The sequence below is a fragment of the Mauremys mutica genome, chromosome 11 (assembly GCF_020497125.1).
Source record: "Mauremys mutica isolate MM-2020 ecotype Southern chromosome 11, ASM2049712v1, whole genome shotgun sequence".
NCBI lineage: Eukaryota > Metazoa > Chordata > Testudines > Geoemydidae > Mauremys > Mauremys mutica.
In genome coordinates this window covers 69,879,350-69,998,558 of record NC_059082.1, presented here as the reverse complement: position 1 = coordinate 69,998,558, position 119,209 = coordinate 69,879,350, and the positions used below count along the sequence as shown (strand labels likewise).

Here is a 119,209-nt window from a genome sequence, read left to right as displayed (position 1 = left end):
TATGCTACCCGTTTCCCGGAGGCAGTGCCACTGCGGAGCATTACCGCCCAAACCATTGCAGGCGAGCTCGTGAAGGTCTTTGCTCATGTACGCCTGCCCCGGGAGATTCTCACTGACCACGGCACCAACTTTACCTCCTAACTGCTGCGGCAGGTGTGTGGGCTCCTGGGGATCAAGCAGTTATGCACCTCTATCTACCATCCACAAACTGATGGTTTGGTTGAACGGTTTAGCCGTACTCTAAGAGACATGTTGCACAAATTTCCCCCAGAAGAACTGCGCCAATGGGACCAGCTACTCCCGCCGTTGCTTCTGGCAATCCGGGAGGTGTCCCAGTCCTCGACTAAGTTTTCCCCCTTTGAGTTATTGTATGGCCGCCGCCCATGGGGGCTCCTGGACCTGATGCGTGACACCTGGGAACAAGCTGCATCACCAACCCAGGGCCTCTTGAAGTACGTCCTCCAGCTCCAGGAGCGCCTCTCTCAGGCTGGGACACTCGCCCGGGAAAACTTAAGGGCCGCCCAGGAGGCTCAAGCATGAACGTATAACGGAGACACACAGAGCCGCGACTTTAACCCTGGGGACTGGGTCCTGCTTCTCCTGCCCTTGAGCGAGTCAAAGCTACTGGCCCGCTGGCAGGGCCCCTACGAGGTGGTCCGGAAGGTGGGGCCTGTCACCTATGAGGTCAGCCAGCCGGACCGACGTAAGAAAACCCAGCGGTACCATGTCAACCTCCTGAAGCCCTGGCGGGAGCACGAAGGCTTAATTACCCCTACCCAACGGAGCCAGAACTGGGTACTCATGTTGCCCTGACCCAGGACACCAAGGGACCCCAGCTTGCGGAGACCCTCACAGACAAACAATGCAGGCAAATCTGGTGCCTCCTGCAGGTGTTCCCACGGACCTTCACCGGCCAACTGGGCTACACAACCCTGGTCTACCATACCACTCAGACAGAACCAGAGATAGTGATCCGAGAAGCAACCAGGCCCGTCCCGCACTGAATGCGGTAGAGCTTTGAGGAAGAGGTACAAGCCATGCTAGAGCTGGGCATAATTGAATCCTCACAAAGTGGATGGCGTAGCCCGATCATCCTAGTACCCAAGTCCGATGGGACTCGGTGTTTCTGCATCGACTTCCGACGCGTCAATGCTATTTCTAAATTTGATGCATATCTGATGCCCTCACTATACTTGACCTCAGCAAGGGCTACTGGCAGATCCCCCATGGCCCCGCTGCGAGGGAGAAGACTGCGTTTTCCACCCCACCCAGTCAGTACCAATTCACCCGGATGCACTTTGGCTGGTGGGAGCATTAAGGTATGCAGGCCTGCTCCCCGTAGTGCCGCCCCAAGCAGCAAAAAAAAAAAAAAAAAAAAAAAAAGAGATAAAGCTGATTGGCGGCATTTCTGCAGGAGCTCAATCATGCTGCTTCATTCTTCGGCGGTGAATCCTTCGCTTCTTCTCTTCCTCTTCGGCGGCACTTCAGCTGCAGCTCTAAGGATGAGAGAGACTGAGGGACCTGCCACCGAATTGCCGCCGAAGACCCAGACGTGCCGCCCCTTTCTATTGGCCGCCCCAAGCACCTGCTTCCTTCGCTGGTGCCTGGAGCAGGCCCCGTGTCCAAGTAACTACAAAAAACTCAAAACCTTTCTCGGATTTAGTGGCTACTACCCCAAATTTGTAAAGAACTATGCTACAATTGTAAAACCTCTAAATAATCTTACCAAAACATACCAGTCCAACAAAACCAAATCTAAGACCAAAAATAAGAGGAGGCCTCCAAACCCTCCGGTGCAAAGACTCTATGGCCCCTTCAAACCATTTAGGCCACAGTAAAATAAAAAATGTAAAAGGGCTTTTCGAAAAAGCGTTACTCGTCTAACTCATACTCCAGCCCTAGTCTTTGCTGATCCAAGCAAACCGCTTATCCTACATACTAATGCCAGTTTAAAGGGCCTAAAAACACTACTGTACCAAAAAGTAAAAGGCAAACGTAAACCTGTAGCCTTTGCCAGCCAAGAACTGTCTTTCGCTATCCCATCTACCAGCTGGAGTTCTTGGCCTTAAAATGGGCCATCACTAAAAAATTTTCAAAACTACTTGTATGGTGCTCAGTTCCAGGTGTAAACAAACAACAACCCACTAACTTATGTGTTAAGTGCTAAGCTAAATGCTACAGGGCAAAAATGGGTGGCCGCCTTGGCTAGCTATACGTTCAGCAGTCAATACCAATGAAAAATACCTCTCTCTACTGCGGACTATCAGGGCTAATTTTAATTCTATTAGTAGTCTAGTTACAGGCTGCTGAGCGAAATTCACTTAGGGCCAATGGTGCACCAGCACTGAGGCTCCCCTACTACAAGCTGAAATTGCTTAGGAGCTGAAAATCACTGAGTGCTGTGTTAAGTAGTGGGGGGGCGGGGGCTGAAAATATATTGCTAAGCGGCTGGCAAAGCAGAGCACTTCGTGGGATGGCTGGAGTGGCTCATGGGATTGCTGGTGGAGCGAAGCAACTGGCAGAGTGGCTTGCGGTAAAGGCTGCAGCAGAACCCCATGGAGAGGAAGGGCAGTTGGCCTTGGACCACATAAGGTGCCCCTTAACGCCCCCCCCCCTCCCATTTCCACCCAGGCTGGAAGGTAAAACTCTGCAAATAAACTTTTGAACTCTGGGCCTGCACTGACCAAGAACAAAGACTTTGGGGTTGTTGGACTTTTGGGACTTCGGGTGATTCTTGGGTTGCTGGACTCAAGAACCAAAGGGAAAGGATACGGCCCAATTTGCTGGGGTGGGTCTTTGCTCATGGTTTGGTCTATGAACCCTAGTTGTGCTGTTTTCCCAATTTAATACTGATGTCATTTACTTTGTGTTATTAAAAATTTTCTGCTATACCAAAACTCTGTGCTTGCGAGAGGGGAAGTATTGCCTCTTTGAGGCGCCCAGGGGTGTGTGTAAGATTTTCCCAGGTAACTGGGTGGGGGCTCAAGCTGGTTTTGTGCCGCGTTGTTAGAAGGGGACCCCTATGTACTGAACCCAGCCCTTGCTGCTATCAACCCGGCCTGGCAGAAGGGTTACACCATCATTGATTTCTTGTTGCCTCTGAGAATAATATCAAGATGACTTTAGGACTAGATGGGGGGGAAAGTGGAAGGTTATTGTATTCAAAATGATGCTTTTTGTTTTTTTGGTAGGGTTACATTTAACCAAGTTCCATCTTTATCGCTGAGAAAAAAAGTTGAGCCTGACAACCATATTTTGCTTCCAAATACTTGCAGGTGCTACTGTGTATTTCAGAAATGATTCCAAATGGAGCGGACAGCAACCATCATCAATACTTTGAACTTGGGAAGAGGGGAAGAATTTACAGTTTTGAATTAATGAGTCATCCAATTTGAACATTAGGCATGAGTTTGTTACAAACAATAACATTAAGGAGATGGTGTAGAATGGAATACTTCATTAGACAAGGACAGTGAGCAAGGAGAATGATCCTGTGTTCTGCTGTAGAATGAATCATGCGCACAGGTCTCTTGACTTCTACCCACTTTTTCAGCTGAGTTGGCTGAAGGTACAAAGAGCAGGAGCTAAAGGGAAAATCACGTGGTGCATCTTCTGTGGCCAGTTTGACAAGGGGTAATAGTGGGGGCAGTTCCATAGTTCAAGCTTGCAAAAAATAAAATTAAAGCTCTTTATATTTAACAGACTGGATTAGAGTCTGGAAAAACAGCAAACTAAATGAATCCTGCCTTCACTGAAGTTGACTGCAAAACTCCCATTGACGTCAGTAGGGGAGGAGGAGAACAGTCAGCTGGTGCCCCCAGAAGACCCACGGGATGGGGAGGGGAGAGGAGAAGAGAAGCCATTGTGCTGTCAGCAGGCATGTTGAGCAGGGCTACTACCCTCTCCAATCCCAAGGTTTCCCTGGGGGAATCTAGGAATTAGGGTTTTCCACTTCCTAATGCAGTTAGGGGTTCCCTAGCTATTGTGCTAGGCCTCATGGGGTGTTCCCCTGCAGCTTAGTGCAGAGCCATTGCAGAGAGAAAGAGAATGTTTCCTACGCCTACCGCTCTGTGTGCATGTGTGCACATATTGTGGGGTACAAGGGGCTGGCTCCTAGAATATCCCTGGAATTGAGAGAGAGTGACCCTTCCTGACTGCAGCACCAAAGATAAAAGCTGAGGGGGAGACCGGTGGAGTTTGTTGTGGTAATGGAGACTGGAAGGAGAGGAGCCAGTTTGAAGGGGAAGATGGGGAGATTGATTTTGGCAGGTAGAGGGTATATCTACATACCAGCTGGGAGGGTGCTTCCCCGCACTCCTAGAGAGACATCTGCTGGCTCTGACTGAGTTAGTGCACTAAAAATAGCACTGGCCTCAGTGGCAAGGGTGGTGGTTTGAGCTAGCCTCCCTCAAGTACAATCCTGCCTGACTCCGTGGGTGCATACTAGGGCAGCTAACGTGAGCTGCCGCCTATGCTGCTATTTTTAGCATTCTAGCTCGAGCAGAGCTAGTGCGTGTCTTGTCTACATGAGATTGCACAGAGGAGGAAAGGAGGAGTATTGAGAGGTAGGTTTGGGAGTCATCAACCATGTCTTTGTGACACACTGATGTACATTTAAAAAATAAACCATCACCAAAACAGGGGGCAAAGTAAATATTGTGTTTATTGAACTTCTTTTGCATTCATTGCAGCAGTCTTTAGCACAGAAATTATTTCATTGGCATAGACAGGTGTTATTCCTAGCAAATAAATGTTGTTTTTCATTGCTCAAAATAGTCACATTCCAAATCTTGTTTTATAATCACAATAAAAATCCAGCTGCAGAGGGGTGTGACACACACTTCTAGGGATGCTGAGTGTAAAAGCTTTTCTCTCAGCTCCCAAGAAGGTGCTGCTCTCTAAAAATGTCTTGCTGTTTAGTGAATGGAGAAGGACAGCTGATTGTCAAAGACATTTTGTGAGCTAGTGAAAGATCACAGGCCAGAAAATTAAACTTTCTAGACTGGGCGAAGTGCAACACTTGGTGATGAAGAGTTAAGAATTGGTACGTCCTTAGAACTCAGCACTCTACAGCACATGCTACTGTAACAAACTGTGGCCATATGCCCACAGACACAACGTTATAGGAGAATTGGGTCAGCTAGTAAGCCATGTAGGACATTCAGAAAGTCTGTTCATTGACCCGTAATACAATCTAGATGACTATTGCATTAAAGGAGCCCACTGGTGGGCTTGTCCTGCCACATGTGGGTAAAATGGCAGAGAACCTGGGTTTGCTCTACCTGACTGGGTTTCACCTGTCCAACAGCAAGCCGTTCAGATCTTTCTGTCAGTGACTTGCAGAGGTGATGCAAGTATTTTCTCTACTCCTGGCCAAGATTAGAAGTGAGGCTGGGGAGCTAAATCTAGGCTGATTGCCTCTGTATTGGTTAGTGCTTGTTGATAAAGCGTGGCCATGGTATCAGCTGGATCAGATGGCCCACATTGTCAGCTGTACCTATATTAAAGTGTGGTATCTGGAGGTATCATCAGTTGAGCAGGCCTTTCCGTTTTCACATGGCTGGGTGTATTGGTCTATAGTTTGGATAAGGTAAATCATAACTTCTAAAGGACATCTCTGTATTTTTCTGCAGCTTGCAACACTGTCTCATTGATCTCAAATACGTTCCAGAACATAGATGCAACACAGCCAAATCCTAGATCTGAACACAATGGAGTTTGGGAAAGTTCAGGTTTAGCTCGGAACTCTGCTGCTGGCCCCTATCAATAAAATGCTTGAAACTGGAACCACATTTGGGGAAATTTGGTTTGCAACCAGATCGGAACTTTGCAGCTTGGGTTCATCATAGGATTCAATTTTGCAGCCTGGGTCCTTCTGTTAAATTTTCCAGGTAATGTAGGTGCTCATGATATTGGAAAAATCCAATAGAAAAAAGGCAATTATAACACAGAGATGCTTGTGACACCCTAAGAACCTCTCAATGCCAACTAGCAAATGGTTCTCTATTTCTGTAACAGCAGCTCAGAATCATAAAATCATAAAACTAGAAGGGACCTCGAGAGGTCATCTAGTCCAGTCCCCTGCACTCGTGGCAGCACTAAGTATTATCTAGAGACCATCCCTGGTCAGGCTGGCTATCACAACACTGGTTCAAGGTGGTTCAGGGACTAGGGTGCACCTATGGTTAATCTGCAAAGAAAAATGAGGCCTTGCATTGCCCTGAGGAGATTGTTTGGGTGACTAACAGACTGGTTAAGCATCAGCAAGTCTCTCTCTCGCTGGCAGTAGTGGGGGAAGGAAGGAGACAACAAGGTAACACACTTCGGGGCACCCTGAGAACTGGTACAACTTGCATGACATCATTGGAGTGAAAGAAGCTATATTAAACTCCCAACAATGTTACATTCGCCCCCATTCTTTGTTCCTTAACTCATTCCTCTTGATTTTCCCGGTGATTGTCTTGGGTAGCTGTTGGACAAATTCCATCTAATAAAAAACACAAAACAACTTAGTATGCTTCCAGTGATGTTTTGGGATTTTTTTTGGCAATGGTGGCTCTGACCCCATGTGGAAGAATGGGAGGACTCACATGAGTCAGGGCTACTTGCCTGACAGTTTCCAGAATCAGGCACTAACTAAGACCATGTCTACACTACAGCTTGTCGGCATAACTTATGTCACTCAGAGGTGTGAATAAACCGCCTCCTGAGTGACATAAGTTAAACCAACATAAGCGCTCGTGTGCACAGCGTTATGTTGGCAGGAAAGCTCCTCCCACCGACATAGCTTCTGCCATTCAAGGAGGTGTTTTTATTATGCCGATGGGAGAGCTCTTTCCTGTTAGCATAGAGTGTCTTCGCTTAATGTGCTACAGCGGAACAGCTGCCTGCATGATTTTATCCCTGGTTTGGAACATGGGGAGTATCTAACTAGGACATAACTGGCCCAGGAATATTTTTAAAGGTACAGGGGTACATTTATTAACAAACAATTTGATTAAAAACGGATGAAAGAGAAAAATAAATGAGATGTAGGAAAGTTTCCCTGAACCAAAGGGTCTCTCTAAATCTTGATCTCTCTCTTTTCGATGAGTAAAGGAATCTTTGTAGTTTTAAGTAAACCCAGAATGGTTCATTCTGGAGAGATTTAAGAAGGAGACGTATCCCATGTTAAAAATCACCGCTTGGGGGTACTTGCCTTTCTGGGATATTTGTATGGAGCGGTGACTTTCTTGACATGCTCCTGCAACTCAAGCGTTAATTTTTCCAGGTCACACGAGGAAAAGGCAGGTGACAAGACCACAAAAGCTTTCACCACCTACAGGGTAAAATCAGTAGTACCAAATTGACACCAGCAATTTATAGATATTGTTGGATTTAGTTCCCAGTTAGCAATATCGTTCCCAGAGCACGAGATGGTTAAGAGATGTGTGAAGACAGCAGTCTGTCTCTAAAACTGAGCACCAGCCTGTGAGTAGGCAGGTAAGTGAGAGAAGGGGTGCAAGGACTGTCCCCTCTGCCCTTCACAGCAGTGCAGGGCTCACGTGCAATTGTAGTTCTCACGATCACAATGGTTGTTCCTGGCTCGTGCTCCCACCGTCTCTAAAGCTGGCCACGCTGGTTAGGAAGCATGGCCGTGGCCTCGCTTCCCCCATCACACACACTAAGCAGCAGGGCTGGTGGGACTTAGGAAGGAGCACATGATGGAAGGGGGATTGCAGTGACTGTGCTCTGTGGGAGCTTCAGGAAGCTTTGATTTCTCTGAGGCACTGAGCATGCACTGGTCACACAACTCACACTGAGGCAGTACAGTTCCACTCCACAATGGCAGGACTGTGCTTTCAAGGCACTCTTGCGCCTAGTCTGCACACAGTTTTTGTCCTGGTATAACTATGCTGATGTGGGGTGATTTTTTTTTTCAATGTAACCACTAGTATGGATACAATTATACCAGTATAAAGTTGCCCTGTACCAGTATAGCTTATTCTCCTTTCAGTATGGGAATAGCTGTACCGATATCAGCACATTTCTACCAATAACTGCATCCACACAAAGGGTGCTGTACTGCTCTAACTATACCGGTATTGTAAAAAGTGTTACAACTTGTGTGTGTTGACAAGCCCTTAATAGCAGGAAGGTCTACTGATGGGAAAGTGTCTGTCACCATAATTATCTCTTGGGGAGAGACTGTGGAGGTGAATAAATAGAGCAAAGGGATGTACATAGGTTTCTGTTTATCACGCTGGTAAAGGACCATTCACACTGACGTGATGCTGTGCAACAGCTGCACTTTGTAAAGTGAATCACAAACTGTTTTGCCTCTATGAAATATTTTCCTCATCACTCTCAACCTCATTACCTCGCCTCTGAGGGGGTCTGGGCTGCTGACAGCAGCGGATTCTACTACAGCCGGGTGCTCTATCAAGGCATTCTCTACTTCAGATGGTCCAATACGATACCTAGGAGAGGAAAAGGAGGTATGTAATTATACTGATCTGCTGTGAATATGTCTTTTAACCAGTACCGGGGTACGAAAGAACTGATTATTGCCTAAGGACCCAACCAAAATCAGACCCATGTTGTGCTAGGTGTGCTGCAAAAAACTCCCTCCTCCAACAGACAAAGGGTGTCAGGAGAAACAGAGGCAGCAACTGACTTGACCAAGGTTACACAGCAGGGCAGTGGCAGAGCCAAGGATAGAATCCAGCTCTCCTGAGTCCTAGTCTAATGCACTAGTCATTGAACCATGCTGCCAAAATAAGACTATGTCTGATTCATTTGAATTCTTGTAAGTCCCCTTGTAAGTTACTTCATGCAAAAAACTCATCACCAGTTTCTCTGTTATAAATCTTATGCTCTATCATGCTAGAACTATACAAATCTTGAAAATCCAGTAAAACAAACTAACCCTGAAGAATTGATGACATCATCAGATCTTCCAAGAAACCAGAAATATCCTTCTTCATCCATTGTCCCTCTGTCTCCCGTGACAAAATAATTTCCACGTTCTGATGAAGCGGTTTTCTCAGGGTTATCCTGATAACATTTCACAAATGACAATTAAAATCTTTAGTGTAGTATAATCATAAATTCTCCTGTTTTACACACAACTGTAAAGTGATCAGACCTGTATAGCATATTAATGTATAGCAATGAAAGAGAAATAAATAACAATCCTTTGTCTTTAAATAGCACCTTTGGTAATAGAATCTCAAAGAGCTGTACAAAGGTGGGTATTGTAAACTCCACCTCATTGACGGGGAAAGGTTCAGACAGAGGTTCAGAATCTGGATCTAGATTCTTTTAACCTGGTACCATCTCTACCTTGAAGAGAGTTCCTTCAGATTCTCCTTAGTTGGGAGGACTGTTAGTCCAGTGAGTGACCTTGAGATTGGTGAATAGGCATAAAATCTGATGAAAATCTGGTTCTTTGTATGTAGTACGGAAGTATAGGGGTTTCCTAGGGTGGTAAAACAAGTTCCTTACTATGTACTTAGAGAAAAGACCAAGTGGCCTTTTAGGTTTGATTCTGATGGCAATTTCCCCTTCTTGTCCAGGAGGCAGAACATTAGCATTCTCATCTATGATCTAGAAGAAGAAAAACCTACTTCAGTAAAGCAAATAACTTAAACTGATATAAGACAGGAAGTTGTATTAACAAACCTGAACATCATAAAGGGGAACTGCCTTTCCCATTGATCCTGGTTTAATCTTCATCCCTTTGAAAACGGAACAAACTGTTCCCTGTAAAAAGAGAATTTTATTTCTGCAGAAATATTACAGATATTCAGTCAGGTTCTACAGCCATTAATTTTCCACTTCCAGTTCCAAACAGCTATGAATTAAGGGTTACAAAACCCCTGTGGGCTAGGCAGGTATTTTAAAGATTGGGACGGTGGAGTAACTTGCATGAGGTCACACAGCAAATCTGTGAAACAACTTGTAAAAGAATCCAGTTATCTTGACCCCCAGTCCTATATCTTAGCAACAACATCCTCCTTCTTCCCTATCACTTCACTCAGGATTTTCTCAGAAATCTTTACGGAAAGATGAAAGCACAAAAACTCCACCTTTTCCCTGAGCTCTACAAGAAAGCCATGTTTTCAAATCACCATAAATGTATAAGTTACTGTATTTTAATGGACTCTTCCTTGACATTTCAAGTAAGTAACAAATGGTTTCCTCTTGGTTTTTTTTAACCATACAACTCAAAAAAGCAAACCAAATTAAAACTAACACACACATTATTAACCCATTTGAACGTACTGTTTCTGTTTGTCCATATACTTCACAGATAGTCAGGCCAGTCGTCCTTTTCCACTGCTCCATCACTTCTGGGTTGAGTGGCTCCCCTCCACTCACACAGTGCTGCAGATTCATGAACTTGGAACTTAATAAGGATTTAAAAAATTATGAGAGTCACTGAAAGGCCATTGAGGGCAAAGGGGCCTGTTGCTGGATTCCAGTGGCTATTGGTGATAAGCACAGCAGCTAAAGGGCTTGCAAATGGCAACAAACAATAATGGAAAGCTCTTGGTTGAAAGAGCTAAATTCACTCGAGTACAGAAATCAGAGGAAGAGATTTCAGCTACTTTAGCTCCTGATTCTGCAAGGACACATGCCTGTGCTAAACTCTGACCAGTAGTCCCACTGAAATCAGCTCACATTCCTACTCAGTTACAGTCACAAGAATGGGCCATTATGAAAAACACATTGCTAAGGTATGAAAAACAAAATCCTTTGGTAACTGAAATGTATGGTAGAGAATTTTGCTAGTATTTGTTAGTTTACTACAAAAGATTACTCTTGAGTCCTGTCACTGCATGTGCAGAAGGACCATCTCTGGAGGGTTGTATTCCCAGCACTGAAGTCATGGCACTAACTAGTGTTTTTGACCCTGTTGTTAGCACTGTGTAAAACTTGACACACCAGCTCAGTCTACTTAAGTTTTCAGAAGGTCACCTATTACCGTGGAATCTGAGCATCTCTAAATGGGTTCGTGAGAACATTGTTTCTGGGTTTGATGCACTTGGCTTCACCCCCTTTGAGCTTTGCTAAGAATGTCAGCTTTGACCCCAACATTTTGGAGAGAAACAGTGGAAAATCCTGTGTATCCTTTATCTTTCATAATGAAACTATGAAATACCCACGCATTTCTCATAACTATCTTTTCAGAAGATGCTGGTTATACTGATGAAACTCAATATATTGTGCCAAGCACCTAGAACTGTGATTTCATTAAAATTTATCCAGGTGAGTATTGTTAGTAAGTCTTCTCTCTCCTGAAGTACCTGGTAAGATCATGCTGCACCAGCATGCGGAACAAAGTCGGAGCACCAAAGATAGTGGTGATGGGAAATCTGGAGAGAGTCTAGTGAAATAAAACAGCAAGATGAACAAAGTTTATATGTGAACTGCAGCAAAGATTACATTAGCTAAGGGAGTACGGGAGAGTGCGGGTGGGGGGGAAGTTCCCCCTTCTCTGCTAAAAACAGAGGGGAAGTCCACTCCCCAATCCCACCCTCCTCCTTAGCCAGTGTAGAGAGAGCTCCTTCTCCAGTTTCAAACTACTGTAATCACCGATATTATCAAATACTATCTCTCCATCGACTGTACCAACGTTCTGGCTGCCTTTTGGCTTTCCTCCCGAAATGCCTCTAGTTACTACAGCTGTTGAGTGTTACTTTACATTCCTGTTCTGGAATGCTATGAATAAAGAGTAAGTAATGACCTCAGGATTAGAGTTAGTTTTTCAACTAATCATTATTCTGTCAAAAATATTGATTTGTCTAAACTGAACCTGTGTCCATTCGATGAATTTTCTGACTTGAAAAAGAAGTTGAGAAAAGGTCAAAATTTAAACAAAACATTTTGATTGACCTGAAGTGAAAAATCCTAATAGGAGCTGCTCAGTTAATTCAAGATTTGTTTTCAGGTCTACCTTGCACATGGGGAAACTTCAACAGATCTACAGGATGACTTTTTTTCTTACATTTAGGATAGTTGTTGATTCAACCTGTGGAAGGCTGTGTACAAAGACACATGATCCGAAAACCCATGGATCAAGAACAGACCCCAGCGAAGCTATTATCCAGCCTGTATCTGATAAGCACCACATCATGTCTTCAGGAGTCAAATCCAGCCAGTATCTGATATGAAGAGAAAAGAGTGGTTATGGAAAAGTTTTTTTTTATAGACAATGGAACTAGAAATCAAGAACTTTAACTAGGTGTATACACATTAAACATTAACAAGGGTATTGCCTCATGATGAGCTTGTGGGCTCCATTCTCTTTGCAGGAATAACCCATGCAGGAGAGCTGGGGACTCTGAATTTAATCAGGGTGAATTTCCTGTGTGTTCTTCCATTGTTGCATGGGGGTGGGTGGGGGGAAACGAGGTGGTAGAGGAAGACATTGAGGATTCTATGGAGGAGGCTGGGAATTCCACTCTTTAAATTCATGGATCTCAGTGACTGTGCTGGGGGCAAAGGTGATCTGTGTCATGGAGTTCATAGAATCATAGAAGATCAGAGTTGGAAGGGACCTCAGGAGGTCATCTAGTCCAACCCCCTGCTCAAAGCAGGACCACTCCCCAGACAGATTTTTGCCCCAGATCCCTAAATGGTCCCCTTAATGATTGAACTCACAACCCTGGGTTTAGCAGGCCAATGCTCAAACCACTGAGCTATCCCTCCACCCCCATGACTTCTCTTGCCTTTGCACAGCTATCCAATCCCAAGATGCTCTGCAGCCCCAAGCACGTGGTATCTATAGGAGCTGTGCTTCTAGAGTGATCTCCAGTTGTAGGTTGTCACCTGAATCCCTCTCAAGAAATGCTGGGAGTCATTCCTTAATTCAAAATGGAAAGATGAGGTCTGATCCCACTTCCCTTTTAGACAGGGGGAGTTTTGCCAGTGACATCACTAGGGAGGAGGATTGAAGCCACACATTGCATATTTCTTACCCAATGCTTCTTAATCAGACCTTTGACCAAGATAACTGAGATACACCAATCAGACTCATGCATTCCACTCACACTCAGTTTGGCCCCATGTTATAAAACTACCAGAGCCACAGTCCTTACCTTTCACTTATGACAGGTCTAAAACCAAGACTGCCCTGGGAGTGTTCAGCCATTTTTGGAGAACCTGTGGTTCCGCTGGTAAAGTAGATAACCATTGGGTCTTGAATCTTTGTTTTAACGCAGATGTGATCAGCAGGTTGTGCTCTTTAAAAATAATTTTAAAAAAATTATATTCTTTAAAATATAGAATATAATGGTGGCTAAAATGGACACAGGTGCAATCTGCTGAGGTTTTGATATGCAAATGTGGATTTGCTGTTGCAACTGCCCTCTTTCCCATCCAGGATGAAGCTCCTCCTTTGTCCTTTGGATATTACTTCTCCCTGGAGAGAGCCCTGACTTTCTTTCATATAGCCTGCCTTACTCTAGTCTCATTTCTCATCTAGCATTAATTATATTAGCTGGATAGGATTTAAACAACAGAAAAGTTATTGAGACATCAGCATGGTAGAGTCTTCTTAAAGGAGAAAGAAGAGGAAGACACCAGGGAAGCTTCATGTAGGAAGCAAAAATTGATCTATTAGTGGGACAATCAAGTTGGGAGATGTGGATACCACATCATCACTTGCACTTCAGTGATTCTCAGAAAGGTAAGAAGGAGGTGAGGAATTGGGGTATAAATCAGGTAGTTACCTCTGGGTGAACACATTCAGAAAACAAAGTTCAAAATATGATCTAAACTCAATCCAAACATGTCAAGAGTTTAAAAAATGGATGAACTTTAAAGAAAATATCTCATTGCGTGTATTTTCTGGGTCCGCATAGGAGCAGAAATTCCAAACAACTATTAGAAATGTTATTCTTGTGATCTAGCTGACCAGGCTAGAATTTGGAAGCACAGAAATACTGCAAGAAATTCTGCAGTGAGACATCTAGTCTAGTTTTCAAAAGGAAGAGATTTGGAGATGTCCACATGAGCACCAAGGGCCATAGACACATTTGACCAAATTAGACAAAAACAACTTAGGTCTATTTCCTGCCTCTATTTCATGTACAGAATGCCCATAAGTAAGGAGAGGAGGGACCCACCTGGAAAGAGACTGCTGTTAGAAAACCAACTCTGATTTCGAAACATCAGCAAGGCTGTTGCAAAAAACTCCATTAATGCCTGCCTCTGTGTCTAATGGATACAATGTACTTTTGAGAAAGCCTCATTTTCTATCCTGTTATTGTAGCACTGTGAATGCCTACTTACTTGTATAGTTCATTAAAATTCAGCCACCCATCTCTTCTGCCTTCGGATACAATTAACTTGGTTTTCAGAAACTGGCAATCAGATGCAACTGCGTCCACTGCGGATGCCACCATATCATTGGTAATGATACACTTGGCCTTACAAGCCTGAAGTCTATACGAAATGTCTTTAGCTGTTAATTGAGAGGTCCCTAAAATAAGGCTGATTCCTGGAAGAGCAATAAGGTTATTTTTTAAGAGGACATTTTTAATTTGATCATTTTCCGTGTGGGAACATACCCAAAAATTATTCCCCAGCTTATACCAAAAATAAATTTGGATCAATATTGGCAAAAACTGAATAGTAGTTCATTAATGTATATAGTTGTTTTTTTTTCATAAAGAAGAAAACTAATACATTTCTGTTCTTAACATTTTTTAGCTATCTATCAAGTTGAGCAATCTGAAACTGACCTGTTCTCATACAAGCCACATTCACCAGCCACCATTCCGGTATCCGGGGCAGAATCAGCATAACTCTGTCTCCCTTCTGCAGACCACATATATCAGAGAGGACATTGGCCACTTTTCTGGAGTGGAATCCCAGCTCCTCAAAGCTCCACCTCACTTCATTTCCTCTTCCATTTACCCACCAGAAGGCTGGGTTTGATGATCTCTTTCCATCCTACAAAACAGCACAAGGGGTTAAAAGAGAAAGGATCATTTCAAATGCCAATCAAACTTGTGATGTGCATCTATCGATGAGTTTGCTGTGGATCTGTATATCCCATGGCGTGCACATTGGGGATCATCCAAAGCCCATTGAAGTCATTGGAAAAACTCTTGTTGACCTCACATAGCTTTGGATCAGCCCCAATTATTTCCAGTAATCTTTTACTTTTTCTGAGCCCTCGGAGTTTAACAGATCAACTGTCCCTAGTCTGAAGGCCTGTTCGGACTTTCACCTGAAGTCTCTAATGCTCAACATTAACACTCTTATGATATATCAGATGATATGAAATGCTTCACCTGTTACACCTCATTTTCTGGGCACAGAGTCAGAGGAATCTATTCAATGATGATGACAGAGACAGGGTGAAATGAAATGACATGAGCATGCTGAGGAACAATTCTGTCTCCTGCATGATGGACTCACAACAAAAAGGAGCAATGGAGCTGATTGATGGTAAGGACTTCCTCCATGATGATCTGTGCATTATTAGAATCTATTCTGGAGAGAGATAGCTGTGCCTTGGGGAAAGATTTCACCCTCAGTCAAATGAGGTCACTTTGTATGGGACTTTGACATTATTATTTCACTTATGTAAATAAAGGGTTTAAATAGGCTTCAGAGCACAGGTAGCCTGTTAGCTCTCAGTACAGGGCTGGCCTTACCATGAGGCGAACTGAGGCAGCTGCCTCAGGTGCCAGACTGTATGGGGGTGCCACTAGGACCCAGAGTGTAGAAAATTGTGTCTGCTGCTAGTTCATATGTATTCTCTGTGCTCTAGATGCACAGAGATGGTGGAGTGCTGTGCTGCATTTTTCTCTGCATCAACTCATCGATGGCAAATTTTGAAGCAACATCTGGGAACATCCTCTCTGACACTGAAACCACTGAGTTCCACATGATGGGAAAGTCGAGTGAAGGCAATAAAGCTTATTAAACACCAAATTGGGAAGACAGATGATGCCATAGTTGCCATTATGGAGGATAATGCTATGGCCTGGTCTACACTAGGACTTTAATTCGAATTTATCAGCGTTAATTCGAACTAACCGCTCAACCGTCCACACCAGGAAGCCATTTAATTCGAACTAGAGGGCTCTTTAGTTCGAATTTGGTACTCCACCCCGGCAGGTGGAGTAACGCTAAATTCGCACTTGCTAGCTCGAATTAGGCTTGGTGTGGATGCTAATCGAACTTAGCAGCTCCGGGAGCTATCCCACAGTGCACCACTCTGTTGACGCTCTGGACAGCAGTCCGAGCTTGGATTCTCTGGCCAGCCACACAGGAAATGACCCGCGAAAATTTGAATTCATTTTCCTGTCTGGGCGGTTTGAATCTGACGTTCTGGTTGCACATCGGGGCGAGCTCCGCAGCACCTGCAACGATGCAGAGCTCTCCAGCAGAGGAGTCCGGGCAATCCCAGACTAGAAAGAGGTCCCCAGCATGGACTGACCGGGAAGTCCAGGATCTGATCGCTGTGTGGGGCGAGGAGTCTGTGCTCTCGGAGCTGCGCTCCAACAAGCGGAACGCGAAGACCTTCGAGAAGGTCTCTAAAGCCATGAAAGACAAAGGATACAGCCGGGATGCGATGCAGTGCCGCGTGAAAGTGAAGGACCTAAGACAAGGGTATCAAAAAGTCAGAGCGGCAAACGGACGCTCCGGAGCCCAGCCCCAGACATGCCGCTTCTACGAGGCACTGCATGCCATTCTAGGTGGGTCTGCCACCAGTGCCCCACCAGTGACGGTGGACTCCGAGGACGGAATAGTGTACCGGGACAGTTCCCCCTCCCTGTTCGCCGATGGGGAAGATGAGGAAGGGTCTTTAGAGGACGGCGCAGGCGACATGGAACCCACTCCCGCTTTCCCTGACAGCCAGGATCTCTTCATCACCCTCACAGAGATCCCCTACCAACCCTCCCCGCCCGTTAACCAGGACTCGGAATCAGGGGAAGGATCAGGCGGTAAGTGCAACACACGTATAAACATTTATTTTTTATAACATTGTTATAGAAAAAATAGAAACAGTATTTACAAAATTCTAAATATTAAACTATAATATATATTAAATTATATGAAGAGAAGGTCCACACAAATGGACTTTAAGAAATTCTAAATATTTACAAATTAAAACATTCTAAATATTAAACTATAATATATATTAAACTATATAAAGAGAAGGTCCACACAAATGGGGATAGAAAAATAGTCCTCTAGCGACATTTCTACGAAGGTGTCATTCAGTTCCTCGCAAAGCCTCCGCATGAGGTTCGTCGGAAGAGGTCGCTTGTTGGGCGCTCCGTGGAAGCAGACTCTTCCACGCCAGGACATCCGAATATAGAGTGGAACCATCGCCTCTACTAGCATTGCTGCATATGGTCCTGGTCTGTGCAGTGCGTCCCGTAACATGCGGTCTTTCTGGGCACGAGTGACCCGCCTCAGGGTGATCTCGGTCTGCAAATACTGCATCTAAGTAGGGCAATTAGTGTAGTGTTACTATTGTTAATGGTTTACAATTAGGTTGCATAACAATGACCCTCGCCTAACAGCCACGTGCGAGAGTCCACAGAGAACAAGCATGCATTGATCGTTCCCGTGCGCTGGCGGGAGGGGCTGCTAAAGGCTTATCCTTTCTGCTTTGCACATTGCCTTTAGCAGGAGAGCACAGCTAACCAGTAACTGATAAGCAGTATGTACTGTAAGGCTTACCAGGACTTTGTGCAAGAGGGATGCAGCTATCTTTCCTCGCTTGTGCGCTCTCCAGTGCAATGGCGCCGCCAATGAGAGCGTATTCCGAAATCTCGGACTAGTTCTGAGATCTCCTGAGACTTGGTTCCCTCTTTGGTCTTGTTAACTGAAACTGACTAGACTGTGTTTACTGTTGGCAAACATGTATGTGTTCAAGGAAATCACCTACTTTTTCACATCACACAGCTTCGGCTCCTTCCCGGACTGCCCCGCCATCCCCCTCGCAGAGGCTGGCTCGGATTAGACGCCGAAAGAAAAAGACAAGGGACGACATGTTCCAGGAACTGATGGCCAGCTCCAGAGCGGAGGCGGCAGAGCAGAGACAGTCGAGGGAGAGCCTGTGTCAGCAGCATCGCACACACCTGGAACGGGAGGATAGGTGGCGGCAGGAAGACCAGCAGGCGACTCAAACGCTGCTTGGTCTAATGAGGGAGCAAACGGAGACGCTCCGGCGCCTTGTAGATGTTCTGCAAGACCGCAGTCAGGAGGAGAGAGCCCCCCTGCAGTGCATCTGCAACCGCCCTCCAACGCCAAGAAGTCCTGTCCCCCCCTCACCCAAAGTGACAAGACGGAGGGGCGGTAGGGGCCGTGAGAACTGTCCCTGCACCGCAGCACACCGATAATGTTAGAGACAACTGTCGCGCTGTAAATTTGTACAAGCTCTTTCTTTACAGCATCAACCAGTCCCAACTCCAAGTTCAAACCCCCCACTGTGTATTACATTATTAAAAGCGGTTTGGTGTTACTGACTGTTTCCGTCACGTTTCTGGTGTCAGAAGACTGTCTGTTGTTCTGTGGGGGGGGGGGGAATTGTAATGTCACTGCATAGCCCACAGTGCCATGCTACAGACTTGGCTGCAGGGTCAACTGCAGGGCACACACAGACTGCAGTCACTAGGCACCAGGGACAGTCTGTGTGGTGTATGCTGCCCCGGGTCTTTCCTTGATGTGTATGCTTGTGCAGGGTCCTGGTGCCTGACATCCCCGAATGTAAAGGCAGGCTTCCCTTCACATGCATTTGGACCGTAGTCACGATCCTCCCCGGTGCCACGAGCCCCAAAAAGAGACCTCATCCAGGGGCAGATACTCACCCTTCCCCCACACCCCTCCCCCCTTCCAACGCCCAAACCCACAGCCGTCATGGTAACCCCTATCCAAGGACAGCACCCCTCGCCCCTTCCTGCAAACCCACCCATCAGTGCACACCTTAACCAGCACAGAATGCTTCCATGTTTCAACGAATAAACAGAAATGCAAAGTCAACGAAAGATTTATTATTAATTACTAAAACATGTCCTTAGTTTTAAAACGTCCTTGGGAAGTGGGGAAAACTTGGTTTATGATCAGGCTCTCTTAAAATCAAGTGGACAGTCACAGGTTACCCTGCTCTGCGAGGAAACTCGCTTTCAAAGCCTCCCTGATGCATATCGCTTCCCGCTGGGATATTCTCTCAGCACGGGTGTCTGGCTGATCGTAAACAGCAGCCAGGCGATTTGCCTCAACCTCCCAAGCGGCCAAAAAGGTCTCGCCCTTGCTCTCACAGAGATTGTGGAGCACACAGCAAGCAGCAATAACTACGGGGATATTCTTTTCGCTGATGTCCGAGCGAGTCAGTAAGGTCCGCCATCTCCCCTTGAGACGTCCGAAAGCACACTCCACCACCATTCTGCACTTGCTCAGCCGGTAGTTGAAGAGTTCCTTTTCAGTGTCCAAGGCGCCTGTATAGGGCTTCATGAGCCAGGGCATTAGCGGGTAGGCCGGGTCCCCGAGGATCACTGTAGGCATCTGCACATCCCCAACCGTTATTTTGTGGTCCGGGAAGAAAGTGCCTGCCTGGAGGCGTCTAAACAGACCAGAGTTCCTGAACACACGCGCATCATGAACCTTGCCCGCCCACCCGACGTTGATGTTGGTAAAACGTCCCCTATGGTCCACCACAGCTTGCAGCACCATTGAAAAGTAGCCCTTTCGGTTAATGTACTCGCTGGCCTGGTGGGCTGGTGCCAGGATAGGGATGTGAGTCCCATCTATAGCCCCACCGCAGTTTGGGAATCCCATCGCGGCGAAGCCATCTATGATGGCCTGGACATTTCCGACAGTCACTACCTTTGAGAGCAGTTGCTCAACGATTGCGTGGGCTACTTGAATGACAGCAATCCCCACGGTAGATTTGCCCACGCCAAAGTGGTTCGCTACTGACCGGTAGCTGTCTGGCGTGGCAAGTTTCCAGAGGGCTATGGCCACTCGCTTCTGCACAGTCAGGGCTGCTCGCATCCTTGTGTCCTGGCGCTTCAGGGCAGGGGACAGCAAGTCACACAGTTCAAGGAAAGTGCCCTTACGCATCCTGAAGTTTCGCAGCCACTCTGTGTCATCCCAGACCTGCAGCACTATGCGGTCCCACCAGTCTGTGCTTGTTTCCCGGGCCCAGAATCGCCGTTCCACACCATGAACTTGACCCATTGCCACCATGATCTCCACTGCCCGGCGTACCCTGCTTTGTGAGAGGTCTGCGCCACTCTCCTCACCGTGCTGCCGGAGCCTCCTCGCCCGGTTTCTCAGCATCTGACTGTGGAAGAGGTGGACGATAATGTGCGAGGAGTTGACAACGGCCATAAGTGCAGCGATGATCGCAGCGGGCTCCATGCTCGCAGTGCTGTGGCGTCCACGCTGTAACCGACCAGAGAAGGGCGCGAACAGATTTCCCGCCGGCGCTTTCAAGGAAGACAGGGAGGGCGGGATTGACGGTTCAATGACGACACATTTTTCCCCCCAGCATGCATTGGGGGGAAATCCCACAATTCAAATGGGCAGCGGGGAGTGCGGGAACTGTGGGATAGGTTCCCACAGTGCACCGCTTCCAAAGTCGAAGCTGGCCCCGTGAATGTGGACTAAGAAGTTCGAATTTGTGTATTTAGTATGGATACACAAATTCGACTTATTAAGGTCGAATCCACAAATTCGACTTAAGTAGATTCGAAATAGTCCTGTAGTGTAGACAAGCCCTAAGACAGGAACTGTTCGTGGGAGAACAGTTGCAGAGGGAAATGGAATCACCAGAAACATACATAACTTCAAATTTCTGTGTGGCTTAGTGTTGTGGCATGACATACTGTTGGAAATAAATGTTGTAAGCAAGAGACTCCAAGGTGTTGACCTCGATATGTCTGGAGCAATGGAACAACTGGACAAAGCAAAGTCATACCTACAGTCTTACCGGTCAGATGAGGGATTTCAAAACGTTCTGAACAGTGCACAGAAGTTGGCAGAGGACCTTCACAATGCCTATTTTCCCACCCATTCAAGAATACAAGAGTCACCGAAGAAGAAGACATTTTGATTACGAGGCACAGGATAATCCCATAAGAGACCCCAAACAACAATTCAAAGTTGAATTCTTTAACCAGGTGCTCGATTGTGCAAGACAGTCAGAAGAAGAACGTTTCATGCAGCTCAAGGAACACAGCAGTATATTTGGGATGTTGTATGATATTCCAAAACTCCTCACTATATTTGAAGAAGACCTACACCAGCAATGCAGGGCACTAGAGACAGTGTTGATACATGATGACATGCACAATATTGATGCAAGTGATTTAGGTGATGAACTAAAAGCCCTTTCAAGATACATTTCAGCAGGATCAACTCCCAAGACTGTTCTGGAATACATGTGCACAAATAAGATAACCACCCTCTTTTCAAATGCTTTTGTTGCTCTGTGTGTACTTCTAACACTTCCTGTAACAGTTAGAATAATAGAATATCAGGGTTGGAAGGGACCTCAGGAAGTCATCTAGTCCAACCCCCTGCTCAAAGCAGGGCTAATCCCCAGACAGATTTTTACCTGAGTTCCTTAGGTAGCCCCCACAAGGATTGAACTCATAACCCTTGGTTTAGCAGGCCAATGCTCAAACCACTGAGCTATCCCTCCCCCCTTGCTAGTAGAAAACACAGCTTTTCCAAGCTGAAGCTAATAAAAACACATCTACGCTCCACAATGACACAGGAGAGGCTGGTCGGCCTTGCAACCATCTCAATAGAGCATGAGCTGGCCCAGACTGTGGACCTTGAGGAATCAGTTAAAATCTTTGCAAACAAGAAGGCACGGAAAGCACCACTTTGATTATTCAAAAATGCAGACAAGAAAAGTTACATTTGCTGGTCAGGCGTTTGAAAGTTAAGTGTTACTTAAAATTTTTGAACAAGATATTTTAAGTTGTTAGTTCTCCTTTATTGGGGTAGGTAGCAGAGCAGTACCATGAGAGGAGCAGAACAGGAAGAAGGCAGAATTGAGACCTTTCAAAGTTTTGGCCCAAGCGAGGGGGCATGGTGGCATCATTTGATCTCCCCGCCTCACGTGCCAAAAGTTGTGGGCTGGCCCAGCTTAACCTTCCCGCTGTACCTATGCAAGGAGTCTCAATAGGACTTTGATGGGAGAAAAGTGAACAAGATTTAGCCCAAGGAACCCAGCCCGTCTAATGATAAAGCACGAGAAACATGATTTATTTCAAATGCAAATTATCTTCAGAAACTGATATGTCTTTTAAATCAATGACAAAAATAGTTATTCAAAAAGAAATAAAATCTCTAATCTGCCCAATGACAGAGATTTTACCTTTTCCATCTGAGACCATTTATCCAGCACATCACTTGCAAAGTTAAAGTATTCGGGCACTTGCTGTTCACCCTGCCTGATAGATTCATTCTGCGAAAACGGCTCTGGGGCAAGAAGCTTGGGCTGTTTATGGAAAAGCCTACAACTTGATTTGGGAATCCACAAGGATTTGAGACTCTGTAATTTAAGCAAAGTCTTCATGGTAGCAGAGGATTTGTCAGGTTGTTTTAGACCACGTAAGAAAATAAATAAAATAGTTGTTGTGGATCCTGAAACAAAAGAAGAGACAAAAACAACAGTTATCATCATCCTGAAAGTTGTCTGACAAACAAGCAAAGATAGAGGGTCTAATTCTGGTTTGGTGTATTAATCTGTACAAATCTCTTATAATAAGCATGGTCCATCTGTAGTTTTTAATAGAATGTCAGTAAAGAGGCTCACACTGTTTGGAAAAACCATTCATTTACTTGGCTTATTTATATCTTGCACCACCAAGTCCTTAAGAATTTAGCTGTCTGCAGCATTAATCTTGGATCTTATTTGCAGCTTCATGGCTGTGGATCTGTATATCCCATGGCATGTACTGCTCCTTAGAGGTGCTAATCACTCACAATTCTTATTGAAGTCAGTCAGTGTCATTTAACACGCACTGATGTCCGTATCCAAGAATGGTGACACTTTGTATTCTCCACCTGCTAAAACTACCCTGATTTCTTTAACTTTCCTGTGTGTAGCATGTACTTAGCTGATGTTTTCCAAGAGGTTTCCACAACAATCCTCACAGACTTTTCCTGATCAATGAGCAGGGCCAGCTCCAGGTTTTCTGCCGCCCCAAGCGGCGAAAAAAGAAAAACAAAATAAAGCTGCGGTAGCCACTCTCTTCGGTGGCAGTTTGGTGGCAGGTCCTTCACTCCGTCTCTTCCTCTTCAGTGGCATGTCGGCGGCAGCTCAAACACGAAGAGAGGGACTGAGGGACTGGCCGCCGAATTCCTGCCCCAAGCACCTGCTTCCTTAGCTGGTGCCTGGAGCTGGCTCTGTCAATGTGCTAGAAGACTACCTCATTCATCACATAGATCCCAGTCCAGCAAAGCACATAAGCATGTACCTAACATTAAGCATGTGTATTAGTGTTAACTTCAGTGGGACTATTCAGGTTCTTAAAGTAAACACACGCTTAAACACTTTGCTAGATTAGGGCCACATTCCCCAATTTGGTTCTTTGCTATAAGATAGGTCTACATTTGTCTTACATTGTATACATCTCCCATCTGAATTCACAGGAATGATTCCAAATGCTTCGGAGTCCATTTACATTCTTCCTTGATGTATGTGCCTTCTCTCTTTCTCTCTCTTTAGTATTATCACAAACATGGAGATCTTGGCTTCAATCCTTTTGCCAAATGGTATGCACATAATGAACACTCAGGGTACATTACGTGCTCCCAGCTCAGGTAGATGGACACGTACTAGCTCTGCTCAAGTTAGCACACTAAAACTAGCAGTGTAGCTGGGGGGAGTAAAGGCACCAGCTTGAGATAGCCACCTGAATGCAACCCCATCCAGACACTCTGCGTATATACTTGGTGACTAGCCAGAGCTATCCCTGGCTAGACTGCTATTTTTAGCATGTTAGCTCAAGCAGAGCTAGCATATGTTTGTCTACCTAAGCTGGGAAGCATGCTCCTACCTGCAAAGTAGATGTACTCTTAGAGGCCTGGTCTATACTACGCGTTTATACTGAATTTAGCAGTGTTAAACTGATTTAACCCTGCACCTGTCCACACAACGAAGCCCTTTATATCGATATAAAGGGCTCTTAAAACCGATTTCTGTACTCCTCCCCGACGAGGGGAGTAGCGCTGAAATCAGTGTTGCCATGTCAGATTAGGGTTAGTGTGGCTGCAATTTGACGGTATTGGCCTCCAGGCGGTATCCCATAGTGCACCATTGTGACCGCTTTGGAAAGTGATCTGAACTCGGATGCACTGGCCAGGTAGACAGGAAAAGCCCTGCGAACTTTTGAATTTCATTTCCTGTTTGCCCAGCGTGGAGCGCTGATCAGCATGGATGGCCATGCAGTCCCAAATCCAAAAAGAGCTCCAGCATGGACCGTACGGGAGATACTGGATCTGATCACTGTATGGGGAGACAAATCTGTTCTATCAGAGCTCCGTTCCAGAAGACAAAATGCCAAAGCATTTGAAAAAATCTCCAGGCTATGATAGACAGAGGCCACAGCAGGGACTCAACACAGTGCTGTGTGACAAGCGTAATGGAAAGCCAAAGAATCAAATGGACGCTCATGGAGGGAGGGAGGGGGTACTGAGGACTCCAGCTATCCCACAGTTCCTGCAGTCTCCGAAAAGCATTTGCATTCTTGGCTCAGCTCCCAATGCCTGAAGGGTCAAAAACATTGTTGCCAGTGGTTCAGGGAATATGTCGTCAATTTACTCCCCTTCCCCCGCCCCAAAGAAAAGGGAAAAAAATCATTTCTCGCCTCTTTTCAATGTCACCGTATGTCTACTGGATGCTGCTGGTAGATGGGGTGCTGCAGCGCTAAACAGCAGCATCCTCTCCCTTCCTCTCCCTGGTGGCAGACGGTATGGTACAATATGACTGATAGCTGTCCTCGTCATCATCCTGTGAGTGCTCCTGGCTGGCCTCGGTGAGGTCAGCCGGGGGCGCCTGGGCAAAAATGGGAATGACTCCCGGTCATTCCCTTCTTTAAGCTTTGTGTCCTGGAGATTCAGTCCTGGCAGATGGCGCAATAGGGCTGGTAACCGTCCTCATCATAGCAGCGGGAGGCTGTGCTCCTCTCCCCGCTACCTTTTAATGAGTAATGGAGATGTCCTGCCTGGATTATCATAGCAGCTGGAGCCTGCCTCCCCCTCATTTTATCTCACTAAAAAGTCAGTGTTTCTTATTCCTGCATTCTTTATTACTTCATCACACAAATGGGGGGATAACTGCCACGGTAGCCCAGGAGGGGTGTGGGAGGAGGGAAGCAATGGGTGGGGTTGTTGCAGGGGCACCCCCTAGAATGGCATGCAGCTCATCATTTCTGCGGGATATCTGGGGCTCTGACCCGGAGTGGCTGTGCTCTCTGGTTCTCTAGTAGACTTGCCCCATATTCTAGGCAGGACGGACTCTATTTTTAGACAAAACATAAAGAAGGGAATGACCTGGGAAGTCATTTCCATTTTTGTCCATGCGCCCCCGGCTGACCTCAGCGAGGCCAGCCATGAGCACCCATGAAGGAAAGCAGACGGTACAATATGACTGGTAACTGTCATCGCCAATTTCCAAAGCAGCAGATGGTGCAATAGGGCTGGTAACCATCTCTGTTACCTTGCAAAGGCAAATGAATGCTGCTGTGTAGCACTGCAGTACCGCCTCTGTCAGCAGCATCCAGTACACATATGGTGACAGTGACAAAAGGCAAAACAGGCTCCATGGTTGCCATGCTATGGCGTCTGCCAGGGCAATCCAGAGAAAAAGGGCGCAAAATGATTGTCTGTCATTGCTTTCATGGAGGAAGGATTGAGTGACGACATTTACCCAGAATCACCTGCGACACTGTTTTTGCTCCATCATGCATTGGGATCTCAACCCAGAATTCCAATGGGCGGGGGAGACTGCGGGAACTATGGGATAGCTACGGGATAGCTACCCACAATGCAACGCTCCGGAAATCGACGCTAGCCTTGGTACATGGACGCACACCGCCGAATTAATGTGCTTAGTGTGGCCGCGTGCACATGACTTTATACAATCTGTTTTAAAAAACCAGTTTCTGTAAAATTGGAATAATCCCATAGTGTAGACATACCCAGAGAGTGCTTTAAGTGTACCTGGAGCATTACATGTCATGGAATAAAACACAGGCCCTGCCCTGCAGAGCTTGCAGTCAGAACATTTACCAGTGGCGACCTAAAGGCCTATCAAGGTATGAAAATTGTTTTCTGTCTCCCCACCCCTCCCATTCATGAACCCTTTTCAAGTTTCTGGAAGATATGCTTTAATCAAACGGAAGTTCTTAGACTAAGTACAAAAGTAACTGGGTGAAATTCTATGGCCTGTGTTATTCAGAAGATCAGACAAGATGAGCTAATGGTCCCTTATGGCCTTAAAAATCTATGAATTAAATAGAAAAAAAAATCATTTATAGCTGTGCTCTGGATCAAGTTAATTCCATGTGTAACTATATGAAGTCACACTGAGTGAGTTTTGCCCTTTGTCCCGGTTTTCTATTCAGCACCATATTTACTCCACCTCCAGTTTCTAAGCTTAGCTTAACTCTTTCTCTAATCTGATGTGGAACTTTCTCAAAAGCGCATAGACTATCCTAGTACTATTTATCCTCAGAATATCCCCTACCACAGCAGTAGTATAGTCAAAGCACATCAGCAAGTTGGCCCCCTTTCTGCATGACTACTTGTTAGCTACTATTCAGCAAAACAAGGTCTTCTCCAACCACACCCCTCAAGATACTTTCCAAGGGTTCCCTCCATTAATGCAGTTTAATTCACTGCCTTGTAGTTTCTAGTTTGTCCCTTGAGTCCTTCAACATTTTATTTCCAACCTTGTAGTCTTTAGGAATCTCACCCTAATGATTCCTTGATCAAGTCTTTTAGTACTCACGGATGTGTGTTTCCTCAACCCTATGCTTTGTCTCCTTTTCACAGCATCTATTCTTTTTAGAACCAGTTTTGCTTCCCGCACACTATTTGCTGTAGCACCGCCTAAAAAATTGATCAGGGCTTTATTCCCAAAGGCAAAATAACTATTTAAACAGCTGGACTCTTTCCTTGTTCCTCAGCAGGAGCTGTCTCACCAATGTTTAACCTGTGTATCGGGAGAAGGTACCCAATGAACCTCTAACACACTGCTCTTTCCAGCGATGTATGACTGCATTGAAGGAAATTTTGTGGGCCTGACACTGGATTGACATTCATCCTGTGAGATTTAATGACTTCTGTGGAGGCAATGAAGCCTAGTAAGAGGTATTTGTATCATTCACAATAAAAAAAAATGCTAATTATTGGACAGTCTTCATGGAGGGGATCATTTTTTACTTTGTAGTTGCAGAAAACCTAGCACAGTGGGGCTCCAGTCCTGATTGTAGTACAGTAACGCTGGGGGCCTCCAGATGAATACAATCATCATCATCATCATCATCAGGAAGTATTAATGCAGGAAATAAGTTTTATGCTGTTCTCATATCTTGCTGGCAAGTAAAGTTAAATAAAAACCCAAAGCAAAACTTGTTACCGTGTTTCAAAGATTTCACTGCTTAAATCGTTCACTGATTACTATTTAAGAGTATTAAGTTAGACCTTATTTTTTTGTTAAACTAACTTAAAATTAACAGAGTCAGTCATATTGTTAACCAAGTCTAATTCCTGCTAATTAAAATGTGACATGATTAATCTGGTTTATATACCTGACCAAACAATGATGCTATTAGTGTCACTACATAGTTAAAGGAGGACTTGTGGCAGAGACTAACAAATTTATTTTAGCATAAGCTTTCGTGGGCTACAGCCCACTTCATCGGATGCATAGAATGGAACATATAGTAAGAAGATATATATACAAACAGAGAATATGAAAAGGTGGAATGGACTTAATCCCTTCCCTCCCCCAAATTTTTTTCACCCAAAATGGATATTATTGAAATTGTCTATTTAAAAAAAAGGAATTTACTAAAGACCCAGTTTGCAGTAAAAAATTGACAGTTTTTAGTAAATGAAAAATTTCTTCAGCAGTTTCAGTGATGATTTCAATCAAAAATATCATGGAAAATTTCACAAAGGGTAAAAAATGGTTTCATTTTTACCCCTGAAAAACAGAACCAATTGCAAAATGTTGAATGTTTTCTCAATTATTTTTCTGTTTTTTGACTGGCTTTCACTGTATGGTAGCAGCTCCTTTCCATATATTGATTTTTAATTTTTCTTCAACAGTGTGTTGTAATGGTGAAAATTACACACAAACTACTAAAGAGAACAGACGCTGCTAAGAAGCATTTGCCTTATTCTTTTAAAATAATATGTCAAAACGTTAAGGGAAAACTTTTCCAAATTGGGATTTCTCAGGTGAGCAAAAATCTCAGATACTTTCTCCATAAGAGAAATTACAGCAGATTCTGACACTTTCTCCAGTTCAGTTACAGCAGAAAATGAATTCAAGAAATTAAATATGAGAAAAAGAAAAATCTCACCCAATAGTGTTGGGTCCTTTGAAGAGTTGTATAAATCAGTTCATTTTTTTCTAATGAAGTTGAGGACACAGGCAAACCAACACATTCTACTGTTGTGGAAAAATTTACCACGTGTTGTGTTTGGATCAGAACAGCCTGAGGCTTCTTTATTCAAGCATGCAGGGAGAGACAACCGGCCTGGATGCTCTCTCCCTAGCAAAGGAACACGGAAGCTTATATAGCTCAAAGACAACATCTAGCTAAGCACGCTTCGTCATTCATATTTTTCCCTTATTAGGAATACAGAAAAACAAGTTTCCTGTTTATTAACAGGTTGTTCTTTTGCAGTTAACGGCTTTCCTAACACTTATTGTTACGACTACATTTTGTAAGGTCAGCTTTTGCAATTGCTTTACTTTGGAATTTTCCTTACGCTCTCCTCCTGTCCTTTGGCCACATACACAGTTTTCTTGACCAGAGTTGAGGCCTAGTATTATTTTTTCTTTACAATTCCTCCTTTGGTGCCTCTTTGGCACCACCGTGGCCTAAACTTCCACATTCATGAGTCTGTCAATTTCTGATTCTAAATCAGCTTTCTGGGTTTTAGTTGAATGCAATGGCAACGCTTGGTTAGTATGAACATGGAAGGTGCTAGTATTACCATGTCCTTTACAACAACAACAACATAATCCTAAACTAAACAACAACATTAAAAGCATTAACATTCCCATTGTAATAACATGTTGTATAGCCTTAGTCACAGAACACAACAAATCAGACTTATTACATAAAGCATACACTCTATAGGCTGTATGAAAAGCATTCTTTTCAATTTGCTATATATTTTGGAGCATATGAATTTTCCCTTGTAATTCAGAAATTTTCCAGACCTCTGGTAGGAGTGAAAGCAAATTTTGGAACCGATCAGGTAATAATGCAGTCCAATTAAAGGGTATCTGAAACTTAAGGGCTGATTGTAGAATTCTATCCGAAGGCCAATAAATAATATTATTGCCTGCAGCAATGGTGAGATTAAAATGTATGTCTTGCAAAGTGGTGGCCTTAACATACACACAGCTGTCCTTTGCTTGGAAAAGCAGTTCCTTGTCCCATACCCTCCCAACAAACACTGTCATGAACAGTGACAACTTCCCCAGGTTTCAGTTTACGTACACACTGAAGCTGTGGGGGTTCTAATGGCCAGAGTGTCCATTGACTCCCCATCCCTATCCAAATGTCAGGTGTTATTCCAGGAGCACTGACTATAAATTGGTTAGGCATACCAGGTAGCTTAATTTCCCAAACGTCTCGGTGAATTATCCAATCCCACATGCCTCCTCCCTATGGACCCAGCAGGATTCTGTATGCGGGAGCCCACATCCCTCCAATTGGTCTTGTAGTGAGGTGGCCTGGATCCCAGCCACCCTGGAGGGGGACTAGCCCCTCCAGACGCCAAAGTGGGCGGAGCCAGTGGAGCTTGCGCCTGCCCCCCAGAGGTCAGGGTGCAGGACAGGAAATACAAAAGCTCAAACCCAGAGCTCACTAGAGGCCCCGGCCGCTGGAGAAGCCAGACGCCTGTGGCCTAGCTCCCGGTTGGGAGACTCCTGCAGCTTGCGGCTGACCTGAGGACTGGCCCGACGCCGACCAGACCCTAGAGAAGCCGGTAAACCTGCCGCTGGCAAGTTACCCAGAGGAGCTGCCAAGCTTTCCGCTCGCCGGGTACCCAGAGGAACCCATGGTGCTTGACTCATTGCAAGATTCCGTCCAGATGCAGGTACCTGTGGATGGGGAGGTAGAAAGTAGCCCGGGGGCAGCTGACCCTAGTCTGGCTGCAGCACTGCCAGAGCCAATGTCATTGTGTTGCAGTCAGGATCCCCACTGACGCAGCAGCGGGTCGTCTACTGCTGCTAGGGCCCCGGGCTGAGATGCAGTGGGGTGGCAGTCTCCCCCGCTCCCTGGTCCTTCAGAGCTAGGACCTGGGCTTACTATTGAACTATCTGCTCAGCCCCCGCCTAAGGGCCTGAGCTCCTGACTGTTTGCTGCCCCGCCCTGACCCAGGGCCTGGGCCTATTATTGAACTGTTTGCTCAGCGCCTGCCTAAGGGCCTGAGTTCCTGACCGTTTGCTGCCCAGCCCTGACCCAGGGCCTGGGCCTATTATTGAACTGTTTGCTCAGCCCCTGCCTGAGGGCCTGAGCTGGTGACTGTTTGCCATTGCAGAGAGAAAGAGAATGTTTCCCACGCCTACTGCCCCCATTCTTTGTTCCTTAACTCATTCCTCTTGATTTTCCCGGTGATTGTCTTGGGTAGCTGTTGGACAAATTCCATCTAATAAAAAACACAAAACAACTTAGTATGCTTCCAGTGATGTTTTGGGATTTTTTTTTTGCAATGGTGGCTCTGACCTCATGTGGAAGAATGGGAGGACTCACATGAGTCAGGGCTACTTGCCTGACAGTTTCTAGAATCAGGCACTAACTAAGACCATGTCTACACTACAGCTTGTCAGCATAACTTATGTCACTCAGAGGTGTGAATAAACCACCTCCTGAGTGACATAAGTTAAACCAACATAAGTGCTCATGTGCACAGCGTTATGTTGGCAGGAGAGCTCCTCCCACCGACATAGCTTCTGCCATTCAAGGAGGTGTTTTTATTATGCCGATGGGAGAGCTCTTTCCTGTCAGCATAGAGTGTCTTCGCTTAATGTGCTACAGCGGAATAGCGTGCATAGGTACAGCTGCGCCACTGCAGTTCTGTACGTGTAGACGTGCCCTAACGGACTGCACATACAATTTCCCAAGATGTTCTGGGTTTTGTAAGAAACCTAAGATGGATACTTCCGGGGCTGTCTCTAATATGTTTACTCCAAAGCCAAAGGGACAAATCGTTCATCAGTTTTCAATTAGGGAAATTTCCACTGACATCACTGGAGTGTTCCTGAGTAAGGCGTAGGTAAAAGCTAAGTAAGAAGCTGATGATTTTACCCCTGGTTTAGAACATGGGGAGTATCTAACTAGGACATTCTACCTGGCCCAGGAATAAAATTAAAGCTCTTTATATTTAACAGACTGGATTAGAGTCTGGAAAAACAGCAAACTAAATGAATCCTGCCTTCACTGAAGTTGACTGCAAAACTCCCATTGACGTCAGTAGGGGAGGAGGAGAACAGCCAGCTGGTGCCCCCAGAAGACCCACGGGATGGGGAGGGGAGAGGAGAAGAGAAGCCATTGTGCTGTCAGCAGGCATGTTGAGCAGGGCTACTACCCTCTCCAATCCCAAGGTTTCCCTGGGGGAATCTAGGAATTAGGGTTGTCCACTTCCTAATGCAGTTAGGGGTTCCCTAGCTATTGTGCTAGGCCTCATGGGGTGTTCCCCTGCAGCTTAGTGCAGAGCCATTGCAGAGAGAAAGAGAATGTTTCCTACGCCTACCGCTCTGTGTGCATGTGTGCACATATTGTGGGGTACAAGGGGCTGGCTCCTAGAATATCCCTGGAATTGAGAGAGAGTGACCCTTTCTGACTGCAGCACCAAAGATAAAAGCTGAGGGGGAGACCGGTGGAGTTTGTTGTGGTAATGGAGACTGGAAGGAGAGGAGCCAGTTTGAAGGGGAAGATGGGGAGATTGATTTTGGCAGGTAGAGGGTATATCTACATACCAGCTGGGAGGGTGCTTCCCCGCACTCCTAGAGAGACATCTGCTGGCTCTGACTGAGTTAGTGCACTAAAAATAGCACTGGCCTCAGTGGCAAGGGCGGTGGTTTGAGCTAGCCTCCCTCAAGTACAATCCTGCCTGACTCCGTGGGTGCATACTAGGGCAGCTAACCTGAGCTGCCGCCTATGCTGCTATTTTTAGCATTCTAGCTCGAGCAGAGCTAGTGCGTGTCTTGTCTACATGAGATTGCACAGAGGAGGAAAGGAGGAGTATTGAGAGGTAGGTTTGGGAGTCATCAACCATGTCTTTGTGACACACTGATGTACATTTAAAAAATAAATCATCACCAAAACAGGGGGCAAAGTAAATATTGTGTTTATTGAACTTCTTTTGCATTCATTGCAGCAGTCTTTAGCACAGAAATTATTTCATTGACATAGACAGGTGTTATTCCTAGCAAATAAATGTTGTTTTTCATTGCTCAAAATAGTCACATTCCAAATCTTGTTTTATAATCACAATAAAAATCCAGCTGCAGAGGGGTGTGACACACACTTCTAGGGATGCTGAGTGTAAAAGCTTTTCTCTCAGCTCCCAAGAAGGTGCTGGTCTCTAAAAATGTCTTGCTGTTTAGTGAATGGAGAAGGACAGCTGATTGTCAAAGACATTTTGTGAGCTAGTGAAAGATCACAGGTCAGAAAAATAAACATTCTTGAGTGGGCAAAGTGCAACACTTGGTGATGAAGAGTTAAGAATTGGTACGTCCTTAGAACTCAGCACTCTACAGCACATGCTACTGTAACAAACTGTGGCCATATGCCCACAGACACAACGTTATAGGAGCATTGGGTCAGCTAGTAAGCCATGTAGGACATTCAGAAAGTCTGTTCATTGACCCGTAATACAATCTAGATGACTATTGCATTAAAGGAGCCCACTGGTGGGCTTGTCCTGCCACATGTGGGTAAAATGGCAGAGAACCTCGGTTTGCTCTACCTGACTGGGTTTCACCTGTCCAACAGCAAGCCGTTCAGACCTTTCTGTCAGTGACTTGCAGAGGTGATGCAAGTATTTTCTCTACTCCTGGCCAAGATTAGAAGTGAGGCTGGGGAGCTAAATCTAGGCTGATTGCCTCTGTATTGGGTAGTGCTTGTTGATAAAGCGTGGCCATGGTATCAGCTGGATCAGATGGCCCACATTGTCAGCTGTACCTATATTAAAGTGTGGTATCTGGAGGTGGTATCAGTTGAGCAGGCCTTTCCGTTTTCACATGGCTGGGTGTATTGGTCTATAGTTTGGATAAGGTAAATCATTATAACTTCTAAAGGACATCTCTGTATTTTTCTGCAGCTTGCAACACTGTCTCATTGATCTCAAATACTTTCCAGAACATAGATGCAACACAGCCAAATCCTAGATCTGAACACAATGGAGTTTGGGAAAGTTCAGGTTTAGCTCGGAACTCTGCTGCTGGCCCCTATCAATAAAATGCTTGAAACTGGAACCACATTTGGGAAAATTTGGTTTGCAACCAGATCGGAACTTTGCAGCTTGGGTTCATCATAGGATTCAATTTTGCAGCCTGGATCCTTCTGTTAAATTTTCCAGGTAATCTAGGTGCTCATGATATTGGAAAAATCCAATAGAAAAAAGGCAATTATAACACAGAGACGCTTGTGACACCCTAAGAACCTCTCAATGCCAACTAGCAAATGGTTCTCTATTTCTGTAACAGCAGCTCAGAATCATAAAATCATAAAACTAGAAGGGACCTCGAGAGGTCATCTAGTCCAGTCCCCTGCACTCGTGGCAGCACTAAGTATTATCTAGAGACCATCCCTGGTCAGGCTGGCTATCACAGGGGAACACTGCAAAGGTGGTTCAGGGACTAGGGTGCACCTATGGTTAATCTGCAAAGAAAAATGAGGCCTTGCATTGCCCTGAGGAGATTGTTTGGGTGACTAACAGACTGGTTAAGCATCAGCAAGTCTCTCTCTCGCTGGCAGTAGTGGGGGAAGGAAGGAGACAACAAGGTAACACACTTCGGGGCACCCTGAGAACTGGTACAACTTGCATGACATCATTGGAGTGAAAGAAGCTATATTAAACTCCCAACAATGTTACATTCGCCCCCATTCTTTGTTCCTTAACTCATTCCTCTTGATTTTCCCGGTGATTGTCTTGGGTAGCTGTTGGACAAATTCCATCTAATAAAAAACACAAAACAACTTAGTATGCTTCCAGTGATGTTTTGGGATTTTTTTTGGCAATGGTGGCTCTGACCCCATGTGGAAGAATGGGAGGACTCACATGAGTCAGGGCTACTTGCCTGACAGTTTCCAGAATCAGGCACTAACTAAGACCATGTCTACACTACAGCTTGTCGGCATAACGTATGTCACTCAGAGGTGTGAATAAACCACCTCCTGAGTGACATAAGTTAAACCAACATAAGCGCTCGTGTGCACGGCGTTATGTTGGCAGGAGAGCTCCTCCCACCGACATAGCTTCTGCCATTCAAGGAGGTGTTTTTATTATGCCGATGGGAGAGCTCTTTCCTGTTAGCATAGAGTGTCTTCGCTTAATGTGCTACAGCGGAACAGCTGCCTGCATGATTTTATCCCTGGTTTGGAACATGGGGAGTATCTAACTAGGACATTCTACCTGGCCCAGGAATATTTTTAAAGGTACAGGGGTACATTTATTAACAAACAATTTTATTAAAAACGTATGAAAGAGAAAAATAAATGAGATTTAGGAAAGTTTCCCTGAACCAAAGGGTCTCTCTAAATCTTGATCTCTCTCTTTTCGATGAGTAAAGGAATCTTTGTAGTTCTAAGTAAACCCAGAATGGTTCATTCTGGAGAGATTTAAGAAGGAGACGTATCCTATGTTAAAAATCACCGCTTGGGGGTACTTGCCTTTCTGGGATATTTGTATGGAGCGGTGACTTTCTTGACATGCTCCTGCAACTCAAGCGTTAATTTTTCCAGGTCACACGAGGAAAAGGCAGGTGACAAGACCACAAAAGCTTTCACCACCTACAGGGTAAAATCAATAGTACCAAACTGACACCAGCAATTTATAAATATTGTTAGATTTAGTTCCCAGTTAGCAATATCGTTCCCAGAGTACGAGATGGTTAAGAGATGTGTGAAGACAGCAGTCTGTCTCTAAAACTGAGCACCAGCCTGTGAGTAGGCAGGTAAGTGAGAGAAGGGGTGCAAGGACTGTCCCCTCTGCCCTTCACAGCAGTGCAGGGCTCACGTGCAATTGTAGTTCTCACGATCACAATGGTTGTTCCTGGCTCGTGCTCCCACCGTCTCTAAAGCTGGCCACGCTGGTTAGGAAGCATGGCCGTGGCCTCGCTTCCCCCATCACACACACTAAGCAGCAGGGCTGGTGGGACTTAGGAAGGAGCACATGATGGAAGGGGGATTGCAGTGACTGTGCTCTGTGGGAGCTTCAGGAAGCTTTGATTTCTCTGAGGCACTGAGCATGCACTGGTCACACAACTCACACTGAGGCAGTACAGTTCCACTCCACAATGGCAGGACTGTGCTTTCAAGGCACTCTTGCGCCTAGTCTGCACACAGTTTTTGTCCTGGTATAACTATGCTGATGTGGGGTGTGATTTTTTTTTCAATGTAACCACTAGTATGGATACAATTATACCAGTATAAAGTTGCCCTGTACCAGTATAGCTTATTCTCCTTTCAGTATGGGAATAGCTGTACCGATATCAGCACATTTCTACCAATAACTGCATCCACACAAAGGGTGCTGTACTGCTCTAACTATACCGGTATTGTAAAAAGTGTTACAACTTGTGTGTGTTGACAAGCCCTTAATAGCAGGAAGGTCTACTGATGGGAAAGTGTCTGTCACCATAATTATCTCTTGGGGAGAGACTGTGGAGGTGAATAAATAGAGCAAAGGGATGTACATAGGTTTCTGTTTATCACGCTGGTAAAGGACCATTCACACTGATGTGATGCTGTGCAACAGCTGCACTTTGTAAAGTGAATCACAAACTGTTTTGCCTCTATGAAATATTTTCCTCATCACTCTCAACCTCATTACCTCGCCTCTGAGGGGGTCTGGGCTGCTGACAGCAGCGGATTCTACTACAGCCGGGTGCTCTATCAAGGCATTCTCTACTTCAGATGGTCCAATACGATACCTAGGAGAGGAAAAGGAGGTATGTAATTATACTGATCTGCTGTGAATATGTCTTTTAACCAGTACCGGGGTACGAAAGAACTGATTATTGCCTAAGGACCCAACCAAAATCAGACCCATGTTGTGCTAGGTGTGCTGCAAAAAACTCCCTCCTCCAACAGACAAAGGGTGTCAGGAGAAACAGAGGCAGCAACTGACTTGACCAAGGTTACACAGCAGGGCAGTGGCAGAGCCAAGGATAGAATCCAGCTCTCCTGAGTCCTAGTCCAATGCACTAGTCATTGAACCATGCTGCCAAAATAAGACTATGTCTGATTCATTTGAATTCTTGTAAGTCCCCTTGTAAGTTACTTCATGCAAAAAACTCATCACCAGTTTCTCTCTTATAAATCTTATGTTATATTATGCTAGAACTATACAAATCTTGAAAAACCAGTAAAACAAACTAACCCTGAAGAATTGATGACATCATCAGATCTTCCAAGAAACCAGAAATATCCTTCTTCATCCATAGTCCCTCTGTCTCCCGTGACAAAATAATTTCCACGTTCTGATGAAGCGGTTTTCTCAGGGTTATCCTGATAACATTTCACAAATGACAATTAAAATCTTTAGTGTAGTATAATCATACATTCTCCTGTTTTACACACAACTGTAAAGTGATCAGACCCGTATAGCATATTAATGTATAGCAATGAAAGAGAAATAAATAACAAACCTTTGTCTTTAAATAGCACCTTTGGTAATAGAATCTCAAAGAGTTGTACAAAGGTGGGTATTGTAAACTCCACCTCATTGACGGGGAAAGGTTCAGACAGAGGTTCAGAATCTGGATCTAGATTCTTTTAACCTGGTCCCATCTCTACCTTGAAGAGAGTTCCTTCAGATTCTCCTTAGTTGGGAGGACTGTTAGTCCAGTGAGTGACCTTGAGATTGGTGAATAGGCATAAAATCTGATGAAAATCTGGGTCTTTGTATCTAGTATGGAATTATAGGGGTTTCCTAGGGTGGTAAAACAAGTTCCTTACTATGTACTTAGAGAAAAGACCAAGTGGCCTTTTAGGTTTGATTCTGATGGCAATTTCCCCTTCTTGTCCAGGAGGCAGAACATTAGCATTCTCATCTATGATCTAGAAGAAGAAAAACCTACTTCAGTAAAGCAAATAACTTAAACTGATATAAGACAGGAAGTTGTATTAACAAACCTGAACATCATAAAGGGGAACTGCCTTTCCCATTGATCCTGGTTTAATCTTCATCCCTTTGAAAACGGAACAAACTATTCCCTGTAAAAAGAGAATTTTATTTCTGCAGAAATATTACAGATATTCAGTCAGGTTCTACAGCCATTAATTTTCCACTTCCAGTTCCAAACTGCTATGAATTAAGGGTTACAAAACCCCTGTGGGCTAGGCAGGTATTTTAAAGATTGGGACGGTGGAGTAACTTGCATGAGGTCACACAGCAAGTCTGAGAAACAACCTGTAAAAGAATCCAGTTATCTTGACCCCCAGTCCTATATCTTAGCAACAACATCCTCCTTCTTCCCTATCACTTCACTCAGGATTTTCTCAGAAATCTTTATGGAAAGATGAAAGCACAAAAACTCCACCTTTTCCCTGAGCTCTACAAGAAAGCCATGTTTTCAAATCACCATAAATGTATAAGTTACTGTATTTTAATGGACTCTTCCTTGACATTTCAAGTAAGTAACAAATGGTTTCCTCTTGGTTTTTTTTAACCATACAACTCAAAAAAGCAAATGAACTTAAAACTAACACACACATTATTAACCCATTTGAACGTACTGTTTCTGTTTGTCCATATATTTCACAGATAGTCAGGCCAGTCGTCCTTTTCCACTGCTCCATCACTTCTGGGTTGAGTGGCTCCCCTCCACTCACACAGTGCTGCAGACTCATGAACTTGGAACTTAATAAGGATTTAAAAAATCATGAGAGTCACTGAAAGGCCATTGAGGGCAAAGGGGCCTGTTGCTGGATTCCAGTGGCTATTGGTGATAAGCACAGCAGCTAAAGGGCTTGCAAATGGCGACAAACAATAATGGAAAGCTCTTGGTTGAAAGAGCTAAATTCACTCGAGTACAGAAATCAGAGGAAGAGATTTCAGCTACTTAAGCTCCTGATTCTGCAAGGACACATGCCTGTGCTAAACTCTGTCCAGTAGTCCCACTGAAATCAGCTCACATTCCTACTCAGTTACAGTCACATGAATGGGCCAGTATGAAAAACACATCGCTAAGATATGAAAAACAAAATCCTTTGGTAACTGAAATGTATGGTAGAGAATTTTGCTAGTATTTGTTAGTTTACTACAAAAGAGTACTCGTGAGTCCTGCCACCGCATGTGCAGAAGGACCATCTTTGGAGGGTTGTATTCCCAGCACTGAAGTCATGGCAGAAGGTCACCCATAGCCATGGAATCTGAGCACCTCTAAATGGGTTCGTGAGAACATTGTTTCTGGGTTTGATGCACTTGGCTTCACCCCCTTTGAGCTTTGCTTAGAATGTCAGCTTTGACCCCAACATTTTGGAGAGAAACAGTGGAAAATCCTGTGTATCCTTTATCTTTCATAATGAAACTATGAAAAACCCACGCATTTCTCATAACTATCTTTTCAGAAGATGCTGGTTATACTGATGAAACTCAATATATTGTGCCAAGCACCTAGAACTGTGATTTCATGAAAATTTATCCAGGTGAGTATTGTTAGTAAGTCTTCTCTTTCCTGAAGTACCTGGTAAGATCATGCTGCACCAGCATGCGGAACAAAGTCGGAGCACCAAAGATAGTGGTGATGGGAAATCTGGAGAGAGTCTATCAAATAAAACAGCAAGATGAACAAAGTTTATATGTGAACTGCAGCAAAGATTACATTAGCTAAGGGAGTACGGGAGAGTGTGTGGGGGAGAAAGTTCCCCCTTCTCTGCTAAAAACAGAGGGGAAGTCCACTCCCCAATCCCATCCTCTTCCTTAGCCAGTGTAGAGAGAACTCCTTCTCCAGTTTCAAACTACTGTAATCACTTATATTATCAAATACTATCTCTTCATCGACTGTACCAACGTTTTGGCTCTCTTTTGGCTTTCCCCCCGAAATGCCACCAGTTACTACAGCTGTTGAGTGTTACTTTACATTCCTGTTCTGGAATGCTATGAATAAAGAGCAAGTAATGACCTCGGGAATAGAGTTAGTTTTTCAACTAATCATTATTTTGTCAAAAATACTGATTTGTCTAAACTGAACCTGTGTCCGTTCGATGAATTTCCTGACTTGAAAAAGAAGTTGAGAAAAGGCCAAAATTTAAACAAAACATTTTGATTGACCTGAAGTGAAAAATCCTAATAGGAGCTGCTCAGTTAATTCAAGATTTATTTTCAGGTCTACCTTGCACATGGGGAAACTTCAACAGATCTACAGGATGACTTTTTTTCTTACATTTAGGATAGTTGTTGATTCAACCTGTGGAAGGCTGTGTACAAAGACACATGATCCGAAAACCCATGGATCAAGAACAGACCCCAGCGAAGCTATTATCCAGCCTGTATCTGATAAGCACCACATCATGTCTTCAGGAGTCAAATCCAGCCAGTATCTGATATGAAGAGAAAGGAGTGGTTACGGAAAAGTGTTTTTTTTATAGACAATGGAACTAGAAATCAAGAACTTTAACTAGATGTATACACATTAAACGTTAACAAGGGTATTGCCTCATGATGAGCTTGTGGGCTCCATTCTCTTTGCAGGAATAACCCATGCAGGAGAGCTGGGGACTCTGAATTTAATCAGGGTGAATTTCCTGTGTGTTCTTCCATTGTTGCATGGGGGTGTGTGGGGGGAAACGAGGTGGTAGAGGAAGACATTGAGGATTCTATGGAGGAGGCTGGGAATTCCACTCTTTAAATTCATGGATCTCAGTGACTGTGCTGGGGGCAAAGGTGATCTGTGTCATGGAGTTCATAGAATCATAGAAGATCAGAGTTGGAAGGGACCTCAGGAGGTCATCTAGTCCAACCCCCTGCTCAAAGCAGGACCAATCCCCAGACAGATTTTTGCCCCAGATCCCTAAATGGTCCCCTTAATGATTGAACTCACAACCCTGGGTTTAGCAGGCCAATGCTCAAACCACTGAGCTATCCCTCCACCCCCATGACTTCTCTTGCCTTTGCACAGCTATCCAATCCCAAGATGCTCTGCAGCCCCAAGCACGTGGTATCTATAGGAGCTGTGCTTCTAGAGTTATCTCCAGTTGTAGGTTGTCACCTGAATCCCTCTCAAGAAATGCTGGGAGTCATTCCTTAATTCAAAATGGAAAGATGAGGTCTGATCCCACTTCCCTTTTAGACAGGGGGAGTTTTGCCAGTGACATCACTAGGGAGGAGGATTGAAGCCACACATTGCATATTTCTTACCCAATGCTTCTTAATCAGACCTTTGACCAAGATAACTGAGATACACCAATCAGACTCATGCATTCCACTCACACTCAGTTTGGCCCCATGTTATAAAACTACCAGAGCCACAGTCCTTACCTTTCACTTATGACAGGTCTAAAACCAAGACTGCCCTGGGAGTGTTCAGCCATTTTTGGAGAACCTGTGGTTCCGCTGGTAAAGTAGATAACCATTGGGTCTTGAATCTTTGTTTTAACGCAGATGTGATCAGCAGGTTGTGCTCTTTAAAAATAATTTTAAAAAATTATATTCTTTAAAATATAGAATATAATGGTGGCTAAAATGGACACAGGTGCAATCTGCTGAGGTTTTGATATGCAAATGTGGATTTGCTGTTGCAACTGCCCTCTTTCCCATCCAGGATGAAGCTCCTCCTTTGTCCTTTGGATATTACTTCTCCCTGGAGAGAGCCCTGACTTTCTTTCAGATAGCCTGCCTTACTCTAGTCTCATTTCTCATCCAGCATTAAATCCTATCCAGCTAATATAATTAAACAACAGAAAAGTTATTGAGACATCAGCATGGTAGAGTCTTCTTAAAGGAGAAAGAGAAGGAAGACACCAGGGAAGCTTCATGTAGGAAGCAAAAATTGATCTATTAGTGGGACAATCAAGTTGGGAGATGTGGATACCACATCATCACTTGCACTTCAGTGATTCTCAGAAAGCTAAGAAGGAGGTGAAGAATTGGGGTATTTCCTGGGTCCACATAGGAGCAGAAATTCCAAACAACTATTAGAAATGTTATTCTTGTGATCTAGCTGACCAGGCTAGAATTTGGAAGCACAGAAATACTGCAAGAAATTCTGCAGTGAGACTTCCAGTCTAGTTTTCAAAAGGAAGAGATTTGGAGATGTCCACATGAGCACCAAGGGCCAATTATTCCATAGACACATTTGACCAAATTAGACAAAAACAACTTAGGTCTAATTCCTGCCCCTATTTCATGTACAGAACGCCCATTAAGTAAGGAGAGGAGGGACCCACTTGGAAAGAGACTGCTGTTACAAAACCAACTCTGATTTGGAAACATCAGCAAGGCTGTTGCAAAAAACTCCATTAATGCCTGCCTCTGAGTCTAATGGATACATGTACTTTTGAGAAAGCCTCATTTTCTATCCTGTTATTGTAGCACTGCGAATGCCTACTTACTTGTATAGTTCATTAAAGTTCAGCCACCCATCTCTTCTGCCTTCGGATACAATTAACTTGGTTTTCAGAAACTGGCAATCAGATGCAACTGCGTCCACTGCAGATGCCACCATATCATTGGTAATGATACACTTGGCCTTACAAGCCTGAAGTCTATACGAAATGTCTTTAGCTGTTAATTGAGAGGTCCCTAAAATAAGGCTGATTCCTGGAAGAGCAATAAGGTTATTTTTTAAGTGGACATTTTTAATTTGATCATTTTCCGTGTGGGAACATACCCAAAAATTATTCCCCAGCTTATACCAAAAATAAATGTGGATCAATATTGGCAAAAACTGAATAGTAGTTCATTAATGTATATAGTTGGTTTTTTTTCATAAAGAAGAAAACTAATACATTTCTGTTCTTAACATTTTTTTAGCTATCTATCAAGTTGAGCAATCTGAAACTGACCTGTTCTCATACAAGCCACATTCACCAGCCACCATTCCGGTATCCGGGGCAGAATCAGCATAACTCTGTCTCCCTTCTGCAGACCACATATATCAGAGAGGACATTGGCCACTTTTCTGGAGTGGAATCCCAGCTCCTCAAAGCTCCACCTCACTTCATTTCCTCTTCCATTTACCCACCAGAAGGCTGGGTTTGATGATCTCTTTCCATCCTACAAAACAGCACAAGGGGTTAAAAGAAAAAGGATCATTTCAAATGCCAATCAAACTTGTGATGTGCATCTATCGATGAGTTTGCTGTGGATCTGTATAGCCCATGGCGTGCACATTGGGGATCATCCAAAGCCCATTGAAGTCATTGGAAAAACTCTTGTTGACCTCACATAGCTTTGGATCAGCCCCAATTATTTCCAGTAATCTTTTACTTTTTCTGAGCCCTCGGAGTTTAACAGATCAACTGTCCCTAGTCTGAAGGCCTGTTCGGACTTTCACCTGAAGTCTCTAATGCTCAACATTAACACTCTTATGATATATCAGATGATATGAAATGCTTCACCTGTTACACCTCATTTTCTGGGCACAGAGTCAGAGGAATCTATTAAATGATGATAACAGAGACAGGGTGAAATGAAATGACATGAGCATGCTGAGGAACAATTCTGTCTCCTGCATGATGGGGACTCAGAACAAAAAGGAGCAATGGAGCTGATTGATGGTAAGGACTTCCTTCATGATGATCTGTGCATTATTAGAATCCATTCTGGAGAGAGATAGCTGTGCCTTGGGGAAAGATTTCCCCCTCAGTCACATGAGGTCACTTTGTATGGGACTGTAGCGAGTCGGTGTGGCTCCCCTCCTGCCCAGCAGAGGGCGCTCCCTCCCAGAAGCCCAGCTGGGCTGAGCCACCACTTCCTGTCCCCGCCCCCCGGAAGTCAAGGGGCGGGACAGGAAGTAGAAAAGGAGAACGCCAGAGCTCAGTCAGGAGCCAGCCACCGCCGCGAGCAGACGTGCCGGCGGGAGCTCCAGACTGGGAACCCTCCAGGACCCGAGGTGGCGATCCGGACTGGCCCCCACTGCCCCACGCCTGGTACGATGAGGAACCCGCGGAACTTCCCCGGGATCGGAACCCGGAGCAGCCGCTAGGACTTCCTCCCGCCCAGTACGAGGAGGAGCCGCCGCCGCCGCCGCTTCCGCCCTGCTGTTATCCGGAGGAGCCATCGGAGGCAGCCGGGCCGGACTTCCAGCAGGAGTTGCCGGACCTGCCCCCAAGCCCTGGTCCTGCGGACCCCATGCCGATGGACTGGTCCGAACTCCCGTCGACCAAGGAGCAGGTACCCATAGAGGGGGAAATGGACTGTAGCCCGGGGATAGCCGACCCCTGTCAGGCTATAGGCACCGAGGTGCCCATGTCGGTGTGTTTCGGTCAGGACCCCACTGACCAGCGGCCGTGCTAGCCGCTAATAGGGCCCCGGGCTGGGACACAGTGGAGTGGGTGGGCCTGTGTCCCCCCTGCCACCTCACTCACGGGTGGCAGTCTCCCCCTCACCCCAACGCAGACAGATGCCTGCACTAACCTGAGTTGCTGTCGTTGCTCAGCCCCTGACATCAGGACCTGAGTCCTGTGGATTAGGGTTTGTTGCCCCGCCCTGACCAGAGAGTCTGGGCTTACTGACTGTGTAGTTGCTCAGCTCCTGAGGCAAGGACCTGAGGCCTAAACTGAACTGCTGTAGTAAACTGTTGGTACCCAGCCCCCTGCTCCAGAGGGCCTGGGTTTTATATTGAACTGGTGTTGCCCAGCTCCTGCTGTAAGGATCTGGGCGTAGAACTGCTATTGTGCTGCCCCGCCCTAATTGAGGGCCTGGGCTTACACTGATAGACTGTGTGCCTTGTGTTCGTCCCCTGCCTGAGGGTCTGAACCTGTGGACTTCCTGAGACTGATTGCTGTTATCCAGCCCCCTGCTCCAGAGGGCCTGGACTTCTTGAGACTGATTGCTGTTACCCAAGCCCCTGCTCCAGAGGGCCTGGGCTCATATTGAACTGTGGTTATCCAGCCCCTGCTCCAGAGGGCCTGGGCTTATTGAGACTGATTGCTGTTACCCAAGCCCCTGCTCCAGAGGGCCTGGGCTTATATTGAACTATTGTTATCCAGCCCCCCTGATCCAGAGGGCCTGAACGGGAGACGGTACAAACCCTGATTTCTTGCCGCCCCACCACTTAGAGGGGACAAGGAGCGAGTTGGTGTGGCTCCCCTCCCGCCAGCCGGAGAGTTGAGCCCCGACCAACAGCTTACAGGGACCTTTGACATTATTATTTCACTTATGTAAATAAAGGGTTTAAATAGGCATCAGAAAACAGGTAGCCTGTTAGCTCTCAGTACAGGGCTGGCCTTACCATGAGGCGAACTGAGGCAGCCACCTCAGGTGCCAGACTGTGTGGGGGGCGCCACTAGGACCCAGAGTGTAGAAAATTGTGTCTGCTGCTAGTTCATATGTATTCTCTGTGCTCTAGATGCACAGAGATGGTGGAGTGCTGTGCTGCATTTTTCTCTGCATCAACTCATCAATGGTAAATTTTGAAGCAACATCTGGGAACATCTTCTCTGACACTGAAACCACTGAGTTCCACACGATGGGAAAGTCGAGTGAAGGCAATAAAGCCTATCAAACACCAAATTGGGAAGACAGATGATGCCATAGTTGCCATTATGGAGGATAATGCTATGACAGGAACTGTTCGTGGGAGAACAGTTGCAGAAGGAAATGGAATCACCAGAAACATACATAACTTCAAATTTCTGTGTGGCTTAGTGTTGTGGCATGACATACTGTTGGAAATAAATGTTGTAAGCAAGAGACTCCAAGGTGTTGACCTCGATATGTCTGGAGCAATGGAACAACTGGACAAAGCAAAGTCATACCTACAGTCTGACCGGTCAGATGAGGGATTTCAAAACGTTCTGAACAGTGCACAGAAGTTGGCAGAGGACCTTCACAATGAAGCTATTTTCCCACCCATTCAAGAATACAAGAGTCACCGAAGAAGATGACATTTTGATTACGAGGCACAGGATAATCCCATAAGAGACCCCAAACAACAATTCAAAGTTGAATTATTTAACCAGGTGCTAGATTGTGCAAGACAGTCAGTAGAAGAACGTTTCATGCAGCTGAAGAAACACAGCAATATATTTGAGATGTTGTATGATATTCCAAAACTCCTCACTATACCTGAAGAAGGCCTACACCAGCAATGCAGGGCACTAGAGACAGTGTTGATACATGATGACATGCACGATATTGATGCAAGTGGTTTGGGTGATGAACTGAAAGCCCTTTCAAGATACATTTCAGCAGGATCAACTCCCAAGGCTGTTCTGGAATATATGTGATGACCACCCTCTTTTCAAATGCTTTTGTTGCTCTGTGCATATTTCTAACTCTTCCTATAACAGTTAGAATCATAGAATGTCAGGGTTGGAAGGGACCTCAGGAGGTCATCTAGTCTAACCCCCAGCTCAAAGCAGGACCAACCCCCAGACAGATTTTTACCCCAGTTCCTTAGGTGGCCCCCACAAGGACTGAACTCACAACCCTGGGTTTAGCAGGCCAATGCTCAAACCACTGAGCTATCCCTCCCCCCTTGCCAGTGGAGAACGCAGCTTTTCCAAGCTGAAGCTAATAAAAACACATCTACGCTCCACAATGACACAGGAGAGGCTGGTTGGCCTTGCAACCATCTCAATAGAGCATGAGCTGGACCAGACTGTGGACCTTGAGGAATCAGTTAAAATCTTTGCAAACAAGAAGGCACGGAAAGCACCACTTTGATTATTCAAACAGATAAAAATGCAGACAAGAAAAGTTACATTTGCTGGTCAGGCGTTTGAAAGTTAAGTGTTACTTAAAATTTTTGAACAAGATATTTTAAGTTGTTAGTTCTCCTTTATTGGGGTAGGTAGCAGAGCAGTACCATGAGAGGAGTAGAACAGAAAGAAGGCAGAATTGAGACCTTTCAAAGTTTTGGCCCAAGCGAGGGGGCATGGTGGCATCATTTGATCTCCCCTACTCACGCGCCAAAAGTTGTGGGCTGGCCCTGCTTAACCTTCCCGCTGTACCTATGCAAGGAGTCTCAATAGGACTTTGATGGGAGAAAAGTGAACAAGATTTAGCTCAAGGAACCCAGCCCGTCTAATGATAAAGCACGAGAAACATGATCATTTCAAATGCAAATTATCTTCAGAAACTGATATGTCTTTTAAATCAATGACAAAAATAGTTATTCAAAAAGAAATAAAATCTCTAATCTGCCCAATGACAGAGATTTTACCTTTTCCATCTGAGACCATTTATCCAGCACATCACTTGCAAAGTTAAAGTATTCGGGCACCTGCTGTTCACCCTGCCTGATAGATTCATTCTGCGAAAACGGCTCTGGGGCAAGAAGCTTGGGCTGTTTATGGAAAAGCCTACAACTTGATTTGGGAATCCACAAGGATTTGAGACTCTGTAATTTAAGCAAAGTCTTCATGGTAGCAGAGGATTTGTCAGGTTGTTTTAGACCACGAAAGAAAATAAATAAAATAGTTGTTGTGGATCCTGAAACAAAAGAAGAGACAAAAACAACAGTTATCATCATCCTGAAAGTTGTCTGACACACAAGCAAAGATAGAGGGTCTAATTCTGGTTTGGTGTATTAATCTGTACAAATCTCTTATAAGCATGGTCCATCTGTAGTTTTTAATAGAATGTCAGTAAAGAGGCTCACACTGTTTGGAAAAACCATTCATTTACTTGGCTTATTTATATCTTGCACCACCAAGTCCTTAAGAATTTAGCTGTCTGCAGCATTAATCTTGGATCTTATTTGCAGCTTCATGGCTGTGGATCTGTATATCCCATGGCATGTACTGCTCCTTAGAGGTGCTAATCACTCACAATTCTTATTGAAGTCAGTCAGTGTCATTTAACACGCACTGATGTCCGTATCCAAGAATGGTGACACTTTGTATTCTCCACCGGCTAAAACTACCCTGATTTCTTTAACTTTCCTGTGTGTAGCATGTACTTAGCTGATGTTTTCCAAGAGGTTTCCACAACAATCCTCACAGACTTTTCCTGATCAATGAGCAGGGCCAGCTCCAGGTTTACTGCTGCCCCAAGCGGCGAAAAAAGAAAAACAAAAAAAAAAGCTGCAGTAGCCACTCTCTTCAGTGGCAGTTTGGTGGCAGGTCCTTCACTCCGTCTCTTCCTCTTCAGTGGCATGTCGGCGGCAGCTCAAACATGGAGAGAGGGACTGAGAGACTGGCCGCCCAGTTCCTGCCCCAAGCACCTGCTTCCTTAGCTGGTGCCTGGAGCTGGCTCTGTCAATGTGCTAGAAGACTACCTCATTCATCACATAGATCCCAGTCCAGCAAAGCACATAAGCATGTACATAACATTAAGCATGTGTATTAGTGTTAACTTCAGTGGGACTATTCAGGTTCTTAAAGTAAACACATGCTTAAACACTTTGCTAGATTAGGGCCACATTCCCCAATTTGGTTCTTTGCTATAAGATAGGTCTACATTTGTCTTATATTGTATACATCTCCCATCTGAATTCACAGGAATGATCCCAAATGCTTCGGAGTCCATTTACATTCTTCCTTGATGTATGTGCCTTCTCTCTTTCTCTCTCTTTAGTATTATCACAAACGTGGAGATCTTGGCTTCAGTCCTTTTGCCAAATTGTATGTACATAGTGAACATTCGGGATACATTTACGTGCTCCCAGCTCAGGTAGATGGACACGTACTAGCTCTGCTCAAGTTAGCACACTAAAACTAGCAGTGTAGCTGGGGGGATAGCCACCTGAATGCAACCCCACCCAGACACTCTGCATATATACTTGGTGACTAGCCAGAGCTATCCCTGGCTAGACTGCTATTTTTAGCATCTTAGCTCAAGCAGAGCTAGCATATGTTTGTCTATCTAAGCTGTGAAGCATGCTTAGAGAGTGCTGTAAGTGTACCTGGAGCATTACATGTCATGGAATAAAACACAGGCCCTGCCCTGCAGAGCTTGCAGTCAGAACATTTACCAGTGGCGACCTAAAGGCCTATCAAGGTATGAAAATTGTTTTCTGTCTCCCCACCCCTCCCATTCATGAACCCTTTTCAAGTTTCTGGAAGATATGCTTTAATCAAACGGAAGTTCTTAGACTCAGTACAAAAGTAACTGGGTGAAATTCTATGGCCTGTGTTACTCAGAAGATTAGACAAGATGAGCTAATGGTCCCTCATGGCCTTAAACATCTATGAATTAAATAGAAAAAAAAATCATTTATAGCTGTGCTCTGGATCAAGTTATTTCCATGTGTAACTATATGAAGTCACACTGAGTGAGTTTTGCCCTTTGTCCCAGTCTTCTATTCAGCGCCATATTTACTCCACCTCCAGTTTCTAAGCTTAGCTTAACTCTTTCTCTAATCTGATGTGGAACTTTCTCAAAAGCTCAGACTATCCTAGTACTATTTATCCTCAGAATATCCCCTACCATAGCAGTAGTATCGTCAAAGCACATCAGCAAGTTGGCCCCGTTGCTGCATGACTCCATGTTAGCTACTATTCAGCAAAACAAGGTCTTCTCCAGCCACACTCCTCAAAATACTTTCCAAGGGTTCCCTCCATTAATGCAGTTTAATTCACTGCTTTGTAGTTTCTAGTTTGTCCCAGGAGTCCTTCAACACTTTATTTCCAACCTTGTAGTCTTTAGGAATCTCACCCTAATGATTCCTTGATCAAGTCTTTTAGTACTCACGGATGTGTGTTTCCTAGACCCTATGCTTTGTCTCCTTTTCACAGCATCTATTCTTTTTAGAACCAGTTTTGCTTCCCGCACACTATTTGCTGTAGCACCGCCTAAAAAATTGATCAGACCTTCATTCCCAAAGGCAAAATAACTATTTAAACAGCTGGACTCTTTCCTTGTTCCTCAGCAGGAGCTGTCTCACCAATGTTTAACCTGTGTATCAGGAGAAGGTACCCAATGAACCTCTAACACACTGATCTTTCCAGTGATGTATGACTGCATTGAAGGAAATTTTGTGGGCCTGACACTGGATTGACATTCATCCTGTGAGATTTAATGACTTCTGTGGAGGCAATGAAGCCTAGTAAGAGGTATTTGTATCATTCACAATAAAAAAAATGCTAATTATTGGACAGTCTTCATGGAGGGGATCATTTTTTACTTTGTAGTTGCAGAAAACCTAGCACAGTGGAGCTCCAGTCCTGATTGTAGTACAGTAACGCTGGGGGCCCCCAGATGAATACAATCATCATCATCATCAGGAAGTATTAGTGCAGGAAATACCCAGAAGAAATATCGATATATTTTCCTTGTGTGATGGTTAATTGGCCTAGAGATATTTTTTGCTGTGTTTATCACTGACACTTTTTGCTTTATGAATAATGTATAGAGTGCTCAGCACTAGGATTACTGAATTCTAGATCTGTTGGTACGCTGAAAGTCGTATTTTTACCTTATTCTTCTCAAATCTGAAACATCCCTGAGACTACAGACAGCTATAGTCGATTCTGTATTACGACGTCTAGATAAAGTTACCTTACTAGTAAGTTTTATGCTGTTCTCAGATCCTGCTGGCACGTAAAGTTAAATAAAAACCCAAAGTAAAATTTGTTACCACATTACAAATATTTCACTGCTTAAGTTAAATCGTTCACTGATTACTATTTAAGAGTATTGTTAGACCTTGTTTTGTTAAACTAACTTAAAATTAACAGTCAGTCATATTGTTTATCGAGTCTAATGCCTACTAATTAAAAGTGTGATATGATCAATCTGGTTTATATACCTGACCCTGTGACCAGACAATGATGCTATTAGTGTCACTACATAGTTAAGGAGTACTGGTGGCACCTTAGAGACTAACAAACTTATTTGAGCATAAGCTTTCGTGGGCTACAGCCCACTTCATCGGCTGCATAGAATGGAACATATAGTAAGAAGATAGATATACAAACAGAGAACATGAAAAGGTGGAAGTTGCCACACCAATTCTAAGAGACTAATTAATTAAGATGAGCTATTAATAGAATTGGTAGGGCAACGTCCATCTTTTCATGTTCTCTGTTTGTATATCTATCTTCTTACTATATGTTCCATTCTATGCAGCTGATGAAGTGGGCTGTAGCCCACGAAAGCTTATGCTCAAATAAGTTTGTTAGTCTCTAAGGTGCCACCAGTACTCCTGTTCTTTTTGTAGATATAGGCTAACAGGGCTGCTACTCTGAAACCCGTTACATAGTTAAAGTTGTACCTAGCTTCTCATTATTATAAACTTGGATTTTGACTTTCCCCAGTTGTTTGACCCTCCCCACCCAATCCCACTTTTCAGACCCCATTGATTTGAAGGGCTGTCAATAGGCAAACTGTAACTAACTGTGTTTAAAATGATATTGCTGAAGAGACCCTGAGGCTCTGATCCAGTCGTTCTTACTTGGGCAATACTCCCATTGAGCCCAGTGAGCACGAACAGTAGCACTGAGCTCTAAAAAGTGAGCAATTGTTTTGTTTCCCTTTTTCTATAACGAAGTAGGACTAAATCATACCTCATTTGTGAGAACAGCCCCATTGAAATCAATGGAACCACACTAGAAAGGAGCAGGATTTGTTTCATTGAGAAAGAGGGTTAGGCCACTTAGCAACTATTGATAAGGATGGTCTTGCTCAGAAATTACTGAACCACCAAACATCAATTCAGATTGCAGCAAGGCCTGCTTTATAGGGAACAGGAGAATGCAGAGAGATCAGAAATCACTACAGTACACTCCAGAATTTGGATGTATATGTTATAAAATGAAGGCTTTAAATTGAACCTGACATTTGCAATTGTAAGTATCCCTTATCCAGAGATCTGGTTGAAATTTTTCAAACTAAATTTTATTGATGAAAAATGGACTTAATCCTTCTCCTCCCTCCGTCCCCACCCCAAAAAATTTTGTTTTCACACAAAATGGACATTAATGAAATTTTCTATTTAAAAAAAAAAGGAATTTACTGAAGACCCAGTTTGCAGTAAAAAATTGACAGTTTTGAGTAAATGAAAAATTTCTTCAACAGTTTCAGTGATGATTTCAATCAAAAATATAATAGAAAATTTCAGAAACGGTGAAAAATTGGTTCATTTTTACCCCTGAAAAACAGAACCAATGTCAAAATTTTGACTGTTTTCCCAATTATTTTTCTGTTTTTTGACTGGCTTTCACTGTATGGTAGTAGCTCCTTTCCACATATCGATTTTTAAATTTTCTTCAACAATGTGCTCTAATGGTGAAAATTACAAGCAAACTACTAAAGAGAACAGAAGATGCTAAGAAGCATTTGCCTTATTCTTTTAAAATAATATGTCAAAACGTTAAGGGAAAACTTTTCCAAATTGGGATTTCCCAGGTGAGCAAAAATCTCAGACACTTTCTCCATAAGAGAAATTACAGTGGATTCTGACACTTTCTCCAGTTCAGTTACAGCAGAAAATGAATTCAAGAAATTAAATAAGGGAAAAAGAAAAATCTCACCCAATAGTGTTGGGTTCTTTGAATAGTTGTATAAATCTAATGAAGTTGAGGACACAGGCAAACCAACACATTCTACTGACCTGTTTGCTGTGGTAAAGTGACAGGCTGGACATGGGAACACTCGGAAAGCTGCACAAGGTAAACCTCTCCACTGGTTCTTTCAGCTGTCAGGGTATGTGTCCCTCCCCAGGAGAGGCACTGTAGATATTAGCTTTTATTTGGATACATGTATCTTGGACATAAACCCTCTTAATCAGCAGTGTTTAGTCTGATGCCATCTTTATTTTTACAGTTCTCTTTTACTGAAGAGATGCAAACAGTGCATAATGTATAACAGAGCAGGCAATTTGATGTTTATCTCCTGTGCAGTGACAGTTATCTTGTAATCATTTACAGTGCTGTAAAGTCACTTAAGTCACCTGATTTTCAAAGCTGCTGAGTACCCAACAGCTCCCACCAGCACAGGTTTTTATAATAGTTTGCGTGTGTTGGAGCTGTGGGAAGCAGGTTCTAGTCGGCACTCTGCAGGTGTATTTTGTGTTATTATGGAGAAAGGACAAGAAATGAATTGCCTATATCTAGACATTGCTGTAAAGCAGGGGTAGGCAACCTATGGCACGTGTGCCGAAGGTGGCACTTGAGCTGATTTTTAGTGGCACTCACACTGCCCAGGTCCTGGCCACCGGTCCGGGGAGGCTCTGCATTTTAAATGAAGCTTATTAAACATTTTTAAAACCTTATTTACTTTACATACAACAATAGTTTAGTTATATATTATAGACTTATAGAAAGAGACCATCTAAAAACATTAAAATGTATTACTGGCACGCGAAACCTTAAATTAGAGTGAATAAATGAAGACTCAGCACAGCGCTTCTGAAAGGTTGCCGACCTCTGCTGTAAAGTATGTCTGATTTGTCCCTTAACCTAGAGCACTTTGTCTCTTCCCTTCTTTCCCCATTTTAAATAGTTAACTATCAATGAGCTCAACAAGACAAATAAAATAGCAGGGCAAGAAAGCTTCCAAAATCTAATTCTTCCAGCTGATAATACATCCACAAGTAGTGCTAGTTGTGAATATTTTGACTAAACATTTTTCCATTGGAAAATGCCAATTCATCAAAACCAAAACTGTTAGCATCAGTTTTGACAAATTTCTTGTTTCGAAAAAAAATAGGGAAAAAAACATTTTGAAATTGTCAAAATGGGACATTTTTTAAATGAAAAATTCAATTTTTTGGTTCTAAATGACTTTTCATTTTGAAATTTAAATTAATTATAGCAAAAAAAAAAGTCAAAATCAACATGAAACATTTAGAAAATGTTGAAACAAAATGTTTCCACTGACCCAGACAAAAAAATTTAGGATTGTCTGTGAAATTTTTTGACATTTTGACCTTTTTGTCCTGATTTGGGATGGGAAATTTTTTTGAAATCTTGAAAATTTTCCTGGGCTAAGAAAGTTGTTTCCCAACTCATCCTCCCCTATAGATTCCCAAATTCTTATATCTTCCTTTTCAATTCCGGCATCCGCCTTCTCTTTTGTTAGTCATATCCACTCTTTTCCTAAATGGCCTGATTCAAAGCCTTTTAAAACAATGAGAGCTGCTTGCCCTAAATAAATTATCTCTATTTTAAAATCTTGTGGGAATGATTATGCACTCTATACGAAAGTTTATCTCCTCTTCTTTTTGTAGTTAATAGTCCCATCCATGCCGCTAATGCTCTTTGTTCACAATATTAGACCAATAGAGAAAAGTGAAAACATGAGACATAAGATGGTAGAAGTGAAAGAAGCTTTGTTCTCGACTGTCCACCCGACGCTATGTTCTTCCCCACTCTTTGTTCCTTAATACCTTCCTTTGGATTTTCCCAGCAACTGTTTTTGGCAGCTCTTGAACAAACTCCACCTGTGTGGGGAAAAAAAATAGGACATTTAGGGCAGGTCCTTTCTGATTTGGGGACGTAGTTCCTTGTGAGCCCTCGGGAAGAAAAAAAACCCCCAAATGAATGTGCAAAATAAACTGCTGCCCAGTGGTCAGGACAGGAGACTGGGAGTCAGTACTGTTGGTACAGCTTTGAGCTTGCTGTGAACCCCTTACTCACACTTGTGCACAGGGCTGTGCAGAAGGGGTTTTTACTACGATCCTGAACAGGTTCGTGTTTCGTGGGCTAAAGCTGTGGGTAGGGAGCAGGCTATGGGAGGGAGTTACCAGATCATGTTTTTGTAGTGAGGGATGGGTTCCATTTCCTCTCAATCCTTCCAGCATTGCCCAGTTTACTTGAGTTTTACTCAGGGTGTGAGTGAGCGTGTGTGTGCACACCGCTTCCGTTGAGTGACTCCATCATAATGAATTGCATTCAGAGCACGTTACAGACAATGCTTTTAATAGACTGTAAAGGAATCGGTGTACTTTGTCATAAACATGGCTTGATTTCTGAAACACTTAGAAAAGCCATGCTTCGCATATACCCTGTATTTAGCAGGGGGCGAGTACTTGCCTTTCTGGGATATTTGTAGGGAGCAGTAATCTTTTTCACATGCTCCTGCAGCTCCAGAGCTAATTTTTCTGGGTCATGTGATAGAAAAGCAGGATCCAGGACAACAAAAGCTTTCACCACCTGTGCAATAACAGTTACAATGACAATAAATGGGTGTGTTTAGTCTTCAATAAACAATCAAGGCTGAAAAATGCGAGCATGAAAAAGCCCAAATCCAAAAGACTAATCTGGGTATGAAATTAGACACCTTATTCCATACTATAGCACTTAAATAAGTGCCTTGATTTTCTAAAGTTCAGTGGCTTCGATTCATTCAAATTTTGAGTACCCAATTTTGAAAATCTTTGCCTAAGGTGTGAGTTTGAATAGCTATTGGTGGACTAATAATCTTACTTTTACATAGTATCTTTCATTCCAAAGTATCCAAAAATGTTTTACAAACTGCACCCCAGCGTGAAGTGCAGCCACTTCTGGGGTGGAGGATGACAGCTATGAAGGTGACTGGAGCATCATAGAAATAAGCATGATTTAAGCAGATCTATATGGCAGAGAGGTGAAGGGATAAAATCCTCCCCTTTCTCAACCGAAGGGCAAAGTGTGGATTGCTTGCATAGCTACAATGGCAGCTTCTGGGCTGCAGCAATGACTATAGCCCACTGTGTACCTGCTTTGCGTGGTTGGGCCTGTGGATCCACATAGGAATGGACCTACTGGCCATGCTTCCACTAGAGTGGCCACTCACGCATTCCCAGAACACCAGAGCTACCGGTACTTCTGAGAACCGTGTGGGTCCACCCCCTCACTGCATGACCTGTCCCTGCTAGTGGGACCTTATATGCACTGTGCATGTGAGGTCATGGCAGCAGGGGTGGAGCAGCACACTCTTCAAAATGGTGTCCCCCATCCGATACTGGACAAAATCATGTCCAGTTTTCTCTCAATACTGGATGGGGGACAAACCTCAGAAAAGCCTGCCTGTCTGGTTAAAACTGGATGAATGGCCTGCCTAGCTCCTGTCCCGCACCCACGCTGCCCCTTCTAATGTTGCAGAGAGTGCAGTGCAGCTCTCCATGGCCTGCCAGAATCTCTACTGGACAATACAACCATGGTTTCTCTTCCTTTGAGGCCTTTTGGGGCCTTTCTAATGTCAGATAACCTAGTTCAAGAAGAGTAAAAAAGCCTGGTGCAATTTAGCAATTCTACTAAGACGCTAAAATCCCTGGGCCAGATCTTGATTTGAGATAAAGTAGTATAGCTACATTGAAATCAGTAGATTATGACTTCAGGAGTGCTATGCCAGTTTGCAACAGCTAAGGCTCTGATCCTTACCTATAGTATCTCTTTATTAGTCTGTATGTTATATTTTGTTTACAGCCTTGTTGTAGATGTGTTGGTCCCAGGATATTAGAGAGACAAGGTGGAGGAGATACCTTTTATTGGAATAATTTCTGTTGGTGAAAAAGACAAGCTTTCAAGCTACACAGACCTGAAGAAGAGCTCTCTGTAGCCTGAAAGCTTGTCTCTTTCATCAACAGAAGCTTGTTCAATTAAAGATATTACCTCACTCACCTTGTCTCTCTATATACTACACTGTGAGAGGTACCATTTCTACAATGCTTTTCCACATGCTCATTCACTTAAAAAAAGAAAACTAGATAATGTCTAGAGCCAGTCAAAAATTTTCATCTGAAACTAAAATGAAAAGTGATATTTTTAAACTGAAAAATTTCAGTTTTTTTTAATCCAGTGTTTCATCAAAATGGAGAATTTCAAAATTTAGAATTTTATTTTTCCCTTTTTCTCCCTCCCTTTTCCCTGTTGCCACTGAATGCAACAGAATTAATCATGTCGAGGATGGTTCTTTATTTTACTTTTTCTTTCTTTTTTTTCCACTCTAACTTTTCCAAAGTGGAGGAAGTTTTGAAAAGTGACAGTTGTGAAAAGAAACTGTAACTATGACACTCTCCTAAAGCTGGGAAAATTTTGAAAAGTTACAGAGCAGGAAAAAGAAAAAAAAAAGAAAGCCATTGGATTTAATTAATTTTACTGCTCTCTGTGACAAAAAAAGGGAGAAAAGGATAAACACAATTTTAAAAAATCAATTTTTGTTGAAAAAATATTTCACAATGTTTCTGACAAAACACAATATTGTTCCATGTCAAATTCTGCAATATGGAAACAAAGTTGAAATTCCAAATTTCTTCATAAAATTGTTTGTTCTTTTCTCATAATGACACCTAAAACTATATTCCAAGGTTTTTTTTTCCAGCATCTGCAACTCATTCCAAGCAAGTATACTGTGTACAGCAGGAACTCTACATTTCACGGACAGAGTATGTCTTTCTATAGCAGCCCTTTTACCTCTCCTCTGATAGGATCTGGGCTGCTGGCAACAGCTGATTCTGCGACTGCTGGGTGCTGTATCAAGGCACTTTCTACTTCAAATGGTCCGATACGATATCTAAGAGAGAGCGTTGGCATGAAACTATTGATCTTTTCATGAAAAAGTTTTTTTTAAATTGTATTTTGTGATACTACAGAGCAACATTGTAAGACAAACCTGCAAACCCAATAGTAATGGACCTACCCTGAAGAATTAATGATATCGTCAGACCTTCCAACAAACCAAAAGTATCCTTCTTCATCCATAATCCCTCTGTCCCCAGTGAGATAAAAATTCCCATGCTCTGTGGAGGCAGTTTTTTCTGGGTTATCCTGACAACAATCAAACAACATTTCACACACCTTAACTATCTTTAGTGCAGTGTAATCCATCCATCTTGCTACAGGGCACAGAAATAAAACATGATCATATATTTCCAAGACCAGTGTATTCCACATACTATTATGATCTGAATTTAAAAATATAGCCACACTGATTAGCACTGTGCGTTAGAGGGAGAAGGGAAAGATGTGTTCCCTCAGAAATTCCCCTCCGCAGAACTAATTATTCAAATATACAATCTTCCTTCTCAAGAGAGAAATTATTATTTACTAGTGCAATGACCCAGCAAGAGGTCAGGGGAGGTTTTGAGCTTAGAGTTTCAGTAGCAAAACACAGTTCTCTACCACTTTATCTCAAGGAGTACGTCCACCAGCTACAAGAGTAGTTACCTTCCATGAGGGCTATCCACTGAGGAAGACAACAGGGGACACACTTTACAAGCCTGTTACACTAGCACTAACCTAAGAAACATTCCCATTTGTGTAGTTATGTTAGGGTGTAATATGCCATCACCATTTAAAAGACAAAATGATCACTCATGCTTTGAGATTTCAGTACTGTGGTTTGTATACTAATATTTAGCTAAGATCACACACACTTCATCAGGTGTGATGTCTCCAACAAAGGGCAGGACAAAAAGACCACACATGCAGGATATAGCCGGAACATGTGCTCTATATTCTTCAGCAGAACATAGACTCAAAGGGCCAAAATCTTGGATGGCTTGCATAGGTGCAGAGGAATATGACATCTCTTAATGTCCCTGGGTAGCTGTGTGGGTGGCAGAGCAGCTTCTGCAGGGCTGCTACATCATTCTCCACCCCTGCAGGCAAATGGAAGGAGTGGAAATTGGTGGAGCACTGAGCCTACAGACCAACAAAGCTGTGTTGGGGTGTCAGGAGATGTATGCTGTGCCAGACAGAGATCTAGAATAGTGTGCTGCCTGCCCCACCTCATAGCAAGGAGGAAACCGTAAGGCAGACTGGGAGTCTTGCGATATGTCTACACTGCAATAAAACACCTGCAACTGGCTCATGTCAGCTACTCAGGCTGTGGGCTCAGACTATGGGGCTATAAAATTAAAGTGTAGATGTTTGGGGTCAGGTTGGAGCCTGGGCTCTGGGACCCTTCCCCCCTTGCAGGGTCCCAGAGCCTAGGCATCTACACCACAATTAAACAGCCCCATAGCCGAGTCCAGGGAACCTGAGTCAGCTGACAAGGGCCAGCTGTGGGTTTTTAATTGCTACGTAGACATACCCTAAGAGACCTTGTGAACCTTTGGGGTGAAATCCTGGCCCCATTCAAGTCAAAGGAAATTTTGCCATTGATTTCAATAGAACCAGGATTTAACTTATGGACTTCTTAATATGTCTGGTAAGTGGCATGAAACTTTTCTGACTATAAGAAGTCTCCTTACTAAATACTGAGAGAAAAGACAAAATGGCCTTGTAGGTTTGATTCGGATGGCAATGTTTCCTTCTTCTCCTCGAGGCAAAATATCACCCTGGTCATCTACAACCTGCAGGAAGAAAAACATGATTGTTTTGACCGGCCCAATGTAATTTATTTACAATTCACAACTATAATAGGAGGAGACAAGGATAAGAACTATTTTCCTCTCATATTTTAGATAGAGTTCAGCCAGGAAAATGTATCAACATACCTGAACATCGTAAGGTGGAGATGCCTTTCCCATAGAACCTGGTTTAATTTTCATTCCTTTCACGTTGGCACATATTGTTACCTGTTTAATACATGGTTTTTTATTTGTGCAACATAGTAGAGTTCTTAGTGATTTTAATCTAGCCGACAATGTTCACATGATAACTTTTGAGGGCCAACTCCATGTCACCTCTTCTGGGTATTTGTATGAGGAGAAAACAAAATTGCCAAGTGGCATACAAAACTTTTCTGTTCCCACAAACCCACTCCCAGCAAGAGAGACCAGTTGATGGCGCAGCGTCACTGTCAAGAGGCATCATTCACACATTTCAGTGCATGTTTCCCACCTCCACTATGCACCTCCCCTGCTGAGATTGCTTGTGTACCTGGCTGGCTGTGCAGTTGGTTCTCTGGACACACCTCAACTTTCCAGAAAAGGGATGTAAAGGGACCTGGTCTTGCAGCATTACTGTGTGTCCACTTTGAAGATAAAATTAAAGAAGGGCTGAATTTGGCCCTAGGTATTTTTGTTATGTTCAGACACTAAATTTCTATATACACAAATCTTGCTATGAAGCTGGTTTTCTGTTTTCTATTGCAATTCAAATATGGCACGTGAGTTTTTGTAGCTAATTACTTCTAGTTTCTCTTTCTCAAAGTGTTACTCCTCTTCATTAGGTGTAATTCTGTGGCCTGTGTTATGCAGGGGGTCAGATTTGATAATCATAATGGATCATTTAGGCTTTCAAATCTATAAGTCTAGTTGTTACGTTGGTTACCTAATTCAGCTATAGCTTCTTTAACAACCTTGAACTAAGTAAATTCCTGCCCTTTCCTATGGTTTTGCCAGATGCATTGTGCCCCCGTAAAGTTACACTGTTAGAGGTTACCATGTGATAATTAGTGCAGACGTACTGTTTCCGTCTGGCCATAGCCTTCATAGATATCCAGACCTGTTTGGGTTTTCCATTGCTTCATCACTTCTGGATTGAGCGGCTCCCCTCCAGTCACACAATGACGCAGACTCATGAATTTGTAACTCGAGAGGAACAGAAAACAACAAGAATCAATAACCTTACAGTTTTCAAAGCACTGCAAATGGTTTTAGCTGGTCAATCTCCCTCAATTATAAACTGTTGACACATGCCTCCAACCTCAAGTGCCATTGTGGAAAATTTAAATCATCATCATGCCGTAGAAGGTTATACTTTGACTCTTAGGGTACGTCTACACTTACCTGCCGGTTCGACGCGGAGAGTTCGACTTTTTGGAGTTCGAACTATCGCGTCTGATCTAGACGCGATAGTTCGAACTCCGGAAGCGCCGCGGTCGACTCCGGTACTCCGCAGAAGGAGTTGGCGGAGTCGACGGGGGAGCCACAGAGTTCGACCCCGCCGCGTCTGGACGGGTGAGTTGTTCGAATTAGGGTACTTCGAATTCAGCTACGCTATTCACGTAGCTGAATTTGCGTACCCTAATTCGAACCCCCTTCTTAGTGTAGACCAGGCCTTAGATCATCTTAGGTCCTGATCCAGTTTCCAATGAAGTCAATACAAAGCTTCCATTTGCTTCAATGGTACCAGGATGGGGATCCCTTGCAAACGAAACGTTTGTGGAGGTCAACAGGAAAGAAAGAGCATCTGTTTCTTGGAAGAGCTAACTCAGATCTCAGCAAACTTATGCCACTGAACAAGCATACTATGACAGTGAAGAAGAGCAGAGGGCTTGTATGGCTGTGCTCAGAAAAGTAACCCGCCGGTACCAAGATCTCTCACACCATTGTGTGGTTTGTTCTACACACTGGTGGCCAAAGAAGTGCCGACAATATTGATTTCCTAAAAACAAAGGGAAGTTTGAAGAGGCTGCTGTTGGCAGCGCAGAACTTTGATTCATTTCCAACAGCGGAGTCAACTGTGGCGGGACTAAAACATATATGCAAGTCCTGCTCTTCCAGCTACAAGTCCCTAGAAAGCCAGGATCAGCTCTGAATAAACTGCATATGTTATCCAGTGTGTAACAACTGCTAGGAACACATATGCACCACATCCATTTGAGTTGAATATTTCTAGAGAATAGCATATCACGGGATACAACTTCCAAATAAATATCAATTTGTGAGTGGCCAATTTAACTGCTCATTTTACTTTCAAATGTATGGGACAAATTCTGCCTTACACAGGTATAACTCTCATCCAGTCTTGCCTAAAAGTTGGCCATAACTTGCCTCAAGCTACCTCTGGGCCTTAAAACAATCTCATGTTTGAAGTAGCTGCACTTGCCCAAACTGGCTTGGTTCATCCTTATTGTCTTTCCAAAGATTTGCTCCCATATTACACAGGAACTGAATTCGTAGGGTTTTTATTGGCTCTAGGATTCCAGCACAACATTTTCTCTTGTTAGAATGACCCCTTAACAAGGTGCCATGTAAAGCAGAAAATAAAACAAAAACAATGTAGTGAACCAAACAACGAGACCTGTCCTATCACTAAAAATGTGTCTCTTTCTATTTACCATTACCAATAAGCAGATGTATGGTACCTGGTAAGACCATGCTGCACAAGCATGCAGTAGGCAGTTGGTGCTGTGCAGAAAGTGGTTATGGGATACCTTGAGAGAGTCTGGAAAAATTAAAAATTGGAAAGTTACCATACTGAACAGAAAGGATGGATTGGGGCCTGATCCTGCAAGTGTGTGAGTGGCTAATGGGGCTATGAGTGCCATAGAAAACACCATCCTATTCTGATTTAGTCTGTTCCATTCAGGTTCTTATACCGCACCTACCACTGTGGAACTGGAGTGCCTAAAATTTTAAATGTAATGGCCAAATTCACAGTGGGGAAGAATTTGGCCCTCAACTTCAGTAAGGAAAGCCAGTGATGTCTCAGGGTCTGTATCATTAAGTTCTGTTGCCATAGCAGTTAAAAGTATTCACCCTCAGACAGTCACGAATGTCAGGGCTGCTAATTATTACCCAGGACTATGTTCCAGATTCAAGGAAAAGCCCTGATCACTGGATGAGCCTTTCCCAGTCATGTGCTTGGTAAAACAGGCTGTCCTGTGTACAGAAGATGCTGAGGTGGAGGGGCGTGGGCTCTGTGGCTGGCTCCTTGACACACAACAGGGACAAGTGGGCCCATCAGCCACGGTTTGAAAATCCAGGGTGAGCGAGGCTGCATGTAGGACATTGCCTGCCCCTTTCCTCAGAAGGCACTAAAAATAAGGGAACCTGGTGCTGTTGGGGGGAGAAGGGGGAGAGTGGTATTTATGAGGGTCAGTGTGTACTTGATTCTGAATTGTCTGGATCTGCTTCACCTATGCAAAATAGAAATAAAATCCGCAGTGTGAACTGTTATTCTTACATTCGCAATAGTTGTTGGTTCAAACCGTGGCATGCTGTGTATAAAGACACATGATCCGCTACTCCAGGGAATAAAAACGCTGCTCCAGGCTGACTTGACCCAGCCTGTGTCTGACGTGTTCCAGAATATATCTGAGGGAGTCAGATTCAGCCAGTACCTGATAATGCAGAGGGAAAGAATTTATCTATTGTCAGAGGCTGTCGCGTGCAGCACGAGAGAGTGGAATGCAGGTTACAAGATAATAAGGAAAAGGGGCTGGAGGCCTCATTTAGAAGATGTGGTGTCAGCAAGCCGCATTCACTGAACAGCACAAAGTTCAAAAGAAATGAAATTTGATCGTAAAGATCCTTCCTCCCCCCTCTCTTGGGCTCCCTCCTCTTTTCTTTCTCTCTCTCTTTTCATGTTTCAGATTTACTGTTTTCTTCTAGAATGTGTTATTTACAGCAGTGGGCTCGAGCCACAAAGCCTGCATCTAGCTCCAGAGCTGAATGCGCTATTTGGAATTTTTTCCCTTCCTAGATCAGAGAAAGCAGCTAAACCACAGGCTCTCTCTCTAGGAACCTGAAGGAAATGGCTTCTATTGACTCTCTCAGTCATATGGTTATCAATAAGGTTGAAACTCAAAATAAAATGAGAAGCCTCAGAATGATAGATAACCAGACAGGGCTGCTTCAAAGCTCACTGAAGTCCACAGGAGTGTTTCTATTACAATCACCTTTGGATCAGGACCAGGGCGCATAAGACATTTTCATTCAAGCTTCACAAGTACAGGTTACACTCCAAACATGGCTGATCCCAAGTGTATATGAGATTCAACCCTAGTGTTTTGCACAGTGACTCTAGTATTCCCCATACTTGACGTTCAGCACCAATGTTCTTTCGGGTAACAGATATAGCCTGATTTCCAGAGGTGCTCTCAATGACATCATTAGGACCTGAGCGCTCCACACTTTTGAAGACCTCTGCACATGACCATGTTTTCTTCTTGTATTGTCTAACATGTGTCTCACCTCTTATTTCAATTAAAAGAATATTCCAATAATACACAATAGCTGGAAATAAAGGTAATGCAGCTATAAACAGAAGAAAGAACGAACCAGGCCAATATCTCTTCTTCACTCAAGAGGTGGATAATTTGGAGTGACATTTTGCCTGCGATTTGCGAGATTTTTTTTAAAATTTTCATGAAATTTCACCCTCCCCATGAAGCAAAAATCAAGAGGCAAGATCCTTAGTTGGTGTAAATGAGCACAGAGCCATTGGTTTCAATCAAGCTATGACGATTTATATCAGTTGAGGATCTGTCCCAGAAAACTTTAGTTTTAAGGAAATGCCCATGTGCTATTCAAAAATTGAGCTTTATCCTGTTTTTCTGCAAGTGGAATAGCCCACTTACCCTGTTCCTTGGGTGACAAATCATGATTGGTGATGATCTGAATTACAATATTTTGCTGCAAAACGCTTTTCATTGTGGTTTTAAGGGAGAGGGGAAAGCAGGTTTCTTTGCTATTGAAATATCTCATTTTATAAGGCTTTTACTGTCACTGCCTCCTTTCCCTTCAACAAGGGATCTTATCACTAAGTCAGACTCTTAGGAGCAGTTAGGGGTTATACCTGCCACTGACTGTAAATCCTATGCCGTAACTACTGTGGGAATGTTCAGCCATTTTGGGAGGTCCTGTGCTTCCACTGGTAAAATAGATGAGCATTGGGTCTCGACTCTTTGTCTTGATGCAGTTATGGTCAGCCGGTGCCACCCTGTGGAACACACAATTCCTAACAGTGACTATATGCACGCTTTTCTACAAGAGCCCACAATATTTGCTACGGTTCAGACAGTAACAGAGCAATGCTGGGCTCGGTTACTAGTCTTACAAAAGAACCAGCTGCACCAGGTATGACTCTGTAGAATACAGCAATACAGACTAACTCTGGGGATTCTGCTATTCACAGACACCATGCCTCCATGTGTGAGCTCATGCAATCTAAGATATGAGAACCCAATGGCATATTCTAGTGGCTTTTTCTAAAATTATTTACACAGAGAGATCCAGGGGCTCAAAGCTGAACAGAACTCACAAGGGAAAACAGTCACAGCCCCACAGAACTCACAGTCTAAGGCTCTGATCCAAAGTCCAGTGAAGTCAAGGGGATTTTTCCACTGACTTCAGTGGGCTTTGGATTGAGCTCTAAAAGACAGGCACAGAAAAGATATGTTGCAAAGGGAGGCTTCGGGGTTGTAAATTGCTCTTCTGTGGGCACTGTAGAAACAGTAGCAAGCTGTGAATCTGCGTGCGGTGGTCTGACAAGAAGGCAGGCAGGTTGCTGCACACGCATGAGATAACCGGGACAAAGGTGTGGAATGGGAGAGGGAAATGAATGGGGCTTTGTGGCTGGTGGTGTTTACATAATGGAGCCTGGGGAACATGGAAAGGCAGAAGCTTTAAGGCACAGGCCAGGACAGAGCTCTTCAGGGCCCTGAAGGTAAGGAGGAGAAATTAAAGTTAATGCAGTAACTAGAGTGAGTGAGTGGAGGGATGGCAAAGCTTTTCATTCAAATCTTCCAAGGGGAGCAGCGGGGGCAAAAAACCTAACTCAAGACTGAGCTTGATAAGTTTATGGAGGGGATGGTCTGATGAAACTGCCTACAATGGCATGTAGCTGATCTGCGACTGCTGGAAGCAATATCTCCAATGGTCTGTGATGAGATGCTAGATGGGGAGGGCTTTTGAGTTACTACAGAGAATTCTTTCCCAGATGTTGGCTGGTGGGTCTCACCCACATGCTCGGGGTCTAACTGATCACCATATTTGGGGTTGGGAGGAAATTTTCCCCCGGGGTCAGATTGGCTGAGACCCTGGAGGTTTTTTGCCTTCCTCTGCAGCATGGGGCATGGGTCACTTGCAGGTTTAAACTAGTGTAAATAGTGGATTCTCTGTATCTTGAAGTATTTAAATCATGATTTGAGGACTTCAGTAATTCAGCCAGAAGTTAGGGGTCTATTACGGGAGGGGCTGGGTGAGGTTCTGTGGCCTGCGATGTGCAGGAGGTCAGACTAGATCAGGGGTTCTCAAACTTCATTGACCCACTTCGGACAACAAAGTGACTACATGACTTGGAGGAGGTGGGGGGCAGGAGCCCAAGCCCTGCTGCCCCTGGAAGGATGTGGGGGAGGAAGAGGAGGCTGCAGCCCAAGCTCCACTGCCCTGGGTGAGGGTGGGGCTTGGGCTTCAGCTTCTGCCCTGAGTCCCAGCAAGCCTAATGCTGGCCCTGGTGACCCCATTAAAATGGGGTCAGGACCCACTTTGGGTCCCGACCCGCAGTTCGAGAACCACTGGACTAGATGATCATGATAGTCCCTTCCGACTTTAAAGTCTATGCTAGAAATGGATTCCTCATCAGTATCTAACTGATACACCTTGCTTTTGTTTACTCTTATAGTGACATTGCTAAAACAGCTGATACCTACTTGAGTAGCTCTTGGAAATTCAGCCACCCATCCTTGCTGCCTTCAGAAACAATTAGCTTGGTTTTCAGAAACTGGCAGTCAGGCATGACAGAATCCACTGCAGGTGCCAGTGTGTCATTGGTAATGATGCACTTGGCCTTCGAAGCCTGGAGTCTATAGAAAATGTCTTTGGCCGTTAATTGGGATGTTCCTGGAATAAAGACAATTCCTAGAAAAAAGAGCAACAGTGTTATTTTTCTAAATTGGGGATGAATTTTTAAAATGTTTTTAGCGAGGTGATAATAGGCACACCAGCTGCAAAGAAATGGAGTCACTTATAAAGAGCCCACTCCTTAAAGAACACACCTGAAGGTCATATTTATGATATGATGGCAAAGTCCACGTTAAGAATGAACAAGCAATTATTTTAGATCATGAGTAGAGATGGGCCTAAGTTACCAACTCTCAGTCAAGATCTTGAATACACCAAAGTTGAAGATGTTTAGAGCTGGGGTTTGATGCAGCCCATTTAAGAACATAAGAACGGCCATACTGGGTCAGACCAAAGGTCCATCTAGCCCAGTATCCTGTCTTCTGACAGTGGCCAATGCCAGGTGCCCCAGAGGGAATGAATAAGTAATCAGCAAGTGATCTATTCCACATTGCTGATCCCCAGCTTCTGGCAAATATTTAAAAGATTACCTCCTCTGTATTACATACAACAGTCCTGTTCATACACCCCAGAATTATATCAGCCTTCGTTGCAACTGCATCACATTGTTGACTCATTTGTGATCCACCATAACACCCAGATCTTTTTCAGCAGTACTACTGCCTAGCCAGTGATTCCCCATTTTGTATTTATGCATTTGGTTTTTCCCTACCTTTGCACTTGTCTTTGCTGAATTTCATCTTGTTGATTCTCAATCAAATCCATTCTCAATTTATCAAGGGTCCTTTTGAATTCTAACCTCTCAGCTTGGTGCCATCCACAAATTTGATAAGCACACTGTCCACTCCATTATCCAAATAATTAATGAAACTATTGACGAGTACTGGGCCCAGGACAGACTGGTACTATTCAATACGTTCATTAATGAATCGGATGATGGAGTGGACAGCATGCTTATAAAATTTGCAGATGACACAACATTTGCAAAATTATAACAGCGATGTGTTAGCCCAAATTGTTTAACTGTTTGGTTATATCAAATTAATATATTCTGCTTCCAGTTATAATACAATTGGCCAAATCTGGCCTTTAATTGAAGCCACTGGGGGTGGCATGGTTATAACAGAGGGCTCCATATTTGTACAGCTTCTATTACAGGGGGGTCTTGGTCTATGACTGGGATTCTGAGGCACTACTGCAGTACAAAGGAACAATACTACTACTAATAATTAGGCACATTGGCTTAGCAAATTCATTAATTTACATACTCTTTTCAAATTAATTTGGTGATTTTCAGATCTCTTTAGTTTATTTTCATTCTCCACCACATTCAGTAATATCCAAATATTTTTACTAACCTGTTCGCATACAAGCCACATTTAGTAACCACCACTCTGGTATCCGAGGTAGAATCACTATTACTCGGTCTCCTCTTTGCAATCCACATGGGTCAGAGAGCACATTGGCTGCTTTTCTGGACAGAAATCCCAGCTCCTCAAAGCTCCACTTCACCTCATCTCCCTTATCATTTATCCACCAGAAAGCTGCAGTCGCGGGTCTCTTCCCATCCTAGCAGAAAACTCAAGAAGTTAAAATAAGCAATGAAATATGAAATGGTTTAATGTAACGTTATAACCCAAAGGTTCAATTCTGATCATTTCATGTATATCTGGGAGTTCACTATGGAGATCCAGTCTAACCCCTGGTGTATATGTCACACAGAGTTTTCTGTTCCATAATCTTTATAACTAATATGGCATCATTTTGGTCTCAGATGGGTTTGCTTCCATACTCATGTAATAACCAATGGAAGGTACAGCTGCTAGACAACACCAGTGGCATCAGGCAGCCAGTCTACGTTAGAACAGCGCTTGTGTTGTTCTGACTCAGAACAGGAGACCAGAGCTGCCCAGAATGGCACAAAAGTCAGGAGAGTCTAAGGATGAGCTTTACACCACTTTTGTACCCATCCCAGCCTGTACTTTGTGCATTTCAGCCAGACCCAGCGTCAGACCCCTACTGTCACCCTACATAGATTCATCCATTTTAAGGCCAGAAGGGACCATTAGGATTATTTAGTCTGACACTGAGAAAGAACAAGGACCACACGTAACTAGTGGGCTGATCCCTTATTGTTACAGAACGATAGAGCGATCACAGTGTATCTAACATTAAAAGGTGAATTATCTTTTGTAGCTGATACCTTAAAGATACAAAGATTTCTGAGACAGAAAAGAAAATAAAGGATCCGTTCTTCTGCAGGTGCAAATCAGCATATCTCTTCTATAGTTGATTTACACCACCTGAAGATCTGGTCCAATATCTGTGATGTAAAAGAAATGCTACCTTTTCCAGCTGAGACCATTTGTCTAGGACATCACTTGCAAAGTTGAAGTGTTCTGGCAGTTCCTGTTCACACCGGTTTATAGATTCATAATGTGAAACAATCTGAGACACAAGACGCCTGTTATCTTTGTGGAATAATCTAGAAGGTGACTGGGGAGTCCACACGGACTGGAGGATTCGTAATTTAAATAAAGTCTTCATGATGCTGATTTATCCAACTATGTGAACAAGTCAATGAATATTCGTGGTGGATCATTCATCTGCAATGGAAAAAACAAACAACAAAAACCAACAGCGACATCCTGAAAGCTGTCTAATAAGCACAGTGGGATAAGTTAAAGCAAACAGAATACAAACCATGGACAATCTGTGCCCTCACTGGACTTTCTGTTATTTTAAACTGAAAATTTCTACCTTAATTATTATTTGTGAGCTTGTAAATAATTACAGTAACATTTTTCACTAGCATATTTATCATCAGCATTATAAGCGGTGAGTACAAACACTTCACTTTCTAGTCCATTTTTTCTGTCCTGATTCTCCATTCACATCAGTTTTATACCAGTGGAATTCCATTGACTTCAGTGGAGTGACTCCTGATTTACACTGGTGAAAGAGGCAAAACAGACCTAATCTTGCCAATCTTGGATGAGATTTAGCTGCTTATGGAAAAGTGCTAACAAACCTGTACAGTACCGTCAGTTGGAAAGGGTGTTGAGCTCATAGCAGCTGGACAGTGACATTGTGGGAGCCACAAGTCCTTACCATAGCTCTACATTCTAATTACACCATCACACTAAAAGTAGCTTATATGACTTTGTTATTCCCCCAACATACACTAGATGGCAATGCGCCACACTGAACACCATGCTGACAAACCTCTGTCACTTTTGATATTTGTATATTGTACTTTCTTTCCAGTTCTATTTTCTGTAGAGGGTGGGAAATTAATACATCTTTCCATTTTAGAGAGGACTGCATGATACGTTTAAAAAGGTTTTATATTGCTCTTTTAAAGTTTACCCATTATTTCTTTGAACAACTTCTTCAGATGCCTTTATTTTTCACAGTTAAGAGACACAACGAATCCACTGTACCCACCTCTTCTGAAGTAACAGAAGGAGGCTAAAGATGGGATTTTAAAGACATCTGCACTCCTTTCAGTTCAGATCGGGCAGAAAACTTTGCAGAGATACGAGTTGTAAGGTGTATTTTATATTTAAACAAAACAATTTTTAAAAAGACACTCTAGATCACTCTCCCTGTCTTCTGATCTGATCTGAATAATGCATAAGAACATACAATACAGAGAGAAGGATGATTAAAACTCAGCTTCAGATGTCAAGACCCCCAGGTTCTAGTCATGGCTTTGCCACAGACTTCCTTTGTGAACGTGGGCAAATCACTTAGGGACTGACTCAATTCCACTGAAGTCAGTGGGAACCTTCCCATTGCTTTTAATGGAGTTGGACTTGATAAAATGAGCAATAATATTTATCTACCTCACAAAACTACCGTTAGGCTAAATAAACTGATGTTTGCAAGCCTTAGATGGAAGGTGATAACTCAGGGCAAAGTGTTTACCAAAGGTATCAATAAGAGTAATAATAATAAAATACATTAAATCACTTTAAAACCTCTTTATTTGCATTTGGTTTCAAAGGAATTTTTAAAATATCAAAATATACGGGGCAATGGAGGCGGGTGGATACAGATGGGGCCCAAATGTCCGCATGTTCCATTTGACTCATATCCCAATAAGGGTATCACATTTTAATGGGAACGGTCATTTAAAAAGAACGCTTACCAAGAAGTATATTAACTTTTTATTTTACCTCACCCAACTGACATAGCTACAACAACACCGCATATAACATTAATTGACAGCTATCATTCCAGTTCTGCAGCATTTACTATTTCCACAGCTCTCTAAAGACATAAAGCACTATTTCCTATAACCAAGGCTGTGCAAAAGTACTGACCATTTTTGCTATTTTGTTGTGAATGATTTTTACACCCTTGAATTTTCAATTTTCTGCACAATTCAGCAAACAGATTATCTTCCCCACTGCCAGCTGGCCCCAGCAGGCCTGCATCCTAAACTACCCTGCTTTACTCTAACCTCTTTCCATCACTTTGAGGTCAACAACCTTTCACAATATACTGCGTAGTCACTGATAAGGGGTCTTCATGAAGGATTTAGGTTACTTATTACTTGTTTCAGTGGCAGACAGTGAAAAGTAACCACTTGAACAAATGACCTTGTCATTGTAGGTTTATTACTTAGGAGGCTTAGGCTGTGTTCCGAGATAACTACTGAAAGGATGTTCATCTGAGACAGCCCATGCAGGCCTCTTCACATACCTTCTCATTGCCTGGATGTCACTTATAAAAGAACTTTGAAAAGAGTGGATTATGGAAAAAATACAACCAAAGTCAAACCAACCTCTTTCTAGTTTTTGTCAGTTGTTCTCACAAAATCCTTTTGCATTTGTTGACTTAGCAACAGTGTTTATATAGGGTCATATCTTGCCCTCAACCTGTACACACAGCTCCCAGTTACTTCATTACAAGTCCTATGTGCATGATAAGAGAATATGGTTCCAGTCACATTATGAGCCTGATCCAAAGCCCACTGAAGTCAAAGGAATCTCTCCACAGACTTCAGTGGCTTAGAATCAGGCCCTACTACAACAATGGCCGAAAGAGAAAATACAGCTATAGCATAATCTATCATTTCTATTTTATCGTTTGCTAAAATGGCGGATATAATCTCAGGCATGATTTAAAATTTTTTTGACTAGTTCCTCCAGAACTTTTATTTTATATTGTTATTGATCTGAATAAATTACTAACATCTGTATCACCATTTACAGGCGCACTATCACCTTTCTTTGTAGACTGGTGTCAGGGTTCCCTCCCCACTCTGAGGTACAGATGTGGGGACCCACATGAAAGGCCCCCTAAGCTTATATTTCACCTGCTTAGGTTAAAAACTTCCCCAAGACACAAATTCCTTTCCTTATCCTTGGACGGTATTGCTGCCACCACCAAGTGATTTAAAAAAAAATATTCAGGAAGGGGCCACTTGGAGCCCTGTCTCCCCAAAATATCCCCCCAAGCCTCTTCACCCCCTTTCCTGGGGAGTCTTGAGAATAATATACTAACAATTGGTTACAATGTGAGCACAGACCAAACCCCTAGTTTTTAGGACACTGAAAATCAATCAGGTTTTTAAAAGAAGAATTTTATTTAAAAAAAGTAAAAGAATCACACCTGCAGAATCAGGATGGAAGGTAACTTTACAGGGTAAATAAAAAGATTTAAAACACAGAAGATTCCACTCTGACTCTGCTTCCCAGTTACAAAACAGGAATAAAATTACCTTTTAGCATAGGGAAAATTCACAAGCTAAAACAAAATATAATCTAATGCATTTCTTTGCTTTACTTACAATTTTTGTAATCTTAGATGCTCATTTCAGGTATGTTTTTAGGAGATGTTTTTTCCTTCCCTCTCTTTCTCTATCGGAGAGAGAACAAACAAAGAGAGCCCAAACAAAAACCTCCCCCAACCAGATTTGAAAGTATCTTCTTTCCCCATTGGTCCTTCTGGTCAGGTGCCAACTAGGTTAATTGAACTGATTAACCCCTTACAGGTAAGGCAATTCAGTACAGCTGCCCTGTGTATATTTATGACAACTGGTAATTAATAGCTTGTAATTAACAGTTTCGGTTTGCGCTTTGAACAAGTACTCCTTTATACAATATTTTTCATCCCTATATCTCCAGGTGTCAAGTATCAGAGGGGTAGCCGTGTTAGTCTGTATCCACAAAAACGAGAAGTCCGGTGGCACCTTAAAGACTAACAGATTTATTTGAGCATAAACTTTCATGGGTAAAAAAACCCCTTCTTCAGATGGATGGAGTGAAAATTACAGATACAGGCATATTATATATATATACACATATATTTATGCTTGTATCTGTTATTTTCACTCCATGTGTGATGTTGCACTCTATATGATTTTATGAAAATATGCTAATGTAACTGGAATATGCTTCATGCAAAAGGTCTCTTGTATCATTACAAAGCTTATAATCTACTGAGTGTGGTCATCTTATTTGTATACATGTACCACTCATATCTGAAACTAGAAATATGAAATATAACTCTGAGGGCCTATTGTAACTATGCAAAGTGTGGGCCATTAATGGTGGTTTGGAATCTTGATGACTCCCATTAACCAGGACAATTGACTGCAGATGGCTCTGTTTTACCTGTAAGTCTTCCTGTATACCTGTGCGCTGACAAGCAGGTAATGAAGTCTTACAGTGACATGTGATCATGTTACCTGAACTGGAATCCATCTTTAACTTGGTGTTTTTCCATTGAGAAAGGGGGGTGGGAACCCAGAGAGGGATAAAGGATTCCCGCATTATGCAAAAGATATATAAATGGGTGGAACAGAAGAAAGAGGGGCAGCCATCATGAGGAATCCCCTAGCTACCACCTGAGCTGAAACAAGGGCTGTACCAGGGGAAAGGATTGTGCCCAGACTAAGGCGGCATCCAGTCTGTGAAAGAGACTTACTGAAACATCTTTCAGGGTGAAATCTTATCTATTCAGTTTCTTACTGTATTAGACATAGACTTGCGTGTTTTATTTTATTTTGCTTGGTAATTCACTTTGTTCTGTCTGTTACTATTTGGAACCACTTAAATCCTATTTTCTGTATTTAATAAAATCACTTTTTACTTATTAATTAACCCAGAGTATGTATTAATACCGGGGGGGGGGGACAGCTGTGCATCTCTCTCTCTATCAGTGTTATAGAGGGTGAACAATATATGAGTTTACCCTGTATAAGCTTTATACAGGGTAAAATGGTTTTATTTGGGTTTAGACCCCATTGCGAGTTAAGCATCTGAGTGTTAAAGACAAGTACACTTCTGTAAGCTGCTTTCAGTTAAGCCTGCAGCTTTGGGGTGAGTAATTCAGACCCTGGGTCTGTGTTGGAGCAGACTGGCATGTCTGGCTCAGCAAGACAGGGTGCTGGGGTCCCGAGCTGGCAGGGAAACCAGGAGCAAAGGTAGTCTTGGCACACCAGGTGGCAGCTCCCACGGGGGGTTCTGTGATCAAACCCGTCACACCATGCATCTGAAGAAAGGTTTTTTTACCCACAAAAGCTTATGCCCAAATAAATCTGTTAGTTTTTAAAGTGCCACCGGACTCCTCATTGTTTTTATATCTCCAGGTGTTCCACAAAGGAAGGTAGTAATACTATATGCCATTGTATAGATGGAGAAGCTAAGGTACAGAGGCGCAAAGTGACTTGTCCAAGGTCACAGGTCAGAACAATAGCGGAGTTGAGACTGGAAACAAGGCCTAGCCCCTGGACCACACCTTCCTTCCCTAAGACCCTAACAAATATTTTCATGTTCTCCCTTTCTTCTTCTCAAAAACCAGATGCCTCTATAGCCATGAGTAAGTGGACCTCCTAGAACAGGTTTCCTGACTTTCTCAGAAATGGTATCATCCTGACCCTTTGAATGACTACTTTAAGAAAAAAAAATTATAATGGTGAAGACACCATTCAATACTTTCCCAGGAAAGAAATGGCCATCTACACCCTGGAAATGTCCGTAAAGAAGAGATTCAGTGAGATGTCAAAGGAAGGCAAGCGATTGTAAAGATTCACAACGGATCATTTGGTCTCCTCTGCAGAAGCTGTAACTTTGGCCCGTACGCTACACTGCACTCCAGTCAATAATCTAAGAAAAGGATGCTAGGAATGTACAAGACTGTTTCTTTTTTAGTTACCATGTGGCAAATATTTCGGGAAATAAACCATCTGTTATTCCTGCAATACACCATCTCTCTGTAAGGATATTCTTCAACATGCTCTGAAAGGGGTACCCACATATGCACTGTATAGAATTCTAACAGTTTACAGTAATGCTGCTTTGGATTTACAGAGTGCTTTGCACCTTCAAAGGTCTATGGCAGTGTTTCTCAAACTGAGGTTGCCGCTTGTGTAGGGAAAGCCCCTGGCGGGCCGGGCTGGTTTGTTTACCTGCCCTGTGCACAGGTCCAGCCGATCGCGGCTCCCACTGGCCGTGGTTCGCTGCTCCGGGCCAATGGGAGCTGCTGGAAGTGGCGTGGGCTGAGGGACATTCCAAGCTGCCATTGGCCTGCAGTGGCAAACTGCAGCCAGTGGGAGCTGCAATTGGCTGGACCTGCGGATGCAGCAGGTAAACAAACCGGCCTGGCCCGCCAGGGGCTTTCCCTGAACAAGGGGCGACCCTAGTTTGAGAAACACTGGTCTATGGAGACATTAGCTAATTACTATGGGCCAGATGCTGCTACCATTTCTCAAAGTAGGTGAATGAAGCCAGTGACAAAACTCCCACTGATTTCAGTGAAGCCAAGATTTCACCCACTGAATTGTACCTTATTTGGGATATGATCCAACACCCTCGTAAATCAATGGGAGTCTTTCTATTAATGTCAATGGGGTTTGGATCAGACCTTCAGTAAGCAGTCCCATTAGTATAACAGATGACCAAATATTATCCTTAAGAGCAGTTATCAAGGCCCTCTTATGTTCATAGGCACCTAAGTTCCAGTGGGGAGATAGGTGATGTTCTTAATTATTGGTACATTACTAACTCATCTCACATTTCTATAACCAAGCTTTATTCAGTATTTCCTCTCTCCCTCTCCAGATATTGTTCTCATTGATTGCAATGCTCATGAGAACCTTCCCCCCTTACCTGCGCAGGAATTGGTTTTCCAAGCATTGCTAAAAAGTGATCCTATCGGTTAACAGCTCTGACTTTCCTGTGGAGGAGCAAGGTTGGCTCCACTCATGGCAGGCTTTGTTATCAATGTTATCATGTGGGAATTAGCCACTTGGTCTGCTGATAAGGTAAGGGCCATTTTAACAGCAAACATTCAGCTCTTAGTTCCTTTTTCTCACTCTGTGCCTGTGAAGTGCAGTAGGTGCAGGATGAAGACGCTGTGGCTTTCATTCCTCATTTTACCATTTCTCTCGAGTCTTGGAGCAGAGGATGGCATAGGCCCAAAAGAAACAAAGCCAAAGAAAGCCAGACTCCCCAAAATCAAAGAGGAGAACAACATTCTGGTGCTGAAAAAGAGCAACTTTGACAGAGCACTGAAGGAAACTAAGTATCTGCTGGTGGAGTTCTGTGAGTATGAATGAAGGCTGCATACTATATTGGTGGCTCCACAACTAGGGTGACCAGACAGCAAGTGTGAAAAATCGGGATTGGGGGTAAGGGGTAACAGGAGCCTATATAAGAAAAAGACCCCAAAATCGGGACTGTCCCTATACAATCGGGACATCTGGTCACCCTATCCACAACTAATAGTCATGGCATTTAAGATATGTTTGCTTTATTGTTACCTTGTCCTCCACCAGCTCCCTTTTGTTTGTTTTGTCCACACGCATTTTTTGTCAAAACTTAGACTGTAACCTCTTTGGTAGAGGGGCTGTATTTTAACATGTGTTTGTACAGTGCCTGTCTAATGGGGCCCTGTTGCCTTAGATGCTACATAGTATAACAATAGGGACAGTGATACTGAGATGGGACTGTAAGAGCTTCAGGCTGCATCTTGCACAATGTTGACTGAATGTCCTCAATTTCCATTGTCTCGGTCTAATTTTCCAAGGATTTATTTTGCAGCAATTGTGTATGCAAACCCTGTATGTGCACAAAATGAGAGGCCACTTCTATGACCCTGACTGATTTTATCTGCTGCTCCCTTAATCACTCTTATTACCTTCTCTTCACTCCTTTAGTTTCTTATGCAAGGTTCATGGCAAGTGGTAGCTCCTCTTTTATAAGTCTTTAGGCTTTTGGGAATGGTTCTTTGCAACAGTTGGGTGTGAGACTCTATTTATCTTAGGTTGCAAGAGCTGACATTAATATTCGCTTAGATGGGGATCATTGTTGTGGGCATGCCTGTGCCTTTTCTTTTTGTATCATATGTGCTGCAGTCTCATGGGGGAAAATAAGAGACATATAGTGAATGGCTTACAGTATTAGTGAGTGTGTCTGGTTGGGTGATGCCTTTCGGTAGCTGAGAAGATAAAAAACAAAACCATCCCAACCACATAGAAGTTAAAATAGAAATAAAATCTAAACAGAGTGGACCCCGCCCTACTCCATGTATTTTGAGGCAGTGTTCAATGACACCGTTTGCCATTGCTTTAGGATTACTGTGATACACTAGGAAGCCATAGCGGGCTCCTATTGCTAAAGTAAATTTTTCCCATGATGGCCATGTAGAGCCACGATTAACTCCTACTCAGTGCCTCAGTCTGAAGCTTTTCGCCGCTTTTTTTCTTTAAAAACCAAACTGCTGTAAACAGGGCAGGCTTTAGGAAGTGCAGGGCCCAATTCGAATAGTTTGGCAGGGATGACTATATTAAAAAAAAAAAAAAAGTAAAAAAACCACATGAGGCTTATACTCACCGGGCAGTGCTCTGAGTCTTCGGCGGCACTTCGGCGACGGGTCCTTCACTCGCTCCAGGTCTTCGGCGGCACTGAAGGACCTGCCGCCTAAGTTCCACCGAAGACCCAGAGCAAGCGAAGGACCCACCGCCAAAGTGCTGCCAAAGACCCGGAGCGCTGCTGGGTGAGTAAAAATTAAAAAGGCACCTCTAGCCAGGGAAGAGATTCTCACTGGGCGCGGGGCCCTCTTAGGCATGGGGCCCAATTCGGGGGAATTGGTGGAACTGGCCTAAAGCCGGCCCTGGCTGTAAATGACTCGGACTGTATCCAAGTGTTAACAAAATCCTGCAGTGTCCATTTGTGGAATCTCAGAGAAACTGTCAAAGGTGCTTCAGAAAATAAGGGCCAATTTCTGGGAGAGAGCAGAAAACCCATATGAATAAACCCCAGACACAGGAAAATATGCCCTAGTGCAGGGGTGGGCAAACTATGGCCTGCGGGCTGGATCCGGCTCCTCAGGGCTTTGGATCCGGCCCGCGGGATTGCCCCCTGTGGGCCGCGTGCCGCTCTCAGAAGTGGCCGGCACCATGGCGCTGTGGACCCCGGGCGGGGGGGGGGGGAGGGGGGGACAGAGGGCTCCTTGCCTACAGGCACCGCCCCCCACAGCTCCCATTGGCCGGGAATGGGGAACTGCAGCCAATGGGAGCTTCGGGGGAGGTACCTGGAGGCGTGGCAAGGGCAGCACAGGTAGAGCCCTCCACCCCCTCTCTCCCAGAGGCTGCAGCACTTCCTGGGGGCCAGGGACAGGGCAGGCATGCAGGGAGCCTGTTCTGGCCCCGGTGCGCACTGCTGCCACCCCGGAGCTGCTTTAAGTAAGCGGCACTGGGCCGGAGCCCGAACCCCGCCTGCACCCCACCCCGCAACTCCCTGCCCTTAGCCCCCTGCCTGCTCCTCGCACCCCTCCTGTACCCCAACTCCCTGCCCTGAGCCCCCTCGTACACTCCACACCCCTCCTGCACCCTAACCCCCTGCCCTGAGCTCCAGGCTGCATCCCAACCCCTGTGCACCCCAACCCCCTGCCCTGAGCCCCCTGCCGCACCCTGCACTCCTCCTGAACCCCAACCCCCTGCCCTGAGCCCCCCTCGCAATCCACACCCTTCCTGCACCCCTGCCCTGAGCCCCCTCCTGCACTCTGCACTCCTCCTGCACTCCAACCTCCTTCCCTGAGCCCCCTCATATACCCCACACCTCTATACTCTGCCCCAATCTCTTGCCCTGAGCCCCTTCCTGCACACCACACCCCCTCTCACACCCTGCACTCCCTCCTACTCCCCAACCCCCTACCCCAGCCATGCATACAATTTCCCCACCCAGATGTGGCCCTCGGCCCAAAAGGTTTGCCCACCCCTGCCCTAGTTTCACACGACTGAGGGAGAAAATCTTCAGCCCCAACATACAGCACCACATGTGAAGCCCAGTCACATCCACTTCTGCAAGATATAGAGGGAAGTATGGGAAACAGCCCCCCGTTACCCTGCAGGGGAGGACTTGGCCATAGAGGTTTGATACTGCTGCTGTTCACTGCATCCCCCACTGACTGCTCAGCACCGGCTACAGACAGGACACAACAGATTTTAGGATAATTTTCGTGCCAAAATACCTGGGCTGAGCAGGGGTTGATGCTAGGTAAAGTAGCTGGTCATATGTGTGATACCCTCCTGCCCCTGATATTCCTCTACCACCCTGCAGCACTGACTCCCACAGAGATGCATCCTGGCAGAGTGGGGTTTTGGTGAGGGCTGGTGCTGCAGAGGTGACACCCCCACTTTCCATATGGCCAGGGGAAGCTGTAGCTGCTTTAGGTCCCTTCCGCTCACCTAAGCAGAGGAAGTTGGAACTGCAGAATCCAATATTCTACAGCCAGAAGTGTTTGCACAGTTTTACCCATATAGAGAGATGTATGTTTAAGCAAATGAAAGTCATAGAACACGTTTGAATGAATTAACTCTGATAGTAATAAGCCCCATGTGGTCTTTTTAGTGTAGCTCATTTGTGAGCAAGTGTTACTCCAGAATCATTTACACCAGGGATCGGCAACCTGGTTTTTAGTGGCATGCTGCTGCCAGCCGGGGTCCTGGCTGCTGGCCCTGCTCAGCCCGCTGCCGGCCTGGATGGACGGAACCCAGGTCGGTAGCGGGCTGAGCGGGGCTGGCAGCCAGGACCCTGGCTGGCAGAGGCTGGCAGCTGAAACCCCAGACCGGTAGTGGGATGAGCCGCTCAGCCCACTGCCGGTCTGGGGTTCCGTCTGCCACCCACACTGCCGGTCTGGCATGTGAAACCTTTTACTGGCACGTAAAACCTTAAATTAATGAAGACACCACTTCTCAAAGGTTTCTGACCCCTGATTTACACCATAACCCCAGCAAACATAGAAAAATTAGAATTCTGAGTTACTGACACCAATCTTCATTCTCTAATCCAGAGATGATGCATGGGGAGAACAGACACATGGGGTCATGTGCCCCTCCACCGACCCCTCCCCCCTTCAGATTTCTGCTCGGTTGTTTTGGGGTTTTTTTTTGTTTTTTTTTGCAGGGAATGGGTTCAAAATACACCCCCCCGCCGCCCACCGCACAACAGTTATGTGTTGCCTCTGCTTTAATCACCCACAGAAGTTGGCTCTTCAACAGAAGTTGGTCCAATAAAAGAGATTACCTTGTCTCTCCAGTCTCTAATTCAGGCAGATATTTTACTGCAGAACATCGTGGCAAATATGATGATAAAACAATGATCATGTTGGTTTTGTTTTGAAATACCCTCAAAGCAATTGTTTTCAGCCTTTTTTCCACATGCCATCTTCTCTAAGGCTCAGTCTTGCACAGGGCTGCTCACTCTGTTCTGATCCAGCAAATCATTTGAGACACACTGAACTTCTAAGTAGGGACTAGTTCCATTGACTTCAGGCACCTTAAGCCCACACTTAGTGCGTTGGTGGATCAGAACAGGTTGCTCAGCATGTGTTGCAGGATCGAGCCCCAAGTGCACAGAGACTTAACACTGCACAGTAGCTCAGTAGGCTATATGGAGAGGAGGGAATCCTATATATGTCTTATATAAGCACACTACAGCCAGAAGATGATGCAAACTTCCAGGCAGAGCCAGTTCTGCCAAACAAGCAGAAAGGGAGTTTGCTTGACAGGTTTATTATGTGAGTGACTAAGCACTATGGGTGACGTAGAGTTTTTAGTCTGCCTAGGACAGCGAAAGCCCCAAAGCTGGCTCTGTTCCTAGGGCTTAACCTTGGGCTGCTGCTCTATCGACTGTACCATACTCGGAGTGCTCAGTAAACAGACAGTTTGCAGAATAGGTTCAGCCAATCAGAGTTTTTTAATCTAATTCAGCCTTAATTTGGGGGTGTCATTAGAGAGGGGCCCCAATTAAAAGCCCAGAATGCAACATTCTGAACTTGGCAATGGGATGTTTGAAATCAAACCAGAATCCAAATCTTACAGAAGGTTCCCAGCTTTTCAATGAGCTTAATTAAAGCACCAGATCCAAGTGCCTGTGGACTTTGGAGTGTTTGTAGCCAAACGTTCATTATTATTTGTATTACAGTAGCATGTAGGGGCCTCAGCTGAACCCAGGGCTCAATTGCACTAGGCACTGCGCGCACACACACACGATAAGAAACATTCTCTGCTCTGAGGAGATTTCAATCTATATAAAGTCAGACAATGGGTGGGAGAAAGGAAGACTTATTATTAGAGCGGAGTGAAATTTTTCATCTGAAAACTTTTTTTCTGGCCAAAAAAATGAGGATCTGGTGACAGTGAAACATTTCGATAATTTGTGTCACTTTTGCCAAATTGTTCTGGTTAAAAAAAAACAAACAAAAGAAAAAATCAGAAAAAATCATAGTGTTTTGTTTCAAATGTTTTTGAAGCAAAACATTTTGATTTTTCCGTTTGAAACGACTTTTCATTTAAAAGAAATCCTTTAATGTTATTAAACAACAAATCAGAAAGATTCAAAATGGTCAGTATCAAAATGAAAATTTTAGTTCAACCAGAAATAATTTTTTTCCAAATTTTTGATTCACCAAACAGTCTGTAAAATGTCATTGTCAGTTTGACCCAAAACGAGGGTTTTTAAAAAAAATTTCGCACAGCTCTAATTGTTATCACCATTTCACAGATGGGAAACGGAGACTGAGAGATGAAGCGACTTGCCCCAGGTCACACAGGGAGCTTGTGGGACAACCAGGAATTAATCTTAGACCTCCTGAGTCAGCATAGGATCATCCTTCATTTCTTGGGCCCATCTCTGATTGGGGAAGGATGGAGAGAGAATCAGACAGAACACAAATTTCTGCAAGTTTGGGTTCTTTGGCTTTGGTCCATTACCGACTGGGGTTTGAGCTGCAAACTCTGAAAACCTAGCTGTGAATACAAGGTCCACATGTGGGGTTAATTCAGGCCTACCCCTTATTAATCCTCCCCAACCCTTTCCCCACTGCATCTCATTACATACTTACCAGCCCCACAGTATTCAGCAGGACAGTCCTGTTTTAGTGCTTCCCTTCCAGAGACTTCCCAAACCTTCTGGGGTCAGTCAGCTCAGCACAATGTCCGGGGCCCATTTTCTCTCAAAGTTTGCAAAAAAGAAAAGCCACTGACTTCTGGCTGGCAGCACTGGGCCAGTCAAATGTGCAGTGCAAAGCAAACAGGGCAAAGTCCCAGTACCGCATGAAGCGAGGACCCAGAAATCTATCTCCTTTCTGTCCTCTTCACTAGCTCATTCTCTGTAATAGGTTGTGCTCTGCAGTAAGAAAATGAGAGAGGCAATATTGAGAGGATGCAGGGAGCAGAAATTCAAATTTCTCTTTCATTTTTGCAAAAGAGTGGAGTTAATCATAACTAGGGAATGCAGTTTGGAAATAATGTCATGGCACTCAAATTTGCCACTGCCTTCTTTCCTGTATTTCAGGGGAGGCTAGTGGACATGACATGGCTGTCTTAGCCACATACCATTTGTGTACTGTGTGTGTGACCTCAGGTGGCACTGACTGACCCCACCGGAATGGTCTGACTGCTATCTGTGCTCTGGTGTGTCAACCAACAGTAGCCAGCTGGGAATATTATTGTCCCTTTTGGCCTAAGTAGTTAGCTAATATTCAAGGCCTTTCTGGGTTGTTTGTGTTATGAGCAGAAATTGATGATACAAGTGTGGTATTTCTTTGTAAATAAACAGGATTGCACCAAAGAGTGTACACAAATTCCTCTTTCCTATGCACTGTAGAAACAGACAACTGGAGGCAGTTTCCTTCCTTGTTCACAATTCCAAGCCTGCTGCGGCCAGCATTCTGCCTAAAAGAAGTACTTTCTCTTGGCTTCCTGTTCCTCTCATCGCCATGCTGCCAGTGCTTCTCTGGTCCTCTCTTGGCTTTCCTAGCTGATTTCCTGATGACCTTCTGCTTCTCCCTCCCACAGACACACATACTGCTGCAATCCTACCAATTTCAGCTCTTGCATTTGCAATGGAAACTTTTCAGCCCCCATGGCTCAGCTTCTATTCCAGCCTTGTTATGCTGGTCCATGTTTGGGCAGTAGTTTCTATTGTTTCAGATATCAGAAAACAAAGGAGCATGTATTTGCTCCCTCATTCAGGCTGAGGGAAAGGGTTTGGTGTTGGCTTCAGTGAGGTGTGTGATTGCTCCACAAATCAAACACACACTGGTTGGTGTCTACCAACACCCTCCAGCATAACAACACTCTTTTGAATTTCCATTAGGATGGAGGAAATGGAGTTGTTACCACAGGCAGCAGGAACCCCCTGCTTAGGGCTGGTCTACGTGGGAAAGGTTTACCAGTTGTACTTGTATACTTATACTGATACAGTTAAAATGGTGTAACTCCTTGTGTGGACAGTTTTATTCCAAAGAGAAATAAGTAAAGGCCCTCATACCCTGGAATAAGAGTGTCCATGTTCTGTTTGTCAGGGCGGGCTATAGGCATGCGTGGAATTCACAGTATATTCTGGGGGAAACTGATGCTTCAAGAACCTGTCTCCATGGATACCCTAGCAGGAGGCCTGTGGAGAGGCAGGTCCAGTAGCTGAGTCCTTCGGCTGGCCTAGAGGAGAACCATTCTGATATTAGGAAGTTGGTGGGGTACGTGAATAGCTGCTCTCCTGCCTCTAAGACAAGCCAGTTGGGAGATTTGTTTCCATTGCATTCCGGCAGAGCTCCAGTAACAGTAGCTGCCCCATTCAGACTATATAGGCTTCTTTACACAGTACATCAGTACAAGCAAAGGTGTGGATTTAAACCAGTGTGATAATATCAGTATAAGTCTCCCATTGGACCCTCTTATTCCAGGGTATCTGTTCAGTGGATAAACAGAAACTGTTTCCTAGTGCTTTCAGTCTAGCACATTACAAGGGTACTACATTCAGTTGGCAGGAAAGGAGTGTAACAAGTCTTGCATCCGAAGAAGTGGGTATTCACCCACGAAAGCTCATGCTGCAAAACGTCTGTTAGTCTATAAGGTGCCACAGGATTCTTTGCTGCTTCTACAGAACCAGACTAACACGGCTACCCCTCTGATACTTAACAAGTTAATGGCATTCCTTAGGCTCTGGACACAGATTAATAACAAATACAGTGATTGCCGTTAAAAAAAGAGAGTCAACTAATACCGTACAGTTCCCAGAATTATTTCTCTTTCTAAGCACAAAGGAAATCTGTGGCGTCTCAGATAAAAACTGAGGTAACTGTTGGCAAGTGATGACTTTTTAAAGGTAATAATAACATTATAGCAATACTAGAGAACACTATCCCACATCAATGGGAAAGAAATACATCTATACAGAGAACCCCCAAACACCTCAGTATACGAGACATAGCAGGATGAATTAAATACAGGGAACAGAAAGGTGTATTTCTATCAAAAACACTCCCCTCCCTTGGAAATTCCTTCAGTCCCTGTGAATTGGGAATCTAATTTTTTAATCAGAAAGCCAACATCCAAAATGGACTCCAGCAGTGAAAGCTGATAGTGTATCTCCTTTAAAGTACATGCCTCTCAAAGTAGTTAGGGTATATAATGAACAAAGACATCTACCGCTGGGGTTTTCAAAGGAGCCTAAGGGTTGGGAAGTCAATGCCATTTGGGTACCTAAGTTCTTTAGGCTGCTCTGAAAACACTAGTCATACTCCTTAAGGCCAAGGTTCCTGAAAATGGTCACAAATTGTTCTGTACCATATGCAAGCCCTGGGGGAGCAGGCCAAGGGACACACACATTTGGGAATGTAAAATAGGTACCGTGATGCTCTAATACCCCTGTGCAGCTTCCCAGGACCATGCAAACTCCCCCCTGGTTGTGGCTTGGAGGGGGCTGCAGTGGAGGCTGCGCACCCCTGTCCCGCAGCTGTGGCCAGCTCCATAGTGGGGGGCTGTGTCCCCCCCGTGGCTGTGCCCCCCTGCTGTGGCTGGGGCTGTGCCCCCTGCCATGGTGAGGAGCTCAGCCTGTCAGTCCCCCCCCTCCCATGGGACTCCATTCCTCCCCCTTACATAGCCCTGCCTCCTGGTTATTTTTAGTAAAGTCACGGACAATTCACGGGCTCCATGAATTTTTGTTTATTGCCCATGACCTGTTCATGACTTTTACTAAAAATTACTGTGACAAAATCTTAGCCTTAACAATGACCTACATGGTCATATTTTAATCATATAACGTCACAGTTGTATTATCCCAATTTAGTACAGAAACTGACCCAAGAGATTATGGGCCACATTTTGCAGACAGGCCAGTCCTCGCTTACAGACAGCCCCCCAACTCGAAGCAAATACTCACCAGCAACTACACACCACACAACAAAACCACCAACCCAGGAACCAAACCTTGCTACAAACCCCGGTGCCAACTCTGTCCACATGTCTATTCAAGAGACACCATCATAGGACCTAACCACATCAGCCACACCATCCAGGGCTCGTTCACCTGCACATCTACCAACGTGAGATATGCCATCATGTGCCAGCAATGCCCCTCTGCCGTGTACATTGGCCAAACCAGACAGTCTCTACGCAAAAGAATAAATAGACACAAATCTGACATCAGGAATCGTAACATTCAAAAACCAGTAGGAGAACACTTCAACCTCTCTGGTCACTCTAACAGACTTCAAAGTGGCAATTCTTCAACAAAAAAACTTCAAAAACAGACTCCAACATGAAGCTGCAGAACTGGAATTAATTTGCAAACAAGATACCATCAGATTAGGCCTGAATAAAGACTAGGAGTGGTTCGGTCATTACAAAATCTAAACTTAATTTCCCCAATACTAATTTCTCCCTACTGTTACTCACACCTTCTTGTCAACTGTCTGCAATGGGCCTCTCTCTTACCACTTCAAAAGTTACTTTTCCTCCCTTGGTTTCCTGCTGTTAATTGATTTATCTTGTTAGACTGACCTAACACTTGGTAAAGCACCCCCATCCTTTCATGTATTTATACCTGCTCCTGTATTTTTTACTTCATACATCTGATGAAATGGGTTATAGCCCAGGAAAGCTTATGCCCAAATAAATTTGTTAGTCTCTAAGGTGCCACAAGGACTCCTCGTTTGTTTTTTTAAAGTCAGGGGGAGTTTGCTCATTGATCTCAGTGTCAGTAGGATTAGGCTTTAAATGACTTGCTCAAGTTCACAAGAAAGTTTGCAGCAGAGACAGGACTAAAACAAAGCCCTTCTGACTTCCAGGCACCCTCAAGAGTTTTCTACAGGGAAAATTATATGTCTGCGGAGAAACGGAATAAGCAGCCTACACACCGAAAGATGCAGAGTGGGCCTGCTGAGATTCTGGCTAGGAAATCAGTACTTAGCCTGACAGCAGGCAGGCTCACTGCTACTATAGTAATCACCAGGACCATCAATAAAGATTGCAGAGTGAAACTGGAGGCAGATGACAATTAGGTAAAGATGGAGACAACTGCTGTGCTTCCATGTAGACTCATTTGAAGGATGCTGTAGGGCCATTAAATACACTGTTTTTGTATTGGCTAATCTCATCCCTAATGATCACATTTCAATATATTTTAGTCTAATAAGTTGCATTCTTAAAAAAAAAAATCAGTGGCTCATTCGTGATGGCTCTGTGTTTAAGAAGGCTGGCCTGATGGGACTCCAGAGCTCTCAATTCCAATCCCCAATTCCATCGTAAGCTTTTTATGTGACTTGGGCATGATATTCTCTGTGCCTCAGAGCCCCATCTGTAAAATGGGGACAATAGTATTTCTGCCTCTTACTGTTCGTCCATCTTATTTATTCAGGATATAAACTCTTCAGGGCAGAGCCTATGTCTCATTAGGTGTTTGTACAGCACCTAGCACAATGGGCCTTCATCACAGTTGGGCCCTTTAGGTGCTTCTGGAATACAAATCTATAACTAACAGGGGCAAGCGAAAATCCAACTTTTAAACAGTTTGATTCAAAATCAGTTTCCCTCTCAATTCATCAGGTTTTACTTTCATGCCATCTGCAATGTCATAAGCATACTAGTTCTCTAGTTGAGTCTGCCCAGGAAAACAACATTGACAGGACTTGAATTTCTAATGTAGAAAAGCCGGAATTAAATACGTTTTTTTTAAATAACAACCAAAAATGTTCAGGCTTTTTCTGTACATTGGAAAGAAGCAAAACCAGGCAAAACACAACAAACAAGCAACCACCCCCCAAACCACGTGTGTGCGTGTGTGAGATTTGCTCTAAAGATGAGGATACTTCAGAAATCTCCGTGTTCTTACCGTAGCTCTGAAAGCGACAGAAACTTTGGAAATCAGCTGAACGGGTAAGAGGAGTGACCACTGTTCTTCTTTGCAGGCACTTTCCTCACACAAAGAAATGATTCATAACATTACATAAGCATGTGAAAGGTTCCCCTTGGTAAAAATAAGCAATTTAAAAGTCACTCATTGATGCTTGATTTTTACTGAAAGTCAGAAAGAATGAGACTAGCAACATGAAAAGAGAACAGCAGGAAAATAATGAGACTAGCAAGAGGAAAAGAGATTCTTTTAACAACTGTACCTTTATGTCCTATTGTTTCCTCTTCCTGCACCTGAACTAAGCAACCTGAATTGTCTTCAGCTTCAGATGCCGGATATTTTATTTCTGCTGTGCTCATGCTCAATTTGTCACAATCCACTTGCACTGATAAGGGCTGTGTTTTAGATTCAGGTCCATTTTAAAAAGATCATCAAAAGAACTCCTCACAATCCAGTGATGAGACTGGGTGAGTGGGAATTTAGTGATGATCGCAGGAGACAAGTCAGTAAAAGTCAGTCCTGTAAAATCCCCAAATACTGTTTTTTAAAATAAAGTATTGACATTTAGCTGAAGACCACCTCCTGGCAAATAACATCTAATGATTGGTCTGATGACATTTTAAGGGTCATTTGTTTTCTGACAGCTGTGTTTGATTCAATAAATTGATAAACAATAGAGATGATATTTGTAGTATAGTTACCAGTCTTATCACCCCAGCCAGAAGTTTTTCAATGGTGACCTTTGCCAACCCTGTCTTAAGCTCTATGCCAACAGACCGGCTGTCCAATTGCATCTACCCCTGTGTTCTGCACATGTCCTAATCCCATGGACGTTGGAATCTGTGTAGTTGTTCTAGCCTCAGGCTATGTCTACACTACAGCTCATGTAGGCAGAATTTATGTTGCTCAGGGGTGTGAATAAACCACCCCCGAGCGACATAGTTACATGGACATAAGCACCGGTGTGCACAGCGCTATGTCAATGGGAGAGTATCAAAAATTTGGTTAAAAGTTAAATTTAAAAGCATTTTCTTCCTTAATTTAAGCATTAAAGCCTCAATTCAGCAAAGAATTTAAGCATTTGCTTTTCTTGAGGTCAGTGGGACTACTCGCATGCTTAATACTTGCTACTGTATTGCTTTCCTGCTTCTTTTTCCAATAGCGCCCTAGGAAGCTAGACCAATACATTCATACAGGAAATTCTAATAACCCAGTGTAGCTACACGGTAACTGCACCACTCTGCCCAGAATACACTATTCGTAAAGTTATTACCTACCAGGATTCTTAGATTATTACATAGCAGCTCCATGTCTACCACTGCCTGTGTTACTAAACATTTTTTCTCTGTGCCTATTTTAAAGCATAACCTACCTGTGCTTGGCAAACATTGCCTCATATGTTCTAAAGTTTTTTATACTTTGGATGTGCCATTTATGTACATGGTAGGTCAGATTTTCTATCAAATACTCTTATTTACAGTAGTTTACAGCTGGAATATAACAAATGTGTTTGGATTGGCACTCTACATACAAAGTATAATCTGGAGGGCAAATACTTTACAAAAGTTGTGTGTGTGGCGGGGCGGGGTGGGGGTTGGGGGTTGGTAGGACCATTTTTATAGTTGGCAAAGAGAGAGCGACTAAAGTTAGAATTTTCTGATAGATTTTATCCTCCCGTAAAACCAAAATTGCTTTATTTGATGGAACTGTAACTTTACAGGTAATTAGATCACAGTTTGATCCACTGATGCTTTTAGTCCGATTTATTTTATGTAGAGAAGTCCCTTCCATCTAGAAAGTTCTGTGGCATTCACCACCATGGTATCCTAGGCCCCACTAACTTTTTTTTTTCCCTAACAAGAATTTCATTTGGCATATTTGCACCTGGAGCAGCCGCTCTGATGGATGAGCTTGTAACAGCTTCTGAATCTGAGTTAAAAATAGTTTACATGAGAAACAAGTTAGTAAAATCTAAAAGGTTAATGTTTTGAGAAAATAAAATTGTAAGTCAGCATTTTTAACAAAAGCCATAAACCCGGGGTGGGCAAACTACGGCCTGTGGGCCGGATTTGGCCTGCCAGCCGTTTTAATCCAGCCCTCCAGCTCCCAGTGGGGAGCGGGGTCTGGGACTTGCTCCACTCCGGTGCTCCAGCTGGGGAGCAGGGTCAGGTGCCACTTCATGCAGCTCGTGGAAGCAGCAGCATGGCCCTCCTGACTCCCATGCGTAGGGGCAGCCAGGGGGCTCTGCTCCGCATGCTGCCCCTGCCCCAAGCGCTGTCCCATCAGCTCTCATTGGCTGGGAACTGCAACCAATGGGAGCTGCAGGGGCAGTGCCTGTAGATGGGGCAGCGTGCAGAGCCACCTGGCCGTGCTTCCATGTAGGAGCTGGAGAAGGGGCATGCCAGTGCTTCCGGGAGCCGCTTGAGGTAAGCACTGCCCAGATCCTGCACTCCTGAGCCTCTCCCAGCGCCCCAACCCCCTACCACAGCCATGATTCCCCTCTCACCCTCCTAACCCCTTGATCCCAGCCCGGAGCACCCTCCTACACCCCAAACTCATCATCCCCAGCCCCACTCCAGAGCCCACACCCCCAGCCAGTGCTCTCACTCCCTCCCGCACCCCAACCCCAATTTTGTGAGCATTCATGGCCCACCATACAATTTCTATTCTCAGATGTGGCCCTCAGGCCAAAAAGTTTGCCCACCCCTGCCATAAACTTACTGGGTGAAAACCTGACCTACTGAAGTCAATGGCAAACTTTTCATTGATTTTGGTGAAGCCAAGATGTCACCCAATATTTTCTGTTACAACTCAGAAGGAGCCAGCACTGTTGAACTGTCTGATCCTTACACTTCCAGGAAGTTTTATAAACTCACTTAGAAAACTATTGTTAAAAAGAAGAATGAAATCAGCCCATGCACACCCCCAACAAAGCACATTCCAGACTGACCCCAGAAAGAAGGTAGGTGGTATCACACTCATTTTACACTTGGGAGAACAAAGATACACAGAAATTAATGGCCTGATGCATCTCCCATTTGCACCAACAGAAACTCCAACTTACTTTGGTGAGAGGTAAGCATATGTTTAAAGTTAAGCACATACTTTAATATTTCGCTGAATGACATGACTAAGGTAACACAGCATGTTGGTGGGATTTAAATTCAGGAGTACCAGCACTGCCTTTCCTGAGCTCCATTAGATCACATAAAAACAAATAACCAGACCCTCAGCTGATAAACTGCTTTGCGCCATTGATTCCAAAGCTTTCTTATCTGAGTCCTTACTGTACTGAATCCCGTACAGGTCAAATAACTAATAATAAAAAGAGGTTGCTGGGTATTACTATGCATGATCCTGATTGCACTGGTTGGATGGAAGAATGATTTATGGTGAGGACTCAGAATGATGACGATGATGATGAATCATGCAGGGAAATGTAACTGATCACTGAGCTAGATTAAACTTTTCATCTGCCATTCATTTATGAGAGCTCTAATGAAAATGATCACTCACTTTCTGGTACTATTATATAAGACAGTGTCTTGATTAGGAAAATTGTACAGACGTGTATTTATTTCCAGTTCTATGGTAGTACAAAAGACATTAGATTAAAAAAATAGTCATGCCATTGGATTTACAATTTGGTTTATAAATAACCCAGACTATCTGTCCCTGTTTGAAAGGTATATTGATAAAACTAAAATGTTTCTGTCAGGGATTGAAAGGAAATCAGTATTTCAAGTTTTCACTCCCCTCTTTAGGTTAAATAGTAAGGCAAGCCAAATGAGGTGATAACATATCTCAGTTTTATCAGTAGAACGTTAAACTAACTTGCTTTTAAAAGCCCTTTCCACAAGTTGCAAAACTGGAGAACTCTTAGCATTTATCTGATACATACCTTTGAGTTCAAAGCAGCTGGATACAGGCAATTCATTTCTTGTCCCCTTCTCCATAATAACCCAACATACACCTGCAGAGTGCCGACTAGAACTCGCTTCCCACAGCTCCAACACACACAAACTGTGTTATAAAAACCTGTGTAGGTGGGAGCTGTTGGGTGCTCAGCAGCTTTGAAAATCAGCTGACTTAAGTGACTTTATATGAATTAAATGACCATACCCTCAGGCTCCCATTTTTAAAAATATTCAGAATATTCAATCACAGATGACTCCATTTTATTCCTTCCCCGCAAAAAAAATTAGCCTCCCCATTGGAGCTTTTAAATGACATTTCTTGCTACACATGCACAGGTACAAAACACAAAAATACATAGAAACATGCAGAGAGTGATCATTTGTAATGAACAAAATTGATCAAAAAGGTCTCTCCTGGTTTAGGTTCATTGGATGGGATAGGTTCCCATTGTCTTGTGTCTCATCAACAGCCCTGTTTAGCCCTTGAAAATATTGCCAGACTTAATGGCTTTGAGTTTGAGACTTAACACTCATGACTACATGATTGGTTTTCTCTTTGTTGATCCCTTTCAGACACTTCTTTATCTGGACCATCTCAGATTCTGGCTGAAGAATTTGCAAAAGCTGCGGGGCAGCTTAAAAAAGAAGCTCCTGCTATCAGATTTGGCAAAGTTGATATCACAGACCAAAAAGATCTGAAAAAAGAATTTAACATTCAAGAGTTTCCGACTGTGAAGTTCTTTGTGGATGGTGATAGGAAAAATCCTATAGATTGCAAAGGTAAACTGTTGTTTGGATTGATGGAAGGGCATAATATCCATCGTATTACAGATGGAAAAGACTTATTACATTGTTGACTGGACAGAATATCATGCTCAGACAGAGAATGTATTAGATAGTAAAGGGATTCTGCCCTTGACATTATATGTATAGTTAGCTAAATATGCAGACATATCTGTGTGTACTTGTGTACATTTAACAAAGACAAACTAGGATTTGAACTTGCCTTCCAAAGTTAGGATTTAAATGCTCTTCTCTGACCAGCAATGCAGATAGCAGCCAAATTCTCTGCTGGCATAACTCCATTGACTACGGTGAACTACCATGCATGCCCATTGACTACAATAAGCCTGAATACAATGGAGTTACACTTGCAGAGAATTTGCCGCAATTACTTTTTATTTTGCATTTGTACCACCCACAGGTTTCCTAGTACAAATTCCATGCACAGTATGAGGACAGCATAAATAGCAGAGGTCTGCACTGTGGTTTGCAGAGGACTGTTTTAACAACCTTGTCTGTTGTGTGTGTGTGTGTGTGTGTAGATAGATAGATAGACAGATAGATTTTTCTATGACTCTATAACCTAAGAAGGAATTTTGAAGCTGGCAAATTACCCACCAGAGGGAGCTCACATCAAGCCCAATAATACAATGGAATCATTTTAAAGATTGCATGTAAAGTACATTAAGATACATTAAACAGACTATAGCATTTGGCCTGTGCATTCCCTAGTTCAGAATATGCACAATTCCTGGACATCCAGACTTGATTAGAGCTTTTGCTTCATTAAAAATAGATACAAATAATATTCTTTTTGTCTACATCTCTCTCTAACTGTGCACACTCGTTAAACTGTTTTCTTGCAGCTCAGAGGTAAGTAGCCTGGGCAGGGACATGTTTTTGGAGTCTGAAGAGAAGTAGATGGGCCAAGATTTTGTAAAAACAGGAGCCTAAACTTTGGCTCCTAAACGCACTTTTAGGCATGTGAATAAGTGGCCCAACTTTTCAGAGCTGCTGAGCCCCCTCTCACTCCCACAAACTTCAGTGGAGCTGCTGTGTTCTCAGTACTTTTATTCCTTCTTGTGCATCAACAGAATTATTTTATGGGTTCCAGTCGTTACACCTGTATAAACAGGAGGGCCTGCACAGGTGTCACTGAAGGCATGATTTGCCCACTGAACTTTTATTAGTGGTAATGGTGCATGAGAATGAAAGAATCCAGCCTGGGTCTTTGGTTGAGTCTGTAGGGCTGGCAAGAAACCACCTTTTAGCTTGCAAACTCATTTGACGTGTATGTTACTGAGAGACAGTGAACAGGGAGCCTGATGATGCCAGAATAGAGCTGCCCTTTCAGCGTTACCAATAAATGAGCTGCAAAGAGTTAATATATTTAGGGTAATGTAAAAAAGAATTCACAAATTAGCTACAGCACACAACTCCAATAGTTCCTAACTGGTTGACTGGTAAGTCATTTATTTACAATGATGAGCGAGCATAGTACTGAAAAATCAAACTATTGCTCTCATTGATAGGTTATAGCTGTTTGAAGTATTCAGAGTGGCCTGATGTGGATGTACTATAGTTATCCAGTGAGTTATTTATCAGAGGAAATATTTAACCCTTAAATACGAAACCAATGCCTTTGGGCTGGAACTGACAGACGAAGTTTAAAACAAGAAAGTGCACTGAAATATTTGATGAAAGAGGGATTTTTTTTAAATGGTCATCACGACAGCTGATAAACAGAGCCAAATCCTAGTCTTAATGAAATCAATGAGCCATTTACTTCAATGAGACCAGGATTTGGCCCAAATATACTAAGTACAAGGCCATTTCAGGCAAACCAAGACAATGATTAATCCAAAGACAGATTTGCTGAGGTCTGTATGGCTGACTTAACAACAGATTAGCTGTAAGAGCTTGGATCTGCATGTAGACAGTGTTCAAATGCCATGCAGTCACTAGATTCTGTTCTGACACCTTACGTTTCAGACCTGTGTTCTTCAGGACAAATGTAAGCCTGCCATGCTTTTAAAAATTATTATTTGGAATCAGATGCAGTGAGTGCTGCAGCAAAATGTCTGAGTAGCAATCAACTGAATAGGCCTTCCCTGCATTTTAATTTTGTTAAACTGACAAGAGGCACGGTTTCAGGGTCTGAATGTTTGATCGAATGTTTGTAATATGTAGCATGATTACACCATAGCACAGTACATACAGGCTGGCACTATATCAGTGCTCTTTTTCATATACAATTCTGATTCACTCCTTGCTGGACCCCTCTGTGTACATCTACGACTCTTCTTAAAGAAGGTTATACTTAGGGTGACCAGACAGCAAATGTGAAAAATCAGGACGGGGGTGGGGATGTAATAGGAGCCTATATACAAAAAAAGACCCAAAAATCAGGACAGTCCCTATAAAATCAGGACATCTGGTCACCCTAGTTATACTGAAAAAGATAAAGAGGTATTCTTTTAGGCTGGGATTTTCAGCTCCTTAAACCCCCCTTTGAGCATTTAGGAGTCATGTTTCTAAACTTTTTTTTGCAAACATGAGGGATAGAAACTTTATTTTCAAATAAAAGCAGAGATTCTTGACCAAAGGAGCTGGGGCTTTAAGGGGAAAAATTATCATATATCATAATATTTGTGATAAAATTGTGAGAGTTGGCAATACTGAGTGCAGTACGTAAAAGCTCGGAGCATTGAGAATTAAAGGACTTGACCATTTGGGCCTCAATTCTTACCCGTAAACCAAAAAAGCTGAGCTCTAACATTGAAGAAGCATTTTAATATGCCTCAGCACCTATCCCATCTCTTCTGCTGTGCAAGAGGTACAAATCTAACACCAACTTTAACTCAATAGATAGCTCAACAAACTATGGAATTGCTCTGTTGATATTTCTGTATAGCTCATGGGTGCCATACAGTCACACACCTGCCACATGAATCTTTGCGCTTCGTGCTTTCCTACTTGTCTGAGAGCCCTGGCCTCAAAACACCCATAAAATCTGTGACTGAACAGGCAATTGGCAACGTGCCCAATTGTTGTTTGTAGAGAACCCAGAAAGTACAATGACGACCACAAACATTGTATTGTGATACCCTGAACTTGTTCAAGTGATTGGGATCTGGATTTGAATTTCAATGCTTAAGTCCACCTTTAATTATCCAATAGCCAAGAGTTCAGGGGTGCATGGAGTTCAAATGAACTTAGACTCAACAACCTTGTGCACTTCTTGTCATCTTGGTTGTTCAGAAAACTGATGTCTTTTTGTAATTCTCTTTGACAGTCCCTTTAATTTTTTCCTTGTTCCAAAGGAGTCAGAGAGGCCTCTGCATTTATTACCTGGGTGAGAAGACGAATAGGACCCAGCACTGTAGTTATCAATAGCACTGACCAAGCTGAAGCTATCATCAACTCTGAAGATTTGGCAGTGATTGGCTTTTTTAAGGTAACTCAATGGAAAGTCAAAGGCCTTTTTGCCTGTGACCAGGACCCACATTTTTTGCCATCGTCCCCGAGGACCATATTTCCAAAGATGCCTAAAGTTGGCCTCAGAAACTAGGCCTACCGTTTGCTAGGTTTTTTGTTTTTACCACTATGCACTTATTCCTGTATAAATTTTTACACTTGCAAATACTTGGGTTTATGCAGGGCAAGCTTGTAGCTGTAAAGCCTCACTCCCGTGGTATTTTCTCAGTATGTATATGCATAGAGGTCTTCGGGCTCAGCAGGAGTGCCTGACGGTAGTCCTGGAGCAGTGCTGGGTCAGCCCATGCCAAAGTAGCTCTTGTTATGCCCTTGGAGAGTGCTCCCTGCTGAACATCCCAGCACTACTGACTGGTATAGAACTGGCCAATAGACTTGCCATCATTCCACCCCCTTCTCTTTCTCCTTTGGAGAGGCTTATGGCATTGTTGGCATTACCCATGAACAGGCCTGGTGCTCCTCTGGGGCCAGGCTTGTGACTGCACCCAAGCAGGGCTAGGCACATTCTAATCTCAGGTAGAGAACCAGCCATCGAATTAACTGATTTTCATGCAAAGAGCTGAGTTCTTGCACTTGTAAAACCATAGTCATGAACAATTATGGGCTCAGTTTTTGAGGCACTAGTGAAAAATTGACCCTTATCATTTAGCTTGGCTGAAAACCAGCAAATATAATCTATTGCACTGGGATACATTTTTCGTTGAACAACATCCTTTAAAGGAGGGAAATGTCTCAGTGTGTTTGGAATCAGATTACTGTAAAGTTCTCACAAACTGCAGATGTGAGCTGCTGACAGCTGGAAAATCTGCTATTGCGATTTCCTAGTTCAGAATTAATAAAATATTGTACTGCACATGGGCCAAATCCTGCACTCTTTACTCAGGCAAACTGCCATTGGTTTTAAGGACTGAAGAAAGACTGAAGGACTTAGGGATGAAAATCTAAAGCCAGTAGAACAGTATTACATTTTCTTATATTAAAGGTACAGAGGGTACCATGAAAAAGTAATTAAATCTGTATTCATATTTTTTCTAACTAAGCAGGTATTTATTCTTCTGTCTGTCCAGGTAGTTTGAACTCACCTATCACGATGGTGTCTGAGCACATTCTTAGATCTTATCAAGTCTAAAGTGCTATTACTATAATGTGCTCTAATGCCGTGGTTCTCAAACTAGGGCCGCCGCTTGTTCAGGAAAAGCCCCTGAGGGCCGGGCTGGTTTATTTACCTGGCCATGGTTCGACGCGCCAGGCCAATGGGGACTGCAGGAAGCAACACGGGCCGAGGGACGTGCCGGCCGCCCTTCCTGCAGCCCCTATTGGCCTGGAGTGGTGAACCACGGCCAGTGGGAGCTGCGATCAGCCGAACCTGTGGACACGGCAGGTAAACAAACTGGCCCGCCCCGCCAGGGGCTTTCCCTGAACAAGTGGCGGCTCTAGTTTAAGAACCACTGCTCTAATGTATGCTCCAACTTGTTGAGGCAATTGAAGTACTGTATTTTGCTGCCATAGCACCTTAGGGGGAGAGGAAGGGTATGCATTGAAAACAATGGGCCAGTTGTGAAAATGCTCCCCCCAACTAGAGTTTTGCTCCACAAGTAGCCCCATTGAAATCATTCATGAACTAAGGTGCAACTCACAAAAAGATTCACCATCCGGCCCAGTATAATAGTGTTACTGGACTGAGCTGATAGTTAGTGCCTGCAGACTTCTTTGATTGGAATTTGTGAATTCATTTGGAGAATGAAATGGCTATAGATTATCATCAGCATGCACTAGGACATGTCAAAAATACAGCAGGTGGAAGCCAATAGAATAAAGCACTGTCAAAAGAAATAAAGAGCCGGATCTGGCCTTCTATTAGTCACAGATTGCTCACCGAGCGCGACTGCCAGAATGTGTCGGAAGATCTTAGCATATAAATTACTATTCATTTAGCATGAAATAATTGTCTAATTAAATGGAAGCTGCAGGAACTGTTGCCTTTCATCATTGTTATTTACTATTAATTGGGGGCTTACAGCATGCTGTCTATTCTACAGACGTAGGAGACAAGGTTTCTGCCTTGAAGAACCTCCTATCTAAGCATCAGATATAGGTAAAACAATTCAGACATGTCAATAGGTAGGTCCTCAATCAAGTAGAGATCCTTTCTTTCTGATCTACTGCATAGAAGGGACTCTCTTTAGTGACTCTCACTGTTCCTGTGTGGAAGGGGTGAAGAAGTGGTGTCAAGATCTCGTGCTGCCATGACTCTTTCCCCTCTTGGACAGCCCCTCTCAAGGCCAGGACTTGCCTGGGGCAATGGTGGAGCAGAAGAATAGGCAAGTCCGTGCTGAATGGGGCAGGATAGGCGTTGAGATCAGAGAATGCCATATCAGTCCCACACCAGCCCAGCAGACACTATCTGGAAAAGGTCATGCAGCCAGCCCTGCTACTGTGGGTGTTTACTCCCTCCCCTACACCTCAGAGACCTGCATGAGGCCAGCCTCAGTCTGCTCTTAACTCCCATCCATGCCAGCACCGTACAGGGTGCCGGTGATTATAAATCACTGCTTTTGTTCTACAGGAACTTCACGGTGGAGCAGTGGAAGTTTTCTATGAGACTGCGAGAGACGTGCCAGAGCTGCCTTTCGGGGTGACGGCCAGCGAGGAGGTTTTTGTGAGCTATGGTATCCGAGAGAACACCATTGCTGTGTTCAAGAAGGTGTGCACGATGGAAACCTGGGGCCTGCATTCTAGCTTCTGAAGCCATATTTGGTCACCTAAAGAAAAGTGGCTCAATTTTCAAATTCACTGAGTATGTACAACTTCTGCTGGACTGACGGACTGTTGTGGATGCTCAGCGTTTCTGTAGCACATCACTTTTGGGGAGGGATCTTTTTCCTTTCCCCCAAATGGCACTGGGAAGAAGCACTGTCCAAACACAATGACAACTACAAAACTATACGGAAGTAACATTGACAATTAGGCTACAAAACAAACCAGACCAAGAAATTGTTAAAGCAAAGGTTCACTTGCCATTTCATTGTGCCTAGGCACTGAAAGGGTCTTGCATTAGAATTTAGAGTGCATACACAGTGTATTAGGATTATTGGCATGGAGTAAATTAAATGTGTCAGCTTTATCTTGACACTCAGCTGCAACCATGTTACTAACCTGGTGGCGCCATTTATTATAGAAGAGTTATGAAATGTTTGTTGATATTGACAAGAAAAAGTAAATTTGAAAACAACAATATGTTTAATTAATGACAGCATGCTTGCTACAGTCGAGGATAAAGGTGGCTGCTTTAAAAACTTTGCTTTCTTATTACTCAAGGGAAAACCTGTACATAATGAAGTGTCTGAAGATGGCAAGCAGAACAAAGTGGCTCTTACCAGATTAATTAAAACTTTTACCATGGATTTGGTCACAGAGTATAATCTTGAGGTATGTTCACTGTATGGAATTAAATAGAGCTAAAGCAGAAGGGAATTTAATGTGTTGCTCCTGGAATTCCAGAACCAGCATGGGGCTATGTTGAGCTGGTCACTGAAGCTCATCAGAATTTAGAGTGGGAATCCAGTTACTTAGCTGTTCTGTTTACCATACTCATTTCCTGTATACCATACAGTTCCACTCCAAGTGACTTCTATGTTAGATTAATAAAAGCAGCAAAGGAAGAACCAATGTAAAATCTCCTTGAGAGAACCCTGTGTGTCTCTCTGTCACTCACTCCTAACAGCTGATCTCAACAAACTGGCTTGCAGCACCGGCCACTCCAGCAGATGCACAGAGGGACTCGTGCAGAAAACTGTCATAACAGTTACACAGCTTCCTACACCAGAACAGCAAATGTTTTATAGGGCTATAATCCCACTGTAAGATATTTTCCTCCAGTTTTGAGAGCACAGTAAAAACATCCCTCAATATTCCCCTATTGACATCTTTCCTGGAGAACTCAAACTATGAAACTCCATCATGGTGGAGTTCTATCATCTGTTAAACCACACAGGAAAACCTTATTTGAAATTGCATCCTCGTTCAACAAAGCGGATCTATTCTGAATTGATGGCCAATCTGTTATTCATTTCTATTGACCATCACTACTGACCAGACAAACACTAGCTCTAAGGATTCACCCTACCAGTTTTGTAAATAGCTGAAAAACAGGGTCAGACAGTTGTAAAGGTTAATATTATATTCCAAATCTCAGGCTAAGGGTGGCTATGCAGCTGCCAAGCATTTGGTTGCTTTTCGGTGAGTTGATCCTAATAGTTTTTATTGACAACACTATCTTTTACTTGGAGAACTACAGCCAGCAATAATTCTATGCCTGTTGTTATACAGGAGGTCATACTAGATTACCATAATGGTCCATTCTGGTCTCAATCTATGAATAATGCTGCGATTTTCCTTAAGCAGGAAACCCACTTAGCAGCTGCTGATCTTCTCTCACTTTATCCTCTTTAAAACAATGCAGAATCCCAGGGTTATGAAAATGATGGGGAACTATACGAGTCTTGGAAAGTAAAATATGCAAACCCAGAACTGAATGGCATTGATACTTCGAGCATGTGATTCACTGTTCTGCTTACAGAGAGTGGAACAGATGTTGAGCCTTTTGTTTTGCAGACATCTGTGAAGATTTTTGACATCCCTGTTGAAAATCACATCCTACTGTTCACCCCTAAGAACTCAGAGACATTCAACAAGACTTATGAAGATTACGAGTCTGCTGCTGTGGAATTTAGAGGAAAGGTTTGTGATGTAGTTTACTTTAGAGTCCTGCTTTGCAAATGTCAGATGTCGAAGATCAGTTGAAAAACACCCTCTAAATGTTACTGATAGGAATATATTGCTATCCATTTGTCTGCTATCAAACCACTTCCAATAGTTCTCAGAACCATTTTTCTAGCATGGGTCCTTAAGCAAAATGGTCTGGGGGAATCAGATTAGAAGTAAACCCAAAGGGAGAGTGATGCTTTAAAAATACGATTCTAACTGTGTCATGCACAGCAAACCTATTTCTGACCATTCCTATCAAGCCAATTTCTGATCTTACATATGCCCCGTACTAAGAGGAACTTCCAGCCATGAAACGTTTAGTAGTGCTTTTTCAGGCTCAGCATCTAGTCTGTGTTGTCGTCTGGAAATGCCATTCTGGGAATTTCAATGAGTTGCTATTGGCCACAGTTGAAACCAGCAGTTCTACATTAACTGGTTTTGCAAAGAATCTGTATGACACTGTTTCATCCAGCAAAGTGTGTGTGTGTGGGGCGGGGGACTGCAGCAAAGGAGAGGGAGAGTAAGTAAAAACCAGCACTTTCTAGCAGTCTCCACTGTCAGTTATTCAATTTTGCTTCTATTGCTACAAACACTCTAAGTGCTACAGAATGAGAATTCATCTGGTAGTAAAACCACCACCAATCATTTTACTCTACTATTGGTAAAGACACCTGGATTATAAATATTTCAGATTTTTGTACTATTAAGTTTTGTCATGTAATGCAGGGCTATGAGAAGCAATAAGAACTTACTGGGGCAAGTAGCATAGCTTTGGTTGTGTGGGAGAGAGCAATATAATTGACCAGACTGCGAAATAAATCTAAATATTAGTGTGCTGCAGCTCTGTGTAGTACAGCAGTATCAAGTAGATTCAGTAAAAGCCCAAACTTACCTTGTTTAGAATGTTGTTACTATGTCAGAGCTGGGGCACAGAAAAGTTTACAGAACTGCTGGGTGAACCACGCTCAGTATACGGTTTTTCAGAGTTCCAGTGGCAGATAAGCCTGGATCCTAACAATGCCAAGTTTTGGGAGGTTCATTTCGGGATCTAAACTTCAAATCTGGCCTGTATTGCTATGGATTAAGCCAAAGCCCTTGGACTGAATTCCTGTACACAGGGTGAAATTTCATATCCAAACTCATCTTCAGATTCAGTAGCTTTTAACTGAGTTTCATGTCCAGAATCTAATTTCTTTTAACCTGAAATTCAAAGTGAAGGATGGAGCTGGTTGATGCAGGTCCTTCTGGAGGAATCCAAAAGATGTTGATTTATGTGAACAACTGCACAGCTATTTCTAAGGTAATAGACTTCTGCTTTAAGGATGGAATGGCATGCTATGAAGCTGGATATCCAGCATGTTGCTGTTCTTCCTTTCCAGATAATGTTTATCTTGGTGGACACAAATGAAACCAGAAACGGGCGCGTTTTTGAGTATTTTCGCATCACTGAGGTAGACGTCCCTGCAGTGCGAATCTTAAACCTGACAAGTGATGCAAAGTACAAAATGCCTGCAGATGAGGTGACCGTGGAGAATCTAAGAAGCTTCTGTCACAGCTACCTCGGTGGGAAAGCAAAGGTATGCCTCTCTGAAGAGACAGAGTCAGACGTCCATTTGACACACCTGAAGATTCTAGCACTTTTGCAAAAATAAAGTGAAAATGTCGCTTAAGTTCCTAATCTACCATGTGTACTAGCCTGGTTCTGATTTTACAAGCTTGTTCTTGTTGCTGTCATGTGCTCCGTTTTCAGTGCATACTGGTCTACTCCCTTATTTTGGATAACTGAGATGGACCACAGTATTGTGCCAAGGACTCTCTGTGAGAATTTAGGCAAGTCACTTATGGCCTGAATTTTAAAGGTGATGAGAACCTCTAAATTGCATTAACTTCAACTGGCATTTAGGGTGAACAACTCTGAAAATAAGACCATAAAACCTCTCTGAGCTTCATTTCCCCCATCTGTATAGTAGGGATAATAATATTTGCCTGCACCATTGGGGTTTCCTTATTTTTGTGACTCCTTATAATCCTTTTCACTAGAATTATTTCTTGCTGGATCACTTTTCTCTATTCTCATTACAATATTTTGTCATCACAATGAGGTATCAGAACGTTCATGCCACATACGTTCCAAGACAGATACATTGTAAACTGTATTGTTTTTTCAATGTTCTGATGCTTGATTTACTTTCATATTTAACAGCTTCCATTAAGATGAAGGAAGGAATCATGTGGAGGGGACAGAGAAATCTAGGCAGTGGCATTCACCCCTGTTATATAGCCACCTCACTCCTCTTCCACAATAAACAAGCTCTACAGTTCTCTAGTTTTTGACTGTTATTCAGCCAGGTTTTGTAGGACAACTGGATCGTGTTGGTTCAAGTAACCTTGTGACAGGTTAGAACACAGATATGGCTCCCTTGGGAGCTGCCAACCAATGTGCCAAGACTACTTCTGCCCTGCTTTCCCTGCCAGCTCAGGGCCCCAGCACCCTGTCTTGCTGAGCCAGACATGCCAGTCTGCTCCAACACAGACCCAGGGTCTGAATTACTTGCCCCACAGCTACAGACTTGACTGAAAGCAGCTAATAGAAGTGTTCTTATCTTTAACACTCAGATGCCCAACTCCCAATGGGGTCTAAAACCCAAATAAATCAGTTTTACCCTCTATAAAGCTTATACAAGGAAAACTCATAGAGGGTGAACAATTGATAACACTGATAGAGAGATATGCACAGCTGTTGCCCCCCCGCACCTCAGGTATTAATACATACTCTGGGTTAATTAATAAGTAAAAAGTGATTTTATTAAATACAGAAAGTACTGTACATTTTAAGTGATTCCAAGTAGTAACAGACAGAACAAAGTGAGTTACCAAGCAAAATAAAACAAAACATGCAAATCTAAGCCTGATACAGTAATACAACTGAGTACAGATAATATCTCACCCTGAAAGATGTTTCAATACGTTTCTTTCTCAGACTGGATGCCTTCCTAGTCTGGGCACAATCCTTTCCCCGGTACAGCCCTGGTTCCAGCTCAGGTGGTAGCTAGGGGATTCCTCATGATGGCTCTCCCCCTTTGTTCTGTTCCACTCATTTATATCTCTTTTGCATAAGGCTGGAATCCTTTGTCCCTCTCTGGGTTCCCACCCCCTCCTTCTCAATGGAAAGAAACCAGGTAAAAGATGGATTCCAGATGGACATGATCACATGTCATTGTAAGACTTCATTACTCGCTTGCCAGTGCACAGGTATACAGGACGACTTGCAGGTAAAACAGAGCCATTTGCAGTCAATTGTCCTGGTTAATGGGAGTCATCAAGATTCCAAACCACCATTAATGGCCCACACTTTGCATAATTACAATAGGCCCTCAGTTATATTTCAGATTTCTAGTTTCAGATACAAGAGTGGTACATTTATACAAATAGGATGATCACACTCAGTAGATTATAAGATTCGTAATGATACTTTAGAAGAGACCTTTTGCATGAAGCATATTCCAGTTATATTAGCATATTTTCATAAAATCATATAGAGTGCAACATCACAAACCTATTTCTAGTTTGACATGACTCACAATATTTTAAAAAGCTAAGTATAGTAAATAAGGGCATTGGCTGAGTATTGTCCAGTTGGATTCACTTAAACCTGAACCGGAATATGGCTTCCTGATATCCCCATCACTTTTATATCCCTGTTTCTCTTTCTGATTAGCCCCATGTATCTAGTGAAGAAATTCCAGAGGACTGGGACAAGAATCCTGTTAAGGTGCTTGTTGGAAAGAACTTCAACAGGGTCGCCTTTAATAAGACCAAGAATGTGTTTGTACTGTTCTGTGAGTATCATTTTAGATTGTTTTAACATGATCACTTTGATGTGAAAACGCAAATGGATTTGTTCTGTATCAAACGAAGCACTGTACATTACATAATTACTATACTTTTGCTGTCTGCTCAAAGCATTATAGGAAGATTTGTGCCATATCATAAGGGAACAGTGTGGTTCATGTACTGACTTAAGTTTGCTCTGCGTAGGGATCCCTAAAGCCAATACTTTCCAAGGCAGTGTGAAATCTTGATGAAAGACAAAGCTATCCTGGCATTTTATTGCACAATGTAACATTTAAATGTGCCATACTATAGGAACTAGACTGTGTTCCATGGACACATCCCAAGGCAAATAGAGGACACCTGACTAGGAGTACCCCACAAAAGGAGCCACAATCTCTTTGCTGTGCCCCTTAGCTCCGAGGGGAAGTAGTTTCCTGCTGACCTAAATAGAAGGAGATCACTCTTCCTTCCCTCAACCACCAGGGCAGCTCTGCCTATTTCCCACACCTCCTCATCCACCTGCTCCAGGGTGGGAATAGCAGGTGCAGAGTAACTCTGTGCACCCAGACCCACAATCCAAGTAACTCATGAGTTCTTACTCCCCCCTTGTGCCTCTGCCTGGGTGCGTAACCCAAGACCAAACCTAGCCCTATAATGCCAATTTTAGGCTTTTGTGAACACGGTTCCAAGCTTGCTGGTGTTCTGATGAACACCACTGGAAAAAAAGTGGGCCTTAGGGAAACAAATACAATTAACATGAAGAAAGATGTGCATGTACTCAGATTATCACCACATTTTTGAGGTACAGTTTGTAAGAAGGATAGTGGAGAAAACTGCATTGCAATCATGCTACTGCTGCAGTCCCATTTTCCTTTTAGTTGCCTTCATATGAAACAAGATACCCAATCCAATCCCCCAACAGTCTTGTTCCTGCTGCTGTTCCTCTCTGAACCTTGGACCTTTTGACCTAATCTGAGCCACAGAACTATTTTTCACAATTATTTTTATTTTTCCAAGGCGATAGGGAGGAGAAGGGCATTAATTGGACTTCTAAGCGATCAAATCATCTCCCACAGAAAAATTCCCATGGACATACTAATACTGAATCTTGATAATAATCTTCTTACATGTTTAGGATCCCAAAGCTGGTTGCAAATTATCTGTAAGATCCCCGTCATCCATTGCTGAATTACAGCAGCACCAAAGAGGAATGTGGAAAATGTTTAAGGGCCCAAGACGGCCTCACTGAGGTTTAGGAAAGAAACGTGATTCTGGGTTGAAAATGCATGGGAATTTAGGTGGGCAGAATTTGACCAGGACAACCATACCTGTACAGAATGTTCAGGACCCCAGATTTACATTTAAACTGAGATATGTTTGCTTATTTCATTAAAGAAACCACATGTAAGAAACATAAAAATATACCCACAAATAGTTGTACAACACTCATCCAGCAGGGGTGGCTAACCTGTGGCTCGGGAGCCATATGTGGCTCTTCAGAAGTTAATATGCAGCTCCTTGTATAGACACCGACTCTGGGGCTGGAGTTACAGGTACCAACTTTCCAATGTGCCATGGGGTGCTCACTGCTCAAACCCTGGCTCTGCCACAGGCCCTGTCCCACTCCACCCCTTTGCACCCCCTCCCCTGAGCCTGCCATGCCCTCGCTCCCCTCCACCAGCGAGCCTCCTGCATGCCATAAAACAGCTGATCGGGAAGTGCGAGGAGGGAGGGGGAGGCTGCCGATGGGGGGGGAGGCACTGGGAGCCTGGGGTGGGGGTGCTGATGAGGGGTAGCTGACGTATTACTGTGGCTCTTTGGAAATGTACTTTGATAAATTATGGCTCCTTCTCAGGCTCAGGTTGGCCACCCCTACTCTACCAGAGACTAGTACTGTCCTGGAATCATCAGCTTTGACCTGTGGCCATTTCATTCATAGTAATTATTATTACCTGATTTGGTGTTGTGAACAAAGCATGTATTTGTGCCCTAGTCAGACACGAACATGAGAATTAGAAAGGTTACGGTACGAGATCTTGATTTTGTATAGTGTTTCCTGAAATTGCGCCCCCGCCACACACACAAAGAAACCCTATTGAAAATGACCTGAATATGGACACTGATCGATTGACGAAGGACTTCAAATGAGGAGCATTTTTAAGTTGCAATACATCAAAAGTCATATCAGATTCCTAGGATTCTCTGCTCTGCTATTCTTCTATGCCCTTTGGATTGTCCTTCCTGGTATATAAATAACTGTTGTGACTTTTTAGTTGATACATAAAATACTTCCTTCCATGCAGCTCTCTGATTTATGTGAGCGACATTAGTTTGAAAGCAAAACAAATACATGAAGTATTGCATAATCCACCGCCTGTGATACACTGGCTTTCCGTATCATTTTTGTGTGTACTTGACATTTTGTTGTTTCGACAGGTACTTTGTAACAAAGACTGCATTGTCGAACTGATGAAAGATGTATTTGGGTTGATGGTCTTGGTCAACCATGGAATCCTCTCTAGTGAAGTCATGTGATGACTTGCTAGGACTTTGTGTGTTTATTTTTATTATGAAGGATTTAATTCTGTACTATTATGATCAGCAGTTTTGATATATACAAATGCATTCAAGAGATGTTTGGCAATTGCTAGTGAACTGTTGGTGCAGGGCATGAAATGAGAGAGGGGTGAATGGTTTTCAAATAAAAATAGAGAAAAGCCAACAATGGAACCTTGAATCCAAACCCCCTTGAATTTCATGGTTTCACAATCTACGCCTGGAGCTAGATGATTTAGATTCTGTTTTGGATCTGAAGCTGAAAGGGCCCTTCAGATTCCATTTCTAATGCAAGCAAAGTCAACCCTTGCTGATGGAAATTTTACACAATCAGCTGATCTTGCAAGGTTTTTGCCATTCTAGACTGGAGGTGCAGAAGAATTAAGGTAACTTCCCTCCTTTGTATTTCTGTAACATTTTAGCTTGCTTATTCCCTTCTTGGTTGCACCCAAGATCCAAAATGGAAGTGCCAAAATGATATTTCTAGCCTGACTGATGCAGAAACAGGAAGTTCATGTAAAAGCCATTTCTCTGAAGATTTAATACCATCTGCCATTCTGAGTGCTTATTCTGATCCCTCTCCCTCCCCAAACCTTAAGGGGAGAGGGGCCCAACCTGAACATTTGGATCTGGAATTTGAACCTTTCACCCCCCAAAATGTGGGGTATTCAAATCTGGAGTGATATCCTAGGCACACTAAAGTCAATAATAAAACTCCCATTGATCTCAGTGGGGCCAGGATTTCACTTCTGGAGTTTTGGTTTGGTATAGTATAGAGAAAAGGGTCAGTCACACAAAAGAGATCCATATTTGGGTCATGGCTATGTAACCCTTCTGCCGGGCCGAAACGATAGCAGCAAGGGCCGGGTTCAATACATAGGGGTCCCTTCCCCACAACATAATGCAAAACCAGCTCGAGCCCCCACCCAGTGACCTGGGAAAATCTTACACTCACCCCTGGGTGCCTCTAAGAGGCAATACTTCCCCTCTCGCAAGCACAGACTCTTGGTGTAGCAGAAAAGGTTTAATTACATGACAAACAACAAGCATTAAATTGGGAAAATACCTCAGCTAGAGTTCATAGGTCAAACCGTGAGCAAAGACCCACTCCAGCAAATTGGGCCATGTCCTTCTCTCGGGGCCCTTGAGTCCAGCAACCCCCAAATCACCCACAGTCCCAAAAGTCCCACAATCCAAAAGTCTCTGTCCCAGGTCAGTACAGCCCCAGAGCTCAAGAGTCTCTCTGCAGAGGTCCCCCTCCCCAGCCTGGGTAGAAAGGGGCACCTTACGTGCTTTCGGGGCCAACTGCCCTGCCTCTTCGTGGGGTTCTGCTTCCACTAGTCATCTCCGCAAATAGCTCTGCTCCGCTTGCTCTGTGGGCTGCTCCGCTCTGCCAGCTGCTCTGGTCCACCAGCTGTCCTGTGAGCCACTCCAGCCGTCCTCGCGAGCTGCTTGGCCCCACTCACCAAGTGGCTGCACAAACTGCTCCACTCTGCTCTGCCAGCTGCTCTGCTCCACAGTATGGCTTCAGGCTCCCCCACTCATTAGCACAGTACTCAGTGCTCTCAGCTCAGCAAGTCCAGCTCTTCAGTGATTTCAGCTCTTAGTAGGGGAGCCCCAGTACCAGTGAATTCAGCTCAGTAACCTGCATTTAGATTCTTAAGGGAATCAAAAATTAACTCTGACATTCCACAGTGGAGAGAGGCATATGTGGAACTGGTGCTTCTGGCTCACACAAGGAGCCTGCACCACCAAGTACGGATCTCTGTCCCCAGGCTCTCTCTCTTGACTGGGTTTTGGAACCCATGTCCCTTGTCTAGCAAGTGCTATTTAGTTGACAATGAAACCCTCTATCATAAGACAGTTTTGTAGTTCCTCATTTACTTAATCGGGATGACAACATTTTATTGCTCCTGCCCCAATAACAACAAAATTGGGGCTCCCATAGCTGTGAAAATAACCATCCCAGGCTGCTTTGCAGTATGCTAAGTGGGGTGGGAGTGCCCATGCAAATAACTGAAATGCTAATGCGAATATTTGAAACTTCTTTCCGCACTCCCCATAATCTACCACCAGATGTCAGGGTAGAGCTCATCCTGACTCTGCTTACAGCTATAATCCGTCTCCCTCCTAAATTCAGGACGGTAAAGCATTGCTATGTAACAAGGATGGAGGTGCTGGGACCTACTTGAGCCACAAAGCTTCCTGCCACCCAAAAGTGGTACCAGAAGAAAAGGTGTTTGTTAGGCCACCACGTCTGGTTTTTACTAAGATTTTGCTCAGTTCTTACTCTGAAAAACTCCTACTGACTCCATCATGCATCTTGGTTTGCCCCATTGTTTCTATCAGTGGGTAATGCCCATTTCAGCTCTGGCACCTATCAGTTTTCTGTATTCCTATGAAAGCAGTGGAGTAAGTTCATAGGCTTGATTTGTGAACATCTATTTTTGTTTTTAAAATTACAGATGCACCTTGGTCCCATGATTGTAGGAAACTCTTGCCAATTTGGGATGAGCTGGGCAAGAAATATGAACATCATGGAAATATAGTAATTGCCAAAATAGACTTCACAGCAAATGACATCCAGTTAGTTATGCTGGACCGCTATCCATTCTTTAGATTCTTTCCCGTTGGATCCAATAACCAGGTGAGAAGCATTCAGAGAGAGAGAGAGAGAGAGAGTGTGTGTGTGTGTGTGTGTGTGTGTACACGTCAGAATGAGTGAGCATGTGGGAAAGGTGCCATGAAAGTGAGAATAAAACATTGGTCCTCATCTATTCACATATTTGTTATGGAGCAACATGTACCCACTTCTGCAAGGAATCTGAGTTTAAAGGGCAAAATATTTGCCTACAGCCCTCACTCACACGTATCAGGTTCTAGTATGAGACCATACTAGACTTTTAACAGACCTGGACTAATGAAGTTTATACAGTCACTGGTGACCTGAGTCAATCTCTGTATTGTCCCAGGTTCCAGTGGTCCTGGACTTTCAGGGGTGTTTGCCGAACCCTAACCTCTAAAAAACCCACAGCCATGCTCCTGTGCTAGCCTCTGAGAATGGATTCTGCAGGGGCTGCTTAGCGTAACACTCATTTAAAAAAAAAACCCACTTTGTTCGTGTTACCTGTTTGAATTGTTTCTGTAGCAGTTTGGCTTATGAAAACATGTTTACATTGTCTTAGAGGCCATGTCCTCTGAGCTTTTCAGAAACTCTTTGCCAGACAGCTTTGCCAATATCACAAACCACAGTAGCAGCAAATTCAAGTGCCTCTTAATAAAAAAAATAAAGAGCTGTTGCTATTGCTGATTCTCTCTAGAATATGCTATGCAATGTACCATCATGTTGCATAATGTTCTGAAAGTATTGCTTCAAGAAAGGACAGAAGAAATAGAAATATATTAACCTCATAGTCATAATCCTCCATCCACATGGATAATTTAATTGAAGAGAAAACGCCAGCTCTGGATCAAAGAAATTCAATTCTATGATACTGTTATAATTAAAACATTACTCAGCTTTTCATTTTTCTCCTCATGGCCCACACATAAATTAAATTCTAAGACATTTGTACTTGTCCTCATTTAATCTCTTAGGGAGAGATTCTTCTCTTGGACGTGTATGCACAATTTCTAATGAACTGAACAGCAGCCCTGCACATCCCTACTGGGTCTGGCCTTAATGTCTACATTCTATATCCCTCTCACTTAGCAGTTTTCCACTCAATACTTTTAAAAAAAAATATTATGACCTTTTGTTTTCTAAAAAAATGAATGATAAGTTGGCACACCAGGCTGTCGCTGAATTTGATTACTAATTATCTAAAATTGTGGTAGTGTTCTGAGGCCCCGGTCGGGGATCAGAGTTTCATTGTGCTAGGCACTGTACATGCATAATACAAAGATAGGCCCTGCCTCAAAGAGCTTACAATCTCTCCTACCACATTCCTGCCTTAGACTGGAGTTTGGTGCCCAGATGCTAAGCAGATGGACAGAGAGAGATAGAGAGAGAGAAAAGAAAGAGGAGCAGGAAATACACAGCACGATTACAAATATTTGCTCCTTGTAATACTTCTGTGGTGTTTATCCCTCTCTCTTGTTAGGGATGGGAACTAAATGCTAGTGTGACAAAGGTCAATGAAGATTGTATGTTTCCCCTCAGTGTAAGCCTCTCCCATTCTCATCTTTGCATCTTCTTCCAGTCTGACCCTTCTGCATGGGTTAGTCTCTGTCTTCTCATGCACCAAATGATCTCCTGCCAATCTCTTCCCAGAACCTATTTCTCCCTCACAGTCTTTCAGACATGACCCCTGTATGGGTCTAACACATGAGGTGAAAATCATGCCAGCACACAGGGGACACCGTATGTCTGAACTGTTGTCTCTGTGTCCCGTCTTGAGCATAACTTCCTTGAGGCAGCAGCCACATCTCTGTAAATTTGTACAGCACCAAGATGATTGTCAGCTTTCAACAAATGGGATAGTAATTATAATGCTTCATGCAATGCCCGACTCCCAAGATGGGGATTTTGTTGTTGTCAGAGGGTTGGTGGTTCTGTATCAGTGTCTAATCTACCCAACACCTTTCACTGTTAAAGAATTACAGATAGGAAGAGCTCTATGCTGGATGAAGATAGTGGTAACTTTCTGGATGTCACTTTAACCTCACATTGTGAAAAAAGCCTGGAGAGTAAAACCCTTGAGATAAGATTTCCCCCCTCCCCAAAACCCTCTTACATCTGGGTGCTAGATCCTACTCTCATTAAATCAATGGGAGTTTTTGCCATTGACATCAATCGGAGCAAGATCAGGTCCTTGTTTTCTAGGACTAGGGTAGGGAGGATGTCATGACTTCCGACCACTATAATCTCCCTCAGGCTGTCCTGACAGGACTGTGATAAAGCCACCAGGAAACTAAACATTACTGCATGCTCTACCCCCGGCCTATTCAGTTGACTGGTGTGCAATCAGACACTTTCTCACAATACAAAGGTGGTTTTATGGAATACCCATTTTTTTCTCAGCGGCATCAGCTGTCCCTCATTCAAACCATGCCTTTAGATTTTGGCCATTTAAGACTGGATTCTGCTTTCATTGACAGCACTGGAGAACTCCCACTGATTTCAGTGGGAGCATTCGGCCCGTGAACAAGATTTTCAAAACTAGGAGCCTCGCTAGGGTTCTGAATGAGTAACTAGAAAGCTGGTGGGGGCTCAGCTCTTGGATACCTATGTAAACAGCCTGATTTTCAGAAGTGCTTACTCAAGGGTCTGGTTTTTGAGGTCTTGGCCTTAATAAAGATATGTTTATTCTAACAAGCAAATAGTGACCATTGACATAAAGAGGACACTTTGTTGTCAAAAGCAATCAGCCACTATACTGAATCAGAAAACTCTTAAATTCCCTAGGCAAATGTGGTGAGTTGAAAAAATATAGTCGGCATTTAACTATCTGAGGGGGACAGTTACCATCAGAGCTGAAGGAACATGGAGATATTTCATCTGCTAACACCCTCAGAAGGAGTGATTGGGTCTGCTATGCACTATTTGAGATCTTTTGATGAAACAGACTGTCTCCCTGTTTGCTGTGTGCAAATAAAATATAAATTAGCTATTTTTTAGATGGCGTTTAAGGCTGACATTTGTTTTGGTTTCTTGGCACTAAGTGAGACATACACATTTATATCCTCTTAAGAACTGAATGCCCTGAGAGATGTTGAAAATTCTCCCTGGTTGTAAACCCCAAGAACAGCTTAAGAGGGTGGTTTATCTCACTTTGACAACCTTCAGGTTCTGAGATCCTGCTGCTTCAGCTATCATTGATTACCTCATCAGAGGTCAGACAGGCTCAAGATTTTTTGGAGAACATTTATCTTCTCTGAAGGAGTCAAAACAATGGTTCTGTTCAAGAAACTTAAAAGCCCATGAGCACTTTTAAGAAAACATCACATAATGTAGCTGTATATTTTCTTGTCATATTCAAACTATTTTAATGCCTGGACAAAATGAATACCTGGTATAAGTCTACTGAAATCACAAGGGAATGGAGGAATTTTGCACACAGTATTTTGAATTCAAACAGGGCAGATCCTCCTTTCGGGTAAATCAGCATAGTCCAATTTATTTCAATGCAACTAGACCAGTTTACGCTGCCTGAGGATGTTTAAATTTGCTCAGATCACAAGTGGGAACTTTTGTGTTAAGCAAATACAACCTCGCACTACATTATGGTTAAACACATTTACAATCTTCCTTAAGCTCCCACACAGCACGTTTTGAAAAAGTCTCTACAACGGTGCTGTATTCAGTGATTGTTGGAGAATTCGAAAGCTCTCAGTGTGAAATGATCTTTCTTCCAAACTCCCTAAACAAACATTCAGCAATGCATTCTGCCTCAACACATGAAGTATTCTCCACAGCCATTAAGTATAGGCAAATTTACTTTATTTCATCCTCCTCTTGCTCTAGTTTAATCATCCTAGGTGGAGGATTTCAAAGCCATCTAATAGTTTTCGATGTCCAATTCCAATTAGAATCCTTGGGCAGCTTTGAAAAGCTCACCCATACTCTTTATGGTCTCTATTCTGCAAAAAAAATGCATGCATCTGCTTAACTATATGCATGAGATGTCAATAGTTAGTTGGCAGGATCCAGGCTAGTATAATAAGGTAAGCAACTTTGTTTGATTTGTGTAGGATTCCCTCCTTTCTTCTCACAGGTATTTGTATCTATCTCCTTCCCCATTCTGGATACCCAATTAACTTTATAATTTGTTGAGTCTCCTCCATGGCTTTCTAAACTAAATGCAAGAGTCCAGAGGCCGATAAGCCTGCATAACTCAGAAATCCCTGTGTACTGTGGTCTGATTTCAGGCATTTTATGCATAGAATCATTTTTTACCCTTCTATTCTTTTCAGGTTGTGGTATATGATGGGGAATATACCCTGGAGGCTTTTGCTGAATTCTTAGAAAAACAAAGCCAGCCAAAAGCAGAAGCAACCAAAAAGGTAAAGGATTTGACTTTCCACTCAGTCACATCCAGGTTTACAACACATGATCAGGTGTGAAAGTAACATAAAGGACTTACCGGTACTCCAGAGTCCTTAGGAGGGGGCGGGGCCTCAACCAGAAGAGGCGTGGCCTCTTCGGAAGAGGCAGGGCCTTTAAATCCCCAGACTCTTTACATCACCCCCAGCGCTACCAGCTGCACAGGCGGCTGGGAGCCCCAGAGCTAGGGGTGATTTAAAGGGCTTGGGGCTCCAGCTGCCCTATCACAGCGCAGCCCCAGGCACTTTAAATCATCATCGGAGCCTGGGGGGCTCCCAGCTGCCACCCCAGGCTCTGGTGGAGCTTTAAAGGGCCCTGAGCTCTGCGGCAGTAGCAGCAGCCGGGAGCCCCATGCCCTTTAAATCACCACTGGAGCCCCGGTGCCACTACCCCAGGAGTCCAGCAGCTGGACTCGGGTTGTGCTTTAAAGGGCCCCGGAGGTAGCAGCAGTGGGAGCCCTTTAAATCCTTCAAAAACCACCGACTGGGCAGGATTTTTGCAGTTCCTTCTCAATTGCATGAAACTAGTCCCTAGATTGCTGGGGAGGGGGGGGGACCCAAACACCTATGAAACATTTAAAGGTTTTCACTCAAAAACCGTCCCTATAGCTATTGAGAGCAAACACCTTCCACTTTCTGCAGTTCTGAAATTTCCTATATTTCAAATTGCCTTGTGCTGCCCTGCCAACCGGTCCCCTTACCCCGTGCCTCCAACAGTGCCCCGCCTGCTGGTCCCCCTACCCCGTGCCTCCAACAGTGCCCCGCCAACTGGAGGCACAAGGCAGGGGGACCGGCTGGCGGGGCGCTGCTGGAGGCGTGGGGCAGGGGGGACCGGTTGGCGGGGCGCTGCTGGAGGCGCTGGGCGGGGGGACCGGCTGGCGGGGCGCTGCTGGAGGCGCGGGGCAGGGGGGACCGGCTGGAAGGGCAGCACAGGGCAATTTGAAATATAGGAAATTTCAGAACTCTAGAAAGTGGAAGGTGTTTGCTCTCAATAGCTATAGGGATGGTTTTTGAGTGAAAATCTTTAAATGTTTCATAGGTGTTTGGGTCCTCCGCCACCCTCCCCCCCAGCAATCTAGGGACTAGGTTCGTGCAGTTGAGAAGGAACTGCAAAAATCCTGCCCAGTCAGTGGTTTTTGAGCGATTTAAAGGGGCCCCAAACCCTTTAAATGGCTGCCGGGGGAAGCCGATCTGCCCTGGTAGAGTGCACCAGCTTACTTTCACCTCTGCACATGATCCTTCTTTTCTTGGTGCTCATATTACAGGTCTCTGAGCCAAGAAGCTAGTGTAACCACACACTGGGTAGCAGGAAGCAATTACCATCTGGGCAAGAGAGAACCAAACTTTGCCTGGGTTTTGATTTTACAAATCAAAGCCCCAGCCAAAGTTCACATCTAGCTCCCATTTCATCCACTCCCTTTAAGTTTAGTGGGGCTTCTCTCCTTTCTAAGCACTATGGCAGAAGTAACTGCAATGTTTTCCTTTCCTTTTTGTGATCTGGATTGGACTATAGCCTGGATCACCAACAACAAGTTTTGGTGCCCTTGACTCAACCTGTCTCCAAGAGGCTGGGCTTCATCTGCTGCAGAGCACACTATGTATGCACGAGATGCTCCATATTGACTCAGTTGCATATTTACACATATTTCATTATGAAAGAGTTAATGACAAATAATATAGTTTAACAACCTGAGACTCAAGCTACAGGCAGAAAACACTTAGAAAAGTGACGGCAGAGTCCTCACACCTAACTTCTGCTAAGAAAGAACAACTTGGTGCATAATCTGGCTTTTGCTGGAATCCAGGGCCTAATCTGCCAAAAGGAGTGAGAAGGCAGGTGCCCCGGATGCACCGAGGATGCCACTGAAATTGCCCTTTAAAGGTGTGGGGCAGCAATGAGATGGTGGATGGAGAAATACTGAGGAATGTGATTCACCCTTCACTCCCAGGCTCATTCTCAGGGCTTACTGATGGACTGATGACTAAGCAGCTGGTTTTGAGAAGCAGAGGTTCTTCTGCTGTACACATGAAGGGGCTGCAGCTGTGGTGAAGGTTCTCCAGTCACGTGTTTGAAGGAGGGTTAGGAGTCACATTCATTCATTCTCCTCTGTGCTGCACTACAGAGCTATGTGCATTCTGCCATTTCTCTCTTGGTGCCTTATTCCACTTTAAAGTATAAGGACCGCAGGGTAATTCTACAGCCAGTCTGAAACCCCTCCAAGATGTGCTTTGCACTGCTCGAGGGAGAACGCTTGGCATTAGCCCACCTGCTTATATTTGCTGTCCTTATTGAATAACATCTAAATTTGTCCAGCATAGTACTGCAGGATACACTAGGTTTTTTGCACAGTGCACTGCTTGATGTGAAAATCCCCTGCTGGAGTAATACTTTTTGTTCCATTACTGGGGCGGTTACAAACAGCAAAAGCGAAGGGCAGCTCTTTTGAGGTTGCATTAGAAAAGACAGAGCATTATCTCTACAGGACTTTTAGATCTGCCCATGCATTACATAGTGAGAGTGACTGTTTTTTCAAGAAAAACAGGAGTACTTGTGGCACCTTAAAGACTAACAAATTTATTGTAGCATGAGCTTTCGTGAGCTAAAGCTCACTTCTTCGGATGCATAGAATGGAACACACAGACAGGAGATATTTATACATACAGAGAACATGAAAAGGTGGAAGTATGCATACCAACAGGCAGAGTCTAATCAATTGAGATGAGCTATCGTTAGCAGGAGGAAAAAAAACTTTTTGAAGTGATAATTAAGATGGCCCATAGAAGGTGTGAGGAGAACTTAACATAGGGAAATAGATTCAATTGGTGTAATGACCCAACCATTCCCAGTCTTTATTTAGACCACAGTTAATGGTATCTAGTTTGCATATTAATTCAAGTTCAGCAGTCTCTCTTTGGAGTCTGTTTTTGAAGTTTTTTTGTTGCAAAATTGCCACCTTCAAGTCTGTCACTGAGTGGTTAGGAAGGTTGAAGTGTTCTCCCACTGGTTTTTGAATGTTATGATTCCTGATGTCAGATTTGTGTCCATTTATTCTTTTGCGTAGAGACTGTCCGGTTTGGCCAATGTACATGGCAGAGGGGCATTGCTGGCACATGATGGCATATATCACGTTGGTAGATGTGCAGGTGTACGAGCCCCTGATGGTGTGTCTGATGTGATTAGGTCCTGTGATGGTGTCACTTGAATGGATATGTGGACAGAGCTGGCATCGGGCTTTATTGCAAGGATAGGTTCCTGGGTTAGTGTTTATGTTGTATGGTGTGCGGTTGCTGGTGAGTATTTGCTTCAGGTTGGGAGGCTGTCTATAAGCAAGGACTGGCCTGTCTCCCAAGATCTGTGAGAGTGAGGGATCATCTTTAAGGATAGGTTGTAAATCTTTGATGATGCGCTGGAGAGGTTTTAGTTGGGGGCTGTAGGTGATGGCTAGTGGTGTTCTGTTATTTTCTTTTTTAGGCCTGTCCTGTAGTAGGTGGCTTCTGGGTACTCTTCTGGCTCTGTCAATCTGTTTTTTCACTTCAGCAGGTGGGTATTGTAGGTTTAAGAATGCTTGATAGAGATCTTGTAGGTGTTTATCTCTGTCCGAGGGATTGGAGCAAATACGGTTGTATCTTAGAGCTTGGCTGTAGACAATGGATCGTGTGGTGTGTCCGGGATGGAAGCTGGAGGCATGTAAGTAAGTATAGCGGTCAGTGGGTTTCCGGTATAGGGTGGTATTTATGTGACCATCGTTTATTAGCACAGTAGTGTCTAGGAAATGGACCGCTTGTGTGGATTGGTCTAGGCTGAGGTTGATGGTGGGATGGAAGAAGCCCTCGAGGAATTCCACCGAGATTTTAACAATTTCCATCCCACCATCAACCTCAGCCTAGACCAATCCACACAAGCGGTCCATTTCCTAGACACTACTGTGCTAATAAACGATGGTCACATAAATACCACCCTATACCGGAAACCCACTGACCGCTATACTTACTTACATGCCTCCAGCTTCCATCCCGGACACACCACACGATCCATTGTCTACAGCCAAGCTCTAAGATACAACCGTATTTGCTCCAATCCCTCGGACAGAGATAAACACCTACAAGATCTCTATCAAGCATTCTTAAACCTACAATACCCACCTGCTGAAGTGAAAAAAACAGATTGACAGAGCCAGAAGAGTACCCAGAAGCCACCTACTACAGGACAGGCCTAAAAAAGAAAATAACAGAACACCACTAGCCATCACCTACAGCCCCCAACTAAAACCTCTCCAGCGCATCATCAAAGATTTACAACCTATCCTTAAAGATGATCCCTCACTCTCACAGATCTTGGGAGACAGGCCAGTCCTTGCTTATAGACAGCCTCCCAACCTGAAGCAAATACTCACCAGCAACCGCACACCATACAACATAAACACTAACCCAGGAACCTATCCTTGCAATAAAGCCCGATGCCAGCTCTGTCCACATATCCATTCAAGTGACACCATCACAGGACCTAATCACATCAGACACACCATCAGGGGCTCGTACACCTGCACATCTACCAACGTGATATATGCCATCATGTGCCAGCAATGCCCCTCTGCCATGTACATTGGCCAAACCGGACAGTCTCTACGCAAAAGAATAAATGGACACAAATCTGACATCAGGAATCATAACATTCAAAAACCAGTGGGAGAACACTTCAACCTTCCTAACCACTCAGTGACAGACTTGAAGGTGGCAATTTTGCAACAAAAAAACTTCAAAAACAGACTCCAAAGAGAGACTGCTGAACTTGAATTAATATGCAAACTAGATACCATTAACTGTGGTCTAAATAAAGACTGGGAATGGTTGGGTCATTACACCAATTGAATCTATTTCCCTATGTTAAGTTCTCCTCACACCTTCTATGGGCCATCTTAATTATCACTTCAAAAAGTTTTTTTTCCTCCTGCTAACGATAGCTCATCTCAATTGATTAGACTCTGCCTGTTGGTATGCATACTTCCACCTTTTCATGTTCTCTGTATGTATAAATATCTCCTGTCTGTGTGTTCCATTCTATGCATCCGAAGAAGTGAGCTTTAGCTCACGAAAGCTCATGCTACAATAAATTTGTTAGTCTTTAAGGTGCCACAAGTACTCCTGTTTTTTTTTGCGGATACAGACTAACACGGCTGCTACTCTGAAACCTGTTTTTTCAAGAGTTTATCAGAATTTCACACAAAGGGCATCTCATCTAAGCTTTGCCCAGGGGCTGATATGTGGGTGCGAGATCGCATTTTTTGGTAATAGCAGCACTAGCTCTGATCTCATTAAGATGTAAAAGAGAAAAATCTAAAGTTCTTATAATATTTTTAAAACACATTTTTCAGAGAATAAATACTCACTAAAGCGATTCTCTTATCTTGAGAGACTATAACATGGAACATCATTGGTGTATTTCATTTTTTAAAGCCTCCTTCTGGAGAAAGCAAAGAGGATCTCACTGAGGAAGAGACTGTCATAAAACAGAAGGAAGAACTTTAACTCCAGAGTGAAGGGGAAAGATTCCATAGGAGGATATCCTGAAGATGAGGATGCTCCACACTATGAGAACTTTGATCACATCATGAGAATATAAGGATGCATCAAAAATAAATAAAGAAAGAAATAAAGAGAGAATATGACGTCACTGTCTGGCTGTGCATCATTACTCTTTGGAATGTGACTTTACTGGTGTTTTCCCCCAACCTGGAATCAATGTCTCAGTTCTAAAAGTAATCTTTCATTTTGTCTCAAATGTTTTTATTGTCAGGGCACGCCCTCCACTCCTGTCTGTTTCTGTGCACACAGCCTGCTCGGAGACACTCTGATTTTGAGCACCATGTGTAGTTTATTTACGTTTCCCCTGTCACCTTTACAGTGTTGCACAGCATTTTATCTACAACATCAAATAATCCTCAGCCCCTTAGATCAAGGGTAGGAGAGGTGGGAGGGAGATCTCTCTTGGGATTAACTGAGAGTTTGCCTCTTTCAATCTCTCTTCCCCTGGCACTTCTTTCCTGTGCCCTTTCTACTTTTTGGGCGAATGAGTTAATTAGTAAATAGTGTCACAAGAGAAAGGGTTAAGGTCTTGCAGGAAATAGGACAAAGATCATTCTGCATACTATCCTTTTTGAATGAAACCTACAGGATGCACATTCAATCAGTTGTTCCCTGCTGCACCAATGCAACCCTCATGTCTTCAAGAGAAGGGGGAATTCATGCCATGGGAATGGAGC

The 119,209-nt window shown here is 43.6% G+C and overlaps 4 protein-coding genes across 8 annotated transcripts; 1 reads left to right on the top strand and 3 right to left on the bottom strand.

Annotated features, from left to right (window-relative positions):
- Positions 1-4,645: 4,645 nt before the first annotated feature.
- Positions 4,646-52,217, bottom strand: LOC123343861 (acyl-coenzyme A synthetase ACSM4, mitochondrial-like). Of its 2 annotated transcripts, none has more exons than XM_044979332.1 (14): positions 52,115-52,217; positions 22,346-22,614; positions 14,733-14,943; positions 14,281-14,488; positions 13,086-13,229; positions 11,993-12,149; positions 11,292-11,371; positions 10,267-10,390; positions 9,664-9,744; positions 9,487-9,588; positions 8,909-9,036; positions 8,360-8,459; positions 7,199-7,318; positions 4,646-6,487 (listed from the first exon to the last, which is right to left on the bottom strand). In XM_044979332.1, exons 2-14 carry the CDS (start codon positions 22,544-22,546, stop codon positions 6,401-6,403), a joined length of 1,743 nt encoding a protein of 580 aa, XP_044835267.1. In that variant the 5' UTR covers positions 22,547-22,614; positions 52,115-52,217; the 3' UTR covers positions 4,646-6,400. The 2 variants fall into 2 exon arrangements, with proteins under 2 accessions (XP_044835267.1, XP_044835266.1); XM_044979331.1 differs by lacking the exon at positions 52,115-52,217 and adding an exon at positions 28,569-28,755.
- LOC123343862 (acyl-coenzyme A synthetase ACSM4, mitochondrial-like) lies at positions 32,559-52,250 on the bottom strand. Its single transcript, XM_044979333.1, has 14 exons — positions 52,115-52,250; positions 46,784-47,052; positions 42,459-42,669; positions 42,006-42,213; positions 40,933-41,076; positions 39,839-39,995; positions 39,140-39,219; positions 38,190-38,313; positions 37,587-37,667; positions 37,410-37,511; positions 36,832-36,959; positions 36,283-36,382; positions 35,121-35,240; positions 32,559-34,406 (listed from the first exon to the last, which is right to left on the bottom strand). Exons 2-14 carry the CDS (start codon positions 46,982-46,984, stop codon positions 34,320-34,322), a joined length of 1,743 nt encoding a protein of 580 aa, XP_044835268.1. The 5' UTR covers positions 46,985-47,052; positions 52,115-52,250; the 3' UTR covers positions 32,559-34,319.
- Positions 52,251-53,269: 1,019 nt separating this feature from the next.
- Positions 53,270-81,414, bottom strand: LOC123344132 (acyl-coenzyme A synthetase ACSM4, mitochondrial-like). 4 transcript variants are annotated; one of them, XM_044979944.1, is made up of 14 exons: positions 81,263-81,414; positions 68,249-68,508; positions 67,261-67,471; positions 65,752-65,959; positions 63,897-64,040; positions 62,283-62,439; positions 61,462-61,541; positions 59,839-59,962; positions 58,925-59,005; positions 58,679-58,780; positions 57,124-57,251; positions 56,898-56,997; positions 54,537-54,656; positions 53,270-53,944 (listed from the first exon to the last, which is right to left on the bottom strand). In XM_044979944.1, the coding sequence occupies exons 2-14, from the start codon at positions 68,447-68,449 to the stop codon at positions 53,858-53,860; spliced, it is 1,743 nt and encodes a 580-aa protein (XP_044835879.1). In that variant the 5' UTR covers positions 68,450-68,508; positions 81,263-81,414; the 3' UTR covers positions 53,270-53,857. The 4 variants fall into 4 exon arrangements, with proteins under 4 accessions (XP_044835879.1, XP_044835881.1, XP_044835880.1 ...); XM_044979946.1 differs by lacking the exon at positions 81,263-81,414 and adding an exon at positions 79,444-79,790; XM_044979945.1 differs by lacking the exon at positions 81,263-81,414 and adding an exon at positions 71,703-71,845.
- PDILT (protein disulfide isomerase like, testis expressed) lies at positions 74,587-118,597 on the top strand. Its single transcript, XM_044979948.1, has 11 exons — positions 74,587-75,459; positions 91,044-91,250; positions 94,577-94,710; positions 97,315-97,452; positions 98,067-98,177; positions 99,363-99,488; positions 100,895-101,092; positions 103,234-103,354; positions 108,371-108,552; positions 112,821-112,910; positions 118,404-118,597. Exons 1-11 carry the CDS (start codon positions 75,120-75,122, stop codon positions 118,473-118,475), a joined length of 1,719 nt encoding a protein of 572 aa, XP_044835883.1. The 5' UTR covers positions 74,587-75,119; the 3' UTR covers positions 118,476-118,597.
- Positions 118,598-119,209: the final 612 nt, after the last annotated feature.

Excerpts from the sequence above, each read along its gene's own strand:
- LOC123343861 (XM_044979332.1), bottom strand. The coding sequence starts at position 22,546 with ATGAAGACTTTGCTTAAATTACAGAGTCTCAAATCCTTGTGGATTCCC. Across the intron at positions 11,372-11,992 it reads AATCAACAACTATCCTAAAT|ACTCTCTCCAGATTTCCCAT; the intron begins GTAAGAAAAAAA and ends TTATTTCACTAG. Across the intron at positions 8,460-8,908 it reads GATGTCATCAATTCTTCAGG|GTATCGTATTGGACCATCTG; the intron begins GTTAGTTTGTTT and ends TTCCTCTCCTAG.
- LOC123343862 (XM_044979333.1), bottom strand. The coding sequence starts at position 46,984 with ATGAAGACTTTGCTTAAATTACAGAGTCTCAAATCCTTGTGGATTCCC. Across the intron at positions 38,314-39,139 it reads GTGCAGCATGATCTTACCAG|TTCCAAGTTCATGAGTCTGC; the intron begins GTACTTCAGGAA and ends ATCCTTATTAAG. Across the intron at positions 37,668-38,189 it reads TATATGGACAAACAGAAACA|GGAATAGTTTGTTCCGTTTT; the intron begins GTACGTTCAAAT and ends CTCTTTTTACAG.
- LOC123344132 (XM_044979944.1), bottom strand. The coding sequence starts at position 68,449 with ATGAAGACTTTATTTAAATTACGAATCCTCCAGTCCGTGTGGACTCCC. Across the intron at positions 62,440-63,896 it reads GGATTTACAGTCAGTGGCAG|GTACTGGCTGAATCTGACTC; the intron begins GTATAACCCCTA and ends CTGCATTATCAG. Across the intron at positions 58,781-58,924 it reads CTCCACCTTACGATGTTCAG|GTTGTAGATGACCAGGGTGA; the intron begins GTATGTTGATAC and ends TTCTTCCTGCAG.
- PDILT (XM_044979948.1), top strand. The coding sequence starts at position 75,120 with ATGGCAGGCTTTGTTATCAATGTTATCATGTGGGAATTAGCCACTTGG. Across the intron at positions 99,489-100,894 it reads CTGTGGAATTTAGAGGAAAG|ATAATGTTTATCTTGGTGGA; the intron begins GTTTGTGATGTA and ends CTTCCTTTCCAG. Across the intron at positions 108,553-112,820 it reads CCGTTGGATCCAATAACCAG|GTTGTGGTATATGATGGGGA; the intron begins GTGAGAAGCATT and ends TATTCTTTTCAG.